At 36.9% G+C, this 141,343-nt stretch overlaps 1 protein-coding gene across 7 annotated transcripts; it reads left to right on the forward strand.

Moving 5' to 3' along the window:
- Positions 1 to 15,712: 15,712 nt before the first annotated feature.
- Positions 15,713 to 100,158, forward strand: PRDM5 (PR/SET domain 5). Of its 7 annotated transcripts, XM_065836797.2 has the most exons (17): positions 15,720 to 16,088; positions 19,624 to 19,707; positions 30,799 to 30,921; positions 42,842 to 43,019; positions 43,719 to 43,893; positions 45,073 to 45,165; positions 45,439 to 45,560; positions 49,316 to 49,395; positions 55,926 to 56,010; positions 57,303 to 57,460; positions 61,070 to 61,156; positions 62,594 to 62,687; positions 66,822 to 66,982; positions 69,847 to 69,940; positions 83,410 to 83,495; positions 94,032 to 94,136; positions 99,536 to 100,158. In XM_065836797.2, exons 1-17 carry the CDS (start codon positions 15,996 to 15,998, stop codon positions 99,698 to 99,700), a joined length of 1,983 nt encoding a protein of 660 aa, XP_065692869.1. In that variant the 5' UTR covers positions 15,720 to 15,995; the 3' UTR covers positions 99,701 to 100,158. The 7 variants fall into 7 exon arrangements, with proteins under 7 accessions (XP_071664197.1, XP_071664198.1, XP_071664199.1 ...); XM_071808096.1 differs by lacking the exons at positions 94,032 to 94,136; positions 99,536 to 100,158 and adding an exon at positions 75,611 to 75,632 and having other exon boundaries at positions 15,713 to 16,088; positions 78,250 to 83,463; XM_065836799.2 differs by lacking the exon at positions 61,070 to 61,156 and having other exon boundaries at positions 15,722 to 16,088.
- The last annotated feature ends 41,185 nt before the right edge of the window (positions 100,159 to 141,343 follow it).

Here is a 141,343-nt window from a genome sequence, read left to right on the forward strand (position 1 = left end):
TGTGGATTTTGCTCATTCGATGTTTCCTTTATCCTTTGTTTTTTATGAGATAGAAGTGAGTGTGAGGGGGAACAAAACTTTTAGTAAATGATCTGTTGTAAAAGGTATGCTTAGTCTTGCAAAAATGACTTGCCTTTGAATTTAGTCCAAGACACCTCTGCTTCCTACTGATGCTGGGCTGCTGTAGTGCTCATCAATGTCATGTTGCATTTGAAATGGATAAATGTCTTGATTCATATGATGATGGGGGTTTTGGTTGCCTTGTCCCATTAGGCAGACAGTGTAAACTGGAAATGATACAATAATCAATAGCCCTTCCTTTCAGGACTTCTTAAAGCAGTAGATTTCTTATGGAGAAACTTAATCAGTATTATTTTTCTTAGCTTATTGAAATAATTTTAGTTCTCACTGCATGCCGACAGCTTTCATCTATGGGATCTATCAGGTCAAATAACCGTCTGCTTCTTTTGTTGGTGTTTATTATGTGGCTTTAATGTGCCATAACAATATCAATAGCATGTTTTCAAAAGCCAATTTAAGAGCATTAGAGATTAATTGCATTCAACTAAGCATAGACTATCAAGAGTTGAAATCTCTACAATGGACAAATGCTTCACGTATGCCTATTTAATATTTTGCTCCCAGCCTTCTGGATTGTTTTGGTTTTGTCCTATATCTTTTACCTTAGTTCCATGTTTATAATAAACATTCTCCAACCTTGAAAATTTCATTAGAAATTATTATTATACCTACAGCCTACAAGTCTTTAAAGACGCAAAACACAGGCGAGCAAGCTACTGCCATTCTGTCATGAGGATGGAGCCAGGCTCTTCCCAGTGACAACCAATGGCAGGACAAGGGGTAATGGGTTCAAACTGGAACACAAGAGGTTCCACTTAAATTTGAGAAGAAACTTATTCTCAGTGAGGGTATCCGAACACTGGAATAGGCTGCCCAGGGGGGCTGTGGAGTCTCCTACTCTGGAGACATTCAAAACACGCCTGGACACATTCTTGTGTAACCTCATCTAAGTGTTCCTGCTCTGGCAGGGGGATTGGGCTAGATGATCTTTTGAGGTCCCTTCCAGTCCCTAACATTCTGTGATTGATTCTGGGATTCTGTGATTGATTCTGGGATGATCTATCAGAATTACAACGTCTTATATGTACCCACTAAATCTTACTGTAGTTTGTGAAGTAAATAGAAGTAATGCACTGTCAACAATCATCACACAAGTGGTAAAATTCAGCAACTCTTAGTAGAAAAGATGGCTTCTTTCTAAGAAAGCATGAGAAGGGAAGTGGAGAAGTGGAGACTCCACTTGTGCTGTTCTTTGCAGGAAGCTGTGTGCATAAATGTGCATCTATGCTAGGAGCAGGTTGTGTGGGTTCCAGAAGCCACTGGTTAGACAGGTTGGTCTGCAGTGGCAGCAGGAGTGCTCTGCATCTCACATCCTTTCTTCTCTCCTGCTTCTCACTTGTGCTCCTTTCATACTGTACAAAGGATGCAGGTTGGCCACAGCCGTGTTGTGTGAGAGAAGTTAATTATGGCTACTTCTTGAATGTAGACAGGGCTTCACTCAGCCTTTCTGTGATGGGTTATTATAGTCTGGGCAGACTTTCATATAGTTTCAGAAAGGGCATGTTAATGTCCTGTATCTCTTGCAAGAGACAAGATTGAATAAAATGCAGCTGCATTGTCTTTTCAGTCCATTCCTTTGCTGCTTTTATGAGAAAAGATGACTAACTCATTTATGGTAATACTGAGCAGTAATTGCTTTAAGTTTATGGGGCACCCAGTGTCTAGGTGCCTTGGGTTGCCTGACAGGCTATAACTTGAAATATAACTTTTAAAAAACCCCAGAGAAACAGAAACCCTCTTGTGTGATGAATAGAATAGTATCCCACAAACAATATCAAACCAAGCTGTCTGCAGCCTGACCCAGAGGGGTGCTGTTGTTTTCTCTGAAATGTCAGAGAGGAGCATGCACTTGAGCTACGAGAAAGCATTTATACAGGCAGGCTTCACACGTGGTAAAACAGAAACAGCTACAGCTTTAGGCTTAGTGATAAGATTTGTTGGTCTTGTTAACCAAGGATGAATACTTCAGAAGGGCAGCAACACACAGTGGCAGTCATATTTCACATGTCTTTCTATAACTAATACTTTTATGTGAAAAGCATGCTTTTTGAAGTGTATTTATTCTCTTATTTATCATTAGATTAATGTGTATGTATATATACACATCTTGCCATTGGTCCCTCTTCTCTACCAGTTTCAGATAGTTATAGAAGTCCTATGAAAAACTCCTTGCTGACATTAATAGGCTCTCAAAATCATCTTCTGGCCTAAAGTGTGTCTTTATAGGCTTGTGTCCAGCTATTGTATCAGCCCCTGTTCTTGATGAACAGTGGAAGTAGCTCCTGAGCGTGCCATGTGAGGTCCTTTTCCCCAATGATTCCAGTGTTTCCAGACATTGTCTCTGCTTTATGAAGCTAAGTAGACTTGTAAAGTTTAAACAGAAGGCTTTGTCTGAGACGAAGAACTTGTTTGAATCATTCTACTGTCACTTGTAAGGAAGAACACATTTCTGTCCCAAGTTGGAAAAGATAAAAATAATGAAGGTAATCAAAAGAAGTGATTTCAAAACTGAGGAAGTTTACAGAGCAGTGTTAAGCCACACAGAATATCTGTAATAATGTAACTTAATACTTGAAATAACTATTGGCTTTCTTCAGTTTTCTGTTTGCTTGGTTTTCTAGTGTACATAAGTTATTTCACAGTTGACTCTCAGACCTTGGCATCATTATCTGAAAATCATTTGAGCCAGAGTGATATACTTGAAGACTGCTGCTTCTAACATCTTTTGAAGTCCAGCCTGACATCTTGTATAATAGAGACTTGGAAATAAGACTCCTATAGTTAAACAAATGATGTTACTAAGTATTGTGAAAGACTCTCTTGTGTAACTTTTCTTTCCAGTAACAACAGGAGCACCATGTTTGTAGTTTTTATTTGATATTGTGACTGCTTGGAGGGGGTGGAATTAAACGGTCTCTCCAGTCTGTCATAAAATTTCCTAAAGAATGCGGTTCACAGTCTTATGTCTATCTCATGGTACCTCAGTTAATAAAATTAATGTGAAAAGCAGTGCCCCAAGAAATGCAGTAGCCAGAAACTTGCATGTTATGGCATCAAAAAATATTTCTATTTGTCTGATGGCTGGTGAAATTTTAGATAAGTTTTAGATTGCAACTACAGAGATCAATAAAGGGTATGAGAGAGCACAACTTACTACAGAAATTGATGCTATTGTGTGGGTAGTCATAAATCAGAACAATTGTTATTGAAATCAGTTTTTCAGGATGTTATTATACTTGTGTATTGAAGAGGTTGAAAAAACATTCTCGTTTTTTGAAGATGTTTCCTCTCTGCTTCCTTGAATTTTAAGATGCTTCCTCTCTGTTTACTTGAAATTCTGCAAAACTGTAGGCTATATGGAAAGATGTGCTGCTTTAAAACCAAAACAAACCCCACAAGCATATACAGGACATATGAACAGGTAAGTTGCAGCTGTCTCTGCTCCTGTATTTTCAGCTGACTTTGGAATTCTGAACATTTAGGACAGTGTTGCTAAGTACTCATGGAGAGCTGAACGGAATATAGTGAGGATCAGAGTTTTCAAATTGAAGCATTTAACGAAAAAAACATTTCCAAATATTTATCCTCCCTGTCACCCTGTCTGATTCTTCTTCTCCGGCTGCTTATTGGGAAGAGGGAATAAGAAGATGGGAAAGAAAGAGGGAAGGGAGAAGTAGAGAGGGAGGGAAAATTCTGCCACTGTCTAGAAAGGGTGGGTAGAGCTCTGGCTTCTCTTCCAGAATGGGAATCAGGTAAAAACCCACACTGCACACCTAATATACTCAGGTGTCTGCAACTGTGTTAAGGCAATCAGGGTTTCCTGTCCATTTGGAGGCATGTTCTACAGTGTTGAGAACTGAGAAAGACACTTGAGTGGAGGGTAAGCAGGAGACTGAAAACAAAGGATAGCACTAAGATAGTTCTTTTGCCTTAAATATAATAAGAATGAAAATATAATGAGTTATTTATTCTTAATATAAAAGTAATAATAAACAAAAAACCTAGAAAATAATAAATATAATAATAATTAAATCATAAACAACAAATCAAAGATAAATATATAAATGACAAATTAAAAATTTAAAATAAAATTTAAAAAATCAATACCTCTCATCTTGGTGTGTGCCATGTGGAAAAATTCTTTACACAGTCCACATAGCACTTCCAAAAAGGCTTAGCACAATATTTCTTCTATTTTGATTAAAAACAAAGCGAACTAACAAAACCAACAACAACAAAAAAACCCAAACAAACAAAACAAACAAAGGCAAAAAACCCACACAGTTTGTTTTGTCAAGACAAAATTCTGTATTTTTTTAAATGGTTTGACAGGTTGGTGCAGCTTTTTCAAATATCCAAACACTTTGAAATTTATAGATGTTGTAGAACTATCAGAAACCAAACCAAATTCCAACTTTTTTTTTCTTGGGGAAAAAAAGGGGGGACAATATAGGAATGTGTTTCAGCTTATGGTGAAAGCAGATTTCAATACAAAAGTAATTTCTACATCACAGAAATAGTCACGTGATATAGTGCTCCTTGCGACATTGTACTCTGCATAGGACTCTAAACCTCAAACTTTTCATTGATAAGGCTGAATGTCCTGTTGCTGCTTATGAGAGACACCCCAGTTTCCTCTGTGCACTACTTCCAGTTTTTCTGAAAAAATGAAACTGAGGAAATAAAAAATCCTAGGTACTTGACCCCTGCAATCAGAGAGTTCTCCTTGCATTTTGAATCTGTTACCTCCATCAGTAATGGTTTAGCCACTTGGGTTTTTCTCTTATACCTCAGACCAAATACCAAGGATAGCTGTGAATCAAAGACTTCGTAAAAGGAGTGGGGAAAATCAAAATCCAGGGTCTCTAAATACTGGAGGCAAGTGCTGGGCCTTGAAACATGGGATCTCTTAAAATTCAAAATCTAGATCAACTGAGGTGATATTGATGGTAAGACCAGTGGTGCAGCAAGGAAGATTCATGGAAGAAGAGTTTTGAGTTGTTAAAGGGGAGACAGGGTAAGTATTTAGTGAATGAAAGTTGAGGGTGTATTCCTAGCAGAAAAGAATACTAGAAATGCAAAAATGAAACAGGAATGAAGACAAGATGTGAGTAAAGAGGCTGGAAAAGGCTTAGAAGTGAAAGTAATGGGCATGCAGGCTGTAGTGCAAAATAGTAAGATTTGACCATGGAATCTGGTCTAAGATGTCTAAAGCTCCCTGGTCAGGTGATGCAGAGCTATTGGTGTTCCCACTTCCTGAAGGCCTTCAAGCAAAGTGTTTGCTGTGGCCAGGCTTCCTGACCATGACAATTACATTGCTTCAGCTCACAGTCTAGGGAAAAACTAACAAGTATGTAGTGTGGAGAACCAGGAGATTGAAGGCCTGTGCTGGTGGTTCAGACACAGCTACACAGGATATCAAAAAGTAGAAGGTAGTAGACATTCATGCTGTTGAAAAGAGGGTAACCTATGTGCTGTTTTTCTGAAAATGGGAGAAATACAGTGAGACTAAAGAGCACAATAATTAACCAAAATATGCCATGAGACAAGTCCCCAAACAAAGGACAGCAAAGACATTGAAAATATGCTTAGAGGGCCAAAATGAATTCTCCATAGCAAACAGTTCCAAGAAATACCTTCTGTGGATGTGTATCTGTTCTCCCAGGATTTCAAACATTCTGTGTAGCAGTTTTGATATCCTATGTAGTGGAGTGCTAAAGACTAATGGAGAAGTGAAAATATGAATATCGAGCACCATGTGGCAAGCATGAAAAATAGAGGTCAGTAGTGAGAGTTGTCGTCTGCCTGCTATGATATCAACCACCCAGTGTAAGTTCTTAGTACAGTACGGTCGATTGGCTTTTTGCTACGGGAAAATCCAACATGGTGTTCCAGCTCTCATGTCCTGTTCAGGAATGGTGGAAAAATACTTCACAATCTTAATGTGCTCTCAAGAATTCATAAAGAATTTGTGTGGTTGTAATGCCAAACAGTATAAATTAAATGATAGGCACAGAGTAGGTACTGACTGGAAACTTAATCTTAATGTTTTTGTCAACAAAGATTATACAAATAGTTGTACAGAACAGGAATTGGCTTGGTGACAAGCTTGTGTTACGTGAAGATCCCTTTTAAGATCAAGTTGCAAGAAGCAGAGGAAATAGGTAAGTTTAAGACTTTCTGCTCTCATGAGGAGCATATGGTCAAATCAGGGCAAGGTCTAATGGAAAATGGGACCCAGAAAGTTATGACCTTTGTGCACTGGGGCATATATGTGAATGGTTAGGTTTGAAGGAACTAGCTCACCGGGGAGAGGCTGGATCTGGAAAGTCAGCTTCAATTAATGAAGGGAGAAAAGGGTGAGCTGGTCTTGAATGAGCTGACAGGAAAGTCAGAGTGGGTGAGATCAGTTTAGGAAGTCACTCTCAAGCTGAAATAAGATATTACTGAGCTGAGCAAGATACGTTAAGGATGTGGAAGGGTGTGGCACAGGAGTTTATTTGCTAATAAAGTACTTCTACCAGTTCCTGTTACTGAAGAAAATAACGGAGATGGCTTACATGAAATGTTTTAAAATAAATATTTTTGGACTTTTGGGCTCTGATTTTGGGATTTCCAAGATTTCTTAGGTTCCTGTTTTCCTGCCTTCTTTTACATCAGAACATGTGAGTATACCAGAGATGGCTCTGTGGTACTGTCCAATAGCAAATGTTCAGGAAAAATGATGCAAAAGGCTCAGGCGTGCAGGGTGTTGGCCCTGGGTGCTTGTCTAACCTTCAAGTGTTTGACACATGGGGACATTTTTAGCCAGGTATAGCTTCTATGAATGGAATAACCCTCAACTGACTTTCTTCCACTGACCTGTTGAATGACCCTTTGAACTGCCAGAGCTATGAGGGCTTCAGACTTTTCTGTTTTTTTCCAGCTGAAGCTGACCCACTGACTCCAAGAATGGGGAAGGGGTTAGGAAAAGCAACATTGTCAAACTGGAAAATCTGGAAAGCTGGGGCCTGAGGTCTTTGGGTATCAGAAAGCTACCTTTGATTTCTTCTTTACATTACAACACTTATGTGTCAGTTTGCCATCAGTTTTTGCACATCCCACTCTAAACTAAAACAATTACATGAAAAAGGACTAGAAAGGAGCTCAGGAAATCATCTGATGTAGGGCTATGTCTTGCAACGGCTCTGCCTGTGTCACTTCATAGTCTTGCTTGGCCTCTTCTCAAAGTCCCATGTTGATGAAAGCTCAGTGACCTCTCTAGGCAGACTGTGCAAGTGTTTTACTCATTTAGAAAGTATTTCCAATGTCCAAATTCTTGCTTTAACTTGTTTATTCATTCTTCTTGTTTCCATAGTGGGCATTAAAGAAAACAGCTTTTTAAAGTTTTTCTTGAAAGTAGTTTTTAATTTATTTGAAGGCTGTTATTACATATCCGAAAGTTGTTTGTTCTCTGGACACTTGAGTATCTTCAGTCTTTCTTCTGAGGCCAAATTTACTAGGCTTTTGATCCATGTCTATGGTTATCATCTGGACTTCACTTCTGCTTTGTCTGTAAGGACTGTAACTGCAAAAGAAATAAATTAGATATGCTTTATGTGATTTCTCTTAACAAAAACATGCTGGAACTCTTGTCCGCTGGTCTACTTTTTTCTAGAGATGTAATGCTTCAAAATGAATTTAATTCTCTGAGGCTGAACCAATACTGAAGATTACTTTGTCTTGCAGTCTTTCATGCCGGCATCTATAAATAAGAGTACATATTACATTTTTCACACCAGTATAAAAACTTGAATTTGAGCTCAGTTCAAGACCTACTATTGCTAACAGTACTTTTTGGACAGCTTGTTACATATGCAGTTGTATTCTGTCTCTCTTGCTTTTGTTTTGTATCCATGAGATCTTTTCACTATTGAACTGCAACCTGTTTTATTGGATCATGCCTTCAATTTATAAAGATAAAAATGTAAATAGTACAGGGCTCAGGGCAGAGCCTGCTATTCTAAAAACAAGTTACTGCTAGTTAGTATTTTTAACCATTTTCTACTAGCTCTTAAGACTTTTTTCCCATACTGCTTACATAAAGTTGTCATGTGAGAGAGATAGCAGCAAAAATTTACTACAGTCAAATTATATTGTGCTTCTTTTGGGTCCAGATGATGTGGATTAATTAAGTGGTCATCACTTAATACATCACTATGAAGTCTGAATCACCAGCCTAATCTGGTATTTATTCACTTGAACTTATATCCGAAGTTTTTTAAACCCCAATTTAAAAAATCCTGAAAAAATAGGAGTGAACACTCAATATACAATCAGCTTGGGAATGTAAATGCAAACACGTGTACATATTATAATATTTTCAGAATTTTTTATTCTGAAATCCTGGAGCTGACATTCAGAACTTCAAATATATGAGAAATATATTTTGACAGTACATGTACTCTGTACATGCAAGCAAAGAAAGGGGTTCATGTTAAAAACTAGTCCTACCATCTACTGCTTTGCACGACCTTGAGTATCATAACACAACTAGTCTGTATTGGTTTACAAGAAGAACTAAAAAGCTAGCTGTGCATAGATTAGGAGACAGATTTAGTGGGAAAATAATTTTAGGTTGAAATGTTTACAGAATTAAACTGAAATAGTTATTGTGGGGGGAAAAAAGGCAACAAATGAGAGGATTTTTTTTTTTTTCTGAGTAAATCTAAGTACATTAGGGGAGGAATAACTGAGGTTTTTAGCTCACCAGAAAACAGACAAAACACAGACTTAGGACTGGACAGAAAATCCTGAGATGCTGAGTAGATATGGTTTATTATATTTGAAAAAGGCACATTTAATTGTTTAGGAAAGCAGATTGTCTTAGATTCTAAGAGAGATTGAGTTTTCAGTTGGTAGTATAACATGAGGTTTAAGTTGACTCTGTGTCAACACAATTTGTTCCAGGTACTTAATGTCACTGTGCCTGGTGATTACTAGCAGCAAGGCTGCCATTGTCCCTAAAGCAGGGCAGACTTTAAAGCCATGCACAGCTCTTGGTAAGCTCTGCTAGTTAATTTTCTGCTTCTGTTTCCAAAGCTTTTATTTGAGGGTATTACACTTGGATTTGTTTTCAGAAACAACAGAAGAGTTACTGTGTCTGCATGTGCTGGCATGCTGTGTGGACTGAAGTGCAATATGGTTTCATATTCAGCTTGTCAGCATTGTATACCCAAGCTGCTGCTACTGGCTCTAAAGGAGGAGAGGATTTTCCCCATATATATTAGTTTCTTTGGGGAGTGGAATAGTAAAAAAAAAAAGTCTTAGGTTGAGCTTTATACAACTGAGAACAGAACAAAAAGACCCAAGAGCTCTATAAGCTTTTCCTCTTCCCATCTTCCCTTCAGATTCTGTCATTAGACAAACTGAAAGTTTTGCTTCCAGAACACTCCAATGCAAAATGAAAAAGGGCTTTGCACTTTCTCTGTCCTGGTCCAGATACTGCAGTGTAGAAGGCCTGGGAAGCAATTTACAGTAAAAAGAGAACAATGATCCTATATAAAGTTAACAACTTTGTACCTGGTCGGTGAAATGGGCTTGGCAAATTCCAGGGGAATGTTGGACTGAAACCCTTGCATACCTGTTCAAAACTAAATATTATCTGCACACTGGGAAAGTTCACATATACATGAACAAAGAGGAAATAGTCTGATAATATTGTAAGGGTCCTGCCAATGGAGTACAATCCAGGTTAGCCAAATATTTTTTTAAAGTGCTGCTCCTGATTTTACCAGATTCAAAGGAAACAGATGGGTTGGAAGGGAGAGAGGTAGATCCTGGAAGAAAGTCTTCAAATCAGTAGCTGCAAACTTGATTAATCTTCAGGAGAGAATGTTTTATGAGAATGTGGAGTCATTATCATGAACAAGACCCCTTCTCAGATCTCCGTCATTCTGGTATCGCTACAGATGCTGCAACAGCTAATATTCTAACACTGAAGGATGCAAGGAACTATTTAAAAGGATAAAACAACATTTGTCTCTCTGATTTCAGTCCAACTGCCTAAGGGGCAGGAGAAGGGAAGAAAGACCGTCAAGTTCCTGAAAATGTTTTAAGGATGATACTATGCCATCCAAAGAAGGGATTAGCTATGAGAAGCCATTCTTTCTTCTGGAGAACACATGTTCCTTCTAAGCTGCTGGATGCTTCAGTGGCTGGCATGTTTACTTCTGGAACCTTGAGGATCATATTTTTGCATTGAATCTTTTTGTTTCTTAGATTGTGACATGTTAATTTACCAAGTACGATCCTCAATAAACTGTTCTTTGGGTGGAGGGAGTATCATACCATGCTTCTGGTATGATGTTGCAACAAGTATTGTAACTTCAGACAAGCAACTCTTGTAATTATTCTGTTTGTCACCACATGTGGATTCCTGCCATGGAATTTCATTTGGGACACAGCAGCTCCCATGACTGCCTAAGAACTTTCTTCTCAAAATACCTCTTCCTCTTTCCAAGAAAGTTATGTAAATGGTTCCTGACACCATTAGGCTTCAAATCTGCAGGCTGCCGGATGCCCTGGTTTCTCTTCAGTGTTCCATGTAGTTCTGAACAAGCAACTATAGAGCAACATAGAAACAGTGGTTCAACATCTTCAGTTTCTCTCTGTGCTACACTGCAAATGAGTTATAGCTCAATGTTTGCTCTTTGAGGAGGGGCAAGATTTTTTTCAACTCCTTGGCATTGTGCAGCCTGTGGGCCTGCCCTAGGATAGGCCATAGAAAGCTTTATAGCTCCATATTAACCAGAGCATAACTATCTCCATGTATGACCAAACAATTAAGGAAGTAAAAAGCAGAACAACAGGAAAGCAAGATATATGGAGAGCATCCTCTGTTAAGTCAGTTTGAAATAGTTTGCAAAATAACATGTATTTGACCTACTATATAAATATTAAAGGTACCTTTTATTTAATAAAAGTAAGATAAGAAGGAATTAAAAATATCAAACTTAAAAGATTTAGCATTTCTCTGTGTTAAGTTTACAACAACTTACAATGTGTGTTATGCCTCTTACACAATTTTCCTTGTTGCTTGTTTCATTGTTTATTTACTATGTTACTTGGTTAAGGTTACCACCAAAGTGTGTTTTTTATTTAATGTATTATTTCAGAATACATTATTTTACTTGAGGTAAAATTACATGGTGCCCAAGAATTCCTCTGACTGGTTTAGTTGAAATGAATGGTAAAACAATCAAAGCATTTTTCTTAAAAGAATTAGGCCAACAAAAATGGAGCCAGCTGTCCCCATGTATTTCTTGCCATGCTCTTTGGTATCTTGTAAATAGCAACTGAAGTATGTGAAACTAGTTAAGAATTCAAAACAGAAGTGATTACCTTAATAACACTAAGAAACAAACCACTACAGTTGCATACAGGAAATAATTAAAACTGTAATGAAGTAGATAAAGCAAAAACCCTACAAGTGATAGAAGCAGCGCAGAAAGAATGCTGAAACTTACCTCTAAGGTTTTTCCCAAAGCCCTATGCTGGTGTGATAGAAGCCACTCTTAACTTAAAGGAGGAAATAAAACCCCAAACAAAGTGCCCCTACCTCCTGAAAAAAAAAGGCTTGTTCAGTGACTGGTGCCAAGTTCCAAAAGTCCTTCATTCTAGCTTTAAATTTCCTAGTTGTGTTAGCTGAAATGTATTTTACGTATCTCACACAGTGAATATGCTCATGTGTATGCCAGTCTGCTTTTATTATTTTCTAATGCAAGTGCATTACACACAGTAGAACTGAAAACATGTAACTTATCTGCTTGTGCATTTCCTCACAAACTCAATGTTCCCTCTGGAAGACGGAAAGGACTTGCTGAGATTTCATACATTGGGGTTGTTGTAAGACTTCACAAAGAAACAGTAAAAATTTTCACTCTTTCCATATAATTTTGAACTGTTACTTCAAGAACTGTCTTTTTTTATTTATTTTTAGATGCTCTGGATTAACTGCAGTTTGCAACACAAGGTAAAACCTGTGGGTGGTGTTTGGTTTTGTTTATTTTCTTCACATTCTGACTACCCCACACTGGATTGTCTTTACAATCCATTTTCCAGGACCATGGCTAAAGACAAAATGGATATTTGAAATCTCTCAGGACTGTATTGAGTATGTGCACTGTTAGTTATGGGAACTAATAACTTTATCTTGTAACATATCAAAGCTACTTTCCTCCTATTCTTGGAGCAACATCTACTGCTGTTTAACCTGTCTGTGGTAGATCTGATCTGCTGAATAATGATCGTGGTGTCATTATTCTGAGTGAAGGGCTCTCAGACAAGCCATTTGTGTTTTCTCTGGATGGCTGTGGTTTCTGCATGTGATCTGCCCAAGTTGTGCACGCAACCCAGTTTCACAGACATTGTTAGAGTGAGTACCACCCATCAGTTCATTTAAGCCACCTAGACAGCACTGAATAGCTTTTGGCAATGAAATTCGTTGTTTCTGTGAGCATAAACACTTCTGGACTGATTATCACCCTCCCCTCAATTGTTTTAATGCAAGTGCCAAGAAAATGAATACTTGAAAACAGAGCAGAGAAAATTACTTTGGCAGGTGTTTCTGTTGAACAGGAGTGGGGAACTTGAAGAAAGCAAGCCAGTAAGTGGGGGAAGGGTGGTGATTTAACTACATAGAACATACACTACTTGCTGAAATATTTAGTGAAAGGCAATGTCTGTTTGGCAGTGACCTTCTGAGAGGAAATTGATGGGTCAATGTGGGTCATGATACAGAGACTAAAAACCTGTCGATGAGAGTGCTATTGAAAGGTGTATACAAAGACATCTTTCTCAGTCTCTAGGAAAATGAGCTAGAAACAGGCTGACACAGGTCTGTCCCATATGTTGATTAGTAGAACCTCTACTTATAAAGTAGAAAGCTATTCACCTGCTCCATGTTATCTAGTGGCTCTTTGTATGTGTAGATAGACCCATGGAAGCCCTTCATGCCCGGATGCTAGGGGTTCATGGTTCACAAATCTGAGACCTGGTGAACGCTATGATGTTCTGTCAGTGTAGTTGTGTTGCATGGTTAGACTTCATGGTCCCACACTGCTGCCAGCTATGCCAGCAAACCCTGGTGTATCTGCAGTGACTGTAAGAAAAGTGTCTATTCATTGTTTCAGTCAGTCACCTCAGAGATGACTTAGCTCTGTCAGCAAGAAAATTCCTTTAAGTGGTGGTGGTGGTGGAGTTGCTATTTATGTGAGAGAGCAACTACAATGTATTGACTACTGTCCAGGCATGGATGAGGAGCGAGTTGAGAGTCTATGGGTGAGAATTAAGGGGTAGGCTGGCAGGGGTGGTGCTGTTGTGGGTGTCTATTACAGGCCACCAGATCAAGGTGAGGAAGTTGTTGAGACCTCTACAGGCAGCTGAGAGCTCCAGAGGTACCTGTCAGCTTTATGTTCAACAAGTCTGACTTTATTCCCCTCAGTGGCCCTTGTATGAACCAGCAAGGATGAACACTGATGCCAATGGAACATGAAGCCCATTTATAACATTGTATGTGTTATGAATTGATTAAATGATTAAATTTTAAATTCAAAAAAATGCTGGTGCAGGCAGTTGTGAATATCAGATTAATGCCATAAAACCCATTACACTACAAAAGGGGAAACTGATGTGTGTTTTGTCAAATGTTACAGTAATGTCTTTTTGTTTAAACTGAACGAGATGTAAGTAACTGCATTTCATGTTGGAACAGGAATGGATGAAGTTTATAAATTAAAATAACTAGTCATTCCTACTTCTTGAGTTTAAAACCAAAACATGTAAATGTATACCAAATTAAGCTGTACCACTTCTCTTCTGTGAAGTTAAATGAGATCTTTTAAGCTTCAGGATGAAGCACCCTCTAATTCTTCTTTTGAACACAGAAATACTGAGTCCTTCATAACGTAGAAAAGGTCAGAGACAGGGGAAAAAATGATAACATTTTAATCTGATACATATTAAGACAGATTTGCCTTCATTCAATAAAGTATTCTAGTCTAGAAAAATATTATGTTCAATTATGCGTATGGATACTTTGAAGCTGGATCTTAATTATAAGAATATTTAAATTTTGCTATTACTCTTAAAACTGAAGCAGTTGGTCTAGGCACCTTGATTCTTCTATTTTCAATATATCCATTTCTGAGGTGTTAGAATGCTTACTTACATAGATTTAGATACTCCGTTTTTATTAATGTTATTTTTTTACTAAATTAACTGTGCCCAGGTTATTAATCTAGGTGTAAAATCTGTGTGTATGATTGTTTTTATTCTCAGAGTCATTCTTCCAACCACATTATTGGATTATCTCTTCCTTTTGTCCTGCTTGTCAAAGTGAGGTTCTCATCTAATTTACCAGAGCAGTTGATCGTGTATTTAATGGCATCACGAAGCACTATATACATATCTGTATATATACATGTATGTTGGTGAGGATATAATTAGCTTTTTAAAAAAGCTTTGATATCTACAGTATGATTATAGATACTAAATGCAAAATGGCATCATTGTGCACAATATACAAGGACACAATGAAGTAGTCAAAGGGAGGCTTATACACCAGCTAATCCTGTGTGGTGTGTGTGTGTTTGTTTGTTTTTGTCTGCCTATGGGAAAATCCAATTGATCCAAAACAAATCACACTTTGATCTGTGCACTGTCATGCTGTAGATAAAATTATCCACTTTTTTCACTTCTTCCAACTGACAACAATAAAACATTTTTCCTAGTACTTTAGTGAGAAATAGAAACTTTTAATACTTTTACTGTTTACACATCTGCTTATGTCTCTGGGAGAATACTAAGAGAAAGAGGTAGTTACAATCCAGTGGTCTAATTATTAATGTTAGCAGCACAATTTAAAAAATGTCTATAAATACACCATTTTTTCCAGTTTTTTTGTGTGGTGTTGTGGTGTGTGTGGTGGGTTTTTTTTTGTTCCCCCTGCTTACCTCACATGCTTTTAACTGCTTAATCAGATAGTAACAAGTTCCTTTTCAACTACAGTGGACACTACTTAAACTTAACAGTATGTATGATGTGGGCTGAAATCCCAACTGAAACAGATCAGCTTTCTAGGAGAAAGTTCAAGGTTGGATCTTGCAGTTTTGTGGGGAAAAAAAAAAAAAAAAGTAGTACTCGTGTGATGTTAGGAACCTGCTGAAGTGTAACTTCTTTCTCCCTGTGTTGTCCCCAAAACAGGGTTCTGTCACCCAGTGTGCAACAGAGTGTCACACTGAAGCACTCAGAGATGAGATGCGGTTTATTACAGAGTTGCACAAGCCTTGTTGCTGGAATGAAGGCAACAGCCCAGAAAGAAAAGTAACAATCATTCTATATAAAATGTTACCACTGGGCAGGGCCGCCCTGAAGGGCCAATTGCCTACACATTTGCATGTTGCATTACATAATCCTTCTATTATATACAGAGCAATGCTCAGCTAAAGGATGTTTCACCTACATTGTGTTTGGTATTAGTCAGAGTAGGATGCCCCTGCCCAGTACGTTGTGAGAAGACACAGAGTTTTATTTTTTTAGCCCGAAGACGGTTACGCTATGTTCATCTTTGTACTCCTTTAGGGCTGCGCCTTACGCGCCGTGATTTAACGGAGCGGCCGTGCGCCCCCTGCCCCCGTCCCGTCGCGGCTCCACTGCCCGGCAGCGGCGGGGGCCCCGGCCTGGCTCCTCCCCTCTTCCTCAGGAGCCGGGAGAGCCCCGCAACCAGCCCCTCTTCCTGCCTGCTCCCCCGGTGCAATGGAAGTCTCCGGTAATCCGCCTCCCCCGTAACAGGCGGCGGCCCGAGTCGGTGCAAAATGCTGGGCATGTACGTGCCGGACCGATTCGCCCTGAAGTCGTCGCGGGTGCAGGACGGGATGGGGCTCTACACGGCTCGTAGAGTTAAAAAGGTGAGTGACGGCCGCGGGGGGGGGGGGGTAACGGCCCGTCCCGGCGGGGAGCGGCTGCCACGTCGCACGGCGGAGCAGAGCGGGGCGGCTCCTCCGCCCCCGGTCGGGTTGCCCCGCTCCAACTTCGGCGCTGGCTCCACTTCCGTCCACCCGGGCTCCCGCGGGGGAGGCACCGGTCACCCCCTCCCAGTAAAAGGGAGCCGGTCCCTGGCTGGGGCGCCGTACCCGCGGCGCTGCCGCTCGGGGCAGGAAAGGGTGCGGGCCGCAGCTGGGCCACTGGCACCGGCGGAGGGGCTGGGCCGGGCCGCCGGCTGCCCTGTGGGGTCGGAGGACGGTTTTCTGTGTGGGTTTTCTTTTCCCTGTTTCTTTCGTGTTCCTGGCGCTGTCCCCAGGGCAGGGTTCCTCCGGATGGGGCTGCCTCCTAGGGGATCTGGCTTCGGCCCGTGGTGCTGCTCTGCGGTGCAAGAACTGCCCGTTGCGGGCTCCTGTCATCCCCTGCCCTTGGAGCTTGGTGGGATGGGTAATTTAATTCATCGTTTTGGGGATAATAAAGCCAGGCCTGTGAAAGATGTGGCTGAGTTCAACTGCAGGTCTCTCATATCCCAGCCAGGTCCTGTCCCTTGACACTTTGTAGTTGAATTGAAAGTCTCTTGATTATCTGAAATCCTAATTACAACCATTCAGGTGGCTTGTTTGTACAGACATAGGTGTATCTAAAATTATGAACCCTACATTAGTATACACTTTTACATGTTTTATAGGTTTTGCTTTCCATCTTTCTCCTGGCTTTGGCTCTGAGCGGTTTGGTAGGGCTGCCCAGTTTTTTGGTAGTTTTGCTGACAAGGCTTAGGCACCATAGGGCAGGGATCTCTCATTTTTAATGTGTCCTTGAGTGTTAATGGAGGGTGGAAGGGCAACGATTTTTTTATCAGTTTACTTTAATGTTTTCCAATGAGGTTCTGAAGTTTCATTTGAAAACTGTGGGAGTTCACACAAAAAGGAAGGTTATATACTGCTCACATACACTAATCCCTGGAACTCTGAAATAGACCGAGGTCTAGAGTGACACTTACTGAAACTGTCATCCACGTGTCAGTATCAATTTTGAAGTCAATTAAGAGTTGAGCTAGGAATAATAAAGTGTTTTCTTGCCTGAGTTACTCCACATAGCTTTTGAACTCTCTTTATACAGGCAAAGTATATGCTGTCAGAGCTCTGCCTGTGCAGCTCTACCAGTGTGAGCATGTCATACAGGACACCCTAGCAAAACTAAAATGTTGTAAATGTGACATGTTACATGTGGAATGCGAAGGTAAAGGTGGTTGTAGTAAGATCTATTTCTAATTTCTGGTGACAGTGTTATAGGCTTGTCTTTTGTTGGGCAGTGAATTGCCCTAAGGATCCTTGGGATTCCAAGGGTGAAAGTATTACTGAGGTGAGAGTTGTAGAATCTTCCAAGGTACTTAAAGAAGAAATTACTATCTTTATGATGTCTTAAAAGTGTTATTCTGCCACTGAAGTGGGAGTGGGAAACTAGTTTTTCCAGGTTCCTTATTCATTGCGTCTTCAAATAATTTCCAGATTAAATTTACGTTTTCTTTCTGTAGAAATAGTCTAGATCATAGTCCCATAAACTTCTCATCTTGACAACTGCTATGAATAATGAGGGATTTTGTAGATACAGTTATACCCTGTCTTTGAGGTCAGCAGTTGTAGTGAGCTGGTTTTCTTCTTCCACCAAAACTACCCATTGCTTTCTAAGTGAATGGGAAACGCCAGTTCACCCTGGCAGGAAGTGACTGCCCCAGAAAGGATCTGCCTTGTCTTTACTGAGGTTGGACAGGACCACGTGTTTCCAGAGCCCATTTCCTTCCCCACCACCTCGACTCTTCCACCTTCTTAACCTAAGCAAGCAACGTGATCTAGGTGAATTGCCTCCCATGTGGTACCTGCATGGCCCCTATCAGACAACAGTATGTTTGCTGGCGTGCTGCACACATGCAACTGTGTTGACCTGTTTTCTTCGTCATTGCTGATGAGGTAAAGGAAGAAGGGAAATTCCGTTTGAGTATTAAATCCTAGGGTTTGTAAAGTTGTCAGGGGAGGAACCCTGACTTTATTTGATTGGCAAAATGAGGAAGTGTGATCCAGAGACCACTGAGATGTGAACGACGTGAAGTCCCATAGTGCCAGTTTTTGTTATCACTGCCCATATCTGTGTCTCCATTACTACTCTGGGCTCAATTTGTCTTCTGCTGTTCTTGTGTTTTTACCTTCTGCTTTACTGCTCTTTCTCACGAAATCTTCATTGTGGACATTTTAAAATGTTGCTCCTCAATTCTATTGCCTTATTCTGCAACACTAGTTTTCTTTTCTTTTGTTTGCTACCTCTTCAGGTTTAATTTTAAATACCAGCTTTTTTTTTTTTTTTTTTTTTTTTTTTTTTTTTTTTTTTTTTCCCCAATTTGGTGGACTCTTTCTAAAAGGAATGATCCTGGAAGTTTTACATTCCACTTTTTCCTCTCCCCTCTACCTGTAGGCAGTGTGTCAAAACCAGGTGATGGAAAACATGTAGCAGGCTGTGTCTAGGATTGTGGAATGTGCCTGGGGGAAGGGATGTGTGGACAAGATCGATACTTTTATTAGCCAAGATACTGTTGTTTTCAAGAAATGACAATGTTGCTTTTCATTATATAGTTTTAATCTGTAATGCTTAAAAGATTATATAGCTTTTCCATCTGAGTATGGCCTAAAGGAACATAACATTCTGCATTCTGGTGTGTAGGACAGGAGAGGGGAAAAAAGTTCGGTCTGTGTAAAAAGAAAACACTAGTTAAATAATTTATGCTGCTGTTAATGTGACATCTGTGAAGGAAAAAAACCCCACTGATACCCCAAACTTTTGGAAGAACAGATCAATAGATGCTTTCACAGCATGTGTTATGACTAGCAGGTGGTATAACATTTTAATTTTGCTTATGAAGGCTTGATTTAATTCATAGACACGTGCATGCTCCCTGCATATTTAAATGAATCTCTCTGTATGAACAAAACCTCAGTTATTCTGTTTTGATGTGTGGTACTTCAAAAAGTGGTGTTGCAAATAATCTTGCAAATAAATCTAATGTAAACTTTGTGCTTGCCAAATACTTTGTTTTAGTTGGATGTCTATTGCAAGGTGCTTCCTGAAAATCTTACAAGAAACGTTAGAAATTTAACTTGTAAATTTCAGCCTTATTTAAAATGAAGAAAAATGCTGTTTCCCAAAGGGGACATGAACATATAGAGGAAAGGTATGGTTTTAAGAGATTCTCCAGGCTATGAAAAGAATAGAAATGAACTTGAAGTTGAACCCTAAAGGATGTATAACTTTTTGGCATATAGTAGAATGACAAAGAAAAACTGTCCTTTTCCATTTGAAACTAAAAATTATAGCTCTACTGGAGTTTGATGATTCACTTGCCCCTCTCTACTGCCCCCTTTTATTCTTTCTTTTTTTCGCCCTGATTCTTTTTCCTTTATTATTATTCCTTAGGGTGAAAAATTTGGCCCCTTTGCTGGGGAGAAGCGAATGCCGCAAGAACTGGATGATGACACAGACTGCAGGCTCATGTGGGAAGTGAGTAGTCTAGAGTGACATCGTTTTTGTTTTTGTTTTTTTTTTGAGCTTAAAGATACTGTAGCAAGATTTCGTACTTACTGATGCCTTTAAAATAGGGTTTTTTCTGTGTGGAAGGTGATTGCGTTCTTAAAAACGATGAAGAAACAGCAAAATATAGTTTCTAATCAATGAAGTGGGGAAAAATGAAGAAAAACATAAATATATAACAACATTGTGAAAAATTACTGAAAAATGTGAAAATAAAAATGATTAAAATAATTTGAATATGGGAAGATGATTGTAACTTACCGATACACTGATTTATGCTGATCAACAAATGTTGGCTCATAGCTTCTACCAACTGTAATATAAAACATTTCCTGCTGTGACACTTGTGCTAGGGTTTGGTAATTGTTTCAAAAGTGAAGGTTTCAAATTTTAGTAACTTTGTAATGCAATGTGTAGTTGTGAGACCCTTAGAAAAATAAAAACTTGGTGCTGTGGGCAGATGAAGGTACAACAAATTTCAGGGCTGTTCTGAGCCTTTGAATGTGTGTAAGGCAGCAATGTTAGTTTATACACTAGAACTTGTAATTAAGTCCTTAACCCATCCTAGTTTCTGTTATAGCTGTCTTTGCATGTAGCAAAAATCTGAGTTTACCAGTTGAGGAGATTACACTAACTGAACAATACTTGTAATAACATTTCCAACTTATTATTAACACCTGGTTTTTAGTGCTTCTGTTCCATCTTGGTAATCTTTCTTTTCTGCTCTAGTTCTTAGAGCAGAATTGCCTTCCCCCTGCCAAACAGTTTGTGTTGAGTGCATATTTAGCCCTGAGAAGAGGGCTAATTTTCTACTTCTTCAGCTTGATATGATTAAAAGTGGAAGGATGACTATTACTTTTATGCTGTGTGGCACTATACAAAAAGCTTATGTTTGACATCTGGTTTAAGGCACTATCTGTGCATTTGTTTGAAAAACACTCCAGCATTAACATTGTTGAGCGGCTTATAAAGAGAGCATAGATTTGATATGGTCTTAGCAGAGCTATAAATAGATTCTACAAACTGATCCAATGAGTGAGAGAATGCTAAAAGCCCATCTCATTAAACCCAAATTCAACATAAATACAGTGAGTGGCAAAGTATTCCTAGATGGCTGTTAACTCAAGTATGTGGATTCTTATACCTTTATTTTTCCCCTTCCCCTCACCGCCCCCCTTTTTTAGGTTTGGTTTGATTTATCTTTTTTTTTTTTTTTCTTTTTTAATCTAGGAGTGTGCCCAAATGAGCCTTTTCCAGAGAGGGGGTGTGGACAATTCGGTCCCCTGTCTCCTTTGATTATGTAGTTGGAACAGCTGGTTTAATCTTCTTTGTTCTTAACTGAAAACAAAACAATGTACTTTTATTACAAATGTTTGCTGAATATAGTACATGTTAATGTACCCTGGCTCACTTGCCTTTTCATGATGTTTCTGCAGGTTATTTTAAATCAATAAAATAATTGAGCCGGAACAAGGTTTCCAGAAGGGATGGTGGGTGGATTATAGCAATGAGAAGGTCTTTAGGCCTCATTGCTGATGATTAAATGAGATATCTGTTTCTGTAAGACAGAAAATAAAAGGCAAGTACATGTATTTACTGATGACACTAATATGACCCCATTGACAGCAAACCAGAAAATGAGTTTTTTATGAGCTGTTCTAAAACTATTTTATAATATCTTCTTGTAACCTAGTTTTGACAACCTGGAAAATATTCCTGCATACCAAATTTTATGACTTCCTGATTATTTGAACCCAAGTTGTTAATGTCTACTGAAGCTGATCTGAATGTGAGCTTTTATAATAGAATTTAAATCATGTTGAGAGTAGTCTGAAGTTTAAAGTCAAGACCAGGAATGCAGAAAGTAAAAAATTGAACAGTCCAAGTAGATGGTTATTCCAGAAACTGTGAGAGGCAGTCACAGCAGCCAGCCAAGTTTGTGCACAGCCAGCTGTACCAAATATTAAAGATAATTAATTGAAGGCTATTGGATGAAGCCACACTAAAGCCTGACCTCACAGTCTGATGACAGTCAGAAAAACGTGTTTTCGGAGAGGTCACTTTTAGAAAGAAGGCTATGTAGGAGAGGCTTTTCATAAGTCAAGTAAAAATTAACATTAGTGGAATGTTTCTTTTCTTGGTATGTGATGCTTGGAATCTGAGCTTCCATTTTGTGGAATAGTTTTCTGTAAGGAAGTTTACCACATGCATTTCTAGTTGTGTGGATATGGTCTATTTTGATCAAACTATTCTTGTTTGGTGAGCATTGCAAGTTGCCATCTTTAAGACAGTACATTGAGAGAGAATTGTACACATTATGTTTTCTTTTGGTCTTTTGGAAAAGATGAAACCTAAAATAATTGATTTGGTCCAGTGATTTTGTTAAATAAAGTTCTGAGTGTGTTAGAGTTTTTGTTTAAATTCAGTATAGCAGAATGCCATTAGTCTGCCTGTACCTTGCATAGTTTTGAAGAAATCAAAGGTTTACACTTCCTCATTCCAGAGGATTGCGGGGGGGAAGCATCCTTGATCTTCCTGTTATCTTTGTAAAGAGCTACATGCTAAAACCTTTTATTTACAAGTTATATGAAAGAGGGAGTGGGGAGGGGGAAACCAAACCTGTGGTAACTATATAGTTATAGGTGTAATAATAAAAAGCCAAGAAAGCATCCAAACGGCTTTAATTCTGTCAAAAAACAACCTCCCCATTATCCCCCAACCCCTGTGAAATTATCTCTTAGACTGAATTGCATGTTATACTAGTTACGTACACAACTAGTTGCTGCTGATGAATTGTGGGGTTTGTTCTTATTCTTAGTATCCCACTAACTCTTACTTTAAATGCTGCCTTGTTAGTCTGTGTTAGTATACTTGGCATAGAATTTTTTAATTATGTGTATTTGCTGAAATAGCAAGTGATTTAGGGCAAGAACAGAATCATCTTTAGCTATTAAAGTTCACAGAAGCTTTGGCCTCTGGAGGCTCAGATGTCCCTTTACAAAGGGAAGATACTCGTTCAGTTTATTTTCTTTATTGTCCCTAACCAAGAAAGTGGCATTCATTTCACTACTATTTCATTGTGGCAAGCATATACTTTTGGTGATGACTTTGGCAAATGTTAAAACAGGGAGGGCTGGAAAGACTTAGTACTTCCTCAAATAATCTGACATACCATGAAGAAATATTGGTCGGGATTGGATGACATGTAATACTCTGTGTAGCACTCAGGGTTACATATTTCAGGTTTGGTTTCTGTCTATCTGCCAAGATTATGTTTTCTTCGTTGTTATATTAAAACCAAGAACAGAAACATGCCAGAAATCAGTCTTTCAATGGAAGGTAATCTTCATGTTTATTTATACTAGGAAATGAAATGAGTGTATGTTTCTACTACTTTACTCTCAACACTTTTGCAGTTACAATTGTTTGCAGTTAAATAAACCTACCTGAAAGCTAGGGAAGGTAACAAAAAATCTGCTATTGGCTACAACCACTTTTAGATCAGAGCTTTAATGTCTAGGATTGAGGTATGAGAAGTCAAGCATTTCAATCTAATGGTGATGTGTTTTGCCTGTAAATGTGATTCTGGCATAGGAAGGCTTTTACATACAAGATATTAAGGCAAATTATATCCTGAGTCTCATGATGAAGTAAATCTTAATTTGAGGAATTCAGTGCTTGCTCTCAAGATGAATGTAACATTAAAAATCGAGTTCTTAGCAATGTAGGTTGTGGTTGGTTTGTTTGTTTGTTTTCCCATATGAAGACTACCTTCCAGTCATTACTCTTCAGGTAGTACTTACATTTAAAATTGTTTGCTTTCAATGTTTTTTCACATGAATCTTTGTTTAATTTTTAGATTTTTTTTTTTCTAATTTCTTAGACAAATGTACCTGGATGCATTTTAAGTAACTTGCATTGAAAATAACTTTTGCTACATAAAACAGTCAGACGTTGATAGCAGAATTTCCAGTGACTTTGCTCTATCTCAGTTCCAAATCTGCATCCTAGATTTTCAGGTTTTTACAATTAATCCCCACTGGGATAGATAGGTGACCAAAATGTTTATCAATATTCTTGTCAGTTCATTTGTTTAGCTACATTTTATTAATCAGTTCTTTTAAAGCTTGATTTAGTAATCTTTATTCAGGTCGATTGTATGACTTTGTATTATATTGATGTTAGTGGCTTTTGGAACAGGTACCCTAGTGATCTTCTGGTTTTGGTGATGAGAAGAATCTACTCCTGAAAGTGACAGGGCATGTTAGCCTCACATCTTCAGTTATATGATTTATTTAAGATGTTAGAAAGTACTTGTTGATGGGTTTGAGGCACTAGCATTCTCATCTAAATTTGCAGAAGATCAGACACAATTTGCATAAGGAGATGTAGGAGATTTGGATATCCTTCCAGTGAACATGAAGTTCAATTCTTCTTGTGAAAGCTCCACAAAATGTTAGCAGAAGTCTAGGAATGAGCTTTCTGAACCATTCTGTCTCTGACAAAGTCAGACAACACCGTACCAGCAGGAACTTCATTAACATGGAAAACTTTTGTTCTATATTTTGACTGAAAAAAACGTACCGTGTTGTCAATATCCTAATACTTCTTTGAGAGTAAGCAAATCAACAGTTGCTGTCTCAGGTTTCTTTTGCAAGTGTGGTTTTTTTAATGCTTTCTACAGCATGTTAAAAGGTGCATTTCTACTCTGTAGTGAGCTCTGTGATGGAGTCTGAAACTGAGGATGCAGAAGTATTGAATGTAGGTGTTCTATTAACAATAAAAATAATGTTTTCAGCTAATTGAAAAAATGCAGTGCAGAAAACAGTGCTTTTCTTTACATGATTGAATGAACACAGATTTTGAAATTTCTAAGGGTTTAGAAAATGGCTTCCAGAAAGCAGGCAGTGTGTTTACTGCCTTCAGCAAAGACAACCATCTGTTTATTTTCAGTGATTTTTCTTTTTATTATTTTCTTGCCAGGTGTGCAAGGTAGAGTGTTTGCAATTGTACTTGTGAGCGTTTTGAAGTAGCATACATGACAACTTTGGATATATTTTGAAAATCTGGATGTAATTCCATTGAAGAGAAAAAGGCTGGCATATGGGGTAGTACATGTTGTTAATGGTCATCACAAGCAGGTTAGACATTATCTAGGCCTGCATAGGGTTTCATATGGTAGCTTATATGATGAATAGGGGCTCATTTTTTTCTGAATATTGACATGGTATTCATGAATGTGGCATAATTCAATGATGTCCTGATTGATCTTGAGGTAAAACCACCCATGCAATAACAGTGAATGTCAGGTATTACATCTTACTGTGAAGCCGTTTGACTAAATTAGTTCAGTGACACCTTTTGTGTTTATTCACAACAAAATAGTTCTTAGACACATCAGTCTGAGGTGTTGTCATGTCTGGTGCATGCTTTGGATATGTGTACGCAGCTTAGGTTTTTTGATTGTAGTGACTGATGATTAATTAAAGGTTGTGTAAAACGGGGCAACTTCTTGCCATGGGTTATCAGGCATGCATTTGAATCAGCCTCATTCTCTGCTCGTGCCAAAGTCTGCCTATACTTAGGTATGAAACAAATTGCTACCTAATTACTTGCCATGAGAAATCAAAGGTGACTGCCTGTCCGGTCATATCACTCACTGGTAGTAGGAACTCCAAGGTATCTCCATTGGTTACAGAAACTACAGGAACATTTTGGTCTCAGTGGTTGAAAGGACCTCAGCAATAGGTGGGTCCTAGACTAAGACGGTTGATTGAACTACAGCAGGCAGCCTCAACTTTTGTGGATTTACCCCTTTATTTAGAGGAAATAGGGATAAGGTCCTGTTTTCTATTTTTGAACAAAACACGACATTATAGTATGTTATCAGCTACTGGTGGCTAGGCTTTTGTGGACTATTTGTAGGTCTTTCACTGACAATGTTGACCATAGGTGTATCAGACAATTTTTAGGTCTCTGTTGATCTATGAAGACCAAATCCTTTATTATTTAGAAGTGGTATCATGATTTAAGAGCATTTTTAGTTTGGTGACTTTAGAAAACCAATTAGAAATACTTCTGTGCTTGAGTTCAAGTCCCATTAAAATAGTTTTAAAAATCCTTTTTGGATTTACTGCTGTAGCTTGAGGGTCTTAAGGAACACTGTCAAGCTACCTGGAAGATTTTGCTTAGTTGAGGTAGTATCAACTGTATAGAAATTTTCCTCCTTTAGTTTGTGATATGCAAAAGTATGTTTCATTTCCTCTTCCAGAAAGACATCCTCAGTTTTCCAACAATTTCCTGCCAGCAACAGTTAAGCCAGGCAGGTTGTCATGATGATTCTTGGAGTGGTTGGGTGATTGGAAAGGAGTCCCCTGTGAGCAGATTGGAAGTTTTATTGCAGATTGAATCCTGTGTAGATCTCCAGGTCTCATATGGAGTAAGTGATAAGGATATTTGTATGAATGTTTCCAAAATAGGGTTATCTGAGATAAAGAAAGTTGAGAAACCTTGTTCAATATGGGGGGGATTTTTTTTGTGGTGCTCCAGAAATGTACTTGCTGAGTCCTAGTTCTGTAGTGTAGAGAGGTAAACTGCAGTATCTTGCTAAATTTCTTTAGGAGCACATAAGCAGCTTGACACTACCATCCCATTTTCTTCCCTTGCTGTTATAGCTGGTGCAACTATCAGGGTTGGGGGGAGATACTTAAGCTACACAGTATATTTCTCATGCTTTCCAGTGCCACAGATTGGGGGATGCAGGAGGGAAAATCCCTCGTTGCTGTGGCTAGCAGAATTGCTTGGGCCTGCGGTGCAACATCTGTCTTAGTGACAACCATCTCTGATCCTGTCTGCTTGGATATCAGAACAGATTCACAGGCAGACCCAGGTGTAAACATTTTAGCTTGTATTTGTTGATATGTAATCTAATTAAGCTGATTTTTCTCATTCGATGATCATGCTTCAAAGTAGAAGGATGACTGAGGACTTCAGTGGACCGTTAGTGTAGAGACCACCCTTTGGAACATATCCCAAACTTCATTTCAATTCATTAATAGTTCAATATGGATGGTATTTACACGTGCTTTATACTGAAAATGTAGAGTTGCTGGTGTTGTGTAGCTGGGTGACTTTTGGTTGTGGGTTTTTTTTGTTTGTGTGTTTGTCTTTTATTTAACTACCAAGATTATCTTGTACTGGCTTTGAGTATGAGAAATATATTTGCAAGACAAGACCTGGTCTTTTTGTTTGTTTGTTTTAAATATTAAGTTTGGGATTCACTGCCGGTACTCAAAGATCAGTTGCTTATTTAGGAAACTCACCTATCTATGCACACAGTGAAAAAAGGAATGATAAATGTCACCAGTCTAGTTCATGTTAAGTACACATCCATGTATTTGATGCAGCATTATTTCTTTATGACGTGAAAAAAGCAATAGAAAATACAGTGTGTATTAAAGGGATTTATTGTAATCTTTTATCAATAGTTTCCTTACATGTTAAGTCTTTGTGGATTGGCAGAGACTGAGAAAGCACAGCAGAGATGATAGTGTGTCATTGAAGTGAATATAAATTTTTCCTATGTAATTTAAAGATCAGGCCAATGAAGAGGAATGGATGAAAAGATTGATAGTATAATTTATGGTTTATAGAATAGGATCTTGATTGCTTTTCTTTTCAACCCAATTCCAGATCTGATAGAAATCTTCATAGGACCTGCATGGTGGGCTTCTCTAACCCATGCTTTGGTACCTTAATCATAAAGCTGTTAGCTTGAGTTTAGTTACTCAGAGATGTTAGACTGCAATGTTAACCATTTTCACTCGAAGTAAGGTTCTGCTTTGTGGATTACATATCTAGAACTGGAAGATTGTTACAGTATGATCAATGGAGCACTTCTGCTAGGCAGGTGGCTTTTCAGGAGGTGAATATGCTGTTAATGTGTATTTTTGTGTGAATTTGGAGCTTGCTTTTATGGTTTGGTTGCACTCATTCTGCCCACGTTCCTAATGGAAACAATGGTTCCAGTAACAAGCAGGTGTTACTTGCCAAGATGACAGTCACAGAACCACAGAATGGTGAGGCTGGAAGGGGTGTCTGGAGATCACCTGGTCCAACCCCCCTGCTTAAGTAGGGCCACCTACTGCTGGCTGCCCAGGGCCACATCTAGATAACTTTTGAACATCTACGTCTTTGAGGATGGAGGCTTCACAGTCTCTTTAAGAAACCTGCTGCAGTGCTCAGTTTTTGATAATATTGTTTCCAGGTGCATTTAAAATGTGTAGGTTTGACACTCTTCATTGTTGTTAATCTGTGTGTTTGAAAGTAAAACAACTTTTTAAATGTCACTTTTTCATGACACATCCCATGTAAGATATGATGTCTTTCTTTGGAAGAACAGTAATAATTTTTGAAGACTTTCATTTGTTTTCAAAACTACAGTAGTTTGTTTTTATCTGAGAACAACATGCTGTCATCAGCTATTATTGTAATGGAATACATATTTTCTTTTCTTTCTAGTGGTATCCTAAAAATTTAGGTAATTTCAGCACTCATACTTAAGACATACGATATTGCATCTATCAGAAACAAATGCAGCAAGAATGTGAGCAATATAAATAAAAAGCCAGGAAGACAATCTAATTTTGATCTTGCAGAGCTGAAATCCCTAGCTTTTAGGAAATACCTACTCTGGATACTTCTTGGTGAGAGATGAAAAAGAAAATATGTTCATTATATAAATAAATCACATGGAATAACAGTAAAACCATATGACCATTTTGCATGGCTCTCTGTCTTCTCTACCATTGGAGATTCAAGTCATCTATTATTTAAAACAAGCCATTTTGAACATGGCAAAAGGGCAGCTGTATTTTTTCAGCAGTATCTCTTTGTGTTTCAAGGGGGAAAGAATGACTTGGTTAAAATTAGGTTTCTATTCTACTTTCATTTTCTCAGTGTAAGCCAGAATTGTGTCACAGTCATTCTGTGGATCTGTAATGATATCCAAAAGCTCCTGATGTAGAGATGGCATACCTTGTGTGTGCAATTCTTTCTTCAAAATAGTGCCTAGCAGAGAAAAATTGGGCAATTTATTTGATCAAGTGTTACGACTATTAGTAAATGTTCTTTGGAAACATTGATTCTACCACTATTGATGTTCCAGAGTGGAAAGAATAGGATGTCTCATTCATTGGTTAAATTTGTCATGATTATATCTGCAGTCCATTCTATAGGGCAGTTTTAAAGTGGTTTCTTCACTTAGTGGACAAAACCTTAACATGTTTGTTTCCCCTACTAAATAATTAACAACCCTTCAGCTACCTGGTATACTAATTTGTTTACTGAAATAATATCCTGATAAAATTTCAGCCAAGCATAGTTTAAGACTGACTACTACTAATTGAGGCTATGTATTAAATTTCCTTTAAAGGGGCATATGTGAAAGATATTCAAGTGAACTGTAAAATAGGATATATGGAATTGATAAAAGCAGGCATATTGGTCCTTAATCTGAAGATGGATCTCCATCCAAGGACAAGATGGATTTTGACCTTGCTACATGAATTAAAAATAAAAAAGGGCAAAACCCAACCAAACAAAAACCCCAACTAACTAAACAGAAAAAAAATCCCCAAACAAACAACAAAACCAAAACAAATAAACCCCAAACAAACCAAAAACAAAACCAAAAGAACCCACAGAAGGTTTGAAAAATAAACGAGGAATATAGTTTCAAAATGTGTTTTATAAGTTTCTGGGATATTTAGGATTGGTGTGGGGCAGTAAGAGTTAACAATAATGAAAGCATACCTACTGAATTTGGAATTTGTATGAAAAATAAAAGTTATATTTGGTGATAAAGAAACAAAAAGAAGATTTAGTGATGAGTGGTGGGATGGGAATGGGGACAGAAATGATAATTCAGATTGGGTTTGGAAGCTGACTGAGCAACTGGTGAGATTATAGAAGAGAGAAGCAGCAAGTGTAGCGGAAAAGTTGAATTCAGATATGGACATATTCTATTTGTGATGGTTGTCAGTTAAGGTTGAGATATTTCTGGAGATGTGAAACTAGGAAGAAATAGATGGATTTAGGAACTGGTCGTAGAAGGTGAATCACATCTGCTAGGGAGAGAATATCATGAGCAAAGCACAAGTGAGCCTAGAAAATATCAAGTATGAAAAAAGAAAGTGAAGGGTGAAGAACCATCAAGGCAAAGACCACTAAATGATCACGGGTAATTGCAGGAATACGAAAACTCACAAATGAGTCTAAACTCTTTGGTGTTGGAACCAAATGATGGTTGGAATAGCACAAGATTAGAGAATGCCCTATCTCTGTTGTTCTGAACAAAGTTACTGTTGACCTTGTCTCTTGTGACAGCACAAGAGAAATGGAAATTGAGGATTGAGTTAGAGAACATGTATAGGCTACAGAAGAAAATGGTACACTCTTGGACAGTGTGTTGGAGGAGGAAGATGGAGCAATAAAAGTAGGTTGTGAGGAAAAGGAATTTGGAGAAAGTGATGAGAAACAGACTGAATGATCAAAGATAGAAAAGTATGAGAAGAATTAGGTAGACTGTAGGAGTAAAATGCTGGCACCAGAACAAGTTAAGGAAGAGAACTCAGAAGGGAAAGCTGGAAAAGGGGTAGTAGGATTGGAACGGGGAAGGACCTCACAAGTTGCCTCCATTTCTGGTGAGATCAGAAGGAAAAACAGGACTTGAAGGAAAAAAGAGAGAGGAAAGAACATAAGCACCAGTGACCATACTGTCAGATTAGAGAGACCCAGGAGCCAGTCATAATGCTTGTTTGCTAAAGGAAAGACTAAGAAAAGAGAGGAGGAGCTTAACAGGGGAAGCTGACACCAGTTGCTGGATTTAAGTTGCCCCTCTGTTCTGAAGTCAATAAAGGTACTTATAGAAAAAGATGAATATACCACAGTTCCCTGTAACCATTGAATGCAAGATTCACTCTCAGAGCACAAGCATGCCTTAGTGTTTTACATGTTTGTATGTATTTAGTAAACAATTTTAATTGTGCTTATATGTTTCAGGTTCGTGGGAGTAAAGGTGAAGTCCTTTATATCTTGGATGCAAGCAATCCACGCCATTCTAATTGGCTGCGTTTTGTCCATGAGGCTCCATCACAGGAACAGAAGAACCTGGCAGCTATCCAGGTAGATTTGGTGGATTCCTACTGTTTACTTCCTGTCACTAATTTACTAATTTGATCTCCTCTTTGGTCTTTATCTCTCGTAATAAAATTGCAAGAAATTCTTGTATATCTGTGCTTAAATATAGTGCCATAAGTAAAAAATTGATAGGATGAAAGATCAGAGAGGTCCTTAGGTAGAATCTGATATTCTTTGAAGGGTTTATATTAATCCACTGTAATAGAATTGCACTAGATCACTTGTGTGAACTATTTATCCTACCTTAAAGTAATATGAACAGTTTACATTGGGGAGGGAGAGAAGAAAAAAAGAAGTAATTTCCAGACTAGTTAACTCACTACTTTAACAAAGTTTAATTTTCTTACTGCAGTGAGCTTTTACCTGAATGCAGTTGTTTTCTTGTCAATGTGGAAATTAAAAAGACAGCTAGGTAACTATATACCTGGCTGAATCAGGACTAATGATTGAGAGGCCTAGATGTGTTTTATGCCAAACTTGAGTATGGACTTAGATGTAACGAAAGCAGAATCATGCATTTGTTTAATATTTTAAAATTAAATATAAAAACGTGACAGGTTTGAAAGCAAGCATGGTGCTTAAAATATTACAGGAGAAAACAGAGAATTGAAGGATCTAATTATCTCATAGGATGATTGGGCAGTGCTTGAGGATGAGTTAATAAAAAAGATAATTTCATTTCTCTAGTCTTGGCTGTGGATCTGAATTTATCGAGCTTATTTTTCCATTTTTTTTATTTACCGTTTGCAACATTTTGTGGTAATGAGTTCCACTGTTTTAATTACACATTATGTTGAAACATGCTTCTGTTTTTCTTCTAGAAATTTGTTGACTTGATTCCCTAGTCCTCGTATAACAGCGAATAGTTGATTTTATAGAACTCTATTGTATCCTTTCCCTCTTATCTGACAACTCGTTTCTCAAGCTGGAGACTCTTGGTCTGTTCAATCTCTAATTTTTGGAACCATTCTGTGATTTAGCAGAATATAAGTGTGGTATTTTTTTAGTTACAGCTGTTGTTCTTCTGGAGATTATGAAAGAAATGAACTATCAAACTATCAGCTCAGATTTACAGTAAAATCATTTCCAGTTGCACATAAGTAAGAATTACATAGCTGTGCTATATTTTTTGTTCGAAATGTATGTTTTCTAAAATGCTGTTTCAGGCCAACCCAAGCTATTTGCTACTGTAGCCCAAATTTGTCTTTTTTTTTTTTTTTTTTTAATTAGAAAAGGGAAATACTCGGAAAAGGAGAATTATTTATCAGTATTTCTTAAAATTATTATTATTATGCTTTTTCATCATGAAATGACCTTTTTCTAGTATTTACCTGCAGATCCTTAAGGAAAAAAATTCAAAACTAAGCAAAGAAATTTTAAAATATTTTTCCTCATCAAGAAAACAAAGTTCATTTCTGATGAAATAGAAGAGGAAAAGGATACTAAGTAGCAAAAGAATACTAGTAAAACTCTAGCATGTAGTTGGTGAAAGATGCATTGCTGCTGTTCTCCCCCTCCATTCCTTCCATTCTATTTTTACTAGGGGCACTCAAAACTAGTAATTTTAATTTCTGTGTTGACAACCTATCCAACTACTTAGATTTCCTACCCACCAGAGGGGCTCTTTGCTTATTTGGATCTGAATCAAGCACTGCCCTGTGAGATTGCTGCTGTCAGCTCCCCTGCAGACCTGGTACCAGCCTTCTCCTTCGTGTCCCAGTTGTGAGCTTTTCTGGGAGTTCCATTCCGCTGTTGTATCTCCTACTACACCTCTTCTGCCTGGCCTTTCTGCCCACATCACAGCAGTTGAATGTTACTGTCAGCAGTGGTAACACATTGAGAAACCTGACCGGTTATCTGCCAGGCTTCTCTTGATTTGCACCTTCTACTTTCCAAAGTTCTGGTTAAATGAATGTCAGTCTGTGGTGTACATTTGCAACTCTTTTTCCAGGTGGATCTCATGAGCAAATGCGAATTCAAGGATGATCTGTAGAAACTGAACACCTACTGCTTTCTTAAAGACCAATCTGTTTTTCTCCAAATTAAACCTCATTAGTCTCTGACATTCCATCACATATTGCTGGCTGAGCAGGACTGTGATTTTCGCTGGTCATATTGTTTCCTTGGACCTTGTTGCTGTTCCTGTTTTAGGTCTTCAACATCCAGGCTACAGCTGAATTTTGACTAACGTATAAGAAAGAGCATTCACTATTCATTCAATGAGCAAAAGCTCTTGTCAGAACTGACCTGAATGACTGCTTTATTATGCTTTTCCTGATGTCTGTGACAAGTCAATAGTTAACTTAGTATGACCACTGCCTATGCAATTATTTCTGTATGTTTTCCTTCTGTCTTTGCCTCCCAGTTATACCAAGGCTTTGCATATTAAGATCTATCAAAAGATTTGTTGTCCTGCTTATAGTACAAAATATAAAAGGTTCTCATACGTGAGGAGTCCTAGGCATTGGTCAGTGATGAGCATGCCACCAATGCATAGGCAGTGTGATAGCAAATTACAGTCAATGTTAGCAAATGCGAAGAAAGATGCACAAGAGGGAGCAGTGTGAATCATTAATGTTCATTACTATATTTTAAATAAAACACTCAGTAAAATAATATGAAGTCCTGAATAGAAGTTTTAATGGAATATCCAATGTGTACCAGTGCCTGCTTGCCACCAAGATGATAGAATGATGTTTTACAAAGAGGGAAAATTTATGAATTACATCAGTAGAGTTGTTTTAGCCTCATTATCATTACTCAAGTTATGCGGCTGTGAGAAAAAAAAAGTTTAATTGCTGAACAAGTACCTAAAATTATTTCAAAAATAGAAGAATTCATAACACAGATTATGACATCAAACAAAAATATCCTAATCTTAAACCAACTGCATGATTGCATATTAAATAATAAAGTAGAATATGTCTGTATAGTTGTAGAAAGGACTAATTCATGAACTAAAAGGAGAAAATAGAATGTTTAGAAATGGTTAGAGACTTTGAGTTCTAACCAGCACAATAGAATTACCCTTGTAAAATGTAAATTTTCTCCAGATATGTATTTTATGAAGATTTTTTTGGGGGGTTGTTTGACTTTTTGATCAAGTGTGAATTTTTATCTCTCGGTTCTACTGCCTACTTTTAAAAGTGAGCAGTGAGTCTCATAAGCTAAAACATTAATGATACTAACCTATAAAATGTAAAAATAAAGTAAACCGCAGTTGTGAAACGGGGCCTACTCTTACTTATGCTATGTCTGTTTTACATATGCTGAAGAATTTAATGCTGGTGGCATTCTTCACAGCTGCCCCTCTGCAGTTTTCTAGGAGACTTTGTTCAAACTAACAAAACTGTGAACGGAAAATAAATTATTTCCTCATTTATTCCCACTAATACTAATTTCCACTAATTCTCTCTCCCACTAGTTTTCTTTCCAGTATCCAACAGAAGCTTTTTTATTTACTCTGAGAACACTTCCAACCCTAATGGTGTCACTCTAGCAGTGATAAGTGTTATAATCTCATATCTGAAATGAAGTGATCAATAAGCAGCAAAAGGTAAACTGATTAGTGCTCAATATTAAAAGAAGATGAAGTGAATGCTTCTGCCCATTTATACAAACAAAGTAAACCACATCCTGGGTTGATTGCAAAATAAGATGAACTAATCATAGATTAATTGTACACAATTATGGTGTTTAGACTCTGCAAAATTATTCCTTTGGTGAAAAAGCGACTTAGAGCGCATGGGAGTTTTTAAAATAAGTTTGAGGGGGTGGTGGTGGTTCTTTGTTTGCTTGGTTTTTTTAATGGGGGGGGGGTGTGTGTGTGCTTGGTGGTGGGTTATATTATTATTATTTATTATTATTATTATTATTATTATTATTATTATTATTATTATTATTATTATTATTATTATTATTATTATTATTATTATTATTATTATTATTATTATTATTATTATTATTTTTCCAGTAATACTACATATCAGTAGAACTCTGGTTCTGGTTGCAGCTCTTGGCGTTGGTGTGGGGACCATCCTGGGCAGTGAGTTCTGCCCCATTCCTCGGGGGAGCTGTGGTCTTTGGGTCATCTTTGATTGGGAATGTACAGGAAACATTATTAACAGCTGTGCTCTGAGTAATATCACTGTGTGACTTCTAGAGAAGGATAGAAAAAGTTGGAGGGTACCTGTTTGTGTACCAATTGTTTTTCTGAACATTTTGAATAGCTGAATTGCTGGAGGCTTCTCTAACTTATTTCAAGTAGTAAATGAATGAGTTAATCCTCTACTATGTTTAAAGCAGCTTTAGAATTACAACTTTTGCAATAACAGAAACCATGTGAACTGTAATCTGTTTTGCTCTGGGCTTTCCCTAGTTATTTACTTATAAATATGACTTCTGACATGTAGCTGAACTGCATTGTAATCATCATAATCAAAAGGAAATGGCTTCCATCAAAAATAGCCCAAATCCCACAGTTTTTTTGTTTGTTTGTTTGTTTTTCAGTTTTCAGACTAGTAGAGAATGATATTTTCAGTTTTCTTTTATCCAGAATGGATAAGTTTATCTGTTTGTCAGTTGTAATTTTATTAAACACTCTTTGCTGGAGATTACTATGCAAAACAGATCCTGTTATTAACATTGGAACTGTTTGATATACAGAATTGCAGCCAGCTAGAGCTTTAACTTAAAATATTTTTTCCATTAGCAGGCAAACACTGATATGGTCTGCTATAGCTTAGAAAACAGTGAGTTAGAATAATGAATAGCAAAAACAGTAGAGGTGAAGGAGGATATTTAGTGTGAAGTGGTAGAGTGGTTTAAAATCATATTTCACAAATGTGTGTTTGTTAGCATGACATAATTCAGTGATGTCTTGATTTATCTTGAGGTAAAAAACCTCTGTGCAGTAACAGTGAATGTTTTCAGATGTAGTTTAGTATGTAAGAGACAGTGCTATAAGAAGTGCAGTAAAACTAGACTATCTAAAAGACAAGAGTGAGGGGAGGAGACACAAGACAAGCAAGCACAAACTCTGTTAGGCTGCTTAGTAAATTTTCCTGTTGTAGTGCAATTCTGTGACTATTTGAAACTTACTGGTGGCTTGAGTGCTACTAAGGAAAGATTAATTTATTATGCAATGTAAGAAGTAACACACACATAGTTCTTGGCTTCTTGTATGGTCAGAGGGAGAATTATAAATCTACTTAATTCTTGATTTTTTGGTGGGAAGAAGGAATTTTTAAATTTCAGTATTTTCAGAATTTTTAAATTTCAGGGTCATATACCTTTATCTGTCATTGCATGCATACTAGTGCTGCTCAGATATTCTGTTATTCAATAATTTAAAGTGAGAAGTTTCTGAAGAGTGAAATACGTGGGTTTTTTTCTGTGAGATTCCTTAAACTATACCTGTTACCTTTTTGATATTTGCACGAAGAACTTCAGTAATATCAAGCAACTGTGACTGTAAAAATCATTTTGACCCTTATCAACACTGAGATTACAGAATCTCTTTTAAATTTTAATGTAGCTCATTTCTGATTTTAGGCGCTCTTAATACTAAAGCGGGGCACAGCGTGGTTTGAAAAAGATCCACCATTCTTACCTCTCTGTGGATTTCTAAGAGGCTCTCTTCCCAAGTTTTGCTCTCCCTAAGTGCTTTATCCTGCTGAAATATTGTGCTATGAGGTAAATTTCGGAATATGACATTTGTCATGAACACCACAATTTTTTCTTAAATGGGAAAGAGTAAGTGTTTTAGTATTATAAGATAAACAGCTTTTAAAGTAAATGTAGTTGTCATCTACATGTGCTATTTTGGATGAGGAACCTGGTGGGAGAGAGGCATATGAAGGGAGGAAGGAAATCCCTGCAGGAATCAAACTCGTGTTGCTTCAGGGCATTGAGCTGCAGGATTGTCTGGGAGTGTAGGCAGTTGTAAGAAAGACAGCGATAAGGAAGAGTAATGTGTTGGAGTACGTAAAGGAAGATGTGTGTGCTCATGTTACTTGTCAAGACAAAAGGGTGTTTACTTTTTTTCCAAAGAAGCCAGGGCCTTCAAGAGGCTGCGTTATTGGTCATCCAAAGCATCCTGGTGATTAGATCCTCCTCATGCTTGCAAATTACTCTGGCACTGGCTACTTCCATTTGCACCTTCAAATATTCCTGTTTGCTGTGGGGAATGATCTTGTTATATTTGATATCAACAGAAGAATTTTCACTGGATTTGGAAGGTTTTAAATCTAAGTTGCTTATTCAAAAACTTGCTAAACAGCACCTGGAGGTGTTGAGCAACATCAGGTGTGTGGACTTTGCAAGTTAACAGAGAATACTTGGCATCTCTTAGAGCATATCATGTCGTACAGGATGGTTCACTGTTGTTTAAAGCTTGTTCAGTTGCTGACTTCAATGGTTACTTGTGGCAGCGAAAGTCACATATGTGAGCTTCTGTATATGTTTTAAGTTCTACTAAGCCAGCATTTCCTGAAGCAGTGAAATGCCACTTTAGTTAAAGATAGATTCAGAGTGGAACACTAAATCTGGACATCTGTAAACTTCGAGAGAAATTAGGATTTAGATCCAAAGTGGAAGCTAATGCCTATGGCTTGGGCTTCCTCCTCTTTTTGAGTTGAAAAAGGGAAAGAAATCAAAATTAAGCTTTCTTGAAAAGCATAAAAAGTGCAGGGTCACTCTTGAGAGGTTTTGAAAATTAAGAATGGAAGGAGAATTGGTATCACTGCTAGAGTGCTTAACATCTTCTGCAACAGATACATGCTGAAAGCAGTATTCTCTAGCTAGAACTGTACAAGGGTGTCATGGACTAGTTGAAGAGAGCATAGATGAGAAGAGGAATGTTCTGGATGATGGGGCAGGGTGTATCTTCAACAAGTTTGCTGATGACACAAAACTGGTAAGAGTGGCTGATAAATTAGGTGGCTGTGCTGCCATTCAGAGGGACCTTGAGAAGTAATGGGGAAAAATGGACCAACAGTAACCTCACGCAGCTTGTCAAAGGGATGTGAAGTATCCTGCACCTGGGGAGGAGTAACCTCATGTACCTTTTTTACATGCTGAGGCTCAACCAGCTGGAAAGCATATTTGCAGAAAGGGATCTGGGGGTTTTGGTGCCCAGTACCAGCATGAGAGGAAATGGGCACAAATTAAAACTCAGGAGGTCCCCTCTGAATGTCAAAACCCATTTTTTTAACTGTGAGGTTGACTGAGTACTGGCACAGGTTCCTCATAGAGGTTGTGGATGCACCTTCTTTAAAGATCTTCAAAAGTTGTCTGGACACAGTCCTGGGCAACCTGCTGTGGTGGTCCTGCTTTGTGCAGGGCAGTTGGATGACGTGACCTTTAGAGGTTCCTTCATTTTGAGAGAAAGGTATACCTGAGGCAGGGAAACTTGTATACTTCCACTGTAAAACCTCTATAAAAAGAAGGATGTAAACACATTGCTCAAATCTGAGCAAATAATTTTTTGTAATTGATGATTTGTATTTTCCACAGAGCCTCTAGAGGAGGCTTTCAAGTGTAAGTTGCAGTGTCTCAGTTCAGCATCCCATAGATTCATTAATATCTGCCAGTACTGGAAAGGGTGCTATACTGGGCATGTACAGAGCACGTGCCATTAAAATGTGCTATCAACCTTCCCGAGGCAGGGGAAAAAAAAAAAAAGTGTTTTACTTTTCATAACAAAAACTTTCAGCAAGAAAAAGAATAAAAAGTTTTGGTGCTTCTCTATAGAGCCACCAGAATTGTGATCTTGCTGGAATTAGTGTTTTGTATTCCCTGCAGAGAAACAAGGATCTTTTTAAGCTGGAAGATCAGAAAATGTATACTAAATTGAAATGTGCAGTGAAGGGTGGGAGGAATCCTTTTTGACAGGGAAAAAAAAATTCTTCCAGCTCTCATTTAAATTGTAGTTGTACATATCATTCAAATTCTTGAGGAGTATAACTGCAAGATTTGGGTATGTAGTATCATTACTGCAGTAAAACATTATTCTGCAGATGGGAAACTAAAAGGAATGGATTATAATTTAATGCAAGATAATAACTGTAATCAAAGAATAATGAAGAAAAAAGTCTATCATAGTACAGAATATTCAGCTGGAAAAATATTCTAACCTTAGGAGCTATCACTAAAAACTTCAATATGCTGTAAGATGGCAGGGGAATTGTAGGAACTGCCATGCTAGTTTAGCCTTGTGCTCTGTTTAATCTCATGCTCATGTCTCAAAGGTTGTCACCTTAGCATGCGATATAGCACAATAAGAATAGATCAGTAGGTACAGCTGAGGCTTTGGTGTCTCCTTTGTGTCACTCAGGTGCTGTACTTTAGATTAGATACAGTTTGGGTCCCTGGGCTGAATGTCTCCACTACATGTGTGTTAAAGGTGGTGTGGTATTTTGTTGTTTTTGGAAGAGAAGTCTCTCCAGGATTCATCTGCTTCCTGACTGCTGAGAGGCACAAACACCATGCATGCCCAGGAGTAGCTGAAGTGGGACAGGAATAAGTACCTCAAACACTCAGACTTCTCTTTTTTTTTTTTTTTTTTAAATATGTGACCTAGTGTGAAAACGAGAAAAACCTCCCCCAGTATCTTTGTGTCATCCATTTCTCCATCTTTGCTGGAAAGGGGCAAGGGTCTCTTGGTCCCCAGCAGCACCTCTGGAAGGTTGTCTTGCTTCACCCACTTTCCTCCAGGGGCACCTGATCTACTCTCACTCTGATGAAGAAATCCTTACTTTGATCATGCCTTTCCTGGCACCACATGCCTTTTTCTGACCTTTCCTGTACCTGAATTTGTGGCTCGGTGTTCTCCTGCCACAGCTGCAAAAAAATCACCTCCACACATTTCCTGGATTGAGGTTTCTGTCCTCACAGGCCTTGCCAAGATTGGTTTTACTCTGGCAAACATAATACCCTGGAGCTGCAGGCAAAGATCAGGAAAGGCAGTATGCTTGTTTGGAGAGTTAGTAAAAGAGAACAGGCAGAACAAGTAGGCTGAAGAGCTGGCTTGATGCTGGGAAGTTGGGTGTAGAGGAAAACCAGGTTGTGCTTCAAGAGGAGTGGTTGTGGGCACAAGGGAAAGCTTGGTAAGGATTCTGAAGGCTGGGTCTGAGCCAACTGATTAAGCTCTGGAGTGTGGAAAAGCCCTACTTTCCCTCTGGCAACACAAGGTTATCTGCCACCTCCTCTTCCTCCTGTGCTTTCAGCTTTCAAGAGTGATGACACAACCATGTTGCAGTTTTGGATGAAAGTGCGATGAATGCTTCTTGGCCCACATTCCCTGCCTGCCTCCCCTCTTAAAAAGCACCCATGAAGGTGTGTGTGGCTGTATGAAAAAGCCAAGAATCTGAATGGGAGAGGTACCTGTAGTGGACTGAAAACAGGACAGCAAGAGCTGTTGAAACAGGGAAACTGTTTTTGCTGGGAGGGTTAATGTGGCTCACAGCTTAAAAGATGATGGTCAAGGCAGGGAATGAGAGAAGCAAAGTGGAGTAGTAAACCCGGAATAGGATGAAGGGAAGTTGTGATGCCATCATGACCAGCACTTTGAGTTTTCTCCAAAGGACCATTGTGGCCAGGTGCAGACGAATGTTGTTAACAAAACATTCAGCATGCCCTTAGCAGATGAGCAGTTGGAACAAGTGCAGATATGTCCTTCCTAAATAAGAGGACTATTAAAATAGTTCAAAATATTCAAAATATTTTTTTTACTACATTCACTGTATCTATGTCTTCATGCATATAGATAAATATGTTTCATGCAGGTGCTGGTGGGAGACACTTAAATTCCTCTGTGGTTTCTGGAGAACTTCCATTGGTTTGACTGGAAATGCTGCCTGAGGAGCTACTGCGGTGTGGGTATATCTGCATTAATTAGCACTTGGAGTACCTGACTATTAGCATTTATTTGGCTGGAAAAGCCAAACAAATTAGCCTTGGAGGATGAATGAGTTTGAGCTCGGTTTTGTTTTTGATTGGCACTGAAGTTAATTTCTTTTCAATGCAAATGCTGCCAAGATCACTCAAGCATTGAGAGTCCTTAGTATTTCTTCGATTAATCATCTTACTAACCAGAAGAGCACAAATGGGAAAGTATCTTTTTAGACACAAAGAACTATAAAATAAAACCCAGATGCACAGGAAGGAAGTACAGAGACAGTATTGACATGATCTTGCTTGTTGGGATTCATGCTTTTGGTCTGGGTTAACCTGAATAATTAGTTCTGGTTACCGTTCTTCTGGATTTGCTGTGTGATGTAAGATGTGTCATTTATGATCTAATTGAAAGGTGTACTATTTAGGTTGTGGTGTGTTTATTTTTTTGGCAAACCAGTAATAGGTATGTGCTTCATTTATAAGGTTGTCTTGCTTTTAGAATAAGGTTGTCCTAAACAGTGAAATATTTATTGGAGGTTGATCCCAGTGGTTTTATCCTGTCTAAGTGGAGATTGAATGTAGAAACCCCTTTTACTCATGTCACAGAGTACACGATTTGTTTCGTGTTTAGACTGTGGGTATCTGCAACTTGATAGAGGCATATGAAAACCAGCATCTTCTAGATGTATGCAGAAGTGAGGGTGGCATAGTGACATCTGGATTGCAGAACATAACTTGAAAAAAAAAAAAAAAAGGCATAATCTGCTTTGTTTTCAAATGCTGCTCTTGAGATAAGGACAGAGAAGTGGTGTGTCCTTGAAAGCAGCAGCTGTATCAAGTCTACTGAATTAAATAGGTTTCACTCCTGTGTGACAACATTTTGTGTAATGTATAACAGACCTTCTAAAGCTCAAGGAATAATAGATCCCCATTGACAGTTTAATCCTAGTATATTACAAAAATTAAAAAACATTATCTTATCCTTTTGCTATGAAGCTTGTTACAAAATATATGGCTAGATGTAGTATAAAGAAACTTCAGTTAACTTTTCTGGATGTTAATCAGATAAACGCTAAGATTTATGATAGAACTTGGAAGTCTTCATTGCGTAGAAATGAATCTCCTTTGGAGCTTCAGGTAGTACTTAATACAGTTGGTTCACATACAGCAAAAAAAAAAAAAAAAACAGCTTTGTATATCAGTGTAGGAGACAGCTGGTTTTCGCATAGCTCTCTCCTGCTCTGTGCCAATCTTGGTAACTCTAAGCAGCGTCAAAGACCAAAATTATTAGCCTATGTATGTATTTGGAAGCTTGTTTATTCATCGTGGAGAAGGTTTTGGAGCTTGTCGTTCTGTAGTTTTTCTCTCATGCAGAATCTAGGCTGGATCTTTGGCCTTGTCAGGGTCTGTGTATCTACACTGATGTAAACCAGCAGAGGGTTTTGATCTAGCGGTTTAAAGTGCATTTACAGATGTGCCTGCAAACTTGATAATGAAGATAACTGACCAGGCTTGAAAGCTGGCTTGTGAAGAAGGCTAGGAATCGAGAAAAGAGAGAAAAGTGTAACACTATGTGAACACACTCCTGAAAGCTGGATTATAATTCATGCAGCCAACAGCGGACAAAGCTAAAGCTGTACTGGTTATTTACATTTTGTTGTTTTTCTAAAACTTGAATGTTTCATTTACATACCCTGAAGCTCTCGTCAGGCAGAGTGTGGCAGGAGAAGAGGACTTCAGCATCACCTTCATCTTGATCTAGGCCACAGTGCAAATTGGAAAAGCCTCACAGGTGAGGCAGGGGCATGTTTTCAGAATGTAAGGACTTCATCCATGCAGCCACACTGGGAAAGAAGTCTCAGAAAGGCTGTTCCAGCATTGTGTTCACTGAGGAATGCAGCCAGACCATCCGTAGTTGAGGACCAAGATTAGTTCATGGTCCCATTTACGGTCTCTAGAATTTGCTTTTTCTGACACAGTTATTGCCTCTACTTACTGTTTGCAACAGGAAGGGGAAAATATATTCTATCTGGCTGTGGAAGATATTGAAACAGACACAGAACTTCTGATTGGATACTTAGACAGCGACATGGAAGAAGAGGAGGAGGAAGAAGAAGTAACTGTTATCCCAGAAGATGAAGACGGTGGCAATAAAGAAGTGCAACCAGCTGGTCAAAAAAGTGCAGGTGAGCAATATGTAAAAATAGGGTAACTTGAGAGCTTAAAAGTAGTAACAAAGGAGTAAGAGAAAACTAACTCTATAGGACTGGGGAACTGGAAGGCTCACGAGGTTTAGCCTGAACTCTTGTATTATTTTTATCTCTTTATTTTGGTTTGAGTTTCCTTTCTTTGCCTAGTAAGAAGCAGCCAGTCCTGTGCACTACTGAGTGAAAGAATGAACCATAAGAAGTTACCATTAATTTTTGAACTGAAGATGGAGTTGATTTCACTTGACTATGGTCTTATGAAAGCTAAGTTTTTTGTCTATAGAAGAGGGGTACTTTCCGTCTTACTTAGATAGAAGAGAAATAAACCTTTTCATAAAGCTGTTCAGCCAATCCTAAAGTAAGATGTCTAAGAAAAGGTAGGTGACTTGAGCTGTCTGTGGAATCCTCAGCATCATTTTCGAAGTAGAGACAACTTGAATGACTAATTTAGGTTAACAGTGGAAGTCACACCAAACTTAATCCTTTCCATCTGTCTTCAATAATGCTGATGGCAATCCACTCAGGGTAGGCTGTCTATAATCCACTGGGTGACAATGTGTTTTGTGAAATTTGTGATGCTGTTTTGCATAATCTTTTCCTGGCAGACAGTGTCTCTTAATGTAATCAGAATATGCCCTGAAAACTATTCCTTTACTGGTTTTGTCTCCAATCATGCAGATCCCCTCACCTGTAAAGAGGACCATGCATGCCCAAACTGTGAATCCAGTTTTGCCAGCCAGGAGATTTTGGCTGAACATCTTCAGACTTTGCACCAAAAACCCAGTGAGGAAAAGGAGTTTAAGTGCCGAAACTGTGGAAAGAAATTCCCTGTTAAACAAGCTCTACAAAGACAGTGAGTAGAAACAAGAGTGTTCTTTTCAGGGATCATTTAAATGAATTTAATTCAATCATTTACTTCTCTTGGCTTAATCACAATTTAAGCTTTAAATTGTATGTATTTGTAATTTTACCCTTTACATTAGTCTTTTAATAGACTAATTTTTTATATTTGTTGGAGACTTCAATTTGAATCACAAAAATATCTGTAATTTTTTAAGTTTTAAAATAGTACACTGTAGACTAGATCGGATGTGCTGTTTGGTGCAAACCCCTCCATCAGCAGACTATTTAGTAGTTTAAGAGATGTAATATTTTTTTTTGCTGTGAGTGTCATTACAGGATCAGCATAAGATTTAGAAGAAAGTGAATTATTATCTAGAACAACAAAAAAAAAAGGAAAAACAATGCTTCACATGTGCTCAATTAAATATTTATATGATAGGAAGAAAATAAGAACACAAAAGACATCAGATTTAGCAACACATCTTTACTGTCCTTGATAGTGTAAATATGCAGTTTTGTCACTGAAGTCATAACCTTACAATTACACTTTTTACAAAACCATAATTGATTTCTGTCTTTTGTTGCTTATATTTTTTTTTTTACTTGCAATTAAATGAATATATTACTTGTTATTATACATTTAATTACAGGTAGTACATTAGGTGCCTAAGAATAATTATAGATAGTACATTTAATCTGACTCTCTCGTATTGGAAAGAAACACACATTACACAGAATGTGCTTTAGGCTGCTCTTGTAATAAATTGATCTTTCTTACATCTAAATACTGTGAACATTCCTAGAACTGGTAGCTGTGTATGAGCTCTTTATACTTTCACGGAAATAAATAATATTATATAGCAGAGAGATATTTAGTGGAAGCAATTAAATGTTTTCTCTTGAATGTATACTTGTTTCTTCTAGTCTATAGCAGAAGTTGGATTTGTGCTGTGTAGCTAGTTAAGTATATTTTTATATCATGCAAAGTTAGATTAATCTATGTGAGGATACAGCAGTATGATCCTGAATCTTCCTGTTTATGCATTTGATTGGTCCCACTAAATTCCAGGAGACTTCACCTATCACCTACTTAAACCTTTTTAGAGCTGTACGAATGTTTTTAGCTACAGCAAGCCTGTGTAAGTTGTAGGATGTTACCCTTATTTTTTTTTTTTCTTTTTTTCTTTAGTGTACTTCAGTGCACAGAGAGTATCAGCCCAGGAGACTCTTCTAGAAGTTTTCAGTGCTCTGTTTGCAATACTTCCTTCAGCTCAGAATCGAGGTTTTGTGTCTGAGTTACTGGACTGCTGTCATATCATTGCTGGCCTCCCTTTGCATGTTAGCTTTCAAGCTGGTTAGTTTATGTGAATCCTAACAGTGAAAGAAGTCAAATGCTTTCATTCCTTTTTGCTGTAAGTAATGCATGAGATGGCCTTGGAACTCTGTAGTGCAGCATGCGTTAAGCTCAGAGTACTTGCTACATGTCTGACTTCTGTAGATACTGCTTCATGTGTTGGTGGTGTGTGTTTGTTTTTTCTTTGGTCATCCTGTATAGTTATGAACAACACAAGGAGGCATGCAGAGGGGATGCCAGATTCATATGCAAGGCAGATAGCTGCGGGAAGAGGTTCAAGAGTAAGGATGCCCTGAAAAAGCATAAAGAAAATGTTCATAGTGGTAAGAAAGAGTTTAACGTTTCTTCTGAAAACAAAAACCAAACCTAACATATTCTGAGGCTTAAACTTGCAAATCAGAGTAAACATTATATTTGGTTTCTTTTTTGATGGATTCATTTGTATCAAAATGAAGAAGTTACTAATTGCAAGAGTAAGTATTCCTGCTCCCCCAGTGAGAAATTGGTGTATACCAGATGAATCATTAGCCTACAGCAGAAAATGTAACAGGAATCTGGGGAAGTTTACAGTAGGCAAATAATAGATAAGCAAAACATTTCAGTAGTGTGGAAAATCAACCACTGGCAGAAACTGCTACAGGAATTGGTGAGTTCTTGATCTTTTGGTGTTGTCAGGACACAAAGGGATGTCTTTCTGGAAGACATGCTTCGCAAATGATTAAACTTGATGAGGGTGTTGCATAAAATTCTATAGCGTCTGTTGTGCAGGAAGCCAGACCAGACAATCCACTATTCCCTTTAGGCCCTGGTGTTTTTTATATCTGTGCACTGTGAATCAACAGTTTTCAATCAAACTTCACTCTGTTTTCATGAAAGGACAGAATACTGCCCTCAGGTTCACAATGGAGATCTCAGTTCTGACATTCTGCTCTCTCTGCATGTCCCTTCTCCATGTCAATGGACAATCGGTATGTGTGGGGACAGCAGAATACCAGAGTGCAAAGAAAACAGTCTTTAATTGATGATGACAACACAGAGATGTTTTGTAAGATTTTCATTACATGAATTCCCTTCCTTCTGCCAAACTGTTACAGTGCACAGAAACCCTTCCATAACCATTCTTATAGAATAACATCTCCTTTTGTCAGTATCAGTAAAATTTTTTTTCATCCATGAGCATTGTCATATTTTGGCTTAACTTTGGTCAGTAATGTACACGTATACAGATTTCACAGTTCTCTTGAATGATCATCCCAGGCATGACTGAGATCAGACACATGGAAGATATTTTTACTCTGCTTGCACAATGAGCAGAGCTTTTATTTTACCACTTCAGAGTCACAGAAATCACAACTGGTGTAAGTGCAGGAGGGAAAATAACTTACTACTGTGGAAGGACACTTCTAAAATTCCTTCATCTCTTGTGGTACCTGAAGGCAATGGAAAGTAGAAAGGATCATTACATGTGTTGCCTGTTATGCAAAACTATGAATGGATATTTACTATCACCTTTCTCTCTTCTGAAAAGCTCTTTTTAATGTTCTTGTGAGTTGAAGTACCAAGTGTATTCATGTATTTATGTGTATAGCAGTATATATCAATACTTACATGCATTTGCTGTTAAAAATTTATTATGTGAGATTAGGTACTTTTTTAATACTACAAATTTAGGTATTGAACCACTCAATTGACAGGGTATGTTGTAGTAGGAAGTGTACCTTGTGTCATGCTTTCACAGTCTTCTTGCTACACATGGGCAGTCTTCCTCATGATTATTTCTCTTTTCAGGAAGACTTATCCATTGTGACAGTATGACCTAATCTGGGCGTACTGAGTTTACATTCAAAGTCTTTGCAATTCTGTATGTTCTTAAAACCTGTTATTAGATTATTTCATTTCTTTGTATAAACTGTGCATTGGAAATACATTTTTTTTTTTAATTTGGAAATAAAACTAGACAATGTAAATGGTCTCAAAATGAAGTAAGATTCTACACAAATTCCTCTGTTATGGTGCATCACTATGAAATATATAGGTAGGCTATGGTATATCACTGTGACATATGTAGTTTAGCTACCCATTTTCTAGCTTAACTACTTTATTTTTATCCTGATCAAGTCTTAGCAGAATGGAAACACTGAAGATTAAGACATGTTTTGCTAAATGTAGTCACCATGGGCTAAGAAATGCTAGTGTTTCTAGTTGCAGGCCACTGTGGATCGTTCGAGATTAGAAGTAATTTTGACCTATTTTAGCAAAATGTAATTACATGTTTTTGTACATTTTTAAAAAGTAATTTTGTTTTGATGATATAATTAATAAATAGATCTTGATATTGTTTTGAAAGATAGTACTACTGCATGAGAAATTACTTTTACAAATGCTAAACAGAAGTGCTCTTTCTGGAATTGCAGTGTTTACACTCAGGCACAGCCTCTTGGCATCAATAGGTGGAAAAAGATACCGATTAGGATCACGTGTTTTAATCACAGTCAAAAGATCTGGCTTACTACTTATGTTAGGATATGAAAGGAATGACAAATCTGCTTATATCATGTGCTACCTAATAAAATGTAGTAAAGCACAGCATTTGTGGTCTTAAGTGAACCTATTGTTTGTGGCAATTCCTGCTGTCCTGGGTGATTTTTCCTTTGGCAACTTTAGGAAACACTTGGTGACTTCCTTTTTATTATGTTACTGAGTGAGAATTCAGCGTGCAGACTGACTTGTTGCAGCTGCAGACAACTGGTGTGGTTGCCTTATTTTACTTCATGCACCAAAGTTCTGATTGTACCTTATGCCTTCCTGAGGTATCTTCAGATGAGGGCTCTCAGGACTAGCTTTTTGGTTTTTTTTGGTGTATGTTAATGTTTTAATGTATAGTTTAGAGTACCAACTGAAATCTTATAGGGCTGTTTTAATACTAAAACAGATATATGGGCTTTGGAGTATTGTCATAGCAATTACTTTTGTTTTCTCTCCAAAGTGTGAAGCTTAACTAAATAAGTCCAGGCTTAATTATTCTTTGGAAAATTACTCCCAAGAAAGAAATGGGAAAACCAAATAATCAAAATCATCATAATATGAATTCTTTAGGACAGCAAGATCAGGAAAGATATAGGATGCTGAGAGTCTGAAAAACTGAGCTGGAAGCTCTCTAATGAGTTTGGTTTTGATACGTGCTTCTCTCTGCTTGACTAAACAATACTCACCTCTTCTTTGGTTCTGTGTCCATTCTCTTTAGTGTTCAATGTAATATGAACATTGTTTACATCAGCTAGGAAATTTCTTGCATGTAATTACAAAGACTTAGGTTTATGGTGACTTTGCCTTATAATAGGATGGCTTTGTGGGTTACTCAGATTTCAAAAGGTAAATAATACATAAGCCCAAATAAATGCTCTGTCACTTTTTAAAGCATCTGTGAAAAGGGAGCAAAATACATCTGGTAGCTGACCTGTAGCTTGTTTTGTAATTTACATTTTAGATGAGATTTGAATTCCTGATCTGGTGTTAATACAAATTCCTTGTCTTGTTTAGTTAAAGACCACAAATGATTTGTTATTTTATATAGTAGAATTCTTAATGCTTTCTGAATAAAGAAAAATGGGAAATGGTGGTTTTTACTTCAGTTTGAGATCATTTTTTGTCATTTCTACACTACCTCCTTTCAGGGATGTTTCTATTAAAGGTCTAGTACAAAGTTTTTTTAAGATATTAATTTTATTGACTTTCAGAAGAAATAAACTCTACAGTCATAAAGTGATCTGTTCTTAGTTGTTAATTGTGCTTTTCATATTAGATTGGTAGTGTATAATACCATCCATTTGGAGTTTGTTTGGGTATTTTTTGTTTTCTTTGTGGTTCTGGTTTTCTTGATTTACATTCCATCAGTAACTGGTTTGTTGGACACCCACAGAGTGCTCCTGATAAGGAACACTTTGAAGATGGGATACAAATGTAAAAATCTTATGTCAGTCAAATGACCTGTGAAAAGTCAGCAATTTAGTAGAAATATTTAGGTTCTTTCTTAGTGCTTCCCTTTTAAGATGTTGGTGTTATTTTGTTTCTGTTTCAGGAAATTCTAGGAAGAAGCTGATGTGTTCAGTGTGCAATAAGAAGTGTTCCTCAACAACAAATCTCCAAGAGCATCGAAAGGTCAGTGAGATGAAGGTTAACCCACAGCGGGATTTGACTTCACTAAGATGTGAGACTGTGATGCTTAGGTCGCTTGAAAGCTGCTGTAATGCAAATGTTTGAGTAATCTCTTTCATGGTTACAAAGCCAAGGTATTTTATTGTGGGTATTTATTTTTGTAATCACAGTTGGTTAAATGAAAAGTCATTCTAAAGTTTTAACGTATCTTTTACCAAATACAAGGAAGTTTGTGCTTGTATCATTTATGCATTCCAACATTAAGTTGAAGTTGCCTGCTGTTCTTCAGCATTCTTAAACACTAAGCTAAATGTAAAGCTATGTTATGTAATGATACAATACATACAGATCATAAAATAGATTCATGAACCTTCAGTTTTTGTACAAAATGCAATCAGTCTTTCTTATTTGTGACATACCAGAAAGGGTGTTACTGTCATGTAGTTTAGCAGCAGTAATTTTTTTTTCCTTAAAAGCAAATTCTTAGTGTCTTTTTGTTTATGTGTATAATGTTTTATAACCAGAACAGGAGGGGTTAACAGTGTGGAAAGCATCTATTGGAAATAAAGGGGTTTGTATAGAAATACAGATGGACTATGAATATGAGATTCTGAATCCATTATACCCAAAGGAAGTCCCTGCAAGATTAATTTGATAAATCACTAAAACCCAGGAGATTCTGTTTTTACAAAAAGCTACATTGTTCTGTTTATCAGTTTAACTGTAAGTCTTTACTAATGCCCTGGTTATAACCTGAATCCATTGAGGACATAGATTATATCAATTAAAATATGTTGTTACAAAGGAAATGGTGAGGCCCCTTCTTTTAAATTTGTTTTTCTTCTTGCATGTTTTATTATGCCCTGCATTTCTAACAGGCTATAAGACTAAATCGTGGTATACCTTGCCACATGTAGTTACAATACTTTTGCAGATCAATGCACCTCATAGTGGCCCTGAAAATGCAAAATATTAATGGTTAGTGTGTCGATTTTATGAAGATATTTCTTTTGTTTTAGTAGCTGTAATTCTGTGTAGACACTATGATACTGACAAGCTTTTCAAGTAGCATTGATGATAGGTCAGTTGAGCACATATTCATCTTGAGAATCATCATGAAGATTTTGTGCATAAACTTTTATTTACTCTTCTTGATTGACTCCTCTTTTAAGACATCCACAAAATAGGTATTCCAGGTTCTCGTACTTACATCAGATAGTGAAGGAGATTACATGTAGGACTCATGCCTTCTGTACTTTGCTTTGGTAGGAAGCAGGGAGGAAGGAAAGGCAGTGGAATCCATCACCAACATTGCCAAAAGTATTTAGACAGGCAATAAAAATGGTAACAAAATAGTAGGTTAATCAGGGAGGAAAGAGATTTTTATTTTTTTTTCACCTATTTCTTGTCAATGTAAAGAAATAAAACTAAATAATAGAAAGGTAAAGAAAAGCCCAAACAACAGAAAGAGAGAAATGTGACAAACAGAGAAAGGAGGTGAATAGGATGGCTATAGGGGGGTTAAAAGAACTATTTACTCTCAGAAGACGTGGTTATTCAGATCTGTATCTTTCATGTCACCTTTGATTTAAACCCATTTTTAGCTTTGTGTGTCTTGTGGGTTTTTTCTTCCTTAAATGTCTAAAGATAAACCCTTTGTTAGCCATGCACCATTAAACTTTGAGGTCCCTTAGTCTTACCCTCTTGTTTTCCAGACTGTTGCTTGTACCATGTTAATTATTTCTGGTAACGAGTTTTTGTTTTGGTGTGTGTTTTTTTTTTTATTTTTTAAATTTTAGTTTATCTCAATGAGAGAGAATGCCAAGAAAATTTCATTGCTGTTGTCTTTATAACAATTAGCATATTGCAAACTTGATTTGCAATTTCTAGGCTGTACAAATGCAGTTACCTCAACCTTCATGCATCTGTTTTTCCAAACTAGTTTTTCTTTTAGTAAACTTTTCCTTCTTGTGGATTCTCTCTTTTTCACTTACATGCTTCTTGAAGTCAGCTGCCCAAACAAGAAGAGCCATGATGCTTAGTTGAGCCTTTGATAGTGCCAGGTATAGTGGAATGATTGTCCTGAGTTTCTGAATACAGACAATATGTCTATTAATACATCTCTGAGCAACAGTGCTTTCTAACAGCAATGTCAGTCTTGTTATTCATGTTTTGTTTGGAATTCACTAATGTTTTCTGTAGTGGTGCTATATAAACTGTTGGTCATCATGTAGCTTTCATACATGTCATTTCTTCTCTCTAAATATTGAGTGGTTTGGAACTGCATTTAGAGTGTGGATTCTGATCTTACCTTTCTTAGTGACTGCAGTACTACCCAGGATAGTCTCAGCTGTATTTTTTTATATTCGATTTCCAAAACTACTTACCATAATACAAGCTGCCTCTTGCATGATGCCTATGAAACTTTGACAAGTTATGCTGCTGATCCACTGATATTACTGATTTTTGTGGTGATCAGCATACTTTTTTTCTCCATTCTGTCTATATCCACCTCTTCTCTTTTGTCTTATCCTCCAACTGTAAAGTGACGTTCTTCTATCCGATACTTGCAGTAGTCCATGGTTTAGGTTGCTATGTGACATAGTAGTAAAAAATAATAATAATAAATTCCCAGCAAACACAACTCAGCAAATGCTGTTTAGGAGCTTACAGAAGACTGGATAATAGAATGAATACGTTTGCTGTAAAATCTCCCCTCTGTAGGTTTGTCATGTTTGCTGCCAAAGCAAATGAAACACCATCTGAATAATATTCTGACACTAAGTCCTGAAGTTTAGTAAAATGCAAAATTCTGTTATTCAACAATGTTAATAGTGAGCAAGTGAGAGGAATGTTGTCTTGATGCGGATTCTTCCTGAAAGGTTCTTTTTTACCTTTGAATATAAATGTCTCGTGGTTGGATTTGAATTGCTCGCAGGAACATAAACTTAAAAGTGAGCATATCCATGTGAACAGCAATTTGCCAGATGTCTGCACTGAGGCTCTACTCTTCTGCAAGTGGAAAGGGAAGAAAAATTCAAACAAACCCCAGTACTGCTGGTTTATTTTCCTGGGATGATGCAGTCAGAATTAATTGATAGTACTGCGCTTTCAGTACTTGTAGGTAGGCTGGGGTTATGTCTGGCTGTACAGCTGTGGGATGGGTTTGGTGTTTGTTGTAGGCAGGTGTCTTCAATGGTAGAAGAGCTAATTCTCCTGTTCGGAAAGAAGATTGACGACACCTTTGAGCATAAGGCAGTAAAGCTTTTGACTTTGGAAAATACCATGAAACAAATGCCTGTGTGAAATACAGGATTGTACTTCACTGGTAAGACTTGTTTTGCTGTTGCACTTCTGGATTTTTTAGTAAATTTCTTATATGAGTCTCTAAGATTCCGTTAAGAGACATACTGTAGTACAGTCTGCTAGAGAGAAAATGACAGAACCAAGAAGGATCTTACTCATCATTTGTTCAAAGATATTTTTTATTGTTTATGAAAAATCCTTGATTCCTTAGCTTTCTTCGCTATGGAGCTGAACATCCTTCAAATTTATGGTGAGGAGACAAACTCTTAAACATGATTTGTGATCTTTTTATCTCCTCTCCTCACCTTTTTTTTCACCTACCCCTTCCAAGTGTCTCTATGTTGGGTTTTTTTTCTTGCCCTGTGTTCAACACTGGGCAGTGTTTCATTTTACTGTGCAGTCTTTATTTTTCCCGATCACTATGAAAGCTGTAGAAAAGTAGAGGAAATGAAATTTTAAACGCCACTTTAAAGTTGTCAATAACATTTAATAATTTCAATTGCATGCAACATTTTCATATGCTTTCTCTCTCAAAGCACTGCCTTCCAACAGGCAAGAGTCTCATCCAGTTCTTGGGGTGGTATTAATAGATTGAAATACAAATTAGTTTTTGGAAGAGCTGATCTTAGATACATCCTCAAAGTTTTAGCTCAGTTTCACTCCCAAAACTATTTTGAATGCCATTTTACTTTTCAATAGAAAATTTTGACTTTGTCAGTTCTGTAATTGAAGTGTATTTTACCTGAGTATATATTAATCTTGTTTAGATGTTTTGTATAGCACTTAGCAAGTTGTTACATGAAGGTGTGGCTCTCCTAATGCCTGTGAAACAATTGCAGGTATATTCTGACTTTAATGTAACAGAGGTTTATGTTGATGTGGACCCCTCACAAGACTAATTCTATTATGCAAATAAATCATTACAGGACCACTTGTCTGTGGTATTACAGCCTGTGTAGTCATAGAACATGTTACTTGACAAGTCTTCTTAAAACAAGAATCTGTTTAAATATTGTTATTCATAAAAACATTTGCTATACTTTATTACTGTTGTTATACCATGTAATTGTGCACTTTTCTAAAGAACTGGTAGAGTGCCAGCTATAGAATATATGTTTGATAGCTGTAGCTATTTAATGCATGTGTGCACAAGTCTGTGTCTGTTGATTTTCTAATGAATTGATTAAGGAGTACCAGCTATAGAATATATATTTGATAGCTGTAGCTTTTTAATGCACATGCATGCAAGTCTCTGTTTCAATGCAAATGTGTTCAATGAGACTGTTTATTAAACAATGCTTGTAAGTTGAAATCAGGCTGTTTAATAGCATTAAAACACAATCTGTGTTCTTATGTACTAAATACTATGTTTAAGAATACATTAGAAGTTATTTCATATTGTTGTGGTGGTGAGGATTTGGAGAGTACTTGTTTGCAGAATTACATAATCTTCAGTCAACAATCTCAGTAAAAATTTAGATCTTTTAGGAAAGGACAATGTAGTGGATTGTGTGCATGTGTATATAAGATTAGTTATTCTGAAATGCAGTGCTGTAAACAGGATATTTGGAATGAATAATCTTCATCTGAATTTACGACCTGATTCTGTCTGAGCACTTGGTTAAACATCACTGTCCAAAGCGTGTGACTTTGCAGAGATTGTAGGAAAAAGCGTAACCATTTTTTAGTTCATTAAAACATTTAATTTGCTCTAAAGTTAGTTTGGGAATAGCAGCATAAAAACACAGTGAGGCAGAATTCTTATGGAGACTCTTTTTGGTTGTGTGGTGGTTTTTTTAATCTATTATTATTATTAATAGTAGTAGCAGTAGCTTTAAGTGGAAGTCTTATTGAGCTTTCTTCCTATGCTGTCTGCAAATGCTTTGCACTAGAAGATGGTGTTGAACCTTTGATATTTGATATTTTTAGCTGCTAGATTCTCCTACAGAAAGTCTATAGAGCTCTCCAAAAAAACTTTATGAAATATGATCTCTGTCCAGAAGTTCTGCTGTTTGATGCTGCAGCTCCAAGAAGCTGCAATTCCTGTTCAGTTGCACTGTGACTGGGTTGAGGGGAGGCTACTGATGACAAATGTAATACAGAGTGGAAGGTGAATCATGACAGATGGAGATCTATGCATGTGATGTGATTTTGGGGTACAGTAAATAACACAGGATGTTTTTTTTTTTTTAGTTGAGCATCAGAAGCTGCAGCTCTCAACTGCCTCCCCGAGTCCTTAATAACATTATGTGCTGTGATGTTGAAAATCCTGCTAATGCTTATCGTGTTTACAGTTCAAGTGACAGTGATGCCCCTCCACTGTCTTGACTCTAAAATCTTTTAAGAGAAACATTAACTGACATGTCATAATCTCTTGCTTCACTCTGGAAAGAATTTGCCATCATACAAAGCTCCTTTGCTACATGAGTTACCTCTATTCACCAGGATAAATAATGGAAACAGTGAAATAATTTATTTTCCTAGTGTAATTACATTGACATCGACTTTTGTTAGGAATTACATTTTTGCTGTATTCCTTAACTGACAGTAGATATTGCGAACAAAAAGTGTACATGGTGCCTAGCTATGCTTGTTTATATCCTTCCTGTTGCAGGCAGGATACGTGTGCAGCCTATGCATGAGTGTTATATCTGGAAGTGGAAATATACTGAAGAGAATAAAAATAGGACCTGCTATATCTTAAATAAAACTGTCCCTAAGTGGTTTGATGGAATGTAATTATTTTCATACCATACCTCCAGTTAATCAGATTCTCTTTTTGTGAATAGATTTAAATCCTGAAAGAGTTTGGTAGTACCTGTTTTTGAAAATCCTTACAGTAGTTATGAAATAGTCACTGTCTTATTTTTACTTATGTCTTATTAATTAGAAGAAAATGCTCTGAAAAGGTGACCTGTGTCTGTTTTTTTCTTTTTTAGTGTTTTCATAATAATCCTATTTTAAATTGATCTGGTATTACAAATTTACATAACTTGGGTTTATAAATATAGTTTTAGTGTCAATTTTTTGTTCACAATTTTGAACCTGTATTTTTTGAGAGATACTGTTGTTCACCTGGGAACTAGCCAGGAGGAAACCACAGAATATCCATGAGTATTAGTGTAGCTACTAAGAACTTGTTACAGGCTGTTTGAGAACTTCTGTATGTGTAAGATGTGTGGTCTTGTTTGAGACACATCTTTAATTATCATGAAACACTTTTTCAGGTCCATGAGATCTTTGAGTGTCAGGAATGTGACAAGAAATTTATTTCGGCTAACCAGCTAAAACGCCATATGATAACTCATTCAGGTAATGTACAAAAATAGTACAAACCTATATATATGTGTGTATATATTAACATATGTTGAATTTTACCTGAATTATTTTCTTATAGAAGGCTTGATGAATTCTGTGTTGTCCCAAGCTATTCAAGCAAATCTCAGGTTTCAAGGAAACCTGCTAAACTATCATTTCGAAACCTTCCAAAAATCCAAATGTAATGCTATAGTCTTCCTACTGCTGCTTTGTCAAGCTATTTTTTCATGCCAGATGGGGTAGATGATATCAGTTAGCTGGGAGGGAGCAAAAGATTATTACTTGCCTTGTAAAGGAGGTGAAGAAATGGTGGTTGAAATGTCATGTTGAAGAGAACGGGAGCTGGTGTACGCTGTCAGAGATCTGTGATAAAAAGGGAAACATTCATTCAATATATATATATATGTATTAGTGGACCTGTGTGTGCATAGTTTCCAGTCAGAGGAAAGAAGCTGATACTCCACTCCATTTTGTAGACCACACACCAATGTTTGGTTGTGCCTGCCCTTGGCCAGAACAGGTCACTGTGGGAGGAGACTGGGAAGTCGCCTGTCCGTAGGTTTGGCAGCCTGACACAGATTGGCTCTGCCAGAATTTCTGATCACTGCAGTCTAGCATTTCTGTGTCTTTCACCAGTGATTAGAAACACCAACCAACACAACAGAGGCACAAACATTGTTCTGTCAAATACATTAGCATTTTTAAAAATTCAGGTTTTTACAGCTGCACAAGCTTACAATTGAACTATTTTCTCAGTATCAGTCCACACCAAAAGCTCATTTCTTGTAAAATAATCTATATCTCAGAGGCTCCTAGCTTTGTTTTGACACTTTTGGATAAGCGTTAATGTAGTTAAGTTGCAGTCACCAGTTGAAGCATAAAGGCTTTTTGCATAGGAACTTTTGGTTTTAGAAGCTAATATGTATATTGTTAATTAAGTTTTAAAACATTTAAACTGTCATGCCCTCTTTCACATTTGTAATCTGGAAACAGGGTTTTCCTCTTTGAAGTCATTCTCTTTTGATTTAAGCTAATTAATCAGTATTTAGTTTTAGCAATGATTATTGCAAAGAATGTGCCACTTTCTTGAGATACACCATGGCTCATCTTTTGTGAAGTGACTTAACTGTCTAACATAAAGGGCATTAGATGTCTTTCTAATTGGTTTAATCTTAATTGGGTTGACTTAATTGCAAAAATCTCTCTGAGGAGATGACTGTCTCTGCCTTTCATCTTCTCCCCCTGTATAAACAGGAGATTAAATGTCCCCCACTCATTTTCTACAGAAAAACGCCCCTACACCTGCGAGGTTTGCAATAAGTCCTTCAAACGACTTGATCAAGTGACTGCACACAAAATAATACACAGTGAAGATAAACCTTATAAATGCAAGCTTTGTGGAAAGGGATTTGCCCACAGAAATGTTTACAAGAATCACAAGAAGGTAAAGCACTCTGCTGTTGTTGTTTACAGGTCTGCCAGCCTCAAATTTGCAGATATTTTTATTTCTAAGTGGTTCATCATTAAGCTCCGGCATGCTTATAAACTTGGGATTAAAGTATTGGAGAATGTATTTTTATTGTTCTTTGTTACAACCAAAATCTCAAAATACTAAATGACTTCTAATTCAAAAAAAAAAAAAGTGAAATAAGCAGAAGAAAATCACAGCTGCTTGGTTAAAAGCATCAAATAAATCTCCATTTTTATTTTTCTGTGTTTTTTTTTTCTTAATATTAGGTTATAAAGTTAAAAAATTTACTAAATATCTTCACTTTTCTTTTCTTTTAAAATACCAAATTTGAATAAAACTAAGTGCAGTCATGTTGCAGTCATTGTTGGACTTGGCAGCAGATGCTTTCAAACTATACTGGATTTGCACTGAGTAGTGCTCGTGCAGTAAAGCATCGGAAGAAACATTACCTGAGAAAGAGGCTTATGAAGAGATGCTCTGCTTCTGTTGATTTAAGCTCAAATCTGCTTGGCCTAATTTCTGTAATGCTTCTCATTATTTTTAACCTGAGGTTACATTTTTAATGGCAAGGCTATATCCATGACTGCTGTTTTGGAACTACAAGACTGTAAAAAAAGAAAGAAAGAAAGAAAGAAAAAAAAATACCCGTCTGGTTTTGTGCCCAGTATTTGGAACCCAGTGCCTTTTATTTATTTTTTCCCTTTACATTTTTTTAAATACTTCCCCTTTCTTTCCCCCTTTTGATGAAACTGATATGCCCATAATTACAAGTCTCTCAGAGTTTGGCTCATATTGTATGCTGTCTGGGAATTTGGCACAGGATCTTTGCACCATCTTGCACTTTCAGCCATAAATCATATAAGAGTAATAATAATGCCTCTCATAGGATGAAATGGTGGTAACTATCTGAAACATAAAACATGCAGAAACCTGTTGAAGGACAAGCTAGCTCACATAAATGCTGTGATTGCATCTTGTGTTTTAATTTTAATGAAGAAAATTGGGCAGAATCTCAAAAATCTGATATATTCTAAGGAAAATGTATAAAGTGCTATCTGGAAAAATATTCCTGTATCTTCAATGAATACTTTTTACATATTTACTTATGTTAGTTTGCAGTTGATGACTGGAAGGCATTTGGGCTGAAAATGGTCTTCAGGATTAAGTATGAACAAATAAACACTTTGACCCAATTCTCCGTTCAAAGCAGCAGCACTAGCATAAGCAAGGATTAGAGGCTCCACTTAATGGGAAAAATATTAAAATTTAGACAGATTTTGTCAGTACCTGATTTGACAGAATTTCTTAAAGGTTGTTGGAATACTTATTTCCTGAACCTGTTTGCAGATAATACTGATTGTACATCAACCCTGTCCTATAATAAACTTACAGCTCTGTTTACATTAAGTTTACCCAAACAGCTGTGAATATTCACACACCAACATTTAGGGCTCTAATTTCACTTGCTAAATGAAGAGATGAGCATGAGAAACAGGGGATTGACATAGATGTCCTGAATTGCTTTTTTTAGATACACCTGTGTCCATTGAGTACACAGTGTAAGTAAGGAGAAGTAGTAGATAATGGAGGGGAATATGGATGTGTATACATAAAACCAATCATAAGTTGTAAGTCAAGGGTTTGGTCATTTGGGATGCCATAAGAGTTTTAAGTGCCATGGTTCTGGGAGGGCTGCACTACTACTAGGGGAAGAGGACAACAGTTCTTTTACTTCTTTACAGGAATATGAATTCAGCAACAGTGCAATATTAAACCTCTGTTGTGTATTGTGCTCCGATGTATCTCTTCCGCTTGGCTTTTTATGGTTCTGGAGGTGTGTATCCCTTTAAAAAGTCATGCTAGGTTTCATTTTCCTTTGGAGGAAGAAAAGTTGGCCTCTGAATAATTTCACAGGGCTTTTTTGAGCTCCAGGATGCAGTTACTATGCTAATAGCAGGGGGCTGCAGTAGGAATGATGGGTATAGTAGTTAAAAACAGTTAAATCAACAGCATTTAACAGAAAACATGCTTTCAAGTATGATAGCAACACACTTGAAAAACATCTTTGGGTTTTACAGAAGATCTATATACTTTAAAAGAAGAAACAGGATACATATCTATTTTGTACCTCTGAGTTCTTGTTTTGTGTTTTAGATGGAAACTTGCTGTTGCTGGTTTTTTGGTGATTCCTTTGTGGGTGTTATTTAATCTTTATTTTTTTTAATTGGAAGTATGATAATGAAAATGGCTCTGAGAGCATGTGCTTTTAAACATCTTCCAGATGTGGGTGGATGTTGAGTCATTTCTAAGGTGCAGATTACTTCCTCACTTTTCACAGGATTTCACTGGAAGACAAACATTGGAGATGCCAAGAGTATATCTGCTCAGTGGAGCATTGTGATGTGAACCGCAGCTTTGTACTCCTTACACCCTTACAGCTACAGATGGGAGAGGCAGGAACTGTTAGTCTTGCCCTGGTAGCTCTCTGTTGTGCTGCTTCTGTACACAAGTGCTAGGCTGCTCTGCGTAGGTGCCTGTGCAACTTGCTTTGCCACTTGTTGGAGCGGTCAGCACTGAGAAGTGTTATGCCATGTGGAACTCACTAAGCTGGGATGTCTTTTGAAAAAGCTCAGACTAAATAATTGAGTGATTGTATGAAGAATATGGTTCCATTTTTGTGACAAGGGGATTTATTTATCACTCTGAAATTAAGAGGCAAATGTAGTACTGGATTGTACTACAGATAAAAATAGTCACCTTTCATCCAGGTTAGACTGGATGAAGGTGCATGTTCTGTGCCATATAGTGCAGAACACTTCCATACAAGAGTAACTGAAGATTTTGTTCCATCTCCTTTGTTGTGATCTGTAGAGGATGAGTTCAGAGAATAAAATATTGAGGCTATGATGGTGAGCAGAAATAGGTCAGCAGACACAGGATTTTAAAGGGTTTATGGTTAATCCAGGGTTATCTTGGGGAGCATAATGAATTGAAACAAACTGTATTCCCTCGGTTTCTCTATTGGGAATTTCTCTTATTGGGAAAAAGTAGCCTTAGGCTGGGTTTAAACCTCCACAAATGCCATGGTAGGAAAGGCTGCCATGAAATATTACATAAGAGCCCATCCTCGGCTGCTTTGATTGTATGACTGTCCCCTACTCTGACTAAATGGAAGCTGTCTCTGATCTGGAACCTATTAGTAGGACAAAAAAGGACAGCATTTGGGGGATGCCTTTCCTTATTAAGATTTGCACGGCTTTTTGTGATCTAGCTTGTTTCTGGATCATTCGCAAAAAGGATCTGTGTACCCTTGCATGCAGGTATGCCTAGTTAGGTGATTTTAGTGAAGTTAAAGATTGTAGATGAGTATTTGTATTTTGATCAAAAGACTAAGGAGACCTGTCAGGGAGATGCTAAGAAGGATTTCTGTACAAATCACTGTGATCTTCAGAACTATCACTCAAGTGGTGAGTGTCCTAAATCAGGGCATTTTTTCAAACAAGCAACATGAATTTTGCGCTCGTGAAAGGTGCCAGATTGACAGCCCTAGAGACTGAACCCTTCTATTTATCCACAGAACAGGTACAGCACAGACAGCAGCACTGCGAGCTTCCCCACAGTGTCTCATCAATATGTCTCAACCCTGTTCTGGAGGAACCACCTGTTGAGGTGAGAAGGTAGTTCAGTCTCTTCATGTCCTGTCAATCCTTGGCCTGACTGCTGATACTTCCAAGTAGGGTGTCAATGCAAAATGAGATGTAAATCTGTAGAAACTGGACTGAAACATTCAGCAAATTTTATATAACGTGTGATATATTCCACACATTTGATGGTGCTCCAATTGCCTTTATGCTTTAAGTGACATAGGCTGAGGTCAAGGAATTGACTTTGAATCCAGAGTCTCTGTATAGTACTGCAAGTACTCCAAAGTTCTGGTGCTGTTGTGTATGTGAGTGAACATTTGTGTTAAAATCAATCTGAGTACAAGGCCTTGTGTTTACATCTAAATAATTATACTGATTCCCCACGGTCCCTTTTGTCTCCCCAGTTTAAGGGATAGCTATAAATGTTGTATGGTATTATAAGCAGCTGAAATGGATTATGTCAATATGTACTATGCTTATATTAACCCTTCGTCTGCAAAATCAACTAATTTACGTAATATTGTGCAAATTATAAAACATTTACTGTCTGTCCCCTTATCCTCTTGGCACTGCAGCTTGTAGTTAAGGTCCTTGTAAGCCAATAAAATATTTAGACATTGATGCTTTCAAAACTTATTTTCCTTTGCAAAAATAGTAGGCAATTGGGTAGATAATAAATTGTACAGATTGATTTACTCAATCTACAGTGGGACAACACTTAATAACATTAGGAAATAGGGAAAGTGCTTTGAAATGCACAAAAGGGTAGTGAAACTGGATGTTTCCCAAGCTCCAGAAAAGAAGTCTGCTTCAGCGACTCTGAAGTTTGTTTGAGAGATACATCCAAGCTTAGTTTTTATTTTATTTATGGCTTTAAAGCTGTTTCTCAGCTATGATGAGATTTTACAATAGCAAACAAAAATCTTAGTACTGATGCTTCTATTTTTAGCGGGTTTTGTATTTTTTTTCCTTTCAATACAGGAAGCTGAAACAAAGATGTGTAAGAGTAGTCTCATAATTGGAGAAATTTTCTTTGCCAAAATTTAGATACTATTTTGAGATATTCAGATCAGCTTCACCTTCAACCTTAAGAGAAAAAGGGGCTTTTGTACATATGTTTAATTTTAAAGCATTTATTCTTATTAGTAAGTACTTAAGGCCAGTGTTAGTACTGATGAAGCATTACAGCTGAACTTGCAGGTTTTTTTACTGATTATTCTATATTTTTGTTTTTGTTTACATGCACATCTCATGTAACACTTCTGAGGACTGGGATGATATGTTTATTTAGTAGCTGCTATGGTGGCTTTCAGGATTCTGGATAACGGCAGAATGATTGTTTTAATTCTTTGTCCCTGATGTTTCAAATCGCAGTGATATCCCCTCCAGAATCCAGTCTAGAAAATGAGAACTAATTGATTTCCTTCAGCCTTTCCTCTGACATGTTGTCTTTCATCTGCAGACTCATTCTGAAGAGAGACCATTCCAGTGTGAGGAATGCAAAGCTTTATTCCGAACCCCATTCTCTCTACAAAGACATCTGCTAATCCATAACAGTAAGTAGTAAGCCAGAAAGGGAAAAAAAACTTCCTCAGTTCTCATATTTGACTGAAAAACAGATATATGGCACCTTGCTCCAGCTTGCTATGTTAAATTAGTATTAAGATTCCACTCTAACCCGAGGGAGTTAGAAATTCAGAACCAAATTCAAACCTTGTCTTTAAATGCACTTAAATGAAAATCCACATATGCTGTAGGAAATCTAGCAGTGATTTGAGGTCTGGTGACAAGAGATTTCTGCATTAAGTGTGACAGTGTTACCTCCATTTTAAGAAAGGTGAAATAGAAGCAAGGATTACTTGGTAGAGTACTCAGCTTTTGTAGGTAATCCAGTTTAGAGCTTGAAACAGATTTTTCTGTCCTGTGCCAGTCCAGGCTAATGTTTCCTGCCTGTAGCATAGAACTAGCAGCCCAGAGGAATACTGTGGCCATTTTCCCTCATGAGTAACTTGTTCTTGGCATTCTGCACTGTTTCTAACTGACTGTGGAAAGACTTTTTTTTTTTTTTTTTTTTTAGTGGAATTTTCTGTCTTCAATATTTAGAGAGCCCCAGAGTATCACTCAACCACGTGAATATCAGCATCTAAAATCCTTGTAGCTTAGAAGACAGTACTTTGATTTGGGGAATATTTCTGTTGTTATAAAGAAAAAAGACCCCACAAACCTTTTTTTTTTTTAATCCAGGATAAGTGTTTCTGTTAGATGAACTGTTAGACTGGCGTGTTTAGTTTGTTCTTTTACAATTATCTTTCAAACCTTCTGCAATTTCATAAAGCATTGAATTTTGTAAAATCTTTTTCTAATATAAAATGTTAAAAATGGTAGGGGGAAAAAGTTAAAAACCTGTTCAGTAATGTATGTTATAATGAACCAAACATTTGCAGGATATCTGAAAGCAGTAATTCACAGTAAAGGTCACTCAAAACATTGATCTCTTTTTTCAAAAGGATGGATGCTCAGAACATTTGAGGACTTTGAGTTAAGCTTATGGTTTGTGGCATGTTTAGCTGTTCCTGAACCACCAACATTTAAGCAAATATTAAATATAACAAACTGTGAATTGCAGTGGCACAGACATTGTCTAGTCATTCTTGATGCTAAAGGAAACCTCTTCCTGAGAGACAGAATAGGTGGCTGAAGGTGGTCACTTATGCCATCATAGCTAAAGCTGTCTCTAAAATGAATCAAAGCCTTAAACCAGCCATATTTGGTATTTTTACTAATCTCAAAAGATTTTTAAACCTTTTTTTTTTCTTTCTTTGGTTAAAAAAAGCACCACAAAACAACAGCTGACCAATTTGACAAAGAGGCCTTAATGCAGCAAAATATAAGCAAAGCTTTTATAGTAATACTGCATCTTTGTTGTTTGTAGTCCTATATTAGAAGTGTTGACAGACCAATAGCGAAGTGAAAGTTATTACTAGGATGAACTGAAGAATAAACAGTTTTCAGTTCAAGTCTGTTACCAAAACAAGGGGCTTTGCTGTTGTCTGAGAAGAACTTGTGTTCCCAGAGAAGAGATACAGAACTCTTCCCCCATGAGCTGACTATGAGACTGACAAGTTGTGCTGCCATGATAATGAGTTTCTCATACTTGAAATAACTCAGAATTATAGGCATTGTCCTGCTACAACTGGATGATCATCACTCTCATAGCACAGAAATACACCTGTTGCTATAAAGAAAAGAAAGAAAAAGGCATCTCTAGATGTATTTAGCTGGCTATACTGTTCTTTGTTGTAGGAAAGGAAAAATTGTCTCTAAAGCTTGTAACTTCTAGTAAAAATTGAAGTTCGACCTACACCATGTATACTTTTGTATTCAGAATCCCTTTGCTTTACAAGCAATCACTCTGCAGGATGATGTAGAATGACTTAAATTTTATTTTACAAACTTAATTTACTGGGAAAAAAGGCATATTTAATAAACTTACTACTCAGGTGTTCATGTGTTGAAATTAGATAAGGTGTCATGGATATAACTTTCAAAATTCAAGATTAAATGTGTCTAACTAAAAACAATTTAAAATATCTAAGTGGCTTTTTTTTTTCCCTCCTCCCAGATTCTGACTCTGTAATCATAACTTGTCTTCTGAGAGTCAGACAAGCTTTTTCTCTTAGGCATGCTGCTGATAATACATTTTAGTATCTGTTTTCATTATGTCATTAGCAGTGCTGAAGCTAACCCTTTATTCTCAGCTGTAGTGTTTAGGGAGGATATATGATGCATGAGAAGTGTATGGTGGCTCATGCTTGGCTGATACTGGCTCAGGAGGCTGTAAGAAACCTGACTAACAAGAATGAGTAACCCTTAACATTTTCACTTGGATCATTCACTTTTCTAGGATTGTGGAGACATGCATGAAGATGATTTCATTTATTGAGAAAGACATGATTCTTTATATATATTTGCTTTCTAGAGTAAAAATCTCTATGTAGAGTGTTCGTTAGTAAGAGAAACACTAATTAGGTCCTTCTACAGGAATCAGCACAAGTGGGCACTGAATATTGCTCATTTCAAGTAAAGCACAAACAGCCCCAATTTTCGTTATCTTTTGTCATCACATCAGTGGAGTAGATAAAGCTAGTCCCAAGAAAGACACTCACATTATATTTTGTATTTCTGGCGGAAGGCATTGTAGGACAAATAATGTCGGTTCTGTTTCCATCCTCAAAGACATTTACGGATATTGATACAGTAGTTTTACGTCAAGCACTCGGAAAAGGTTTCCCTTCTTCTGTATTTTCAAGAGCTGCAGTCAATGACATACTTTGTTGTTTACTTCCATTCTTCAGAGTACCTAGGCCTCAAGATAATATGTATTTTGCTTTTTTTATTTTTTAATAAACCTCTAAATCTAGCACAGTGAAAATCTGTTGATTGAAAATACAAAATGGAAATTTTCTTCATTTCTTATCTATTGATACTAGAAATTGATTTGGTAACTTTCATAGTTATGCTTGTCCACCAAAGGCGTTGGAAGGAGTTTTGGCTTTTGGCAGAGATAGTTTTTAAACAACAAATGTGTTCTTACATTTACCATGTGAAATCTGGTGGCTGTTTATCACAGCAGTGAGGTGTCATGAAATAGGTTACGTAGCTCCACGTTTTTCCTGCAGCCTTTTACAAGAGGATTTCCAAAGCTGCTCAGGGTATTATAATACTCAAATCTTGTTGCAAGTAATCCAGGCTTTTGCTTTATGCTGTTGAGGAACCTTCCAAAACTTCTTCTGTAGTTGTGTAGTAAAAATAGAAAAGACATAAATACTGTTCAGTGAGGCACTTGTGAGTGGGGACAGTGTTCTGATGGCTCTTCTATAATGAGTTATAGGCTTTCTGCTAAATAAGGAAGCTGATGAGAAACACTTATTATTTGCCTTCATTCACGATAACATTTGAAAAAATCCACAATTCTAGGCTTCCCATTACTTAGCACGTTGAAAAATTTTGCTAAACTTGAGAACTTGACTAAATACATACTTGGCGTTGCAACTATGTATGTTTGAAGACTATTATAATGTGTATACCCAGAGGAGGTTTGATTGAACAGTGTGCTAGTTCTGAAATTCCCTGACTTTGGAGATTTTTATTAATTTGAAAACTGGTTGAAAATTTACTCTACCTCAGCCAAAACCAATACAAGCTTAAAAGTTATTTTATCTTTGTCATGTGAGTTTGCCTTTATTGATGTGAATGATATAGGTTACTCAAAACAAATATTTATTGTTTCGAGAATTATTTTACATTCAGGAAGATGTCTCTTACAATTTAAGCTTCAAAACATGAAGCTATTTAATATTTTCCCTTGTTACCTTAAAGAGAGTCTGTTATTTGGAGGTGCTGATAGAACTTGGGCTCCTTTCCACTGGAAGCAATTTCCACAGGTTGCCATTTCATCTTTATAGAGTTTAATCTCACCTTTCTGGCTATGTTGTCATGACTACTTCATACTTTCTTAATTTCCCAATGATGTTTTTGTCTGATGTGATATTCATTTTCTTTCTGTCCACAGGGCCCAATGTTTTGTTTGTCTTTGTTGCTTTTATTCATTTTTCTGAAACAATAAGCATTAGTGTATTTCTGCAAAAAAAAGCCTAGTATCTTTAAACTTTGTATTCTCCTTGTATAAGGTGAGAGGACCTTCAAGTGTGATCACTGTGATGCTACTTTCAAAAGAAAGGATACCTTAAATGTTCATATTCAAGTAGTACATGATGGACATAAGAAATACAAGTGTGATCTCTGTGACAAGGCTTTTGTGACACCCTCAGTCCTGAAGAGTCATAAAAAAGTAAGTAGAATCAATTCTATCATATTCATTCCTTCTGTGTCCTTAAGTTTGGGACTGAACATAAAATCCTCACTTGCTTCTGTATTTTGGGCTTTTCAGCAGAAAGCTCTGATGTTGCTTAACATCCTAAAATGCTCATTACAGTAGTGGGGTTATTGGTGCCATGCAGAATGTGCAATGGGTACATATGTGTAAATCCAGTGCAAGTACTCCAGCATCAGGTGTGTAGCAGGATGGGACTTGCTGCACTGCTCTTACCATTACTTAATCTCTGCAATGAAATTGGAGTAAACCTTAGAAGACTGCTTGCTCACTAGTTTGACATGAGGTAAGATTTCTATTACAGGGAGGAAACATGAAGAAAATAATTTGTTAAAGAACTGATTAGCTGAGGAAAATCAGCTTGGGTGTCGGCACCAAATGCAGAAAGTTAGTCTGTTGAAAAGCATTGTGCATATATTATTTGTCATATAGCATGCACTTCATATGTGCATGTAAAATTGTAATAACAAAATTGGGATACTTGGTACAATATTATTGGCACATGATTATGGTGAGTACTGTACATTACAACACAGGTCTACATTTAAAAGTGAGGAAAAAGTGTAAAGGGAGTCTTTCCACGTCTCTCCAAGGCTACCATGTCTTACAGATGTGGGAACTAGCACATGGCTTTGGAGCCTAAATCAAGTTATTTGTATAGCAAACTATTGAATTATCTGATGTAATGGACAGCACTGCATCCTGAATTTGTTCTTGATTTTTAACACATGTACAGATTGCAAAAATTAATGGAACCAACTAGGAACAATGCTGCTTTGGTTTCTTTTACGGTCTTTTAAAGGTCTTGATCTTCCATTAAATGTATGCTAATGCATTTGCCATCTGTGTTTGGTCTGTTCTAAATGCTGCTTGTCTCATATTTAATATGCATTAAATTACTTAGTAATTATAAGTGCAGAAAATAAAGTTTCCTGTGACTGAGTGAAATAACTGTGTAACCAAGATGTATTTCTCCAAGATACACTTAGTGGAAGATTTTCACCTGTTGCTGTTGATCATCTTGCCAAGAGGAATCATAAGATCCCAAAATAAAAAGAAATATTATGTGGATTCATTGATGAGATTTGCAAGAATTCTTAAACTTTTGTCCCTTGGTCTTCTTTCTAAAAAATCAGTGTGAATTACTATTTCATGTTAAAAATAGCCATAAACATAGATGTATTTTTACTTCATCGGGAAGCAACTACCATTTGTTGTTTATCCCTATTCTTTCTTTGGCACTCCTTAATTGTAATTGCTATTGCTTTGTGCTGCTCTCAGTCTAGGACTAGCTATGTGTTTGTGAGCCTTTAAGTTGTAATACATTGCTCCTGGAAATCCTTTGTTTTTTTTTTTTTTTTTTTGGTTGTTTGGTATGAATTAGTAGCTGTCTGTCTGGTATCCCACGGTGTTGCTGTTACAGATAGAAGTGATTTCTAAAGAACTCCGTCCTAATCAAGAGGGATTTAATGTTCATATCCCTCATGTCAGGGAATGAAAACTGTGCAAGTCTGTCCGGGATTGAAATGAGATCTCATTTACTCTTCCTTCAGCTGCATAATATGCATAATGTTAGCTAAGGTTTTTATAATGTAATGAAGAATTTTATATCACTTCAATATCTTTCAGAAAACAAAGAATTAATTTCTCTGTCCAAAGAGAGTCGTGTGCAAAGTCTGAAACCCAAATTGTCAGCTGTGCATATAATGTAATGTGTTATGTTTCCTATCTCACTGAGATTAAGTTAACACTTATAAATGAAGTAATCAAAAATTCTCCATTAAAAGAGCAGTCACAGTCTTCAGAAAAATATTCAATAGGGTGATAAATCTTCAGTTCAGAATTGGGCATTGAGAGTACAGTCTGAAAATGACAAGAACCCGTGATGTAACTTACTTCAAGGTGGTCTTGCTGTTGACTGCACAGGTCGGATGGGAGAGCTTGTGATTTTTCTGGGTTTTTGTTTGTTTGTTTTGTTTTGTTTGTTTGTTTGTTTTCCTTTTTGAAATAATTCTTTATGTCAGCAAGGTGTTCTAAGCTTAAAAGCTTGATTTCAAAAAATAAACTCCGTGTATGATTTAGTATTAGTGACAATTACAACGTAGTTCTCCTGATCACTTCTCTAAATGCAATCTGATTCTAGCATTTATTACAAACTAGATAGCATCCAGTATGCACTTTGCATTGACAAAAATCACTGAGAATTTGCACTTTGAAGGATTGCTGTCTGTGATACTCAAGTTGAACTGATGTCTGTGTTTCGTTCATTATGACACAGAAATCATATGTGCAAATCCCCATAGGGGCTTTTTAAAGCTCCAGTGCAAGTTTGCAACAGGAAAAATTATACTAGGTTAGTTAAACTCTTTTCACTACATTTCATAATGTAATAAAAGTATGTGAAATTGTAAGAGTTCAAAAATAGTCCCATTTATAGAAATTAATTTTATTAGGTAACGTAATTATTGTTTGCTGGTTTAGAAATCACTGTCACATATAAAACTGAAAACCAGGTGTGTTATTCTTGCGATTGTGAAAATACACAAAGGTGAATTGTAATAGTAACTATTTAGGAACTAGTAAACTTCTGAACTGAAAGCCAGTTTACTTTGCCATGAATAATGAAATTGGTTTAGATATTTTAGAAGAAAATTGAAAGAACACCTACAGCTAATTCCTTAGAATCTCTGCATGATGTGATGTTACAAAATATATAATGGACATAATAGTTGTCAATGCCAATACAATTGAACTATTCCATAGTTCACTTCTTCTAAAGCTATGCTGAAACTTTCATTCCTCTCTTTCCCCACCACATTTAGACACACACAGGAGAAAAAGAGAAGATTTGCCCATATTGTGGACAGAAGTTTGCAAGCAATGGAACACTGAGAGTTCATATCAGAAGCCATACAGGTATAGTGTTGTTTTTTATAGTGAACAGAGAAGACTTTCTGAATATATAACAAGATACGTGTAAATACGTCCACAATTGCTTTATGTATCTGCAAACAGAAATGCAAATTTACAGGTAGGCCTAACACAGCAATTTTTTTTAGATATTTTATCTGCTTAATGTATAAAACCAGATCCTATTCTCAACTGTAATTTTATATGAACATATATATATGGATATTTATATGTATATATAAGCTCATTAATTTCACTGGCTGCTAAGGTGTTTTGAAACTCTAATTTGATATTGACATGACTTCTGACCTTATCACAAACTCTATGTTACCCAAATTAGAATGTTCTATCTTTAGTACGCTTTAACTCAAAATTTATTTTCTGTTGCAAATGTGACTCATACTGCTGATCTCATAATATTCCTGTGTCTGAGTTATGTAATGTATTTTATATTGCCACCCAGATTGCATTTCTGTTTCCCTATGATGTTTTCATGGGTGCTTCTGTAAATACACTGCAAATAAATTAGTCATATTGTTATGTTGATAGGTTTCATTTTGTGAGCTTATGTCTTCATTTCAAATAAGTGGCAGGCCACTGACAGGGGTTTCTTTGTGATAATTTGTTTCCAACATAAAATGGTATAGATTCGCTTTTGGCAGTCTAAGCATCAGTTAACAAACAGCCTTCCTATGACGTTCCATTTGCTTCGCAGAAGCAAATTTGATTTGCGGGAAGATGACAGAAGCAGTGTTTTTAATAATTTCGCTTTCTACTAAGTTTGGAAAAGTCTTAAATACTTCAGCCTATCAAGTTCACCTGTTAGGATTACAGGTTCTACAAGTTTTTGTTATATTTTATGATTTTTGGATATGACTGCTACAGACACTATCAAATTTTTATCGCGATCCTGCAGTCAGTATGAAAGACTGAAATTGGCTTTCATCTTTAGGTCTTATTCTTTGTTAAATTCCATGTTTGGAAAGTTTATGCACCATAGCAGCTGTATAAAAACATATACGTGTAAACCTGTGTACGTGCATTCTGCTCAGGCGGTTTGCGTATACTGTAATCATAGACAAAAGACACTGAAGGTCAAAGCTGGTAAGACCCAGAATGGCAATGCAGCAGTTCTGTCCATTCTTCCAGTCTTGTTTTGTCTACAACTCCAACTTATCAACTCCTTTCAATGTCCTTCCTGCACAATATCTCAATATCTCCTTCTCTGTCTTTTCAGTCTTCTGTCTCTGAAGCTGTTTTCTCTTCTTTCTTTATTTATTTCACATCCTGAAGATACAGAGAAGAACAAAACAAACGACAAACCATCACTCATCGAGCATGTAGCCCGAGGATTTAGGGAACCCTTGGAGACTTTGCCTTTTGGAAGGACCCACCACTTACCCACCTGGGCTGTACTTTAATGTCTCAGGTAGACAGGAGCAAAAAGAAGCAATGCAACAATATTGTTACTTACTCAGTCCATCAATCCAGGCTTCTAGGAATAGCACTCTCCCCATTTCTAATCCTTGTTAACTTTTTTTCCATGAAGTAATTTTGCTGCTTTAGTTGTGGATATTTCTTTACCTTCACCTTATTGTCATGTGAGGAACTATATTACCCTTTAATTTTCAGGTGCGTTGGCATACTAGACTTTCAGGAGAATTGGGACTTCTATAGATTTTTTTTTTCCAGTACTTACTGGAATGTCAAAATATTAGTCTAATGCTTCATTAAAATACCTGGATTTACATTCCAATGTGGTTTTTTGCAGGCAAGTCTGCCTTATTGCCTTTAGTTGTGGGGTCCTTTCTTTTATTTTTTTTTTCTTGTTTCGTAGGCCTTTTGCTTAAACTTTGTGTGTTTTCTGTGTACTATCAGTTGTTATAGTTCAGTTTGAACAAAGTAGAAAGACTCTGGTTTTTCAAGTCGACAGTACAGATAGCTGTTGGGAAAATGCTTTGTAGCTGAGTGAAAGTGCTTTTCAAAACATGTACTGCTACCAGTTACTTTTAATGCTTCAGCTCTCTCAAGCAGGCTTTCCTAAATTTAAGAGTGAGGCTAAGGTGAGTTTCATGAAACCACACACCAGAGACCTCTAACTTTGATTATAGAGCCTTGCAAAATTTGTAGCTGTTACTATACCAGAAATAGTAAACTATGACTTTCTACTTGGAGTAGAAAGGCACTTAAGATTTCTAGTACATTTGTAAATTAAATATGGTGGGAGAAGCTGACTTTCAAGGAGATCATGCAAGTTGGAATTAAGGGAATACAAAATGTGAAAACAATTTATGAAAGTATAATACTTCAGAAGGAGAGAAACTTTCAAGGCTTCTTCCTTTACCTAAAAGCTAGAAGTTGAAAAGATTGACTAATTCAGGAAAAATGCCTTGCTAAATTAAATTATAGTGAGCTGTGATAAATAAACTCTGATCTTTCCTCTTCCAGTCAAGCTGCTATTGTGATGTCAGTCACATTTTTGATAGAGGGCTTTGTGATTCACATCCTTCACTGTGAAAATCATCTGAAATACTTTTTCACAATTGTTTTTGATGTCATTCTGTTATGATTCATGTTCATTTCTTGATTATCCTGATGAAATGTGGTGGGGGTAAAAGAGGAGAGTGGAGTTGGTGCTAAGTTGCAACTTGTGGTTTTTTTTTTTTTTAAATATCTGTTAAGTTCTATGGTGAAATGTCTTATGTGAGGTTTAGTAAGAAAATGCAATAGTTAGATTCATGTTGTTCATGACTGTAATACATGCAGACTAACCACAAGAGGAAATTGTTGTCCAATGTTCAGTGGGCCTGAGGAAAAACAGCTTTCTGAGGAATAGCTCACATAATTTTCAAAGTAAGTAAGGGTAGTTGGAAGTAATCTGTGTCATCTGCAAACAGTACAAAAAAGTTGAGTACTCATTTGATCGCTTTTACTAGTAAAGTTCACTGTATCTTGAAAATCCTTGACAACTTTTCAGGGATTTTCTGAGCAGTAAGTAATTTTCAGTTCATCAAACAGTGGAGTCACAGACTTATGTTATTCAGTGATGGATGCCTGGTTTTTACATGTTACAGTGTTGAATATTTCATCATCTTGGTATCTATTAAATTCAGTGGTTTTGAAATAATCAATGTGAAACTGTGCCCCCCTCCTCTTTATTTTCTTTGGCTAGACTTCAAAGTATCACTTTTCATTCTGAGCTAGAAGAGAAACAGCCAGCCACTGTCCATTTTCAAGGGATGATTCATCTTTGCGAGTAAGTCTTCAGCTGGGGCTAAGCTATGAGTTCAACTAAGCAGTACACCATAAGTGTAAATATCACAGAGATCTTCATGTCTTAGTGATTACAGCTGATTAGGTTTGAGGTCCTGGTGCAGACGTTTGTGTTATCCCATTTTCTGTGCACATGGCCAGCTAGACTTCATTTTATTAGCTACTTAGTATAAGAGGCTTTGTTCTGTATTTGCAAAACAAACCCAGGCAGAATTCTTTCAAAAGAGACTTGTATATAGCTTTTAATCCTTTTTTTTATTTATAAAACTGCTCTTTATAAAAGCTGAGGTTCTTGGGTATCCTCCCGGTTCTGCTTTGGAATTGTATTTTTAATGTGCTTAATAATCAATAAACAAATATAGACTCAGTGGGTTTTTGGCTTTTATTTTGTATGCAGCACGTGTTCTTAAATATTGTTGTTCAGAGATTCAGGCATGCTTCCTCAATAAGCAATTTTCTTCCCTCTTTTATCTTAAAGTAAGGCTCTGTAAATGAGCCTTAACAATACTTGGCCTTTTGCAGAAACTGTGCTGGTTTGGGGTGAGTGAACATGTCTGCATGTGCATGTATAGAGGGAAGGGGTTGATGTTTGCATCTGAACCTCACATATTGCTCTGTAATTCATCATCTGGGTTTCCAGCCTTGCAATGACAGAGACAGTGCTCTGCAGGTCAGCTGAAACACTATAGCACATTCTCCCTCTGCTGTATCCTGTTGGTTTATGACTTCTCAGGGTCAGAGGGAGCTGGGGTTAATTCAGCAAAAGAATCCTCTGACTGTGATATAAATTCCTTGGTTTGTTCATAAATTACAAAAGAAATTCTATGGACTGCTCCTTGGGCTTGACAACTCAGAGCCAGGAGGTTAATTACTTCCCTAGAGTTTCAAGCAACTTCCAGCCTTAACAGTTGCTGGCTGCGGTTTGTGCAGCTTGGCAGTTGCCTTATGCATAGGTATTTAAATCTGTTAATTGTTGTCTTATGTGTTCATATTTGTGTGTATACATATTTGTATGCCTGTGTAACATATATATATACACACACATTTTGTCTGTCTGATATTTACACTGTTGCTTCGCTAATTAGTTGTATCCTAATCCTTTCCATCTTTGGATGTAGCACATAAGTTGTGGAACAATAGATGTTGTTGTGAGGTAGTTTATATTTGCAGGTTAATTGATTTTTGAGTTAAAAGTATTGAGTGTCTTAAACTGTAATTGTGTCCTTTCCATGTTGTTTTTTACCCATGTTACATAGGGAGTAGTGAGAGACAACTAATGACCATATGTGTCTTCCAGAAACTGCTTATATATGCAAATACAGGTTAAAATATAACCTTATTTTTCCTTTTCCATCACAGTTAGTCAAAATCTTGATAAAAAGCCAGTAAGATAACCATGACTCTACATCTGTCCTAGATGTTTTCGCAAAAGATTAATGTTTCTATTCTATGGCATTTAAAAGCTGTCACTTAATGTGGCATTCTCACATATTATATTCTCTGGTATTTGGAAAAAGCAGCTTTATTTCATAAGCATGAGTTGAGAAGGTTCTTTGTAAATTTGCTTCCATATACGTGAATAAAAGATAATACCAGAGATTACATTAAAATAGCGAAAGGCATTCAGACCGCAGACTTCCATATCCTTTGTGTCAACACAGTTAAGCTTAGCTTTTTCAATTTCCATAATCAAGGACTGTTTTATAAGCTTGTGAAAACATTTCATCATACTTGTCCCCTATAAGTTTAGGTGCTGATTGCCTTCTTGAGATGTCTGCCATCCTCTGCATTGAAAGCCTGATGTAATGGTGCTAACTTTGCCACTGTAGCCACATTTCTACAATTTGATTAGCTAGGCATTTAAGCATATTTAAAACCATATTCAAGGTCCAACTCTATAAAAAACTAGGTCCAGATTTTGTGCTTACTTGTAAAAATTCTTGAGTAACCAAGCAGAATATTAGTTGTGGAGCTGTAATAAAAATCTTTGGTTAGTAACAGTAGTTCTATCATCTGTGAACAAAGAAGACTTCAAAGTAGTTGATGGAAGTAATGAGTTGAAGGACAGAGTAACTTTGTTTTATTACTGTGTAAAATATGTCTCCAAAGTTTAATAGCTAAACAGGCAAAGTATGTAAGAAATAAGGTACAGCCAGGATTCTCATTCTAGCAAACCTCACAGATTACCTTATAAGTAACTTATATTTTCTATCATGGGGGGAAAAAAAAAAAAAAAAAAAAAAAAAAGATAAAAGGCAAGCTTGAAGGAACTTCCTCTCATATCACAATGAAGTATGTGAAAAAATGTGTCTGTGTCTAGCCAGCTTGCAAATGTCTACTGATAGGTTGTTTCTATTCACTGACTCATAAATGATCTCTCTTTTATCTACCAAATTTAAAAAGGAGCTTGCAGAAGGCCTCAAAGGTAAGGATTCTGCATTTCTAAACCTTTCAGCTTATACATCATTGTCCTGTTTATCTCCAGACAACAGTTAAATCTTTAAAAGTACCTGTAAAGTTTCATGCAACTGTCAACTGCTTCTTTGCTTCCGTGAATGAAGAAATGTTATAAGGGATAGATTATTTGAATGCTAGTGACATCTTTAGATCAAATTGATCATCAGTTGTTCAATGCACATACTTTGAAAGGTTTCATTGACCATTGGGTTCACTGAAGTCATAGATGTTAATGCTTCATTTGTAGGGAAACCAAATTGTTTAATTCTACTGGTAGATGCAGAGAATGAAACTGGTTTATTCTTTAAAGTAAGTGTGTGGGGTTTTAATTTGTGACTAAAATCTTAATGCCACTGTAGAACCGTTGAAAGTCTATAAGTAATTAATAATGGTAGTTCATACTTGGCTGTACAGATTCAGATAGCCTTTTTATTTTGTAGGATCCTTTACTTGTGTTTAGATTTCATTTTCTTACAAATAGCTAAAACTTAAATTATATTATCATAATTTTGATGGACCGGATAGGAAAAACATTTTGACTATTTGCCTTAACTACAGATAATCTGAATTCTCTGAGTAAACCCAAAACTTTGCAGGAAACAAACCTTGTCAACTGTGAAAATACCACTTCCATGCCTCAAAGAACAAGGAATGTCAAAGTACTTACAAGAAAATACTGATAGGAAAAAAAACTGGTTAAAGCAACCTGATTTTCCCTTGTTTTGAAAAGAACAGCATTCAAGTTTTTTTCTTGTTAAATATGTGACCAGTTTTAGTGAATGTGAAATGTGCTCGATTGACTCACATAAAAGCAATTCTAGTTCTCCCTTGTGCCTGAAAAATACATAAATATTAACACTTTGTTAGAAAGCATTCACAAATACACAGGCTTAATATTGTTAATCATTGGTGGTGGAAAACAAGCAAACAAACCACACAAACAACAACAAATCTTGAACAAAATGAAATGGGAATATTTAACCTCTTGTCTTCAAAGTCAAGTTTGAAAGTCGATTAAAATTTAGAAGGTGTAAGGAATGTTGCTAATTGGCCCATATCTGAATATTGTTTTTCTGTTTCTCTCAGACAACAGGTTTGTTCTCCTCACAGCAGTCAATGAAGCTACCCCTTTCTTTACCTGGCTGACTGTGTGTAGAATTACATGTGTATTTGTTGTTTCTGGGTCTTGTCTCAGCTGATGTCCACAAGTATTTTATCTTTCAAATAATGAAGTTGTTTGGTCCTTGGCATGAGAATGCTACTCCTGTGCAGGTACTTCTGTACCTTCTAAAGTGCTAAATTTTGAGTGTTTAATGGCTGAAAAACAGGCAGACCAGAATTTTGTCTAGGCCAGATCATTGTTTTTATTGTCTAGTTCAGATTAAGACTGGTCCAGGTGTGGCTTATCAAGAGAGCAGCTAGATACTGCAGCTGGCCAAGCTTCATGATTATTCTCCTGTTATTTTCCCTTCCTAGAATCTTTGGAAAACAATATAAAAATTCTTAGGAGACCTAGGGTATTAAATACTTTTGAATATGCTGCTTGGTATCTATAAAACTGCTACTTCTACACAAGAAGAAATCTGTTATTTTGATGTGTTTGTCTTCTTAAAGGCCATTTGACATGTTATACAACACCAATGTGGTGAAATTTACTGAGTATTTTCTTACAGTGTAAATGCTTAATCTTCAACCAATAACTTTTTCTGGCATTTTTTAATTTAAGTTCCGATGAAATCATGTGGTTCCTTCAATTCCTACTTAATTTTAATTCCTGATTAAGTTCTTTTCATGTGAAAGAAATTCAGTTCTGTGTATCTTAGATTCCTTTGTGTGTTGTTTGCAAAATACATTAACTGAATTCTGTACAGTTAAGGACATGAACTTCCTTTCTAACTTGATGTGAACATGATATACACAGTAACAGCAGCTGAGGATGAATGTGTAAAGCTGTCAAGTGCTCTATATGAAAAGATAATGTTCTAAGGCATATGTCACAGGTTATAATTTAGTTACATACATTAACCTTTTGCCCATCCTTACTTGCTGTTGAATGCTGTCATCATCCCAGATTATCTCTCATTGAGAAAGCCCTATTGCAATTCCCATTCTGGGCTGCCCTGTTGATCACCTGGTGTGGAGTGTTGCATGTGTGATCCAGATGGCCCCCTTGCCTCCAAATTCCTCCCCAGGTGAACTGTCTTCTTTCCACCACAGTTGTGTGATGGTGGAGTCTTCAGGTATTAAAAAAAACCTGGATAATACCACTGTATTCAAATTCTTCTTTCCTTAATACAGCAGTTTAGTTCCAATAGAGACAGAAAGCTAGAGGATTCATACATAAAGGGTAACATACATACCTGAGAATTGCACACATGTGCCCAAGCAAGCCACATGGGGATGGGGAGAGTAGATATAACTCCAAATTGTACAGACATTACTTCTATTTCATTCTGTTAATGGTTTGAAAAAGCTCTATGAGGCTGCTTCAAAAACTGAATGTAGTAGTTTACTGAATGCACGCTTTTGTATGCTGCTGATCATCTTCTCTGTGTCTCTGTTTTTTGTTTGGCTGATCTCTTCAGACACTTCTGTTTTGCTGGTCTGTTCAGGTTAGGACTATTTTTCTGTTGCGTGTTTCATTTGTCATATTTGATGGGAATATGTTTGTTACCATTAAAGTACGTATTTGGTTGATCTTACCTGAAATCATTCTTTCAAAATAATCACTAACATCACGTTCTTACCTGATTTTTTTTGTAATTAGCTTTTTGTGGCTAAATTGACTACAGGGAATGCAAAATACAATGTGAAAATATCAGTGCATATGACTACTTTGAAATCTTATGTCTCAAAGTCTTTATTAAATGTCTAGCTTTAGCCACCAAAATGTTGAAGATTTTATGTCCATTTGGTTTCGTTTCTTAATTGTTTTGCTCCCAGGGGTATCTGAGTTTGGGAAATCTGGGTGCTAAACTCTCTGTAAATACTGTCTTACGGCACTTTTGATTGCAAATGGTTCATAGAAAATAGTCCATCTTGACTGGAACTGAAATGGAAGAATCTAGTGTTTTAATTTAACTTTTTATGCTACTTCAAGGTCCAGTAGGTATTGTGATCTCGAGCTAGAGATGTGCACACTTGAGAGAAAAAAAGGTATCAATTCTATTGTGACATGTTTTCAGATCAAAATACCATATGGTTTTCAATCCTGGAATTGTTTTTTTGTAATCCTTGTATTAGGGTTACATTTATTTTTATTATGTTAACAGCTTTGTTTTTATTCATACAAAATCTGGAAGTAGAATGTCTAGACTTTGAATTATAGTAAATCCACTGCAATTTATCCAAGGATTATTTATTTGGGGTTATTTGTACAGAAGTGCCATTAATGTGTTGAGCAGTTTCTTCTTGGACAGGAGGGACTTGACAGTCAGCTGTAACTTGAGGGTAAACACGGCATTTATTATTCCTGTCTGCCTTGACTGTTTTGCTGTTTGAATGGTAGCAATTATTCTTAGTTATTGTTGCATTCACATTACTTCTGGGCATGACTGGGCAAGCTGTCCAATTAAGATGTATTTAATATACCTACTGGATTTTGATACTGTATTAAAGTAGAAAGCCTGGTGAAATATTTCAGTGAAAAGTGCAGATCATAGTCTTAGTTGGGGTTTAATGGCAGAGTTGCAAACAATAACATAGGTCAAGCCTTTTTTTTTCAGGTATTTTCCAAATGTGAAGTGTTAGGATTAAGGCTTGGTAGTATATTTGGAAGTTAAAAGATTTATTTTCTCCACATTATTCCTATTTTTTTAAATAAATTAAAAAATGTCCAAACAAGTAGCCACCTTCCCTTTGTGAAAGAATACCTTTGAAAGCTTACCTTATAATAGTAGACCGCAATAAAAAGTTGTTATATTTAAAACAATAGTGCACTGATATGCTTTAATATGATGTCCTTGGTAAGGATTTATAATTGCCCCTGAACATAAATATATTATTCTATCTTTATACATATATATCTTGTATGTATATGTACAAATATATTTATATTAAAAATACAGAGAGAAAATGGCATAATTGTTGATCAGCATCAACAAGATTAGACATATCTCACAAGCATGCTTCTAGCAGTAAATCTAAGAAGAAATTTGAGTTTCTCACAGGGGAAGTAGCTTTGTTTAATTTTCATGTTGAGTAACTCCTTTTTGTGAGGGTGAGAGAAATAGGTACAGGACTTGAGCAGGTATCAGAGAATGCAACACCATTCCATTTGCTTGTCTTAGTCATTTTTCTTTTAATCTTCTCCTCAGATGTAACAGATCCATTCCTTTTCTGCTCCAAGACGTTTTAGTTTTAGTGATGATTCTAAACTTTGAAGCACAAAATGGTCTGTTCTGTGGACACTTGCAATGGTTCTGTATGAGACATCGCACTTCATGCGTGAGAGGAATATATTTAGTGTTCATTTTTTCAAATCTGTCTGGTTTTTATATGTTGTCATCTTATTCTTTTTGCATATTGCAGAAAGGAACTGCTGCTCCTGTTTATCTTACGTGGCTTAATGAGAGAGGACTTCCACTGGGGAACACCTACTTCCCTATTAGTCTCCTTGATGAATTTGTTATTGGGGTCATTCTTACAAGCAACTGACTGGTAGTGTGAATTTGGTTTGTCAAGTCTAGTTCAGAAGGAGGGGAGTTAATTTTTACCAGAGAGAGAGAAGTTAATAAGTCAGATTGTATTCATATTGCCAAAATCTCCTGTTCGTAAGTGTGGACATCTAATCTGAATTAATTGCCTGGGCTTCTGATACAGCAAATAGAGAAAAAAGATGGATTGACTGAGGGCAATTCATTCAGTTCTTAGGCAGTAAAGTTAAGCCCTTTCCAGAGAGCAATTCATCCTAGCTTTCTTTTACCCTTCATTTCACTGGGATTCAGAACAACTAGTTGACATTGAACACCAAGTTTTCACATGGCTGGTGTCAAATGGGAGGACTCTTGTTCACAGACCAAATAATCTTCAATAATAGTAATTTTTTAATTAAAAAATATAGATATCCGTATGTTTCTTATACAGTGGCACAAACTCATCTTTGGACTGGATACAGAGAGACTAAAAAAATTATTCTAAGAAACTTGGCATTTGTAAGCACACATTTGTTTAAAGTGGCCCACAGTTACTCTTGTAAATCCTAGAACTCTTTGAGGTGGAAGATAAATTACACATTTAAAAGATGTGTACGCACAAGGGAAACAGTATTTTATATAAGTGCAAGGGCACTTGTGTATATTTCGGATATACAGACTACAAAGATTAGGTGAAAGGAAATAACATAAACAAAATAAAAGCCACAGTAAAATTACTTGGGTGTCATCTTCTGTTTTACTGACAATTACTAATGACATAAGTGCATGAGAAGTTATTGTATGATTTAGAAAAACAGGATGTCACCAAGCATCAATAAGTCAGAGCTTGTAGTCTGTGTTACATAGTAAAGTCAATTTTTGAAACTGTGGAGATTTTTGAAAATGTACAGTACACAACAGCTGCTCGAAACCAGTCTTCTTCAGGTGGAACATGTTGAAGTCACACTGTTGTCCTCTGCTGAAAGCTCTTAGGGCCTTACCAAGTACCGTGATCTCCATTGTTAGTTTGTGAAGGACACTGTTAATCCATTCCAGACAAACTCAAAGCCATCCTTTGAAAGCAAAAGTCCTTAAAGAGACTTGAGGATGGGGGAGGGAGGGAGGAGGAGTACAACCCTTACCTGTCAACGCTCATCTGCTTACAAGCTGCTGAAAGCTTTAACTTCTACATTCAAAAACCCTAAAACATAAAAATGTCAGCTGAATTAATTAAATATTTGAGTACTGACAACTGTTGCAGTATCTGAGTTTTGGAGACATGAATTAAAGACATCAAGGGTCATGAGAGAGAATATCATATTTCAAACTACTCAATGAAAACACGGCTAAAACACGGTGATTGTTGTCATCATTCTAAAAAAACCTAAACAAAACAAAAAAGCCGAATTCATACAATTGTGCTTTCTGAGAGATTGCAGAGCACAAGAGGGAAAAACGTGTTTCACAAGTACTTCACTACAGCTTTTTCCTGTGGTCATTATCAGAGTTGTCTAAACAGTAGTAGAAGACAGAAAATAACAGAATATTCTGTCTACTGAAGTGAATTTTTTTCATTCCCTTGTATAATCATCTAATCTCAGCTGCTCTCAAATCTCTGCACAACCAGTGACTATATGGGGATTTTATGTACAAAAGTGACTCTCAGTTGATCAGCTATGCTATATTCAGTCAGGCCTTCTGAAGAGCTATTTCTTTAAACTCTCTCCATTACATACTTTCTGTGATTCTTTGCATCTTGTTCTCAAGAAAGAAAACATAGTATATTCTCTCTGAGCAATCATGGAGGAACACCTCATGCAGAGAAAACATGAGAAAAGGGATGAGGCTTCTTTTCTTCATGTCGAGACAAATATCCCTGGTATGAGGGACTGTAGAGCTTTAAATGCTTATCTGTGTACTGCCACTCTCTTGCACTCTGATCTTTGGCATGTTAGTGAAATAGGTAAGACTCTTTTTTAACCTGTAAAATGTAGTTAATCTTACCTATTTTCCAGGATTGAGTATGAGTATTAAGATTTTTTTGGCATTTAGACTATGATAAATCTCTCTATATGTGCAACGATTCTTTAGTGAGTGGAAATCTGTGCATTGACTTAGTAGAATAGGTTTTGCCTAACTTGTATTTTCAAATAAAGATTTGTCACATCTTCAGCATTACGATCGCGCAGAACAAATTCAATTTTGATAATAGAAAAGTAGTTGTATTATTTTAATTCATTGAACTACGTTTTTATACTAGAAACAGTCTTATAATTGCTTTTAAAGTGTCATGTACAGGAGAAGCAGAAAATAGACTCAGATTCCAGTGTATCGTCTCAAGAATTAAAACTTAAAATACCTTTGGGGAATTAAAAAGCTTTATCAGTTCTTCCAAATTACGGAGCTAGTTTAGAAACTCTTCACCCTTTGATTCTGAATAGCTCAGTATCCACATTACACTAATGTGAGTTGGAGAAAATCAATGCTAAATGACATTCATTTAATGTAGCATTAAACTAAATACCTCTAAGATATGAGATGCTGCAAAAGAGATGTGAAGATCTTTCTGTTTCCATTTCAATTACAAATTGCGACACAAAAATTGCAGAAACTTTTGATTAACTAGCTTCTAACACAGTTCAGATACAACATTAAAAAGGAATAGATTTTATATTTCATTGGGATTCTGACACCTAGAGGGCTCTAATAATGACCAGATGTGAAATAGAATATTTGGGAGAAATATTTGGGAGCAACTAATGACTGACCATAGAAGTCACCATGTGTTAGTCACTGTAGAATGTGGTTTGGGCAATGGCAGTAGGTGAGTAAGTGTGTGATTGTACTTTTTTTTTTCTCTTCCCTGAGGGCTCCCTCTGTGTATTCATATATTACTAGAACAAAACTAAACAGCAAAGAGTAATATTTTGATCCATCCTGCTCAGGAAGACCTTTATTTGTAATTTTCCTAATGCTTAGGTATCTTCTTGTTTGAACTGAGTGTGAGGGCAAGGCCAGAAAAAAGTACCTCAGTTTGGCAAATAACTGTGCTGCAAGACCTTCATATATTGAGGCCATATTTGTGGATTCTGATACTTTTCTTGTTTTCAGGTGAGCGTCCTTACCAGTGTCCATACTGTGACAAAGCTTTCAGTAAGAACGACGGTTTGAAGATGCATATTCGCACCCACACAAGGGTAAGTCCCAGACAAGGGTAAGAGTAGCTCAGATTTATGGTTACTTGAGGATGGTCTATGAATCATGTCTGACAAAAAGTAAATAGTTACTGTTTATGTAGAGATAAGGCTGTATCAACCAAGATATTTTATACTTACCAAAATAAAAGGCAAAGATTTAAGTCATTAACTGTTAAATTCTAATTATGACTCCCTTACTACCTTCTATTTTTTCCATGTTAAATTTCTTCTGTGTTGAAATAATAGCACTACTAACTTCTTCCCATAACCTGTGGTTATTTATAGATATAAATTACTGGGTTTAGTGGTTTACTGAGTAAACAATTCTCTAAAGGCATCACTGTTCTTGACACTTCAAAATCCAATGTTTTGATTCTTACTGTCTCCTTAAAATCCTGTCACTGTGAGCCTTTGTAGAGACTTTACTTCACTAACTCATGACAAATATTAAGCTGCAAACCAACTTTAACTTTTATTTAATGGAAGGCAAAATAAAGGGAAAATTGCAGGTCTCTCCAAGATTATTTTTGAACCTTGAGTCTCAGCATGAAGGTTGACTGTTTCAGAGAAAAGTCTTGTCACTTATGTACATTTATTAGAGGACAAAGGATTGATCTTGGCTTCACTCAGCCGGCAAAGAGATGGAGAGCCGTCTTCAAACAGCCACATGTGAATTCCCTTAGTAAAGAGAGATCTCCAGGTGAAGTTAAGCTGGCCTAGCACTCCATATGCCGTGTGCCTCTGGCCTCCCCATCCGTCATAAGACAACAAACAAAATGTTTAGAAGTAAGTTGTAACTTTTACTAGTAATCCCTTGGGACCTGTTGCTCTTATAGAAGTCAAGTCAGCCTTGAGGCCAAACTGAGAAAGTTCCTTATCTATTAGGAAATAGAGGAGGTCATAGTTATTAGTCTCCATATGCAAATCTGCACACAGAATAGCTTTCTAAATGAGTAAAGATAACATCAAAGTTGTTTGTTTAATTTTCTACTATCCCACCCAGATCTTGAGGCTCCTATATAAAGGACTTATGTACCCCAAACTTTAGGTTAGGAACTATCAGTAGTTTGTGCAATGCTTCCTGGTGGTTCATTTGGAGCAGGCTAGTCCCATGTTGTTCGTTGTTTCTACTCCTTTTCAGCTGTTAAGTCACTTTAAGAAGTGCTATAAAGTGTTTTGTGACATTACGGTCCCATATTTATCTTTTTGCACCAGGAGAAATTTCATTATGTTCTACATGGATGTGAGTGAGAGGAACGGTAAACAAGACCAGTTCTATAATAGCGTCAAGTTTAATTTTTTCCTAATTTGTCATACAGTTTGAATGAAAACAACAAAACCTCGGGTCTCTATAGGGGAAAAAAAACCCAAACAACAACAACCACACAGACAAACCCTCCCAAACAAACCAACCAAACCAAAACCACAACAACAGAAAACTAGAAAAATATTACACAGGAAACAAAACACCCCCACTTCAGTAGCAAAACCAGCTTGTTAGTGTGTAGATTACGTAACTGTTTTGTAATATCAAGATCACCTGCACTGAGGTCTCTCTGCACACAAAGATTCTAGCAAAGTTTAAATCTGTGCACTGAGATGCAGAACTCTTTGACAGTTTCTGCCATGTACTTTAAGAGCAGGCAGGTCTGCCGTTACTGCCTGTGGCCTTCTCTCTTTTTAGTTGAATTGCCATCTCTGAGCTTTTCAGATCTTTAATCAAGAGCAATATAAACTGAAGTTCTGAGCTATTCACATGTATTTTTTTGAAGTGAAAGCATACATTCACATTGTAGCATCTCTCTGGTCTCAGGGTAGGTGTGATCTAAGTCTTCATTCCAAAAATGAGAGACTATGTATATGTTAACAAGTAGTGCAATGCAGTAGTAAGTATGTAAAGTGAAGCAGTTGGTGCTGAGGACCTGATGTGTATATTGCATATGTTTCAGGGATTTTATTGCAGATTTTGTGTAATCTGGTCCTATAGACTGAATGCACACTAGTGCTCCCTGGAACGCACCTTCTGGTTTGATTTTTTCCAAAAGCAATTCAAGTCATGCAGTCCAAACCATTTTGGAAGTTTGCACTGAAGCACAGTAAGAGGGAACATTGGGGAAGTGTTGTTCAAAAGCACACACCTGATATTAATGTGAAGACTAAAGGACATACATTCTAACTGCACTGTGTAAAAACTCTGCCAGTAAAGATTCTTTCTGCAGAAATAGCTTGAACTTCCTCTGTGTGATACTAATTCACTGTAACTTGTTCTGTGATCCTAGTGCATTTAAAGAAAGAAAAAACTTAAGATTAGCTAATTAAAAAATAGTAATATGTCTTCAATATGTGTCAGTTCCAAGAACGAGAAAACCAGGAAGTCAGGCTTGAAATTTCTCTCTTCAGGCATTTAATGTGTCGACTTTTCAAGACAAAATGTTGTATGAATGTTGACTATTCCTTTTCTTATCCTTTCCTATGCATAAGTTTTATTCTGAAATTTATTCTTGCATGCTTGCTGCAAAATAGTTATTTATTATATATGACACTCAACAATGAAAATGTCATTGTGAAGATTAGATCTAGATATATATTACCAGTGGGATTAAGTGCCAAACCTGACGCTGTGGAACATGGAAGGCTGCTGGAAAAATCATTGTAGAAAGTTGATTAAGGTCTGGCAGCTGCTAAACTGAGTAAAACCTGGGTGGCCACAGGTGTCAGCTCAAACCCTGGAGTAAACAGAGAAGTTAAGCCAAAACCCCTACTGACTATGTAAGGAGAAGAAAATACCAACCACCTAATATTAAAGTGTCACCTGAACACTGATTTGTTTCTATAAAAGTAGATGTGTTTGGTTTATGCTTTCTTGTTTGTTTGTCTGGGTTGTTTGGTTTGGTTTTGTCTATTTGTTAGTTGTTGTTGTTTTGTGGTTTTGTTTGGTTGTTGTTGTTGTTTTTTAATAATAATAATTATAAATATAGCAGCCTAAGAAAACATAAATGAGGAACGTATTGAAGTTCTTGATGAAATGAATTTACAGATCATATTAGTTTTGAGTGAATATACACATACTTCCAACCTTCACAGTGAAGTAAACTTCAGCTCATCCCTAAGGCTTTATTCAGTGCCTGACATAGTATTACAAAGTTTCAGCTTAAACATGTAGAGAAATTATTGTATCTTGCTGCAATATAATTATTAATGTTTGGAAAAATTATCATTGATAGGTGCCCAGAGTTATTGTCACGTCAAATTGATGTTTTCATTACTTCTGAAAATGCTGGTTTTATTACAGTTTGTTTCAGTGAAATACATGGGAGTTATGGAAAACAGGAAGAGTAGAAGCCATTTGCAAATTCTTTTTCATCACTTGGTTTGAATAGTTCACATTTATACTTTGAAGGTGTAGCAGAGGCATGTGATCCTTACAGCTTGTTTGAAAATCTGATTACTAGTGGTGGGAAGGCCACTGGCTGTAATGCTCAAATTGTACATTTCTGAGTTAATTTAAAAAATAGAGAAATTACAATACATTATTAGGTACATTTCTTTGTTTTATGCATAAGTACCTACCATTTAAAAATGCAATAATATTTAAGTATGTTTATAAAAAAGCACCTCATGTTCAGAGATTATACTGTAAGAAACAGAAAAAATTAAGCGATAAGCAGATTTTTCTAACTCTTCAACTAACTTCATTCATCTGCATTTGAAATAACTTGGGCAGTGTACTTGTACACACACACTCATATATATACAAATATATATACACGTATACACACATACATACATATACATGTTGCATGGAATGGGTCAATAGATTGCAGCTGATCTTGTGTAGCTTCTGGATACTAGAGCCACCAGTACTCACTGTTTAGGAAGCTTTGTCTCCCATTCTTTCTTGTTCATTTGAAGCTAGGCAGCTTGGATACTGTTAGCAGTGTAGCCTCAAAATTGCAAGGATTGGTATGATCTAGTGGCCTGAGTATCAGGTCTGCTTTGAAGTCAACTCTTGAGCTCTTTAATCTCATAGTGAATTTGTTAGTGGTGGCTGAGAGTGTTTAGTCTGAAGCTTTTATCAACATGGCTGCATATTCTACTGAAGTCACATAAGTGACTTCAGTCCAAAGATATCTTTAGAAGCTAAGGCCCAATGCAGTATGTGAAAAACTTAGACAACCTTGAATTAATGTCAAGTTTCATTTATGATTTTAATGGGAATAGGTATAAATCATGAGAAGTATGGAAGCCAGACAGCCTCCTGTTGAGGTGTTCTCTTCAAGTCAGCATTTCAGCTTGCTGCCGGGACAGCGTGAGAAGCAAACTGTCCTCATCCTGGCCCTGAGTTAAACAGCCTTTCCAAGGCACTCATATGGAACTTTAAACAACCCCCTCTGTTTTTTTTTTTTTTTTAACTCAGAGACTAATAAAACAATGAAATAAAATTCAAGAACAATATTGACAATTATGACATAATTTCTCTCGTTCTGCATTTCCCAGGAAATACTTGGGCTTAAGAAAGTTTTTAAAAAGGTCATATGTTCTAGAAACAGCATCCCATGCTATTGACAAATATATATATCTATATTACATTGGTTACTGAATAGATTCTCATGTACACGTGACAGTGTCTAATCAAATATTATGAGGTGTTGACTGAATCTTGAGGTTTTTTTAATATTAGATATTCTCTATATTTCCCTGTTGATGAGACATGAGTGAGTTCTCAAACATCTGTCTGAGGATGATGATTTTGCCAGTGCTGTGGCTTCCTTGCCTGTGGAATCTGTGTTTGTACAGAGAATATAAAAGGTTTGAATCCCACTGCACCTATATTTTCACACTCTTTTTTATGTAATGTTGACTGATGATCTTTTCCTGATAGAATGATTTTTTTTTTTTTTTTTTTAATATACAGATACTGTTCTTTTTCCAAGAGCAGATGAACATCTGCTGAGTTTTCATCATTGCTGATTATATAAACCATCCTTTACTACATCTTAGGGGCAGGAGTTACTTCAGCAGTTTGGAAAAAAAAGAAACAAAAACTTCACAGATTGCAGGTAGCAAATAGGCGGAGTAACTGTGGAAAATGGGAAGTTAATCATAAAGTCCAACTAATTGCATATACTGGAGCTTTGCGTTTCTGGACTGGATTCGCCATCTTTGATACATGTTGTGTACAACTGACTAAAGAGATCCTGAATGTGGTTTGAGGAACACAGCAGCATTAAAAATGAGTCATAATTGAAGCAAGATGTTACCAGTATTAGGAGAAGGTTTAAAACGCAAAAAGCAAAGGGTTTATGGGAAATACATTCCCTCAGTGCCTAAGATGCCCTTTAGATAATGCTTCCTGAAATCTGTATTTGTCACTGTCCTCCTGGTTTATAAGCAGATAACACCACTTTCTTTTCTGCATTTTCAGGTTGGCAAAGTTATAAGAAATATTTCCAGGATTCTGCTGGAGAGGTCAGCTCTTGGTGGCTGCCAGCCTAGCTAGTATATTTTAATGTCTGGCTGGTTATGTTTGTTCATTCTATGCCACATTTTTCCATTCTTGTTAATCTTTTTCAAAACTTTTTTTTTTTTTTTTGTATTTTACTAACCAGGTGTTCAAGTGATAATGCAAATAGATATAGGAGCAAATTATATTTATTAAGAGTAATAGAAATATTTTCAAAGTCTCCATATAATATTTGAAAGCAGATAGTGTTATTGTATCTACATCTCACGTGTAGGCATTATAAGACTTTCTCTTTGGGAGGAAAGGAAAGCTCTTTGTTTCAGAACAATGAAAGCAATTAAAAACAAGAAAAAAATAGGTGAACCAAAGGATGATCTATGTATTTATAAATATTTTGCTCTCAAAAATACAAGCTGATATTTTTCTTTAGCTCTGTGTTTCCTCTAGTGAGCATAAATCTCACTCCAAAAAGTTCCTTACCCACTGTTTACCAAGGAGCTCAGGTTGAAACCTTCTCAGGCTTATCCAGGTTTTACCAAGAAACTTCATGTATGTACTGGCCCTTACTCTTCATTTTTCTAAAATACATCTTCTTTATCTCCAGATCTGAATACTCTGTCTCAAGAAGAAAAAAAAAAAAGTGTTGGTTTGGGTGTGGTTTTTTTTTTTTTTTTTTTTGTCCTGTATCATCATCGTTATTTATGTCTGGCAATTTTCACACTCATGTCACAAGTGTAAATGTTTACCTGTAATATAAGATTATGTTTAAAAATCTACAAGTAATATAAGATCTGTTCTCTGAACTTGATTGAATGCTTAGTTTTCAGCATGTAGAAAATTCAAATCCATCAGGTTGGTAGTCATGTGAAATTTAAAATGGTCAGTATGTCTTACCCTAAGATGGTAGTAATTCTAATATATGCTTAGATGTTTGAACCTGGTCTACAAGAAGAAATATGCAATATTTGAAATTCTGAAGTAAATCTGCTGTATTCAGTAGGATATTAATAAAAGAAAAAAGAGCATAAGTGAGAAGATTAGATCCTAGATAATTCTGGGATTTTAAGTCTGTTCTGAACATCAATTAAAAGAATTATTGAGTAAAATTTCTATATTCAACAAATTCACTTTCTGAGTGATCTGCATTCACTGTAGCAAATTAATTTAACCAAAAAAGTAAAGAATAAGGTCTCCTAAGTGTGGATTCAGTCCAGTTTTAACTTGTACCTACCACCTTGGAAAGATTACTTAATTCTCATTTATTTGAACCTTGAGTTTTGATTTATTTGGATATAGGAGTGTCTAGATGGTGTTTTTCTCTGCTGATGAGCTCAGGTAATAGTTCTAAATTCAGATTTAAAAAGTTATTTGGAGATACTCCTACCAAAGTAATTCAGGTTTTACCTGTGTAGTCAATTTTACCAGGTTTACAGAAACAACGACATGTGCTAGAGCTAAACAAATACATGTAATGAATTTATATTTCTTAAGGGAGTTACAGTCAGCTACAGCAGCAGTTAGGAGTTCAGATACTCTACATTAAACTGTTTCCATCTGCTGTGGTTGCAGGATACTGTGTACACATGTTCTATCAATCTGTTAAAGGTGGCATCAAATGGCCCTGTGAATTTGTTGTGTTCTGACTTCTTTCTAACGCAAATGACAATTTACATAGAATCCAAGGTGATAATGTCCGACTCAGCTATCTAAAGACAGGAAATGTGTATTGCGGGCACTGTTTTATTTGTCATAGCTGTTGAAATGTTGAATTCCTCTCCATTTTAATGTAGTGAAGTGAAAATCATCACAGCTTTTGGGTTAGCATACCATTCTTACAGTGAAGCACATTCCAGAATACCATTTGGGCTCTCCTTGGCCTTTCTTTGTTTAGATGCAGGAAGGTTATGAATCCTGATCTACATAGTTCTACCCGGTATACTTGAAAACGTAATATTAAATCACTGCAGTATCAGCTACATCCAGTCTCTCTCAATCTCCCTGCTCCTTTCCTCGTTTAGGTCATCAATAAAAGAAAACCCATGTAATCGTTTGGCTTTGCTGCCACCATAGCCGTGGTCTGGCAGATGCTTTTTGAGAAGAGGGTAGATTTATAGTACTACCAGTTGCTGGCTCCTCTGAAGTCAGACTTACATGATTTTTCCAATGACCTCCTGCTTTGCTGACAGTTAGCAGGTTGCTTGATGTTTTAAACTTGTCCAGCTTTCCTCTTATTTCATCATTGGTCCTCATTGTTCTTTAGTGATGGCATTAACGTTCTTTCAGAGTTATTACTGTGGTTTTTATCTGAGGTGGTGGTGGTTGTTTTTTCTATACAGGTTTAAAGCGGTGGTGGTTATGCCAAGCCAACATCACCTTTTCCGTATTACAAATGTTGCCCTCTTGAACTATTGCTCAATGGAAATTCGATATGAGGGGAAGAAAAGGGACAGAGAAAAGAAAAAGGACAGAACATCATGTTTTGAAGAAATTAGTCTCTGAGAATGTCTTCTTTGAAACCAATGAAGAGGTCTTTTTCTCTGGAGAGAAACTTAGGTCCAAGTTTTGCTCTGACAACACTACTGACTTTACTGAAATGGACACAAATGTGAATGATGAGCAGTTTAGCTTAGTAGAGAGAGGGGGCTGGTGTGAATCAGAATTGTGTCTGCTGAAGTCACTGGAATATACAGATGTAAGGGATCTAAAATTAGATCAAAGACAGCTTTGGATGTGTTTCATCCACTACATGTGTGCATTTGGATACAAATGCCTAGGAGATAGTGAGATATACCCTTTTTGCCATAGAGAATAACACAAATAGCCAAACATAACCCTGGGTAAGATACTCTGGTCCAAGTTTGCGACTCCAGCTTCCTAGACTTTATAACAGCTCGCTCTCCAAAATGAAACCTGGGCACCTCTGAAGTCCATTTAACTCTGAAATGAATAAGATGATCGTAATAGAGTTAACTCTTCAGATGCCTGTAAAACAAGATGATAAAAAGAGAGCAAGCACACCTGGTACAGCTTGCAATAATGAGTGTTTTCATAGGTGTTTAAGATGTACATATCATACGCTTTGCACTTTCTGTGGAACAATCTACACAGAGAAAGGCTGTTTTCAGACAACTCACAGAAAACGTGGTTTATGTTAACCACAATGGAAAACTAATTAAGGGTGTGTTTCAGAAACCTGCTTTTCATATGGCTTATACATACATTTCCATAAAAATTACCGGCCTGCTCCATGAAGTCTTTTATCAGTCTAGCAGAATTCCTTGTGTGAAAAAGTTTTTGGTCTATATGATTTTATTTTTTGTTTAATATCAGCTCACATCTTTTTTAGGTAATTTATTATGTTTTACTCTATACTGAAGATTCATGGAAATTACAAAATAAAGAACATGATGAAAAAAATTATTAATATGTAAGGAGCGTCTTACACGGGCTCATCAGTAGCTTCCCTTTAGGCCAGTTTGACTATATGAAGTTCAGCCACGTACTCAGCCTGTGTCAGAAGAAAGATTTGTCTTGTCTCTTACTGAAACGTACTTGATTGATTTGATTTACTCATACTTGAAACCGAAATTCTGATTAAATACTTTTCCCTGTCTACACAGCTTATGATCTGGTTGTGATGCACTAGAGGATTCCTGCTACTACAAGTTGAGATATTTCTGTGTGTGATACTGTCTTTTCTAGGAAACCTCATGGGAGGGTACTCCATGGCAACTTTCAATATTAGGACCCCAGTCTTCACCCTCTCTGAGATCTCTGTACCTGCAAAGAGCCCCAAAGAGAGAGCTTGGAACTTACCCAGAACATCACTGATTTATAGTCTACCGTGTATTACTTGCATGGTTTAAGCTGTCAGGATTCAGCAATATGTGGAGACCTGCTTGTCCCCTACCTGTGCAGAACAGGCATTCAATAACCAGAGAATTTATGCACTTTGTAGCTTCAACACCTAACCTGAGTTGTTTCTTCTAACTTATCCTTGAATCTCACATTATCTCCCAGAAGACAAGCTTACTGCCTATTATTTCTTAATTCATGGACTTAGCATTTTTATTGCTTGTTGATTTTAGTCTTGATTTTCAGTTTAATTTAGTAAAAAAAGTTTACTTTGTTGCCTAAAATCTTTAGAACTTGAGCAACACAGAATTGGGAACCAGAGAAAAAAGTAGGATGAGAGTGAAATAAGTATAATTATTTGATTTAGAATAACGGTGCTTCTAGAGCATCAAAATTTTAGTGAGGCAATGTGCAGTGCCATAATACTAACTTTCACATTTAATTAATTTACTTCGGTATTGTTTTTCATACGGTTCTTTTGCAACTTTAGTAGAATAAAAGAGGAATTATACCCTATGTAAAAGTGTCTATGTTAAGAAAGAACTTCAAAGAAGAAAATATTTGTATAAGTGGTTTTCCACACATATCTCCAATTATTTATTTGAGGTCAGTGAGCTTGCAACTTTTATAATGTCTGGTGTTACAGTAGCTGCTAAACAATACTTCTAATAAAAATACAGATGGCTTGGTTGTCATCTGCACTTCTTTTGAGATTCGACAATGAATATGTGATTAACCTTCTGTCACCACTTTTCAAAATAAGTTTTTTCTCTACCACAGGCTTTCCTTGTACCTCCACTTCCTCTCCTCACCTCTTTTCCTGCTTGGAAATGTGCTAACAAACCTGAAGTTTTTATAATCTTACTTGTCTTTATGCTTTAAGCTTTTGTGGAGGATAAAGGAAAGTACATTGGAGTTTAATGTTTTTTGTACCTTTCACATTACAAAAGGCAGACTCCCAAAATGGCTGAGTTTGAAAGACTGGAAGAGATAATTAATTCATAAGTGGGTGTTGAAGTGGAAACTGTCAGGCCACAGCTTTCCCAGCTTTCACTTAATCGTTTGAAAATAGTTTTCTGTTGTTTTCACTGACTGTAATCCCTTGGAGAGAATATAAAACTTGCACCATCCAGCATGGAATTCCACTCCTTTAATGACTTGGGCTCTGCATTAGCTCACTTTCACTCACTTTCACTCACTGCTGTCATTTCATACAGGAAAAGCCGTACCAGTGTTCAGAGTGTAACAAGGCTTTCAGTCAAAAGCGAGGCCTGGATGAGCACATGAGAACCCACACCGGAGAGAAGCCATTTCAGTGTGATGTGAGTTGATCTGTCCCTTTAACTTCTTCACTTCAGTGCAGTCACAGGACTTAATTGCAGTGAGAATTTGGCCTTGCACCTATTGGCTGTGGCATCAAGTTACACTTCATGTGGTCTTTCGTTGCCTAATGAAAGACCATTCAGGGAACTTTATGTACCCTCTTCAGTTGCCAAGAGCATTGCACACCCTTTTTTTCTTTTATGGTTTTGAATCCCTTAAGAGTTATTTTCACCATTCTTATTGCAGTTTGGATGTTGAGAGTTACATATTCACATTGGTTGGTTTATAATTGTATAATTGTATGACAGGTTAATGGTTGGATATTAGCTTATACAGGTAAATGTATTTAATTCATGACATGGAATCTGGATGCTTCTGATGTTATTGAATAGCAGAAATATGAATTCAGTATTTCCAATTTCTATTTAGTGAAATCTGGTTTGATATTTTCTATGTGTACTCATGGGTCTCATAGTTATTTTGTTGTGGTGGGTTTTTTTGTTTTGTTTTGTTGGTGTTTTTTTTTTTTTTTTTTTGCATTGTTCAGTGAAGAAATTCTGGATGCTGTGTATGCTTGCAGTGCTGAAATGCAGCATATCATGTTCTAGTTCATACATCACTCTCAAGTACCTTTCATTCAGCATACCCCATCCTGTATATAACACATCTCACAGCTTTCAGAAGTATGTGGGGAAGCTGAATGTACAGCAGCTATTGGAAAATAATGTCTTTCAAAATCATCAAATGCCAAAATGTAAGTTCTTGCTCAAGGATTTAGAGAAGTGCATCAGAATAGTGTATACAATTATTATACGTGCTTTGTTTTTTGGTAATAGCTCGTAATTAGTCACAAGTGAAACACCAGTTTTCAGTTATATCGTAGATGACTCAGCCTGAACAGTTGTAAATTTGTTCACAAATTTCTAAAATTAGATGTAAAATGAAAATAATTGCTCAACATGAAAGATGCTGAGGGCCTGATAATTGATCTGGCTTTTAATAATAATCTGGCAATATTTCATTGAGAATACAATGTATTAATTTTGTTAAAAATTTCAGCTACAGTATTTTACTGATGTCTACAGGTCAGGACATATGTTGTATTCTCAGCTTGGTTCTAGATAGTACTTTGAGGATTTCTTGAACTCCAAATCATGGTTGATACTGTTTTCAGCTTTCAGATTGCAGTACTTTTTATCAGCTCTTGGCTAGCTTGCAGTGTAAATGCAAATTTTCCCACACTGTGGATGTAAGATTCACTGGTCTTGGATTCACAGTGTACTTTTCCAGAACCATTTAGAATGGTGTCTGTTCTTTTTTTCTTTACTTGAAAATCTGACCTCCATGAAACCATACTTTCCTGCTTCAGCTATTCCTTCAGTTTCTCTCATAGACCAGATAGAACTGTATTTTCCCAAATGATGTATTTCTAGAAAAAGCTGAAATCTGTGTCTCATCTGGTCCTTCTCTGAGAATTTTTATGTACCTTCATTTACTGGAGATTTTTTTAATGCTTTAAATTACTGCCACATTTCACCAAAATTATTCTTCAGCACTAGTCTTCTGCTAGCTGTGCATTGCAGAGGCTGCTGACTTTCTGGGTTTTGGACATAATCTGCAGTTGACTACTATTCATTCATACGCTATTCAGTTGCCCAGGTGCCTACCATGGTCTGCTGCTTAATGTACACTTGGAGGGTGTTGAAAGTTTTGTTTTCATTACTTACTCCTTATTTCATGCAGATTCTACTTCTGCAGATGCTGGGGACATGGTAAAAGTCACCAGAGCAGACGGTTCCTCCAGAGCTGTCTGGTGCATTGTATATTCCCAGATATTTCAGCAGAAGTTACAGGAAAACCAGTAGTGGACAGCTGCAGAAAAACGTACCTATGGGAGACATTTATTGTGGCCTCCCCGATACTAAAGATTGCTTATTACATTAAAATATTCTCATCTACAAATTTTTATCCTGTTAAAGAAGTTGTAGATGTTCTCATTATTTCTTTATGATCACTTGAGTATGGTAATTTATGGCAACAGCTTCCACAAATTCTTAACTGTGGAAGGAGATTTTGGGAAGCGGGGAACTGTGCTAGGTTGCTGCAATGACATTTCAGTAACTGCCTTTTAGTTCTCTCACAGTTATTCCAGTTGTTGCTTAGTTGACTTCTCTGAAGTTGTTTCTCTTTCCACCACTTTGCATGATGACTTTCCATGTTCATAATTGTTTCTGTTACTATTTTCTGAGGTTTTTTTACAATTTCGCTTGCATGTTTTAAGGGTTGAAGGCATACTATTGGGATGCCCTTGCTCATTAAAGCATTTGGAAAAGTCCATTAAGTCCAATGCCCAGACCTACTAAGAATCATTTAAAGGTGAAAAATAGACCATTTATTAAATGGTGAGCATATTTATAAATGCAATCATACATGTAGCCACACTGAAATACTAAAGTCTTAAGTGGAATGAGCATTTGGGTGTTGTTTCCTACCTGGCATTAGAAGCAGCCATAGAAACTATTCAGCTCTTTCATCTAAGTAATATATTAACATATGCTGTCAGAATTTTCGTGTTTCTTAGTATAGTACCATCAGTATTTACAAACAGTAATTGTCTCCAGTGCCAAAGAACTAAAGAAAGAAAAGTTTTGGCTGTTGAAAGAAAATGTATGTTTTATGGCCACAAGAAAAAGCATCACTTGACTATGCACCTCTCCCTAACCAATACAGGCTATTACACACCAATTTTTTTAGACTGCATTTCTGCTTAACATAGAATTTTCTTTCAGAATCAAAAATTAAAGCCATGTCTTCTCTTCCTCTCTCACACTCCACTCTCTCAGGCATATGTTAAGACATTACAGTACAGGCTTGTGCTAATGTGAAAGTAATCCATGTACTGTATTTGGTAAAGGTGCCACAGTTTATTTATGTGACTGTTTCTGTGTCTTATCAGTCAACAAAAACATTTTCAGAACTTACTGTTAATGGTTCAAAGCTCTCACATCCCACTGATAGTAGTGGAAATTGAATACTGCCATTTTAAGGTGAAAATTCTAGTATATATCACATAGGAAAGTGAAAATAACTGATATATGGAAATACAAAATGCTTTTTCTCCTAATATGTTAGATATTTGTCCTCTGAAGACCAAGCTGTTTTTTACTGGAAGGCCAATTGAACTTCAGTTGCCTCAGAGACAACAGATTATTCTTTGGGGGCAGAAAGGTCAGGTACTGCTTGTCCTGGTTTCTTTCCAGTAAAGTATTTCCCTCCACCCTGCCTTTAGCTGACCCTGCACTTACTTCCAAATGTCAGTCTTTTCCATCCTCCCTATTTGAGCAAAACTTTGATCATTTTGAAGAGGTTCATTAGAGTTCAAGTGCACATTAGCAAGCATGGCTGTAAATCTATAAAATGTCAGTCTTGCTTATAAAATTTAAACGTGAAGCAAACTCTCTCTCAAAAGAAATAAAACAACTTTTACGCATAAGCACAGCACAAGATGTATCATATCTTCAAGTAATGATCCTCTTCATTCCACGTTATTTTTGAAGACATTGGGTGCCAGAACTTGCTAGAGCCTTAACAGAACTGCAGGCTCCATTCTACTGGTTGTTACATGACCATTATAAATGAAAATAATACACTTTAGGACTGTGTTATAACACCTGTTCACTTTAAAAATAGAGATGTGTGCAAGATGCACAGAACACAGACTTATCTTGTGTATGTGTGTATCCTTGATTGGGTTCCTGACTTCAAAGAAATGTGTTTACAAGTATATGTTACTTTAAACATGTTGAGACTTGTGAGCAATCATGATGTTTATGATTAGATAAATGTTATGAGATCGCTTTGTGTGTTCTGTGGAAGAGGAATAGAAAATGGTATTTAGCAAAAGCAATATTAAGACCTGACCAGTGGATGTTGTAAGTGACGTTCACTGTTGTGTAACAAAAGGGTGACTGTTGCTTGGGTCTGAAAGAGGTGATTATAGATTTAGGGAAAAAAGTTGAAGTGTTACAGCTGCTGTATAAAATTCCTCAGTATTACATCATGTCATAAATTCAGAAGTGTTCCATTGCAACAGCACATACAGTGTTCTTGTCTGGGCATAAATTATTTTGGGTACAAAACTTGCCTCTGGCAGTTGCCCTTTTTATGGTCATTGTATGTTTTTGCCTTAGGTGGCATAAAATACATATACTGCAGGTCAAGATTATCAGCTTGGGTAGTCAGCTCTGTTCATCTGTCTTGAGTTCAAAAGGAGTCAGTAATCATTCAGCATTTTCATTACTAGATTGATACAAATATGAATTTAAAACTTCCTTTTGCTAAAAAGGGATTGTGCTCAGTTCCCTGAGTTTCCTCTGCATGGAAGACATTTTTGTCTGGAATGAACCTGGAATTGTTAGATTGAGAGCCTATAGATGTTAATTCTTATTTAATTCTATGACTCTTGTGCTTATTGTATTTCTCAAACCAGGAGCATGTTTTTTTTCGTGGGAAATTCACGCATGTAATACATATATGACAGTATAATGGCATGATTTCAGTTGACTGCATGTCTTACCTACAGATTCTTAACTCTTCATTCTAATTTCTCTTGACTGAACTTATTCTTAACCTTACATTTTTACTTCAGTGCAGGAATTTTTATAAGAAGTAATGGTTTTAGCATGGCAGAGTCCCTCATCCCTCTATCGATTTATTCAAGTGGCAGAATGAACTGGATTGCTTGGAGTGCAGTGGAGGAAGGGAAGTAGTGTGCCAGACAATGTAGCAAAGGAATTGCACTATCATTTGCAAGATGTCTTCTGTTTTCCCAGCCAGGCAGAGGAACAATGATGTTTCTTCTGTAATAATTATTAACCTTTCTTGAAGTCTTCAGAGCCTCTTTCTTCTTACTCTTCTCTCCTTGTAACTGAGCAATTTGAATTTATGTTTTTAGGAACCCACAGATGTCATTCTGGAGACCAGGAAGGAAATACTCCATTTGAGGTTAAATTGACAGAGGCCTGTGAGGCTTTGTCATAATTTTTGCTGCATCCCAGACAGAATAACAGGTTTTGAAAAACTCACAATGTCACTGGGACACCTCAGTGTGCTGATATTTTGAAGATTAGGTTATTTTCACCCTCTATTTATCTATCATCTATTTTTTTGTTTATTTTTTTACTGTGTTGACCACTTTTGGTGTATGGCATTGAAAGATACCAGAAAGAGTAATAATCTTTAATGTACTCTCTGAAGGAGTTATTCCTTCAAAGACAAGCTCATTAATAGGTATTACAGGTATGTGTGTCTGTGGTCTGGGGGATGTAGCATACAGAGCATTTTACATGCTTAGAGTTTTAAGGCTTCTTTGGTCTTTGTCTTGTCTTCACTGTCTTAGGTTTGTGATCTGTCCTTCAGCCTGAAGAAGATGCTGATCCGACACAAGCTAACTCACAATCCCAATCGACCGATGGCAGAATGTCAGCTTTGCCACAAGAAGTTTACAAGAAATGACTACCTCAAAGTGCACATGGAAAATGTCCATGGTGAAACCGACAGCTAAGGAGGGTGTGGGTGAGAAGAGTGGATCTCATCTTCCAGAGTGCTCTATCTGTACATATACAAACTCCAGACTTCTCATCTGACTAGTAAGCACAGTCAGGAGAAAAAAAACTGCAATGTGTTCACATGGTAGTATTCCCCCCTTCCCTTCCCTTCTGTCCCCCCACTTTTTTTAAATATAAATATACTGGTAAGATAAAAACCAAAGAAGGACATTCACCTGAAGTTGAAGATATAAGAACTTTGGGAAAATTTTGTAGTCATTAAAACAAAAAAAATATAAAAGGAAAGAAAAAAAATCTTTTAAGCAACCTTCACCTTCTCAGTTACAGCCTTAGAAACTTAGGTGCTGGTGGTGTTATGTGGAAATCCCTGGACATTTGGTACTGAACCCTTGGATGTCTGCAACTATATTTCTGTATCTAAGCTTCAAAATTCCATTAAACTTCTTTGAAACCATACAGGACTTTTCATTCTGATTGACTGCTGATTGCATCAAGGAGTATTTAATTCAGACCTTAATTCTACCTTTAGTTGTAATGTTGTTTTGTCTCATTCTATTTAGAACTTTCTCATTAGTAGATGAAATTCATGGGCTTGAATTGGTTGAGATGCTAAAATGTATGGGTACAGAAACTGGAAATCTGTCATGTGAGGTATTTCTGTATGAGTCTTGAGGATGATATATTTCTTCAGGTTATGTGAAACCATGCACCAGTGAAAACTTTGAGCAATTTAGTTTAAGTAGTGTATTCATACTCATTGTGATTGGCAAGGCAAGTGGAGAGAGATCTTAATAGAGTGGCTTGAGCAGCTACAGTTGCCTTGTTAACGTGTATTTGATTTCCTGGTGAACAGTTGGTTCCTAGAGTGTTTCTTCCTGCTACATCAGATGCCCCAGATTTCTTCCTGTTTAACTACCTCTGTTTTCTTAATCCTGTTCTAATGAGTGCTGGGAAAAATACTGGTTTACAACTAAATATCAACCAAATTCTTCCAGGTATCAGATTGAGTTGTATACTGCAGTGAAGCTCTTGAAAGGATTTCCTACAGACCCTCTTGTACCACAGCTATAACAGATAACCAAGAAATTTTATCTACAAGGACAGTAAAACTGTAAATTCAGAGGATGATTGTATGTGGAATTCTTGAGTTATCAGCAGTTAATATGAAGGCTCTGTCATTAGTAAACTGTTCATATTCATTCTGGACCCGTCAATGTTTTGTAAAATGAACTTCCATTGGGATATCGTTCTCCTAGTTTTCATGGGAAAAGAATTCAACTTCCTTCTGAACTGCAACGGGGATGATAATGCTGAAATGAACAGCATAATTCTTTACCTCATGATAGAGTCTCTGCTCAAATCTGGTTCTCACATGGTAGAATTTCTAAGCAGAAAGCAAAAAAGAAAAAACAACAGTACTATTTCTAGCAATAGAAATATCTAGAAATAGAAAATGTTGATATATCTACTGATTAACAGTTCCTTCCCTTCTAATAGTTTGGATCCCATTCTTCTGCGTGGACATCCGTATATTACATGTTCAGTTTTGAGACCCAGTACTGGATCCCAATAGTCATATTTTCTAAAGTCACAACTTTTCTCCAAAAAATAAGCAGAAGACACTGTGTTTTTCTCAGAACTGAAGAAGGCCTGCCATTGGTGTAATTCTAATTACAGGGTCTATATCAGAGTGACTTAGTTTTTTTCCTAGGAAGCCGCCTGTTTTGTTATGACACAGCTGATCCTCAACCTCTTTTCTTTTCATTTGGAAGCCTATAGCACTCCATGACAATGATATAACAATTTTACAGGTGTCCTTCCCATTTACAAGGAAGTTGTAAACTCAAGTTTACATGTTCCCTTTCTAAATGAAACCAGGTGACTTACTGGTGGCAATTCTAACCAAGTTGATCAGGGACAAGCAGGAACTGTCATGGTTTTCAACATGATCGAAAAGTGTGAAGTGATGACTTCCTGTTTATTTCAAAGGTTCTCAGCTCAACTTACATATGGTAGGCTTGAATAAGAGCCGCTTGCGACGTTTCTGCAGGCAAAGGAAAGGGCTAACCAGCTGTATCTGCAGATTTGAAATTGGAGTCCTGTGTCTCCTAGGTTGATCTGAATTGGAGAGTGAAGCGTGGTAAGGCAACAGAAATAGGATCTGCACAGCAGTTACACGGATGTAAATTCATTTGAAAAGGATCCTGGAGAAGACCTGCGTATGGACAACCCAATTTCTTATAATGTTGTTCTGAAATGTATTGGTTCAGTGTGGAAACAAGTGACTTAGGTGTTACACCAGTGTATGATGGAAAAGTGTATCACTGTATGTACGTTTTGTGTTATAACCTCCATGCCCTTTTAAATTTTAATTAGATATAGAACTTGTTTTCCTATATTTTTAGAAGTTTTTCACAGCATTAGTTTTGAATACAAACTGTGCGGTTGATGTTTCATGAATTATAATTATTCAGTAACACTTGATTATTTCATAGCATTCAGTTTGCTTGTTGAAATGTACATGCTTCATTGTTTCTAAATTGTGTAGGATTCCTGCAGATTTTGAAGGAGAAGTGTGATTATGAATATTTCACTTGTTTGTGGCACTTGCCAATGTGTAAAAGCATACTAATTCTCCTTCATACTCTCTTTTGTACCTGAGAGGTATGTGAAACTCAGAATCTTTGCCAGTTTCATACAAATCATTTGTTCATATAAATCACATATATTGAAAATACAAATAGGTATCATAAGTTTGGGTAAAGAAAACTTCCTATCCTTATTTGGAGAGATTTGTTAAAGAGGTTATCAAACTAGTGTATTTCTAGGTTCAGAGCACTCTAACCTATTGCTACTGTTATTATAAAATGTAACATAGTTAAACTAATCAGGTAGCAAAATCCAGCAGTGTTGTATAGTGAGATGCGTGATGGTGTTTTAACTATATGTTCTTAGTTACCTGCAAGGAGAATTAAGTTGATAACTTTTTTTTGACATGTCTGGGGTGGGAGGACATTGCAAAGGTGACTTTGTTTTTGTGTGTTTGTTTGCCTTTTTGACAAAAAAACCAATAATTTAGTTATAGAAAAACTGAGCTTATATATTTTTATACTTTTTTTTTGCTTTATATTTTCCCTTCTTCCATTTCATCAATGGAAAGTAAGGCACAGAGAACAGCAAAAGGAAAAGAACTCAGAGGAACCCCCACAAACACCAAAACCACATCCCCCCAAAAAAAAAATTCAAAAGTGAGGATTTTATAGGCAGTTTTTGAAGAACAATGCTATTAGAAGAAAAGGAAGAAAGAAAAAAAAAAAGAATAAGAATTATTTGTTTTGAGGAAAAAAAAAGAGGATAATTTAGTATATTTTACATGTTTTCATAGGGTTTTTGCCAGAGATCTTTGCTGCAAAGTTGTGTTAAATGTTCAGGATTAATAACAGTATTTGAGAAAAAATGCTAGTTGCTGAAAGTTGGTATGTGAAAAGGAGAATGTACTTTTTTTTTTTAATAGTTGCTGGATAAATTACAATGTAGATACTAAGATTAATCATACTGTATGTAATCAATAGCAGCAGTCACCTAACTGAAGCTTTGTTCTTGCTAATGACTTCAGTAGAACAATGGATAAACAAGAATCAATGTGAGTGAAAGACATTCGTGGGAAGCAGAAGTAGGTACAGGAGGCTGGAGTCCAGCTTCCAGTGATGAGTCTTTGGTCATGTCTCCAGGAACTTTCCCTTTGGGCTCAAGCAGATACAGATCTGCCTGAGTTCCAACAGAGCCAGCGCCTGGCTCTACAGCTGCAGGTGTTTCAATGGCAAGAGCTGCCTTATTATTTCCATGAGATGCTTGAATTTCACACGGCCAGAGGTAATATGATGTAGGTTAGTGAATTCATGGTGGTGAACTGTATAATTGAGTTTATATGGAAACTTACAATTATACAATATATTGCTATTTGGTCGTATCTTTCTGAAATAAAAACAACCCCAAAAAAACTCCTTTGAGTAAAAAAATGCATTGATGGTCTTCCACTTGGTATCACCTTTGGAAAAGAGAGAAAACACTCCCTTCAGCTGATTTTGAGAAATCGGAAATTGAAACCTGTTGATTTTAAAGGTAGTTGTTGATTTTTTTTTTCTTTTTGCCTGTGTCTAGTATGACAAAATGGCAAAATTCATCATTAGTCAAAATATTGACTTTTCTGTGCTAAGTTGTGCCATGCAGAATGACATGAAAAGTTACTGATCTTCCCCCCATCCCTCTTGCATTGTATAATTTTCTGCAGATCATAACATTCAATTTATTCTCTGTTTTTTTCCATTAGAGTTAACTCCTCCAGGAAAGAACTCCATCTCTGATGTTAGGAATGGCAAACTCACTTGTTCCTTTTGCTTTCCGTTCTGATCAAATGTAAGGCCAAAAGCTGATACAAATAATTAATACAATAGCATTAGCAAGCACAAAGGACATTTAGAATTCTGGTTTGTCTGTATGGTTGTGAAGGATTCGATGCATCCTTCAGTTTACATTAGCAAGTCCTAATTTGAAATCAGAAAAAGGAAAAAATAGTGCGAATTAACATGGGTTCTGGGCATTTTATATCATATTTGAATGAACAGATATGGTGTAGTCAAAGCAATTTGTGAGTTATTTTGTCATGTTTTCGTAAGAACATGTTTCTGGTGGTTTCTTTGAATCAGAACCCTTAATGCTCTGCATTTGTGTCAATAGGTACCAGTGCTGTTATTCTTCAAAGATCTCTGGCTGTAGTTTAACTTACAAGAGTTATTGACACTGCATAAAAATAATTTTTTGGGGGCTGATGCCATAACTTGCAGTTATGTATATTGATCTCAAGTTCTGAAGAAATTACATCACAGAACAGTTATGGTAAGTGTTGTTTACGAGTGCTAGTTTCACTATCTCAAGCTCTATTCAAGCAAACAGAAAAACCTACCCTAAACCAACCATCCTGTTTCCTCTGCCTCGCTTCTTTCTTCTCACCAATAGTTTCAGAACGTGACCAAGTTTTAGGGATGAAATCCTTTCCAACCAAGGAAGAATGTTATCATCTGCTGAGAAGACAAAAGTTTCCTTCTAGTAGTCTGGAAAAGTAAAGGAACTGTCTGAATCCAAAACTGGAATTTATTAATTTACTTCTACTCTTTTGAGTTAAAAATGGGGAGAAATGTCTCTTGCTGTTGCTGTTTGCTCTGTCAGCTTATAAAGTTGCTGTGCCATGGCACACACATGCCAGTGGAGGATTTCAGCTCTATGTAGTTGAAATCCAGTAGTCCAACCTGGAGTTCAAAAACTGGTTTATAAGCCGTGGCTTCTTTGCAAGGGTAATTGGAGATCCATTATTCTGTTGTGTCTGGTTTAAATATTGTTCACAAATGGACCTTAACCTGTCAGTTGTGTTGTCAGCCACTCCTGGCAATTTCCCATTAAAAGACATAGCGTAACAGTCCCTCTAAAGCATCACTTTTAGAGGAGAAGCAGCCCTGTGTGCTGTTGTGAATGTATGACCAGGTGATACCAAAACATTTTAAGTTCAGTTAGGTAAATACTCGTTGCACAAAAATATAGAGATTCCCTTCGCAGTGAAAGTTTAACTCTGCCTGTTGGGGTTTTTTAAATGTAATTTCCTTTACCAAAAAATAAAGAATACTCCAGCAATTTCTGAGGAAACAGAAAGGTATAGACTCTTCTACATTCATTTATGCACATACTTAGTGGAGAGGGCTCAAGTGTGTCCCAAACAGGTAGAAAGCTTTGAAATGCATACCTGTCCAAGACAGAAGGAATGCAAATACCATCTTCTGCTGGCCAAAGGTGACCAGTAATGCTGCAGATAGGTGTCATTCTCCTGAATAGGTTATGATCTTTTGGCTATGTAATCTTGCTAATGGATTATCAGGAAGCCAGTGCTGGTTTTTAGGCTGCTGCTAGCTCAGCATATGATAACAATTACAGCTGCAAAGCTGTATTCTTGAACACATTTGAGTTCTGACAGTTTATTTTTGTCTCTTGTACAGAATTGTGGCACATCAAGTTGGAGTAATTTAAGGATGTGCGGTAACATCTGAAAATATTTCAGCTGTTTCCTTGACCTGAAAAATTATTAGGTGAAAGTTTCAACCTGATACTGCCAGTCTTCATTTAATAGTTTTTTTGTTGTTGTTGGTGGTGGGTTTGTTTTTTTTTTTTTGGTCTATTTTATCTCCCATTCCTTTGTACGTTGGTACTGGATCTGTGATATCCTGTGAACAGGGCAGAGAGGATACTGGCAAACTCGGTGTTTGCAAAGCATTTGCTGATATGTTGCATCGCTTTCACTGAGCCCTCATTGTCGTGTTCAAGTAGCATGTATCTTTGAGTTTGCTAACCTCAGCTTTATCTCATGTTACAACAGGAGTGTGATCAGAGGCTGTGAATGACGTATAAACTGTCATCACTCTCCAGTGACAAAAGAAAACGGGACAAACAACCACCCATGTCACAAGTGGAAGAGAGACTTGGTGATCCATTTGTCTCCATGGATGCCAACTGAGGTAGGCAAGAAAATATTCTTGGATCTCCATCACTGCATTTGTCCTGGGCCTGGTCACCTCAGAAAAATCTAAATAGCAAAACGCAGGAACCAAACCAAAGCTACTTAGCTTTTCACTTATCGGTAGAAATGTGCACAGGGCTATGTTTTGAGGCCCCTTTGAAAGTGGTGACAAGTGCTGTGTAGCTTAAACAAACAAACAAAACCCTTTGATTTGAGTATGTGGCCAGAGTGGGCAAGAAGTATGTTATTGAGAAGCATATTAATTTAAAAGTGGAAATTTCATGACTTCTATTGAAATTTTGTTTAATGCAGTCATTCTGCACTGACCATGATCAGTTGCAACCAGAGTCAACTGAATCTTGAGAGGGTTTTCACTGCTCTTAGTCTTTTTGTGTCCTGAGTGTAATAGGATTTTGATGTCAATTAAGCAGTATATCTTAGAAATGTACATGAGATACATTGCACATATATACTGAAACTGTTTAATTCAAGTAAATAATTGAGATGCCTACCACTTCTCTACTATTAACAAATGCAATCTCAGATAAGATGTTTCTAAAAGAAGGAAACAAAACCTCATGATGTTAGTCTGTCACACCATGTGGTTCTTCCAACAATTAACCCAAAGAAAACTTGAATATGGGATTATTCTTCAATTTAATAATGAGAAAAGTAGTAGGAGTTGTTGCCTAGGTTTTTTAAATAGTATGATCTCATGAACATTTCAGAGACAGATGCCATACATACACATAAACAGTTATATAGGTCAGATATATAAAAGAAAATCTAGCCTGAAAAGATCACAGTATGTAGAACTCTGAAACCTGGTTGTGTGTGCACTCCTGGAAATGAGTGGAATTTAAGTCAATTTTGGAATTTGGTTACCTGAAGGATTTTCTTAATAGAATGTCAAGGTAAGCAGAAACTTGGTTCTGTACATATACAAACATGGATGGAAAACCATTCCTCTTTGAGTCATTTGAGTGCAAGCGAGAACAGAGCTGAAATCTTCGTTTAAAAGTGAAAATAATTACCATGAAGACATTTTAATAGAGCTTCTAAGAGCTTTTCACTTTCTGGAACAAGCATGAGACCCATGATAGAAGGTGTCTGAGGAACTCCAAAGCATGTAGGTACTATATTCCAGATCTGCTTGTTGACTGTCTGCCACTTGGACAAACTGCTATGTCTCTGTTTTCCTTTCTCTGTCATCACTGCTTTCTTCCTGACTAGCCTCTGAGCTCTTCAAGACAGAATATCTCTCTTCTGCTTATATAGCCACTTGCACTTGTTTTTGCTTAGTTATGATACTGAATGTAGTAGTAATAATTAGAGCATTGCTTGATAATTGCTGACAGGGTAGTAGGACGTTGTGGGAAACCATTGCTTGAGGACTGTGAATCTAAAGTGGCTACAAAAAATCAGAAAATGTCCTAGTTCTAATTTGCTATTTCTTTTGTTAAAAAAAAATAAATGAGGACAACAATCTGACAAAGTTGTAGTCTTTTATTAATATGCTGGTTCTATGTAACATCAATTTCCTATAAGACATACACATCTTGTATCATGAGCAACTATATGGTTAGCTATGGTGTTTCAGTTGTTGAGCAATACAGTTAATTATCTTAAGCAGATATACTTCAAATAGTATTGATCATGTTTTCATACCCTTTAGCTATAAAATCCCTGAAGTAATGAAAGTGACTCTCAGCATCAGATGGATCTTGCAAGTAGCAAACTGTGAATAACTGGTTCAAAATTTTCTCCTTCCATTTGCTGCACAGCAAAACAAACTTGTTATTTTCTGAATAATAATTGAAGAGAGGCCATTTTCACTTCTGTTTTTCTTCGAAAAGGGCTTTCTGTAGAAAGGAACAATTATTAACAATAAAAGTTGTTTGGGGTTTGTGGGTTTTGGTGTTGATTAATAATAAAAATTGTTTGGGGTTTGTGAGTTTTGGTGTTGTGTTGTGGTGAGTTTTTTTGTTATCTTTCTGCAAGGGAAAGACTGTAAGACCTTAAATCCACAAGTTCATTTCCAGTTTAACAGCTGTTCAAACAGAACTGGGAGGAAAGAGCTACAACAGGTGATGTTGCTGCTGGATTAGAGACCTTCATTGTAGCATTATCAAGATTAACTCTTTGGTACAAATAGTGTGATCATCTTCTACCGCTGTCACACTTCACACTTCAAAAAATTCTTTAACAAACTGTACCTGCCAAATTCAATGTAGATCATAAATCCACTTTACGAGTCAAGAAGCATCAAGATTGTTCCATGATATGGAATCTTTTTTCTAGATACATTGTCTTTTTTTTTTTTGCATGTGTGTATTCTGACATTGTTAACATTGGTCTTTTATACTGTAACAGAACTCAGAAGGATTCTTCTCTACTTCATTCTGTACATCTGTATGTAATGTTTTTTCAGCCTCATAGTAGGTCGACTGGGGATTGAGTCTGCTGAGGTGAAATAATAAAAGTTGTTTGGGCAGGGATGAAAAAACCTGTGATTACAGATAACGCTTTTGCTTTGTTTTCTTCCTTGTAGTCTATCACTTAGAGCTGAATTATAAAAAACTTTGACTAATAAAACCGTGGTTGAAAATATCTAATCAAATTCAATCTGGCAAATGGTAGAGGAAGATGAATTATTCAGGCAAAACTACACTAATCTTTACAAAAAGACCAGGTACATTTTTTGTGTGTTTGTTTATTGGAGTTCGCTGTTTCTAACCAAGGCTCCTTGCTGTCTTTCCTTCTGGTTTTGGGCAGTTTAGTTTACGACAACTAAATTTTGTTGGATGACACTGACAGCTTATGTAGAGGACATTTTCTGCTGGTTTACATCACGGAAAAGGTTGTTAGATTACTCAGTTATTCTGAGTAAAGGGTGCCAAGGCCTGAGCTTTCCTATCCTTTCTTACAATCTGAGCAGCCTTGAGTCATGTAATAACATTTTCTGTTAAATCTCTTCCTATACTTTTGTTTTTTGAACTTGCTCTGTGTGTCTGAGAGAAAATCCTGTGGTTACTTTTAGTGACCTGGCCTGAGAGTCTTTCTCAAAGGGGTGCAATGGAAAGTTTCTTCTGCCTTGAAGGAAGTTGTCAGGAAGCCAAACAGGTGAGGTTATTCTGCTCTAAACTATCTCCTCACGCAGGTCCAAAATATTTGTGTGGGATGATAGGGCTAGACTTAGTTCTTCAGTATAGAGAACGAGCACAAGATCAACAAGCCCTTTGCTAGAGCTACGCATGAGGCTAATTGTACTGACCTGCAAAACAAATCTACTATAAATTCCTCTGTCCACTCCTTTGCAGTGCAGCAAGGATGGTTGGAAAGCAGTGATTTCTTCTCCTTGCTTTGATACTTTTCATCAGCTTAGCAAATATAGTAAGACAGCTAAGGTTTGAATATGGCCTCAGAATTAAAATCAGGATTGAAGTGGAAAAAAAACCTGTGAAAGTAATGATTTGGACTTTATTTCTCTTAATTGTAAAAATCAGTCTGTGGAAAGCAGGCCTTCTATGCCACCACAAAACTCTGAACATCATTCAGCTAATCAATGGAGAGATGGCAAAAGGGGCTGCCTTCAAGTATGCAGGTTTAATGGTTTCTTTTTAAACTTAAAAAATTAACAGCTCATTGGAAGGAAAATAAAAAGTATGGGTTTTCTCTAGTATAAATCATCATGTTTGTTTTGTACCAAACTGGTACCTTTCTACAGTATATTTCAGTGACAATACAAATTATCTACCCTCTCAGCTAAGGTTGTCTAATTTTATTATAAATTGAAAAGTCTAGCAAAGAATCATCTTAGAATTCAGTCTGCTAGCTACCAGCCAAGTGATTGCTTGCTGTGGATGACAAGCAGGGTTCTGTTTTCTGAGGCCTTTGTTGGTATAACATCTTTATCTTCTAGGATTAGCTAATGGTTTGATTTCTTTATAAAAGATGAACAGTATAAGGTGATATTTTCCCATTCAAACATGTACATATTCATCCAAATTAAAATGCCATCAGTAAGCAGAAATAAAGCTCTTCGCCAGTAAAACAACTAGTTCCAGTCAAATGTTACAAGACATTTCCAGAAAAAGAAAATTAATAGAATGTGGAGTCCTTAGTCATGAATGTAAATTGTTACTTCTGAACACAGTATTAATTGTTACAGCAAGTTATTAGTAAGGTGAGTAAATACATTAAACCCAAGAAAGCTTAAAATGTATGTTTTTCCTAGCAGACCTCTTTCGCAGTTGCTGATGACTTCTCTTGTGAATGTAAAAGCCCAGTCAGTAGTTGGCTCTGTAATTGCAAGTTTCTTATAGTTAAATATGCCGTTTCTTAAATTAGAGTCCAGCAAAGTCCACTCAGGATATGGGCTGCTGTCATGTCCACAAGGATGTGTTTCATTTTAGATGTATTTCATCTTTTCATTGATAAGAGGATAAATACTTAGATGTTTTGCTTCAAAATATATTTTCAGAAGGATGAAAACAACTTATGAAGGGATTTATAAGTTTAGAGTTACATGTATGCTGTGCACTCAAAATGACTGTGGTATTTGCCTTTGCTTTTTCTAAAAACAGATCCTGGCTGGATAAAGTGATTATTTTTACCATCTCTTTTTCCACTCAGTATGCCTCATGACATATTTTGAAAAGACCCAGACATATAGAACAATATTTTCTAGAAACCAAGTAAAATAGATCACAGATGAATCCTTGGGTCTGTATTCAGTTCCAGACTTACCTTAGGTGAATCCACAGCTGCTGTAGGTTTTGGCAATATATAGTCTGAGAAAACCGAAATTGTTTTCTTGTTCTCATCTCATACTTCTTTAATTTTACTTTGAGAAGTTGATTTATACTGGTGTAAGAAAAAGAAATTACTATAGTCAATACATATGCAAGTGAGCATATGTTTATGCAGTTCACTGTTTTGAATAGGCACAAACAATATATTTAAGTTAAAAAGTTAACATATGTATGCTTGCATGCACATACACAGATCAAAATATGTACACAGTAGGAGAGGAATGTTAGGAATATGACATAAGTTTTACATGACTAAACATGCCAAATCAAGTCCACCTTTATATTTGGAAAGGATGGAAACCTGCTCTGCATTTTAGGCTGAGAACAGCCTGTCTCTGCTTTGTGTCTGTGAGGAAAAACTGAGAGTAGTAAGATGGCCTTTCATTGATATAGTTCATTGAACAACCTGTTAATGAAACACAGGGAGTGTCTTCCATGTCCATAGGCTAAAAGAAATATCCTTGTGTATGAATAGATGACTCCAAAGTGTGAGTTACACATCTAATTTATATTTGCCCCACGGCTTGGATTCCCAAAATGGCTATATTGGACTCCTTACTCTAATGGAGAACAGTGAGAAGTGAAAACAAATTTTTCATCTTCTACATATTGATTACGTTAGTAGAGAAGCTACAGCAGATAGGTCTCTCTTGTGTATTTGTGTCCTTGCCTGGACACCATGGAGAACAGGATTTAGAGCAGAGAACTGCTAATCAGGTAGGTGCTTACCTGCTTTGAAGTGAAGGGCTTAACATTTTTCTGACTTTATAAGGATTGCATGAGCCAACTTTCCTCCAGCTATTTGTTTTCTTATACTTTACATGTGTTTTACAAGATGGATCTTGGCATTTAATTTGGGACTGTAAGTGGTTCTGGATGAAAGAACGTCTGCTAGTAAGTCTATTTATGGCTGTAGTCCTGAATACTTTAATGTCTTTTGAAGATTGGTTTTAGGCTTCCAAATCAGTTTGGACAATTTTGTCCTGTCCTGTCAGCAAACAGCATGAGATACTGTATGTGAGAAGCCAAACCCTCTGGTTGCAGCTCTATTTGAGTTGGGCTTGCTGTTGTACAAACTGATCATGTCACTGCCAAGCTGAGGATGCAGGCTTCCTCTGTGTGTTTTTAAAAGTCATTATATCATTGGCAGCGATTAATGACTTTCCAGCTGAAATCAGTGAACAGCTATGAATGACTAAATTCTGGTCATTTTGATTATCTGTGGAACCAAAGCAGACCAGTTTCAGAACAAATAAATAATTGTCTGAACCTGGTTAATATGATTCATATTTTCAACATATGGCAAGGTTCTGTGTTTGAGTAAATACAATCAATTAGTAAGATTTCCCCTAGTAAGTTGTCTAATTTTCCTTTGGAGATAAAACAAAACCAAACCAATTCAAACACATGCACACATACCACCCCATACCCCCACAGCACCCCCAACAAACAAACAACAACAAAAACCCCAAACAAACAAAACCCACCACCACCAATAACCACCAAAACCCAACAATAAAAATCACTCCAAAACCACAAAAACTAAACCCACAAGTATTTCACAACACTAGTGTCTAGAACTTCTTTCTATCTGGTGTCTGCGTGTGTCATTTTACGTTCATCTGTTTACCTGTGCTTCTGCCCTCTTGTGGATTTTAAATGTGTCAAGTACTGTAGTTTTATTTAATATTAACCAGACTGTAAGACTATGGGCCTTTGTAATGTTCTTATGACTAATTTGCATTTCTAGGAAGAAATAAAAAAAGGGATGAATGTTCTAGGATCTGCTGCATTTCTTGTAAGTGCATTGTTTGACTAAAATAATTGTTCTGCCTACTCTCTGGTTTGAGGAGTTCTTTTGTTCTGTTTTTAAACCATATTTGTCAAAACAGCATAGCTGCCAGATCTTTTACATGTTGTTCTGATTTCTTATTGCTCTGCTGTCACACAATTTTTCTTCAAATTTGACTGTCTCAGGAAACCATTAATTGAAAGATAATAACAAGGCTTATGAAATACCACTGATTTATTCAAAGCTTCGAGAATGTTTTCTAAGGTCATAAGGTGAGCAGATCAGAGCCTTTTACAGAATAACGTTTTACCAATATTACCTATAATTCCCATCTAAAATATTGCTCTGTGTGCAGAAGTAGTGAATTGCTGCAAAGCTGGAGGCCAGCTCTCACTCTTTATGCTGAAAACATCCAGGAGGATTAACTTGCAAGGCAGAAGGAAGTAAATAATGCATAAAAATGGAAATCCAGGCCCAGTTATTGAAAACATTAGGTATACATTCTGTGGTTTTCTGAGTCATTCAAATTATCTGTCAAGTTTGTTGTGTTCCTGTTCTTGTTTTTTTTTTGTGTGTGTTTTTTTTTAAGCCAGTGTAGTTTTGAATTTTGCTACAGAACTAAGAGAAAGATGTGTATTAGGTTCATAGCGCAACTGGGAACAGAAAAACTCAGCTAATGTAAGACAGCCTCCCAGACAGTGGCATTGTGGCAACATGTAATGGTCAACACATAAATAACTTAGATAGCCTCTTGGTTTATATCTTATTAAATGTAACAGTCAAAGGACAAGAAAGGAGAAATAAATAGAATGGGGTCAAAGTCAGGAATTAAGAAATAACTGTAAAAGTTAATTCTTGGATAGAAATTTGAAGAAGGTTGTTAGCTTCCTAGAAGGAAATGGTGTTCTAGCACCAGGGATCATTCTGGAGGAGCAGTCTTGAAGTCTTTATAGCTAAATGGAGATAAAGGCAGAAGTTCAGCCTGACCTTGTTTGGTTTTTTTTTTTCCTCTCTTTAGTTTTCTACTGCTGCTCCTGTTAGCAACTCGACTAGCACAGCAGCCAACGATACTAGAAACTGGTTCTGGCAAGAACTGGCATCATTTGCACTGTTTTATTGGGAACCTGTTCTCTTCTGGATGCACACAGAAACTGGCCTACTGGAAAAATTCAACGTTTTCTGGTAGAAACCATGAAAATTTGGGCAAAAAGCCATAGCAGAGATGTCCCTAAGCTGTCATGAGGTGTGAGGGGGTGAGCACAGGGGTGGTTTTGTGTGTGCTTTGCTTGTGGGCAGCAGCACCTGCCCCTGGGTAGGCCCATGCTCACACTGTCCAAGGTGCTGATGGCACCTGAGAGCCAGGACAACCTCTGCACCATAAAGGGAGACCTGCCTTCTGGGACCAGGAGAGCTCCAGATAAAGGACAGATCTCTCAGAGCTAAGCTTTGCTCTGTTCTGCCCAACAGCATGGGATGAGTAACTGTCAGAGCCTATTTTACTGGCAGTGTCGATAGTGTGATAACCTCTCTGCAGATGTGGTATCTAGCCAACACAAAAGCATAGGTATCTGCGTTTTCACCTGCATGTACCGTTATCTTAACCTTATTCCTCTGTGTTTACATTTGTCTAGTTTCCGTCATGTTGAAAATCATTTTTCTGTTTATTTTTGAGAAAGTAGTAAAAATATTCAAAGCATGAAAATTCATTTCCTGTTGGTAACTGAGCTTTTATTGTGCAGTTTTGCTGCCTCATGTAGACATGGTTCCTAGTCTCTGTGATTGCTCAGATCTAAACTGCTTTTGTTGTTTTTTTCTTTGCTCTTTTCTTTTTTCCCTGTGGCATCTATGATTATTTTCATGCCTGCAGTTTAACAGCAGAGACTTTAGAGGTCTCTTTGGTGAAGGTGGAGGTAGTAGCTGGCTGTTGCGAGTAGCGAAACAACAGATAGAAACTGAGGAAGGCAGAGGCATTAGAGTAAGCTTATGCTGTTTCTTTAGCAGAGATCGTATAGAATACAACTCCTGGACTCAGGAAGATCCTGTTATCATGCTGTGACATGTATGGAAATGGAAGTCAAATGTAATTAGTTGTATGTGGCATTATTTGTATTTGACATAACAGATCATTTACATCTCTTGAAACTATAAACTCAGTTTTGACTGGTAATGCTGGTGGTTGTTGTTTCTGTGCTCTTGTTTCTTCACTGTCTAGCACCAGAATTCTGAGTTGAAGGACCACAAAGCTTATCAGAAGGCTCTGTTTTATAAAAGCACTTGAAGGTTGAGGAGGGATGTTTTATCGGGAGGAATTTATTCATCCCAGCTAATAATGGAGCAGTGGCTCTCCCAGTGGGAAGCTTTAAATACCTGACAATGCTGCTAGTGGGAATGTATGATGTGGAATATTCACTGTCCTAAAAGGTCATATCATTTTTCCTTCTTCTCCCCTGCATTATTTCATTGACAAAGAAATATAAAATAAGACTTTTCAGGAGAAGAAGAGTATTTGATCATTTAGCTCTCTTAAAAGGACTCTAATTCAATCTTGGAGACAATATTCCAGGGATGTGGGGAAACTATGCGTGTTTTAATGTTCGGCCTGGACTGTCAATCACTTCTGTTAACTAAAGGGCAAGCAAAAAAAACGTATTAAAATGTAGTTCCTTTGAAAGAAAAATAATACTTTTCAATTGAGGTTGTATATATTGAGAATAAAAATATGCAAATTTAGGGGCACTTACCAGCTTCCTTTCCCAATTGTACTATGAACAAATGCCACCCTAGCAGAATTATTTATGGATGGTCCAATAATTATGAGAGACTTCTAATTACCCACTCTACTATTTTCATGATTGTGAACTTGGAAGTCAATGCGATGAAAAAGCCAGATGATCATTGTAGTATAAATATTTGCTGATTGCTTCAGATGGTCAGGACAGCAAGTGTGGAAGGGCAAGCAGAATTCTCATGTAAGTGCAATAGTGTCCTTCACAGCACCTTCTGAAATGAATCTTGTGGCTCTATGGAGATGGATTCTAAAAATGCATGGATTCTGGAGGCTGAAAACGAAAATTTCAGATATTTTACCTTTTCCAGCTAGAAGAGAGAAAATTGTACTCTACAAGAACAAAATTTAGCTTCTCAAAATGGCACATTTTCTGAGTAGAAGCTCTCAGAAAGATGACAGGTATCACAAGACATACGAACACTTTGATGGTAGTCAAGGTTAGAATGATCGTAGAATCATAGGATGTCCTGAGTTGGAAGGGATGCACAAGGATCATAGAGTCCAGCTCCTGTCCCTGCAATGAAAATGGAATGAGAATGGAAATAACATTTGTTTAATTACTTTTTTTTAAAGCACATTCATCTCTACACATGAAAACACCCACATAAATGTTGAATAGTGTTTTGATGAGTAAACCTTTATTACAGTTATAACCATAAGTTTGTGTGTCACCATACACTGTCTTGCTGTGCTGCTCTTTAGTATATGTATGGGATTTTCTAATTCACTACCTAGCACATGCATGTGTGTATGTGTCACTAAGACTCCAAGAAAACTTCTAAATGCATATTGGACGCTCATGAAAGTCTGTAGGACTCAAATGATTTTTTTAAATTTATTTTTTTTTAGAAAATAACAAAGAGGCATTCAAACACCATCTTAAATAAGAAAGTAAGAATGTGAGAAAGTGAAACTTCAGGCTGTTTTTGCCATCCTTGTTCTTGCTAGGTAACAGTTTACTTTATAAATTCCTTGCGCATTTAAGCAGTACTTAGTCTGAATTAGTGATAAAAACTTTTCCACACAGTTTAGTACCAACAACAAATTCCTTTATTGTACCAACATAACATTCTCATTTTGCTGAAGAAAGCTTTAAGTCTCTTGTTCTATTTTGCACCTCAACTTTCAATTCTACTAAATCTTTCAGTCACCTCTCTTTACATCTTTATTTTCAGCACATTTAGGTAATCTGTAGGGTTTTAAGTTGTTCTAGCTTGGGTCCATTGTGAGGCATTAATATAGCTTTGACAAGGTACATGGTGTGGAACTTTTTGTCTGTAACACCAATAAAAACAGACGGAGGAGCAGAGCCATGTATGACGTATGGCATGCAAAAATGTGAATCTTGCCAATTAATCATGGCACACTGCTGACAAATAAGTGACAGTAATTGATGCAGGCCCTTTGAGAGGCAATCTGGAACTACTGCAGCCTGGGAAAGCTCATTCATTTCTTTTCCTTTGCTAAGTTAAGGCTGAATAACAGCCCTACTTAATTGCTGCCCAGTGTTGCTTTATAAGGTATCAGTGTCAGTGACAAGCCAGGAAGTAAAAGAGTGTAGCAGTTAGCACTGTCTGGTGAATTCTTCTCTGCATTCAGTTTCTGTAAAATATTCATGTTTTATATTCAGTATATTGGCCACCAAAGAACTGATGCACGTGCATATAAAGTACATTTGAATATCTAAATGTGTTCTGTTAGGTTTTCTGCTTGACAGACTAATTATTAAAAAGTTTTCATTATTTTTATTGATCTTATACTATTAGGCTGTAACATCAGGATTTCTCAGATGCCCAGCAAATTCCAGCAATAAAATGTGTGTACTCTGACTAGATCTAATTTGCACTCTGTGCTTTCTTTAGGTGAACTTGTCTGACTCAGAATAAAGCCAGAAAGTCTTATGGCTGTAAGAAAATGTCTAACTGTTTTAGTAGGCTGTATGCCAGACCAAGGCAACATATATTCAAACCACTGTCTGCAGCTAAGATCCCCTTTGCAGAGTATTCCTTTTTTGTTGTTGTTGTTTTTTTGACAGCAAGGATTGGAATCAAGGCTCACTCCAGAATATTAGAACAAAGAGAGACTTTTGAATTTTCTCTCCAGTAGGCTGTGGCTGCTTCCATCACATTGAGCAAAATTTCCTTCCAAAGCAACAATAGCCTGCCTTGGTTATTACTGGAGTGAGACCAAGATATTTCACTTCAGTGCAATAATATTTTTACAGCAAAAGAGCTGCTGAATTGAATGCGGTCTGTTAGGACTATTGTATTTGCTGGCAGGGCCACCTCCTACCCAATCATGATTTAGATCTGCTGCCATTTCTCTGTAGTTATCAGGCAGGAGAAGACAGCATTCAAGGCCCTGCTACTCCTGAGTAAGCTCAGATAGATTCCTTTTTGCCTTTTTAACCTATTTTCTGCTGCAGCAGAGCACAAGTCCCCAGCTCTGAGAAATGGAGGAGTTGGCCAAGACCTGAGTGGCATAAATAGCCATGTGGGAAGATGGGCGAGCAGAGGAAGAAAGTGTTTTGAAGACTTGCAGTACCATTGCTCTAGCTGTTTCATTAAACATAAGGGCAGCCAGTCAGGCGGTAACACTGGATAAAGGAACTGGCATAATGACAGACCACCATGGTCCTTAGGAAAGAGTAAGTTGTGAGCAGATTTCATGTAAGATTCTGCTGGCACTTAGAAAGAAGGAATAATTGTTCTCATTTTATGAATGTGGGAACTGAAGCACAAGGCAGCTGATTGCCCTGTTTGCTGATAATACAAACATTTGTGGCTTCCATTAAGTAAAACGGAACCTGCAGAAACTTATGACCTTCATGAACCAAGTTGGTTGCATCTGATTTGCCCAGCCTCTGTAGTGATTCAGCAGCAGAACAGAATGGAGGTCTAGGTATAGATCCAATGAGGGGAAAAGAGGAAAGCTGCTAATGAACTGTGTGTTTCCTTACACTAAAATCCCATGCAGTAGCACAGGCACTTTGGATCTTCCCAGATAAGCACAGCAATTCTTTTGTGGCCACAAATGACTGATGTGAAGAGCTGGAGAGAACTGGAAATGCTGCATAGAGCTGTGAAATGTGGATGTAGTCACCCACGTGTGAAGTGACCTGGGAAGAGACACAGCTTCTACATTGTCAGGGGGGCTGCATCTCCCTTCAGTCTAATTCTCCAGAGCATCACAGAACATTAGAGGGTAATGTTTATTTCAAACAGGTGAAACTGATGGCAGTGTAAAGAAAATCTTCAGTGAAATCTGACTTCTTTATAAGGAAGGTACAAAACTATTTTTCTAAACACAGAACAATAATAATAATAATGTAAAAACACACAAACATTAAAAAAAAAAATGTATCTTTGGTCAGTATAAAATGCTCTATTTTAGTGAAAGCTTCCTTTTAGGTATATGCATGTGGTTCTTGCTCTGACTTCCCAACTGGCTTTGGGTTGTTGTTGTTGTTTTTGTTTTGGTTTTTTTTTTTTTTTCCTGGACTGTTTTGCCTTCTCATTTCAGATGCAGATACATAGATCTGCACAGAAAATACCCAGTCAACCACCTCCACCTGGCTAGCTCAGGTTTTGAGGTGATCTTTTGCAAAGTTTTGCTTCAAATGAAAACAATATATTGTTTCATCTATTAGACTCTCTAAAGCAGCTTTAATGGCTTTATCAAAGTATTTTAAGTGAAAGGACAGTGTAATTAGAGCCCATCTCGTGAAGTTTAACCCAGTCTGCCACTGAATCTTTTTGACCCTGCAATTTGCATTTGATTTAGTAGAAGATGTACAATAACAGAATGTCTTCTCCTTGCATTCCAGGTTATTTGCACCATCTGCTACTGTTACTGTGTTACCTGCCCAAAATTGCTGATTTTATTGAAACATCTTTCCCTCTTTAGTACCAAAGAGACTTAGAGTGTTTACATGGTTGTGCCTGGAGGGAGAACAGCTGTGATTCACCATTTCTGTGGGACATTTTGGAATTTATGTAATTTTGGTAAAAGTACATCTTTGTGTGTACATGGTGAAGGACACTTAGTGTACACATACACTTAGTGTAGGCTATGATCAGAAAGGCTACGGAAAAACAATGTTTTTGGAACCCTAGGTAGATTTCCATAGCTTTCTATGTAAGTTTATGAGAGAATATCTTGAAGACTAGAAATAGATTGAGGAGCTCATCTTTTCATCTAAGTTGAGATGTTTTTGCATGTGAAATAGAGGGAACTGGAATTTTCCGAAATACTGGAATATTGCAAATGTCCTGGCAAATGCCAGCAGCATTTCACTGGAAGATTTTATCCTCATGTTCTCAATTCCACTGAACCTTTTCTCTATTTTAGTAGAATCCATAGAGTAGATTAGGTATGATACAAAATCTGTTTCCCAGGAGCTTTTTCCCCTCTTTTCCGATTTCCCTTCAGATTATTGTTGCTGTTACACATGTCAGCTTCCCAACCCTTCCTTTCCTGGCCGTCCTCTGTGTTTAGATCTTTCTCCAAGAAATCTGGAAAGATGCACTCATCTATTTTCCTTCCAAGCAGAAGAACAAAAGCACAAAATGAGTGGTGTATTCCCTGCTGATTTCACAACTTGAACCAATATCTTTTGCAGTGTTTTTGCAGCCTTCCTCCAGAGGCACCTGCCAGATCTTGATCCCCCCTCAAACTCTCGCTGCTGTGGCTATGTACTTCTGTGGATTACTAGGATAAGATGTGACCTAGGAAAATGTGACTGCAAGTGGTAAAAGGAGGAATGTTTTTCTGTAGAGAAAAGTTAACACTTCCTTTGCATCTGAGTTTGTTATAACAGAAGTTATTTTGCAGAGTTCAAGGTCCCTAGAAAACTATGTTCTGGTATCTTTGACACACCTTATAGCGTATTTTCAGCTTTGATGCAATGTAGCTGTTCCTATTTCCTGCATGCTATAGCTATATTCCTGAACTGCTCAAGTACTGTTCTTTTTTAAAGTACATTTTTCTAATATTTTCAGAGCTGCACAAACAGAGGCAATCAGCATTGTTAGGTTCATTCAGAAGAGCACTTGAGACTGGCTGCTTGTGCTTGTGTGTCCAACCAGTGACTGCGAATACAGATATTGAGATACATACTTTCTTAATACATTTTTAGTTGTCTAATATTTATTTATTTCTGGAAGAAGCAACCAACTTTATAACAAGATGAATTTCCACAAGCTGTAGCTCGTCCTAAAGAAATCTCTGATCTGGGAAGTTTAAGAACATCAAGGCAGGACTGTTAATAAACATTTTGGACCTGAATGCCAAAAACTGGGTTCAGATCATTGTTTACACACTTGATTTTCACAGGAATTTAACACTTTTGAAAATGGCAGACAACAGAAGAAATAGTTGCAGAGTTTCTTGATTGACTGCTGAAAATTGAAAATGTTACTCCGAGAACTACAGATTTATTTGATGTGCATACTGAAGTCTTCTACTTCTTCTCAGTTACAGCCAGGGATGCTATTTTGCTTTGTACTGTTTTGCACCTACTTAGTTATTCTTAACTAGTGAGCTTACAGTTTAGATCTGTATTTAAGAAAAAGGAAGAAAAATACTGTTTCTAGTTTGTGGTTGAAAAATGAGGAATTAAATAATGATTTGGACTGGCCATGCTCTATAGTCTGTGGCAAAGCTAGAATTTGAAACTGTATTCTGAGTCAGCTACTAGGTCCAGCTCCTCAGCTGGAAAGAGTTTCAGCTGTACAAAACCTTTTTCCGCATTGAGTACTTTGAATGTCACCTAGCAAACCAAGTTCTCTTCTTGTTTTGACATGAACAACCGAGATTTCCTCTTTGGCTGCAGACCTCATTAACTATGTGGCTTTTTTAATCACCAGGCACTCACCCAAAATAGCCTACACATTGCTGGAGTGTCCTTACTGGTAGGAAGCATGACCTTCTCTGTGATATTGGGCCATCAAAAAGAATGTAGTATTTTAATGTGATTGTAACTTAGCCAGCATTTACATAAAAGAAAACAATGATCTTCTTGTTATGGAGATCATTAATGAAACATCAGCACATGCTAGCATGTTCTGATCCAGCTGAAAAAACACCCTTGTGTAACTTGAGTATGTTGCATAACACAGGAAGTGGAAAAACAAACTGAATTTTCAATGGTTGTTTACATTTTAACTAGATCTGAATGAAAAGTCTACAGTGAATAGCTTTTTGAGTAATTTAACTTATGCACCCTCTGAAGGAGTATCTGTGAGGCTGAATATATTCTTTCTCGCCTGTTCCATGCTGGTATTTGTCGTTGCATTTTTCATAGTGTTAAATTAATGTTTGAAAGTCAAATAGCATTGAATTTCAGCTAAGTCATGTGGCACTGCTTCTGTTTCCCATTGGAGAAAAGTAGGAGTGCTCTGCAGTTGGGTATGTAGCTTTGAAAGTTGCTTGCCAGTTAGTCTCCTGAAAGGTAAAAGCAGTAAGTCATGTGTTGTCATAGGCGAATTCATGTTCCAGTAAACTCATGGAAACAAAATAATTGGCAGAACTTGCTTGACATTTATCTACCTATAGTTTAATGTGTTTCAATGCAAGTACACTCAAGACAAACTCATTTCCCTCAATTAATGTTCTTCAGCTATATCTCACTGTAGAAAGGCAAAGCTGGAAAACATATCAGTCAATCAAGAAAGACTGCAAATGTTTCTTCTAAGGTCTTCCATTTTCAAAAGTGTTACATTCCCATGAGGATGAAGCGTGTAAACAATGATCTGAACCCAGTTTTCGGCATTCAGGTTTGAAACATTTATTAACAGCTTTAAAAGTCCTCCCTCGATATTCTTAAACTTCCCAGACCAGAGATTTCTTTAGGATGAGTTACAGCCTGTGGAAATTTATCTTGTTACGAAGATTTCAAGGACACAGCATCCAGGTAAAAAAGAGGTAGAAATTGAATTTAAAGACTGAAAAATCAGAAAGCTGAACTGCAAAATGAAAATGTCAGCTCTTGTTATGAGTTGTGTGTAAACTAACGCATGTACAAAGTTCAAGAGACTTATGTTGACTTTTCATTAGCTGGAGATCTGTTTCTGTGACCCAGCTGAAGGGACACAGACATTGCTGACCGAAAAAAGATTGCTCAGTACCAACCAGCAGATTGATATTGGCCCATGCGTGAATTATTGATGATTAGGAAAGCCAAATTGTGATCTGTATTTTGTCTTTTATTAGTGAGAGGAGGGGAGGGTGCTGTGCTGGCTGATGGAGTTGTAAACTTTAAATTTCTTATGTACCAAACTGAACAGAATTGCAAAGTGCATTTTCATTATAGTTTCTATTGTATCATTAAAATCAATAGCCATCTGGTGAGTCTTGGCTTCAGTAGAGATGTTCTTTAGTTTGGTCAGCCTTCAGTGGATAAGCAAAAAGCGCAGAGGGTCTGCATCTTCTCAGATGTTGCTTGGCATTGGGTATTTTCTGCCAGCAGGATCTAAGAGTAAATGATGAGAAAGCATTTGACAATGGACATAATTTCTCTGTGTCATGGGGCTAATGTAACATTCTCAGCCTACATTATCTGCTCAAATAAACTAGTTAATATTAAGTAGGCATTAAGTATTGTGGTTTATTTGATCAACAGAACTCTCACATCTCCCCATCCCTGCCTCCCAAGCCACAGATACAGCCGTGGCTTTTAATTGAGTAAGGATACCACATAATTTACGATTGCCGAGAGATTATTCTTTGGATTTCAGTTAACTTAAAATTTGGCTATGTTTTTAAAATTATTTTTCCCTTTATGTTCCCCATGTGAAAAAAATCTGGTTTTGATATATATTATTACCCATGTACTTAAACATGTGACAATATGCAAACTGTATTCCAAATGGTGCAGCACTGGCCAATTTCCAATCTGGGTTAGATTTATAGGATAACAGTATATTGTATTGTTTTGTGTCAAATTCTTGGACTGATGTGACATGTAGTTAATTTTAATGTACAACACACATCCCCCCGTCTTTCTATATATGGAACACATATTTTGCAACACAGCAAGTAGGTGAAAGATGCAGACTTCTTTAAAGGGCTGATTGTTTCAGGGAAAATATTCTTTCTATTAGACTTTGTGTTCAATTATCTTATTTGTCCTCGGTATTTCAGTAATGTTGAGAGGACCTGGACAGTTGTGCTAAGTTCTATATGCACATAATAAGAAAAGCGGTCTTATCTGTAGTTGGAGTAGAAGGCAGGAAACAGAGTTGAATGTAAAAAACAATGGGAGAAAGCATAGCATGTGCCTTCTGAATGTACATTTTTTGTTTTTTTACCTGTATAAAATGCGTGTGAAAACAATTTTTCCACTTCTTGCTTCACTTCTTATTTCTCTCTTGACTTACAGTTCTCTCTTCCTGGGATTAATGCTTCCGTCTATATCAAGTAAACATGGTGTAATGAATTAAAGGTTTTATAAACTCAAGTGGGAAACCAGACATGCCAACTCAGGTATGTGATTTCACCTTTGTGAAAATCTTACCCCATTCGGGATAAAGGCTTTTTTCTTTTTGTCTGCCATTTCTTTTGCAGCAATGTAGCTTGGAAGATCTCTAAATCAAATATTTTTCAAGTATTACAAGAAACAAAAATGAGTTTTTAAATTTTATTCCTTCAATACCCATATTTTGAAATAAACTATTTTTCAAAGAAGGATCCCATCGTATTTAGCTGCTTGTGTATTCATTCCCATTTCTAGTGTAGTATGAGGTGACATTCTTGAGGAGTATGAGGAAAGAAAGTTTTTGTCAACAGTGAGAAAATAATATTTCTGCTTACTGTAAAATTAATTTTAAAGGGTACTCTCTTGTTTTGTTAAAGACCTGTTAAAGCACATGCCATAATCTCAGTCACAAATTGTTCCTGCCCAGGTTTTGGGGAAGCAAGTTCTAATATTACTTCTTGCTCAAGTGTGCTTTTATGAGTATGAGCAAGTCATAGCTGAATGTGTGCGTTATTTGGGTACTAAATATTTTAAGGATTATTTGATTGTGCATGTTTTCAGAATGTATACTTTACATTCTTAATTACGTACAAAAATTATTGAAAATGTGGATCCAGTTCCAGGAAATAAAAGTTGCAGATAGAAGGAAAAGTTAAAAAAAGGTAAATTAAGGCAGAAATGTGTATATGTTTTAGTTCCACGGGTTAAAAACAAACTACTGTATTAGATTTACCATAATCTTCTAGTAAAAATGTACAAATGAAAGCGTGTTTCTCATGTTATTTACAGAAATCCTGTTCAATTGCTTCCTAAACCTGAAAGGATGTTTGTTGTTAGTAATACCATATCAGAGACAAGTGAAGTCTTTCAACTCTTGTTGTTGAAGGTGCCTCGATCTTGGGAGCACTGATTTATTTTTTTGGTCTCATGCTTGCAGCCTGTTGGTTGCAGGTATTAGGCATGTAATTTCCTATATCTCTTCAAGGCTTGTATCAAGAGGTGTCCTGGCCATATAACTATGAACCTTTGCTTCTGACACTACAGCAAATATGGTGTCTTAACAGCCAAATGGGACAGAGACAATTTTCAGTTAAAAAAAAAATGTCGTTATTGTATTGCACTCTCTTTTTCGTTTCTTTTTGTTGTTGCTGTTTACTCATTGGTTTGCTCTCATGTTTCTCTGCTTAAAAATGTGAACAAGAAAACAAAACTCCAAATGTTTCCCATATTGGGAAGTAACACATTAGAGATCTAAAATGAACAATGGCTGCATAGTTTGTTTCTCATCTTAAAGTTTTGTTTTTTTTTTTAAAAAGTAAGATTTTTCAGTTCAAAATGTTTGAGAACTGTGAAGTGCTGAATGCTTTGTATAGCCTCAAGTTTAGTGGGAATACTTTGGAAACAGATATAGTCTAGAACTCTGAATAATTTACTGTGGCTACTTTATTCTGTGATCTGTCAGAGCCAGACTGCAGTAATTGAAGCTGAAATATCTCAGCCACTGGAATTGCATAAGACAATAGGGGTGAGTGTAATTCAACAGAGTATGAGGGTTTGATCAAAGTTCTGTGCATTATCAAAAGTAATTGCCTGTTGTAACAGGAGATTGCCTGCTGATGCATGTTTTTAATAGATACCAAAGCCTATTTTCTATTTTTTTTTTCAGGAGGATAGAACTTCTGTTCAGCAGCTCATCCTTTAGTGGAAGTACGTTCAAAGAAATGTCAAGCAAATGTCACTAATCCTTTTGAATTAGTGGTGCAAGTTCATCAGGTCACTTGTAAAAGTGATGTAATATGCAGAAAACCTCTAATAATGGAACATATGTTGTATGTAAAGCAAGAAGCAAAGTAAACTGGAACGCTGACATGAAACTGAGCAGCATGTATTCTGTTTCCACATCAAAGGTCTTGACGGAAGGCATTTGAGACGAGGACATGGGGCTGGTAATGTCTATCTTTTCCTGGCTGTAGCATCAAACATGAATAAATTGTATTCCAACAGTCTGAACCTGAACTTCTTAAAATGGGTTCAGACTGGAGGAGATTTAGCATTAATGGCACAGTTGCAAATAATTTGGGGTATCTTGCTTTTTTGTTTGTTTACCTCCGTGATAAAATTTATTACATTTGTGGATCTGGTGTTATGCTTTTAATGAAATCCCATGTATTTAAATACTGTTTGACGTTTTTCTTTTTTTTTTTTTTTTTTTTCTGCTGAATAGGCTAAGAGGTTGCCTGCAAGAATTCTAATGTGTTTTGTAGTGGTATTAAAATACCTAAATTCATTCTGTGTTAGTTAACACTACTACATATTAGCATGCTCTGAATTTGTCTTTCTTGAACTGAGCAGAATACATACCTGTTGAGTCTGGTGTATGATGGCATTCAACACTTCACATTTGCTGCTTAGGTTTGTCTAAAAACCTGCACTCATAATTAGGATGAGAGTAACTGGACAAGGTGTGCGAAGACCTCTTAACTAACTCTGATTTGGAGGAGTGCAACTCAATACCATGTAGATAAACTAGCATAGATGCCTGAAACAGCAGAGCCGATCTCTTAGCCTGAGGTAGCAAACCCACTTTTCAGGTCTTCTTAATTTGGGAAAGGGCTGTACAATCACAACTGTATGGTGCATCTAGCTTTGGGTCTCTGCTTTGCAGTCCATTCTGCAACGTAAATTCCCCTGTGATATCCTTGGAGGAGGGATAAGACTTTGTCTACTCCTAGAAATAAAATGAGGTTACATTGACTGTGAGATAGGTCCTATTGTTTGTATGCAAATGCAGCACTGAGTGACTGATTCATTTCTTGCCTGTGCTGGATGTAACCATTTTATACCACTGCAAAATTAGTGTAGAACCCATGGCTTACACTGGGTGACTTTTAAGTGCACTTCAGTTTTGCATTTCTGGCTCTGTCTATGTTTCTGAGTTTAGTGGGGCTTCCAATGCAGAGCAAGTCCACCAGGCAATTCCAAGAGGCTGCCTGGTCTGGGTAATGGGTGGACTGGGCTTCTTGATTGCCTCGCACTGTACCCCAGTATCTAGTCACGATGCACACCATACATGCATGGACAGAAATGGTGAATGAAGGCTGTAATATTCTGCCTTCACTTAAAATTTGATATTTTGGGGAACTTAGGGCATATATAGGTGTAATACCTGTCTTCTCAGATGGAATTGGTAGTTTAATTGAGGACCTTTGTACAATATAGTGTGTAATTTGATTTATTTTGATTATCAGCTGTGATGATCTCTTAGAAAATCACTCTTAAGTAACTCATAAAATATTTCTTGGTAAATAATTGTGCCAGGGGCAGTTTAGATTGGATATTAGGAAAAAAATTCTTCACAGAAAGGGTTGTCAGGCATTGGAACAGGCTGCCCAGGGAAGTTGGTGAAATCACCACCCCTGGAGATGTTTAAAAGGCATTTAGATGAGGTTCTTAGGGACTTTAGTGCTAAAGATAGGCTATGGTTGGACTCACTGATCCTGAGGGTATCTTCCAACTAAAATGATTCTATTTATTCTATTCTATTCTATAAGCCTTTTGATAACTTCAAGCGTTATTCTCCATGCTCAGGATGAAAAAATAAATAAATTATGTTCACTGGGGTTACTTTATTTTTTTCAGGTGCAGGAAGAGCACAGTGTGTCCAAAACAGAGAAGCATTACTGTGTATAGAATATGTGTTTGGAGAGCAGAGTTGTTCACTCACCAGCTGTCCCTGAATGCATTAGCTGGAATAGGTGGCTAAGGAGTCAGTAACATTAAAATTCAGAGGGAGATGTCAACATTGTCATAGCATGATTTCTGGTCCTGGAGCCTTCATACAAAGTATACAATATTCCTCCCCTCTAATCAGAAGCAGATCCTCCCATCCCAGCTGTACCCTGCACTCTTGCTCACACTCTTATATTAGTAGCATGGGCCAGGCAGTGAAAACTTCATTTCCCATAATATGAATATCTTCAGGGAAATCCATTGGATTATCACTGCTTGTTACCACTGTGCAGCGCTCAGATGTTTTTCTGCCTTGCAAGGTGAGATAGAAAGTGAATGCAAGGATGAATGACAATCCCTGGAGTGGATGGCTGCGAAAGAGAGCCTGGTAGGTAAGATTGCCTGCCTCAGGATTCCTGTCTTGATAACTCAGGATTCTACACTTAAGTTCATATTCTTCATATGTTTATTTTCCCCCTTCATCTCTGTATACATTTTCTAGATTCTCTATGCCTCACTAATGCTTTTTGCTTTCTTGTTTTCAAATTGTTTTCATAACAAAAAAATAGTTGACTTTATTACAAGACGTCTGAACATGCAGACTCTGATACTGGTGAGGCATGTGCTGTGGGTGGGATTCAGTTGCTCAAGCATAGCCTTGTTGTGCTCTGGAAGATGCCCTAGGGCAATCCACTTGGGCCTACATTTTGCCCAGAAGGGCTCGTTTCCTGGAGTTCCTGTCTCATTTGTCAGCCTCACCGAGACATTTTCACATGCCCTGAAGCAGCTAAAATTACACTGGACACCTATGTTTACACAACTGAATCTCACCGCAGTGAGGCATTGCACTCTGTGCAAAGGTTGAGAGAGTTTCCTGATGAGTTTTTTTGACAGAAAATTGAGGTTTTATTTATTCTTTTGTGTGGTATGTGCCTTTTCTGAGGGCAGAATTCCAAACAAAAGCTGCCTGGTGTTTCCGCTCACCGCAAGTGCGTACCCTGCCAGAGGGGAAAGGAGCATTTTCTAACTAGTTTCATGGCAGTAGCAACTAATACCAGTGACTCCTGTGTTCTGGTGTACATTATTGTCACTTGCAAAGCCCTGCATTTATAATGGAATATTGGGATGTTTGGAGCATGGTTTCCACTGTTTGTGAATCCTACTTTACGTCAGAAAAAAACACAATAGGAAAAATTACCAAAATAATAAGAAGCAATAGCAGGCATGTTTATCTTCCTATCATATCCTTACATTGTTATAACAGTCCATCTAGAAATTAAGTAATTGTTTCTTGTTTTCTTAGTGATCTTGGATCAAGTAGTGTGAAAGTAAAGAAGACTTAAATGTTTTCAAATGAAAGAGAACAAATTGCTGGAAGAATAAGGAGCAAATTGGTGTTCTGGCTCCATCTTTTTGTTCTCTGCAGTCTTTGTGGTGAGTGCATAAGGATTTCTTTATAAATGCAACCCTCCCTTCTGTGATCACCTCCACATGGGGCAGAGGTCATTTTTACAGGGTGGGAGTATTAATTTTGAAAAGATCTGGGTAATAGCTTAAACGTTTCTGATATTTCTTAATGTGGTCGTGGTGACTTGTGCTTCCATCCTGTCACCGAGGAAGGGATTTTCAAAAGTGTTCTGTTGGCCAGAGTCTGATCATGTTAAAGACATCAGGAAGACTCTCCTGGGTCTAATGGAAGTTGAGATTGAACAATAACAATCGGACCTTTTAAAAATCTCATCATTCATCATTTTTTAGATAGCAGGTAGAATAGTTAAAATTAAATACTTGGTATACAGGTAGCCTGTCAGTAGCTGCTAAGAAAACATGTATACCTGAATTCTGCACTGAGAAGTGTTGTTACCAGTGTGTGCTGACTAAAAGTATTATTTGGCAAGTTTTGTCAATGGGTAAGAATGCAGGGAAAAAGGAAACTGAGAATAAAATATATGCTGAGAACAGAGGTGCTTATCTCAAATCAGATGAAAATTACTCTTTGTTACTTGTCTACAAGTATTCTTGATTTCAGTATACTCTTGTTACTGTCCTATTATAATCCTCCCATCTTTTGCTTTGATTCATTCCACAGTATTCTTAAGCAGTGTCATGCATGGTTGAAATATACTGATAGAATTTATACAGTGTATGAATAAAGGTTGTTGGTGGGGGAAGTCTAAGTGAACTAGAACAGGTAAAGCATAGAAAAGATCCAAAAGTTTATTTTTTTTTCCTCTTAGTCACATCGTATTAACTATGACACTGATTGTAGATATTTTGATTGCCTGAAGATCACATTGGCAATATTTTACCTGTAGCATAAAATGTGATAGGGACATAATATATATAAGTAGGGTCTGTCTCCAAGGAGAAGTTAAAAGGAGTGGAAGTAGACATCCTTGAAGCACTGCTGGGTTTTGTTGAAAAGGACAGGATTTATATCCCTTTGTTACATCTGTGCACTTTATGTAGTATTTTAAGTATTTTGGATGTTGTTAGTTCCAAGCAGAATTTTTTGAGAACTGATACAAGATGCTATTATGGCCATTTAGTGCTATCAAATGCTTTTCTGGCAACCTGTGATAGGCCAGGTGAAGAATATTCAGATGATGAGGCCTCAGATGTTAACCGTATTGTTCTTTGAACATAGCTTTTAACACCTGATTTATGAAACCGATCTGACCTTTCTGTACATTTATGGAAATCTGGTAGTGCGGTCTGGCAGCCATGAGTTTTTGCTACCTTTTGAAATTTACAGTTGGGAAAGCTATTACCTGGAAATCCCTGATATGGTATTTTAGGATTAATCAGATGAATTCTCAAATTGGCTTGAACAGTGCCAACAGTAAAGTATTTCTCCCGCAGCTATTCTAGTATGAGCATTATTTGGTATTTACAGTTCTATAAAGATGACAAAAATCCCAACCCCACCAAAAAACAAAACAAAACACCAATAAAAAACAAAACAAAAACAAACAAACAAACAAAACAAAAAAAAGTCCCCCAACCTGTCAGCAATAGTTTCTCTTTAAAACGATATTACATTCCCAGCTTATCAGGTGTTCTGCTTGCCTCTCTACATACATAACAATATATACCTCAGCTGTTTCATTCATGTTATTTTGTTAGAAAAATGGGAGGCATATCAGCTTGTATTGGTAGATTTCCTAGTTGAAGGATAAGAAGGGGAGGAGGTTTTCTTTTTCCAGCATTGAACCTAGAGTTGTTTCTGTAAATCAAGTTATTCTTCCAGGAATACTTTCTTTTTCTTTACCTTCAAAGGGAGGGAGAAGTGATGGTGAATTTCAGATTTGTTCAGTCACATTTATCTTGTAAGAAGTTTAGGTACTTGTTTGGATGTTCCTGTGACAAAAGTAAATAAAAGAGGGAGAAATAATTATTATATTGCAATAATGAAAAATGTAATTGCAGAGCCAGTGCTACTGGGTAATAAGCCAAAAAAGAGCCAAAAAATGTGCTTATGCGGCAGAGTTTTGTTCCGGATGCCAAAATTGAATTTGATCTTCCTCCTTGGTATTCTAGCATAGTATTCTAATTCAATCTCATTTCAGAGAGAACTGTGGCATTTTGGTTTATTTTTGATACACAATCTACATTTTCCTAAGCTAAGCAGAGTTCCTGGGGAAGGATGCAAGCTCCTTGTCAGAGGACATCGTTCTCAAGTCCCGAACTGGTCCTCTGTTTATTAAAGTGAACAATGCTTGCTTTGGCACCCAGGTCTTTTTTCATTAGGCTTTATGGCAGTAAAGTAGTGTCTCTGTCAAGAGAAGGGAGGGAGAAAAAAATCCACATCTGAGCACCTCTAGCAAAAGCAGCTCCAACTATAGGTCCTTGCTTAGGTTTACTAAACCTGTTGTGTCTGACCAAAGCCTGGAGCTGTGTAATGCAAAAGCTGTCAGGATTACCTTCACCATAGCGTGGCTAAGCTGGGAAGTGGAGAATTAGTTCATCATCTGTCTCCTGGATGACTTGCTTTGGTGAGACCCTGGTGTCCCAGCTGGGATTTAAATCTTCTTTGCTTTGGTGCCAGCTGCACAGGTTAGCAGTGGTGGCAGTCTCTGGGAATCGTTCCTTCGTGCTTACAGCAGCTGTTTCTTCACTGTGGTTAATTGCATTGAAATGAGTTAAGTACTAAAGCAGAGTTCAGCAAGGAAACATGCACCTTTGAAAAATGAACAGAACATTCACGCATTATTTGTACTGATCCACTCTGAGAACTCTAATGAAAAGTTAAAAAAATGTTTATCTTAGAACCATACAACTCATGGCTCTTGTGATGGGTTGTGGCACAGAGTATATTTGGGGTGGGATTGTTGTGACAGGTGTGACTTGCAAGGCAACATAGTGACCAACATTTGGGAAAAGAAGTTTTTGTCTTCTTTGACCCTGAACTAATTTACACACTTACGAGGACCCCAGACCTGTGCTGACAACAGATGTCTCAGAATATTCTCACAGGAGACTATGAAACAAAAACCAGAGATGCTATTGGCCCCAAAGTCCAAAGCTGTTACAGGCTGTGAAACAAAGCAAAGAAATTGTTTGACCACAATGGATGTGTTGCAGTAACAAGGTGAAACTGCGTTGCCTTTTTCACAGAACTGATGAAGTGTTTTAAATATTCCACTTACGAGTAAATGAAAAATCAGAGAGTCCCTAGGTGTCCGGTGAAAATGTTGTTAATTCAACTACTTAGCTGGGCTTGAACAGACCATGCAAATCTGAGAACTGTCTTGTGCTTCATATGATTATGTTTAAAAGCTTATGCTTCTGCACATTAGGTTTGGTCATTTTGTTGAATATATTCAAGAAAGAAAAAAGAGCTGTGTGCAGTTGGAAGCATTTCCGGATGGGTTCTGTATTACAAGTGAGGATATACCCTGTGGGGTATTTGTGAGAAAGAATCTATGCCAATGTACAGAAATAGAGAGTATCCCGGTGGCTTAAAACTACATTTTGCATAGGCTATCATAGTAAATCCCTAAAATACACCTGAAGGAGCGGAATGCACTCCGGAAGTGATGCTTCATAATCATCATGTATCATTACTGCTAGTGCCTCCCTCCAAACAAAATTTTCAAAGAGGCAGGAAATGTGGAGTGACAGTACACCAAGGAATGTGCTGCCACCTCTCAAGCCACACGGCAAAATTTCTGCTGGAGAGCTGATCTATTTTGCTTCTAAGCTTATGTATAAAGAGCTGGGAAATGCATACACAGGGTATTAAAGAACATAGCATCAAAAGAAAACCCTAATGTGTTGGCTCTACAAGCTTCCTCCAGGAAATTTTATAGAAACCATAGCTTTGTATCTTGTGGCGCATGTCTAAATAAATATTAAAGACAGGCATTTCACATAAGATATGCTATGGTACTACATCAAGATAATGAATTTCTTTGCCTCTGGCAAAAGCATTTAATGACTGTAAGTCATCATCTCTAATTATTTGTTGTAGTGTCTTGACTTTTTTGGATATTGTTTATCCAACAGCATTTGAATAGAAGCTCTTTTGTTTGAGGTATTAACATTTTGGAGGTTGAAGTTGGTCTGTGTTTAACATAAATGCAAATTATTTTGGAAAATGAGGGCAAGACACACAGATCAAAACTGACTGTAAACTGCTGCTGAATTCACAGCAGGGAGCTGGATTTACATGGGTTTTAATACTTCAGCTTCCCCCTCAATCCTTTTCTTTCCCCTGTAGCAATTTCCAGCAAAACCACATCTTATTTCCACTTGCTGAGACAAACCCTTAGGCAGACACCCAGGAATGTGTAATTTAAAAAAAAATACAATAAAAAAAGAGTGTGTGTATAAAAATAAGGCAGCTGCGAGGACAATCCTACATTCATAACAAATCCCAGAAAATAGAGACAAATATAAAATATCCTCTGAGTGTAAAAACTTAGTCACTACATAAGAGTTTGCACTTGATAGATATTTGCATATATACATATTTGATAGGTAAACATTTGATTTGCATCCCAGAGATATCAATCATACTAAAAGATAGATATTTTTCTGTTTTGTCTGCGACAGATATTGTTCCATGAAGATGACAAATGCATAAATCTCTCAAATTCTCTTATCAGAAAGAGAATTCTTGGACATTTTTCTCTTCTTTCAAGAACATTCTGTGAAAGGAAAATGCAATATTTCTAGAGTGTGTAAGTTCTTATTTTGTAACAGAAAATGTCGAGGACCTTTTCCATTCTGTAGCCACCTTCATTCTGCCAGCAAATCTCAAAACCTCCCTTAAATATTTTCAGGAATTAACCCCATGGTCTATCCTCCCACATTTCCCTCTGGAGCTCAAATGGCTATAGGATGGCTCTTTAGGTAGGGAAGAAGGGCTGCCAGATTGACAGCTGTGCAGATATCCTGCGCCCATATGTGCAGAACACTTCAAACAGTGCACCCAGTGCTGGTTCAAGATGAATGAAAAATAGTTCCTGCCGTACCAGTGAGGATTGCCAGACCTGGCAAACATCTGATGTTACGCTGATGGGAATGCAGCTGGTCATTGTTCGTAACCTGGCCCAATTTTCAAGGTCAATCAAATCCCAAAATCTTGTAGGATGAACATCAGCTAGAATTAGTTTTGTTGTAGGTTTTTCATCCCATTATTTGTGCTTGCTACTTCTGGGCTAAGCAGCAGATAAAGAGCTTAATAAACTCTGGAGAAACCTGCCACTAGATTGTTGGTACTGATCTGATATAAATGAATCTTTTAATACTGCTAGTTTGTTTTTAAATTAGAGTATCCACAGAAAAAAAAAACAGGGAGAACTTATAAATAATGAGATTGCTCTTTTGGATTTTCTATACAGAAAGGACTGATGAGGTTCTTCCTCTGTCTTGTTTCCCTGCTCAGGTTTTGAGGGAGGGTTGATTTTTGTCATAAATTCGTCTGTGACTTGGAAGAGCCATGATGACAAAGATTCTAAGATCATCCATAGAGTCATTCAAACCCCAGGGCAATGTTTCTTCTATATCTGACAGAGGCCAATATATTGGATTATAACATAGTCACTTCCATAAATTTAGTGTTTCCTCTCTTTAAAACCATCAATTTAGGTCACGCTGCCATTGAGTTCCTTCAAAAGTCTTTACAACTTAAACCCTTCCAGAAGGTGAAAATTGAAATTTCCTGCCTGAGAAGTACTGAGAGAGAAAATCTGCCTTATTTACTGTTTCTCTTCAAAATCCCACTGTTGCATTAAAAAATGCCAATTGCACCTTAGTTGGTAATATTTGCATCATGAACTGTTAAATGAAAGTTGTAATTCAACAGCACCTGTTAAATTCTTTTGATGCTGTGTACATCATTTTAGACTTATGGTAACTTCAGACATACTCATGTTGCCTGGTCATTCCCTGTGTTTTGTTGGTTTTTGTCTAATGTGAGGAGTAAGCTTTCTGAGAATGGAAGCTGTCTCCACTGTATTAAAACACTGTCCAAACTAAAAACAATGCAATGACTTTGTAATTAGCGTCAAACCTTAGAGTTTTTTGACTGTCACTTGGTGCTGGAATTGTAATTCTTGGATATATACCTAATTGCTCTGTTGTGTAAGACGCACGTCATGAAGGTGATGTTCTCCTTCCAGCAAGTTTTCAGCTTGAAATGATAGAGCAAAAGTGAAGGTGTGAAGTAACATCACAAAATGAGTCAAAGAATGATAAATAGATTCAGTTACTGAATCTGATGTAGACTTGCACACACAAAGTTTTTTATTCTTCTAAAGCTGAAAAATTTGCAGGATTTTCTAAAAATATTCCTTCAGTTAGGATTTTGTGAAGCAGAGATGTAAAACAGATAAATTAGTACAGAAAACAATTAATGAAGATAATGCTTTGGCAGGTACAACCATGGGAGAAAGAGACTTTTTCTATGACAGTGGCATTCCTGAAAAACGGTAGGTGCAGTTATTTTCCTATTCCGTAGTTATTAACATATCTAAAGTGTCTTGAAGCAACTGACTTGGCTCTAATGTAACGTAGTCTTTGAAATTATAGTGTTTTGTAATCCTGTTGTTTGGTGATGAACATGTACACGTTTTCTTGGACTTCTGCCAGTAATTTACAAGGAGTTACTTTGTAGACTGTGGAAAATCCTAGAAAATTTCTTGTCTGAGTTAACTCAGACAAACTGACATAAACCTTTAATTCAAATAAATGATACACGCTATTCCCTTTTTGAACACTGTACCTTCATCACCTGTGACCTTGTTTGATGATTTGGCACAATGTCACAGCATAATTCAATGATCCACTGAAAATTGTGATTCTTTCATGTGGAAAACAATAAAAAGCATATGGTATCAATTATGCTTCTCTATTTCTCTGAGGAGTCAAGCACCAGAAATAAAAAACACTGTCTGAAGACTTTGAATTTCCATTAACTGAAAACAGTTGGTATAAATTATTTTTACTGAAACTGCTCTACCAGTGCTGGGTAATAAAAAAAAAAAAAAAAAAAAAAAAACAAAAAACAAACAAACAAAAAACCAAAAATCACTGGCATTTGATTGACTTCATAGGTGCAAAATATGTCATTCTCAGAGGAAGCATAAAATTCCAGGTCAGCCAGTGGGATGATTTTATTGAAAATCATATTTTTCATGGAAAAGGTTGGAAGAATGGGTTTCCTTTTACCTTAATTTCTGCAGTATCTATACCAAGCATGGTGATTTGCATGATAAAATATAACTGGGCGAGGAATATGATGAGTAGCTACACTAAAAGCAGGAGATAAGGGAGGTTTCTAGAGTAGTAAGACTTTTGATGGAAATTAAAGCTGAGATATTAAAAAAATGATATTTTAAAAACATGGCTCCGATCTGTGTTTTGGAAATGTCAGAGCTGTATGTATTTTGCTGTGTTATTCTCCCAGTGAGCACTTTCATCATACCTGACATTACAGAGATCAGTTACTATGCAAACAGGGGGCTTTTGTTTCTTTGTTCTTAAGCTTAACATAGCTTTGACTTAAGACAGAATTACTCTACAGAATCTAGAGTGGTTCTGATGTGGCAACATAACCAGTCAGTTGCAATTAAACTTATATTACAGTGTGTTTGTCTTAGCACCCAAGATTTATCTCTTTTCCTACTACCAAATTGGGTAAACAGTATTTTATTCTACAGGTTCTTTAATAAGGACAACTATAAAAGTAGTAGTATGTACTCAAATAGAAGCTTAAACTGAGCTGATAGTAGCTCTCAGAAATTTAAAAAAAAGGCATCTGGAATGATGATGGTAAAGCAAAAAGAAAGTCAATATAATGCTTGTTAACTAGAAACTAAAATAGGAAGGCAAAGGAACTTCTGGACTTGTAAATTTTCTGCATGATGAATATACTCTTATCAATGTTAATATGACTTAAATCTGTAGGATTGCTTGTGTGATTAAATACCACCTGGCATTCAGAGTTTATGTGCCTGTAGATTTACAGTGTAGGTTTATTAGGCAATGCTTGTTACTTTCTATATTTATTCTAGAACTGTAATTGTGTGAAACAGAAACAGAATTTGGCCTTCAAACTTAGTATAAGTCTCCCTGAATAGGTTAGCAGAGCAGGTGAATAAATCAGTGTGCAAGAACAACTGAACTTCAGAAAAAAAAAGAAAAGAAGATAGAATTGTGAAGTTGTGAAACGGCAATGGAGAGAAAGGAAATAACATTACACTGAAGCTTTTCATCTGTAGATAAAGTCTACATGGTGACTAATACCTATAAAAGTGAGAAATTTGCTATAGATTATAAATAAATAAAAAAGCAGGTGAGGGCAATGAAAAGAAGCCAATAAATTCATGAAAGCTCCAGATGGGCCTCTCTGGGCTTCTGTTAGCATTTGTTGATGAACAAGACTCCATTTGCATGTCTTTTGTACTGCAGTTAGCATCACTGCTCTGTTAATATATGCTATATTCTAATGCGGTGGTGAGAGTAGCAGTAGTACTGGGAAGTATAAGTGGACAGAAGAACTATGTCCAATGCATTTGTGATAAAAGAGTGTATTAAAAATGTCTTCCTGCTTGTCTTGGAAGCTGGCATTGGTGGTAGGCACCTGGACCTCTTCCTCTGTCAGCCCATGTCCTGTTGTTGGCCCTTGACACTGGCTGCAAGTCTGGTCCGTTATCTGTGGTGTGTTGTCACTGAAGACCAGTTTTGCCTGATATCCCTTCCAGCAGCTTATGATTGGAATGGTGACAAGCAAAGCATCTTCCTGCAGATTCCTTTTGCAGCTTATTCCCTTTTAGACTATGAAGAACATATCAGACCTTGGCAAAATGGGACTTCTGGGACTGTGCCCACAGCATGATATTCTTCCTTTAGTTCTGGTTATTTGAAGATGGGTGTGTTATTGCATCCAACACTTACATCTGAAACAAATTCAGGCAACACCCATCTGAATTATCCTTATATTTGCCTGCTTGTTCAACTAGTTATTTCTGGACACCGCCAAGAGCAGAAGGGGCCCAGGTAACTCACCCGAGAGCAGTCCCGCTCTGGATTGTCCCTTATTTGGGTCAGTTAAACTCCACGCTCACCTGGCTTACTAGGCAGGTATGTTGCCCTAAAGTGCTTTTGTTCAACTGGGCAACAATCAAGGTCTCAAGACCACCTTCCCTCTTCTGAGAGGTGCATGACAGTGGTCTGATGGGAAATACTGACTTTGCTATTTGCTGAGGTATTTGGTGATAATGGAATTTCATAAAATTAACTGTAAATTACACCTACTTTTCCTAATAATTTTAGCTTCATTATTGATGGTCCAATATACAAATGCTTTCACTAACAAAGCCAAATTTAGTGATATTAAGAAAAACATATGTATTTGGGAAACATTAGAATTTATGTTTATGAAGCAGTATCTGATAGTTAAACTACCATATTTTTTCCAGGCATCTTTCATTAGAGAGACTGATGACTATTATTACAGTCTATATCCCACAGTGTGTTCGATTATGCTGGAAGGAGGATGAAAATGACATGCCAGAAGTTATGCAAGAGATACACTTTATTCTAATTCTGTGAGTTTGTAGATCTTGGGAAAAGGAGATATTTGTAATGCCACTCCCTACAATAATTATGAAAGTGTGTGTCTTATTTATGTATATGTAGTGGGAAGATGGGGTAATTTACTGAAAACATCACAGAAAACAGAATCTCCGAACAAAAATGATTTGTGCAATCTGTGTTTTCTCAAGATCATAGGGTCATAGAATCATTTCAGTTGGAAGAGACTGTCAAGATCGTGGAGTTCAACCATAACCCAAATCTAGCACTAAATCATGTCCCTAAGAATGTCGTCTATACACTTTTCAAACACCTCCCTGGATGGTGACTCCACCACTTCCATGGGCAGCCTGTTCCAGTCCTTGACAACCCTTTCCATGGAGAAATGTTTCCTGGTATCCAATCTAAACCTTCCTGGGTGCAATTTGAGACCATTTCCTCTCATCCTGTCATTTGCTACTTGGGAGAAGAGACCAACAGCCTCTATGCTACAGCCTCCTTTCAGGTAGTTGTAGACAGCGATAAGATCTCCCCTCAGCCTCCTTTTCTCCAGGCTGAACAGCCCCAGTTCCCTCAGCCACTTCTCATCAGACTTGTGCTCCAGATCCCCCACCAGCCTCGTTGCCTCCTCTGCAATGTCCTTCTTATGATGCAGGGCCCAAAACTGAACATAGTGTTCAAGGTAGGGCTTCACCAGTGCCGAGTACAAAACTCCACATCTTCTACACTAGTAATGAGATAGAAGTTTGTGCTTCAAATCGAAAATTATATTTTGCTTTGGTAGTCAGACATCGTTTTCTCTTTTGTTTACAGTGACTTGAAACTAGAAATGCATGTTGTATTCAATGAAAAGCAACATTGATAAGCCATCAACATAATATTTTGTAAATCTTCCCTTCTAAATGAGAACAGAAATTAGGGAGTGATTATTTACTTCAAACTAAGCATTGGCCTGATTTGGCTGGTCAGTTAAGTGTGTGCTTGCTGTTAGTCATTGAAATAACTTTTTAAGAAAAAAAAAAATATTTGGAGGAATTACCATTTTGATGACTCAGGAGCAGAGAACAGTGTCATGCTTATATATGGTGTTGACTTGAGGTCAAGGACATGTGTATGTCTGCAGATCTTCAGGTAGAGTTTGTTAAAGCAAGTTATTTTAAAAAAAAAAAACAACTTTGAGACCAGATCTTGTAATATTTTTTTCCTTCAATTCCAGCTCAAGATTCGGTCTTCAGATGGAAAGTGAAATAGTTCAAGTCATTTGAAATAAGTATATTTTTGTATTCTTCAGGTTGCTTTCTTTGAAATTTTGCAGTTGTTTCAAGAACACATAAGGAAAGTGAGCCCTCAGAAAGAATAAACTGTAGTTTCTACAGGAAATTATATCTAAAATTTGGATAGTTTCAAGAGAAGGTGCAGGGACAGTAAGCTAATACTTCTTATTCTCGTAACTATTAATTAACATGTCATGCTGTATTGTAGGCTTGATGAGACTCTCATCTGGCAACATTTTCAAGGGAAAAACAATTTTTCTCCCCCTCATGTCTTCTCTGTTTTCTCCAGCAAATTCTCAATTTGACTCTGGTCTCACTTCCAGTTGTTTTAGACTAGCAAAACTCCACTGATGTTAAATAATACTATTTTTTTCAACAGGGGATTCAATCAGAATAGTAAAAACGGCACTGTTGTCTCTCTCATATTTCCCATTGTTTGTATTCAGAGTAAATACCAGGAGTGCAGATCTGGTTTTGCCTTCTTTCTGTGTAGCATTAATGGACTGTTTATTAATTCAGACTTTCTAACTGTTCTGGTTTGGCTGAAAATGAGTTAATTTCCTTCATGCAGTTAGAAACCTTTCTTTTCTATAGCTAGCACACTCATTATTTGAACTTAGTTTGAGAACAAGAAATAACACCCCAGCACAGAGTTAATGTTTTTAATTGCTCTGGTCTGAGAGCCAAGGACATCCTGAGTGCTCTGCCCACAGGTCTGAGGCAGTGAGGAAGGGGGGCATGGATGGGGCAGAGCTTGACAGACATCCAGACTGATCAATAAGAGTATTCCATCCCAATAGCATCATGCTTCGTATTTAAGCGGCAGTGGGGGGAATCTTCCACTCTCTCTGGGTCATTCTCGTTGTTGCTCTGGCTCTCGGGCACTTTCTCTTGTGCGCATTGTGGTTTGTTTTTTTAAATCTGATCTTTTTGTCAGAGCTAGGGCAGTTTTGGTGTGGGATGTTTGGATCAACTTTTTGCCATTTTGCAGAGGCCTCTGAGCCTTTCTGCCTTTTTTTTTCCTCTCTCAGGATCAGGATTGGTGGACAGAACTTGTGAGAAATTGCCCTGTGTATCTTTTATTTCTATTTTATATATATATATATGTTTACCGGTAGTATATTAGGATTTTTGTTTTTTATTAAACTGCATTTATCTCAG

Source organism: Patagioenas fasciata, chromosome 4, assembly GCF_037038585.1.
Source record: "Patagioenas fasciata isolate bPatFas1 chromosome 4, bPatFas1.hap1, whole genome shotgun sequence".
Taxonomy (NCBI): Eukaryota; Metazoa; Chordata; class Aves; order Columbiformes; family Columbidae; genus Patagioenas; species Patagioenas fasciata.

Coding starts and splice junctions, on each gene's coding strand:
- PRDM5 (XM_065836797.2), top strand. CDS start 15,996: ATGCTGGGCATGTACGTGCCGGACCGATTCGCCCTGAAGTCGTCGCGG. Junction 49,396..55,925: donor ATCTCCAAGAGCATCGAAAG/GTCAGTGAGATG, acceptor ACACTTTTTCAG/GTCCATGAGATCTTTGAGTG. Junction 69,941..83,409: donor TCATATCAGAAGCCATACAG/GTATAGTGTTGT, acceptor TCTTGTTTTCAG/GTGAGCGTCCTTACCAGTGT.